Genomic DNA, 144,179 nt, shown 5'->3' on the forward strand with positions numbered 1-144,179 from the left:
TGCTTGTGAGAGAGGAATTATTATTTCCAATTTACAGATGAGAAAACTGGGACCTAGAGAGGTGAAGGACCCTTGGCCAAATGTTGGTACTGGGCTTTCAAGTTTGATGCCAGAGTCCAAGCTCTTCATCATTACGCGCTCTTGCCTCTTGTCACTGACTCTTTCAGGCCGTGCACTTTTCATAAGTTTGGAGTAAGTAATTCATGGGTTTACACGAGATTATTAAGTGGATCAGTTGAGAGCCCTGAGTTGTGGTAAGGGAGAATTAAAAACCTGGGCTAGAAACAGAAACAATAGTGCAGGAGAAAAGACAGGGAAAGATGAGAGCTATACTTACTAGGCAAATGAGTTGAGCCCTCTATATCTCTGGAGCATCTGGTTGCTTATCTTTTTCTACATCAGAGGTATAAACAGGCACGATAGTAGACCTAATAGCTACTATTTATGTGCTTTATGGAATTCTCACTTTAAAGTTAAAAAAAAACAAAAACCCTACGAGGCACACTTATTCCCTTATTTTGGAGGTAAAGTAACCAAGGATCTGGTTGGTTAAGGTGTAATGCAGACCTTCCACTTGATACCAGGTCTGTGTGATGTCAAAACTCTGAGTCGTATCGCTCTTCTATGCTGCTTCCTGCTTAACATAGATTCGAACAACGTTCCTGAATCTCTGGTACTGCCACACCCCATTCCTCACCCCTATATGAGCTAAAAGAATTGGCAACAGATGCACTTTCTTTTCCTGCTTGGAAGTTGGTTTTTATCAGACTCCAAGGAAGTCCAGCCCCAAAGACTTTTAGCACTTAACCCTTGGCCGCCCATATTCCAGTTTGGCGGTAAGGGTAGTCTTTAACAGCAAACCTCTTCTCCCTTTTGAGGAAGAAAATGTGTTCTTGGAATAGTCCTCTAAAAATATTTCACACCCTAGTTGTTTAAGCATTCCTATAGCAGAGGATATTGGTCTACCCCAATATCCACTTCCCCTTGCTCCTTAAGAAGACAACTTGAATTTTAGTCAAGCCCATTGCCACCTAGAGTTAGAGATGGTTCTGAGCCTCTCTTGCAGCTAATTATGGTTATGTGACTGAGCTCTGGCCAAAAAGTAGTAGTACTCTCTGGGATTCTGGGACAGTTGCTTAAAAGGAGTTGACTCAGCTAGGAGGAAACACTTGACTCTTCTGTTATTCCTACTTTGTTAGAGCAGCAGCTGAGAAGTGATAGCTAAACTTTTAGCAACCATCTTAGGGATAAAAATCACCTGGTAGGATGATAAAACAGAAAGATAGGAGCCTGGGCCACTGATGACACTGGAGTCACTTTACCAGTCCTAGGCTGCCTACCTCTATTTTTACATGAGAAGGCAACTTACATCCTTTCTCTCTCTCTCCCTCTCTCCCCCACTTCCCTCCCTCCCTCCTTTTCTTCCTTGCTTCTTTCCTCCTTCCTTCCTACTTTCTTTTCTTTCTTGTTGCTTGTCACTGCTATATATATATATATATATATATATATATATATATATATATATATATTAAATATGTAACCAAATAATTCTAATTAGTTGTGAAAAATATGCCTAGCTTCCTTAGGGCACATTTGGTTGTCCTGAGAAAGCTTCTAAAGCTCTGAGACTACTGACTCAGCATTTAATAAAATGTAATTTAACTTACACATTATTAAGGTATCGTGGAAATACACACAGTTGAATATTTTGGGCCTTTATATCCTTTAACATCTTTTTGAGCTAAAGCACATTAGCAGCATATCCACAGTGTTTCCCCTTTCTGACTGTTTAATTCAAAGAAGGATGCATTTGGAAGAAATTAAGGTCTTGCTCCTCTAAAGCTCTTCCCATCAAGTCCATCAAAGACCACGTAACATTTGTGATCATGCTACAAACAGATTTAGAATGGGTATGATATTTTTTTGGATAAAAATTATTGCATCAAACAAAACTCAAAATTTACTCCAGGTGGGATTCTTCGCCCCCACACCCCATTCTTATTTTAACATCAAGCACAAAACTGACACAAGATAGTCCTGTCCTCCTGATGTACTGACCTTAGGGCACAAGTGAAGGTGCCTTAGGAAGACATAGCTTTGTATTTGAGTACCTGGGTTGGTGGAAATGAATTTTCCACTTCAATGTGATTCATTTAAAGACAGCCAAGTGTCATGGTCTCCTGATTACTATATTTATAACTACTTTTGCTTTGGCAAAAATACTGTTTTGGTGACAATATTTTATGTATCTCCTTTGTTAATTGAAAGAGTTGTGTTTTTTTTAAAGTGTGAGGGGGGAATAAATCAATAAATGAAACCTCAAACTTCAATCCAAAGCTTTATAGAGCCAAATATGGAGAGAATATTTAGAGACCCTGACAAAAGGAAGTGGAAATTTGAGCAATTGTCTGAATAATTCAGCCCAAAATGGTTGAGAATGTTTGTTCTGTTCTTAAATCTTAATTGTCTGGCCCCATCATAGGTTAGATTGACCAAATTTTCTAGACAAAAGCCTTGAAGCTTCTGGTAATTTTGTCTGTGGGAACATGGTCTGTAAGTATCAAGTAATCACTACCGGTAACTATTTATTGAAAAGACCTATTTGCATGGCATTGCATTAGCTTTGGAGTTACAAATGTGTTCTCTTGTTAGTTAAATAAGGGTTGTTAATGGACTCATAAGGTCATTCGATTTCAAGGAGTTTGCAAGGAATTTAGATATGATCTATTTCAAACCATTTTAAAGATGGTGAAACTGAGACCCAGAGATTTTTCAGTCTCACACCTTTACATAAATTCCACTGTTAAAGCATAATGTTTTACATTTTTTGTTAATTTTCTAAAATGGTCCAGTGGAGAAAAAGAAGCTTTCCCCCCTCAGTTCTAATTTGGTTCTAATTATGTTTGGCATCATGATTTTCTTCCATAGAATTTTACCCAATAAGAGGATAGTAATGTCAAACCTTCCAAGAGTGAGTTGACTTAACCTTGTTGAAAGTTATATATCTACAAGAGATATGGGCTAGGTGAAAAGACCCTCTATTCTAAGTGATAGCTCACTAAGCTATGTAGAAAAACAGAAATAGAAAAACTGCATATTGATTCCAAAGCAAATCAAGTTAAGTATCTTCTATGGACATACAGTCAGATAACAAAACTCAAGGAAATAATGTATGCTCTTCTCTGTTTTCAGTAGAACTGGGGAATCGCCTTTAAACTTTGCATGCAGCATGGAAATAAAGCTTCTGAAGTAACCATTACATCTTTTCATGAGTATTTATTAAGAAGCCCCAAACCTTTCTTAGTAATAAATCAGCTGACATATCTGTAGGTTTAAATCTTTTATTGGTTACTGATTAACTTAACAGCTCTGCCTGACAAACCTTCATAATAAATAAGCCAACCAGCGAGCACTTCCCAATCAAACCAAATTTGTTTAAAGGACTATCACTAAAATGTGATTTATGTGCTAATGAATTTTGCAATCAGCATGTGGTGGTATACAAGTTTCAACATGAATCTAAAATGTACAAATCTGAAGACACTGAAGTTATTAAAAATCACACCACAATGCAACTACTTTTAATTAAAAAGAAATATATCACATTCATGTTTAGCAGTAGCATTTTGGCATATGAAAAGGATAACTCAGGTTTACTTTTTGAACACATCCTAACAAAACATGGTTATTGTTGCTTTGATGGTTAATGATTCCTTTTCAGGATCATATTACTTGTTATACCGACTTGAATCAAGAAAAAAATCAAAATAAGAAACTATATTTTATATATACATGTAAACCACGTAAATAGACAAGGTGATTGATGATACTGTGTCAGTAAGAAAAGTTGCAGATCTTTTTTTTTTTTTCAGTTTGGCCGAATTCTTCTTAGAAAGCCTGTATAAATCGCTGACTTTTGTGTCTCTGTTTCAATTAATTAAATTGTTGACAATAAAATTGTAACAAAATAGCTTTAGTATAAAAAAGTGATTCTCAGATCTTTTCCTATAAAACTTAAAAAAAAATCTTGAAGAAGTAAAGATTTAAACATCTGTCTGGACAGATGTCAAAATGCATAGTGTTACACCATTAGGCTGTGTAAGTATCTGACACTATGTTATTACTCTTCAGTTAAATATTCACAGTGATATTTTATGATGTTTTTAAAAGAAAACTTGCATGACAGAATAACCTCATCGTGCACACCATAATAAGCACTTTAAATGAACGAATTCAGGGTAAACAATGAAAAATAACTTCCTGTGCTAGTTTTTACATCTTATTTCAGTCACCTGGGATTTTTACATCGAGATTTAAAAAATCATTCAACAGCTTATAGTGGTTGTGATTTCATTAAAAATTATATTATTAATTTTGAATATTTCCCTGGAAAACCAATTTTAGTGAAAGCCTTATATATAAATAGGGGAGAGAATTACACATGGAAAGAAAATATGGCTGTGCTAAATCTAAATCCTAATTGTTGTGGCATATATATCACAGTACAATAAACAATATTTTTCAAGAAATGAAAGATGAAAGCTATCATGATATTATCAATGCAACAGTAGTTTAGTAAGTGGGACTCCATTGGAAGGAACATTTAGACCCAGACACTGAAATGGTGGGACATTATTTCATTCTGTGTTCTCCCCTACCCCAAATCCTCCAGCTTAGATGCAGTTAGTGTACTTAATGAATACTTTCACATTAGGATTATAACTGCCTGAAAAACACGTTTTTAATGGTTTTAACGTGATTAAGGAAGCAAAACCTCACTTCTCTCCCTAGAATTTACTGGCCCCCTTTGCACTAAATACATTAACCAAACAACCACAATTTCCTTATGGTACCAGGAAAACGTCTTCAACAAAACACTGTAATTTTGAGTCAAAGAAACGAACAATAGCATGAGCATCTCACTGTTTACTTAATGAGATGTGAATGGAAATGTGAAGGTGAAAAGACAGACTCTAGGTTAGAGGATGACAAGGTGAGACTGCTTCTTGAGCACAAGGAAAAACCCCTGGAAACATCATGCCTAAAATAAACAGAACCTTCCTCCCTTCCTCCCTTCTTTCCTTCCTTCCTGCCTCCCTCCCTCCTTCCTTCCCTCCCTCTCTTCTTTCACTTGGCGAGTCCTCCTTATCTGCCTTAAAAACTCTAGGATGGATTAATTTGCTCTCAAAACTTTCAGTTTTGATGTTGATAAGTTTAAGTGGTTTAGCTTCGGACAAATATCAGCTTATGTTTTAATGTCCTTTGTAGCCAATGCTTAGTGATATCCTGGTCTCCAGGTCAAAGAGACCACAAAGTCTGCCTACTGTGGATTTTACCATTATAATTTTAATCATTAAATGAAACTATAAGAAGTTGGTGATGAGTTGTCAAGAAATCTCAGGGATGATGATATGTCAATGCCCCATTTCTTTTTCTGAATCCTTTGTACCTATTCATGAAGATCAAATGAGGTTATGTCTGTGAACCCGTTATAAACTGTGTAAAGCACAAACATCAGAACACACGATGCCAGTGGTGACTATGGTGCTGACCCACAGTGTTCTTCACTTTTAGACTAGAAATCTCGTAGCAGCCTTACCTTTTCTGATTATTACACGGTCTCGAGTAGCATAATTTGTACTAAGATAAACTAGATTTAACCATTCACTGGGATTCTAAAGCAGTCTCTTCCTGTTCCACTAGTGTCTAGAATTATTTAGCTACTACAAGAAAAAAAATGACTGTTTTACCTTCTGAGTTTTCCAATCCACACTTCCCAGATTAATTAGAAAATTGCCCCAACTGCTCTTTTCTCTTTCCTGATATGGGACAGAAAGAAAGATGCTTGCAGAAAGAAAATGCTCATTTGATGCAGAAACTGCTTAAAATGAGTCAAGACAAGCCCTTGTTCCAGTCTTGTACACATTAAATTACTCTCATGGGTCAAAATGCAAGCGGGGCTGAGAAAGAGGGGAAGAGAGGGAGTTTTCAGATGGGCTTTCTCCCCCAGTCTCATTTTCAACCAGGTAAAACGGAGTTCGAAAGGCCCAAATTCTCAGCAGATTTGCACAGCACAGTAATAGCCTTTATGCTTGGAAATTTATGGGCCATGGACAGTTTATAAGAAACGATGTAGTTCATCAGAGAACCAGACTGATGGAGCACATGGGAGCATTCTGCACAGGAAGTTGGGTTTTGGAATAATACTTACTTTGATAGAGTTGTTTTGTTAGCTAAGTAAAACAGTAGGGAAGCCAATGGCCACTTAGGCTTCAAACATAAATATATATTTATAAGTCACCCAGCTGCCTAATTGAGAGCTGTAGTGTTTCCACTAAGTATATCCTCACCACAAAGCAGTCAAAACAACAATATCATCAACAATACCCCCGTCTCGGCATAGATTCATTTAATCAGTCTTTGATAGTTTGGAGATAATTAAATGCTGTTTAAATGCTTCTCTCTTAAAGTCAAAAGGTGACAGAGTGGTTAGAAAGATGATTTTTTTTTTTTTTTTTTTTTTTTTGGTGGTGGGGGAAATGTTCTTTCGTATTTAAGGTGCAAAGATATATGTTAAACCTTCTGTTATACTCTGGGTAAGCGGAGTGCTATTCTCAGAGATTTAGAATTGTGGTTCTATGGCCTTCTGATGGGGGCGGCGCTGGGGAGCTCAGAGGAGCAAGGGTGGGCATACAATTGTCTGGTGCTTTCAGGTTTCACAGAAGAAGGTTAAGCAGGAGGTGGCTTGTTAAATTTGAGCAGAGAACTGGAAAATAAGATTTCACACTCCTGAGATGGGGAAAGCTGGTGAATTTGGAGTTTGTCTGGGAGATTTGAAAAAGGTCGGGTGTGCTATCGTATTTCTCAAATTGTATTTTGGTGCTTATGAACGAAAAAAGTCGGTGTTGTGAGAAAAGCAAAGGGTCTGTATACACATATGGTCCAGTCAAATGTCCTAGGTAAGTGAGCATTTTAAAACTCAAATAATTATTTGGCATGTGGAAAAGAAAATGCACGCCCTCTTCTGCTTGGCTTGACATCCTAGACATTCAAGCTTCACTAATGATGTTTTGCTACTGTGTTCTTCATTCATGTCCCCTCTTTCTGTTCTCAAGCCCTATTCTCCTCTTTATGGCCACAGCTTTAGTGAGTTCTCTGTTTTACTTTGAGACCCTGAGCTGGAAATGGATTGCAAGTGGCAGCATGGGGGTCCAAGACTTGGGTTCTACTGTGAGGTCTGTTTTTGTGTGTGACCTAAGTGAGGACACTTGCCTTCCTTCCTGAAGGGAGCCGGGGGTCAGGTCCCTGAGGTCTCCCCTAGTTTGGACATTATATTACCTTAGATTCAATCTTGTTACTTTAGTTCTTCCCTCCTCTTCTGAGCCAGGTGTGGCCTTCGTTATCAATCTCTTCTTATAAACATTATTCATTACTGCTATTTGACTTAATCTTTATATTTAGTTCTCTTTTTCAGTTGTTTTTCTGTTTTTTACTTCTTGTTGTACTGTATTCTCTTGGCTCTTCGGTTCTCTTTCGAGACTAATTTTTATCTTTACATTAATATATAATATAATGTTCCGCCTCTTTGAGTATTTATTTTCCTCAATGTTTGATCTTTTCTCATCCAACATACCCTAAACACATTTTAGTCACTATAAATATTTCTTGATCAATCGGTTTAATAAGGTTTCCCCCTGTTTCAGACCTCTTCTCTCCTCCTTTTGGTTTTAGACTCTGGACCACCGTCTGTGTTTTTGGACTTGAAGTTGAAGTCATTCTTCCTCTACTATGATATGAACACTGGGTCAGGCACATCGCACCTGTGCAATCTCTAGCCTGAAGTCCTCTATCCTTAAGGGGCTGACTTACAGGATGACTCAGTTACATTTTCCCTGCTCCCATCCAAAATGAACAGGAAACGTAAAAAGCATTCAGTATATTGGAGAGCAGTCAAACCTCTAATAGTTTGGTAGTGCTAGAAAAATTAAACCTTTTAGTGTCAGAAAGTCTCAAACACTTTCTTTTGGTTCCAACTAGCAAGAATATTAAATGAGAGGTTTCTCTACTAAGAGTTACAAATGTTCAGAAATAACAACTCACTGGAGAGATACAGATAAGAATCCTTAAAAGTATAACCTCAAATTAGATCCACATTTCCTTGTACTATGGAACATTAAAAGAATTTAATAGCTTGGGGAAAATGTTACTCATGCCCATTATCTTGCTACTAATCTATGTATTTATATGAAAATGTGATAAATTTTGTACTATGTTAAGCACATTTTAGCCTACACTTAAATGGACTATTTATTTTTCAAATCCAGAAAAGCACATAATTGGTCTTTGTTAATTAACTTTTTTGTAACTGGAACTCACAATTGAGTGAAATAGAAAAAAAAAATTTCCTAGTAATATTATTTAATTTATTCCAAGATTCTCTGAAAGGCTTCATGGGTCTTATAGCCCCAACATTAGTTCTCAGTTCTGCCATTTTGAATTGTTTTCAAGGAGGCATTAAATTTTGCTTTGAAAAGCCAGGGTTGGTTGTTACTAGAAGCTATTGCCAAGCACTCCTTTTCTTAAAAGACCAAATAAACAACAATCAAAACTTTTTGATAAAGTAGGAATTTGTAAGTAAATTTAATAAAGGTCCATCACGCTATTTCCATAGTGTATTTTTCTATAACATTACCAATAACATGTTTTTGGCTTTCATAAAACTTCAGGAACACTTATGCTTGTTGGAAGGGCCATGGGTACCTTATGGCATCGGCAACATAAAAAAAAAAAAATGTTATCGGTTCAATACTCATGATTCTAGGCTAAATCCTGCTCAAAGGAAATACAAATGTCATAATTCAAAAAGCTATAGACATTATAAAACTTGTGAATGATGGAGACTGACGGATGCAATTGCTTAAAAAAAATCCAACTATATAACATTACTCTTTTAGCTATATAAAATTAAATAAAAGGAACTGGTCAGAATCTTCCTTAAAAATTTGCTGATGTACGTCAGTAGATGACAATGTTATAAAGTACAAAATAGAATTTCCCGACCCCCAAATTCAGCAAACTTGTCCAGTTTTAAACAGTTCAATGCCTGTGATTTATGCATCCAATTATGAAGAGCTATCACTTAGAACAGTGAACCTGAATGGTGTGAATTCCTTTTATAGAGACAAGAGGCAGAATGATTGTTGTTTTTGCTCCAGGTAAAAGGAGATTATATTGTTCCTCAACCCACTTTTTGAGGAAGGTCTACGTCCCAGCTCTGTTCCTTCTAATCAAGTTATAAGGCTTTATCATAAATACCTGTATTGTCTTTATGCTGTAATCTGTTCAACCTTGATATTTATAAGCACTATTTATGTTGCAGTGCTTTAATAATGTATTCCCAAAGAGGTAGTATTATTGCTAAGCTGGATGAAGCAGGAAGTCTTAAAAGGTGCCTTATCCACCAAAATGGGATTAGGAAAGGCCCACTGGTCTGCCCACTGGTCCAGAGAAGTGCAAATGATCTTGACATATATTTGGGTTTCATGTGAAAAAATAAGGGTGAGTTTCCTGTTTGGAAATCAAAACACTGTAACCAGGAGAGGGATCTGAAAGTTTCCTGTTCACATGGTATGAAGACTTCAAGTCTATAAATTATCCTCAAATAGTCACAATATATGTGAATCCCCTAGAGCCTTAGCAGGAGCAAATGAAAACTGGTCTGTTAATATACTTCCTCCACTGTCGATCTCCCATAGAGGATGACCTCACAACATGAAGATAGTAGTCTCCCCAAGGAAGAATCAGTGGCCATAACCGATAGGAGATTAACAGCCTTGAAACTGAACATTATAGGATAATCTAAGTGAGACTATATATTCAATACGTTAATTGATTAGAGATAAAGGAAGAGATAGAAATCACAAAGAAACATCAGAAAATCATGGGGAAAAAAAGAGTTGTATTTGAAAAAGAGCCAAATTGACATTCTAGAAATAAAAAAAATCATTGAAATTTCAAAAATCCAATGATTTATTATAAAGCTTTGTTAATTTAAATGCTTAATAAATAAAATAGTATGACAGAATAGAGAACTCAGAGATATACCCAAGCATGTGTGGAGATGTGTTATTTGACAGAAGTGTCATTAAAATTGGTGGGGAATTTCAGCATATACTACTGTGTCAAATGATAGCCAAATAGAAGAAAGAAAATTGAGTCCCAACTTTACAGCAACCACAAAATCAAATTCATCTAGGTTAAAGACCTAAAAGTAAAAAGCAGAAATTTTCAACCTTTTAGGGAAAATTACAGGCAAATATGTCCAGGTACAGAAGATTTTCTTAAAGTCACAAAATAAAATCATTAAGAATAGGACAACTAGATATCCACATGTGAAAAATGAAGTTGCATCTATACCTCACACCATATACAAAAATTAACTAATTTTTTTCAAAGACCTAAATATAAGAGCTAAAACTATAAAACTCTTAGAAGAAAAAATAAGTGTAGGTCTTTATTGCCTTGGATTATGCAGTGGTTTCTTAGTTATGACATCAAAAGCATAAGTAACAATGAAACAAATAGATAAATTGGACTTCATCAAAATTAAAAACATTTGTGTTTCAAAGGACACTAGCAAGAAAGTGAAAACTTACAGAATGGGAGAAAATATTTACAAAGATATATACGGAGGGTACCAAAAAATGTATACACATTTTAAGAAAGGAAAATACTGTATTAAAATTGTCATACTCAACACATACCAGTAACAGAAGATGAATACAAGTCACGTTTGATTTCTGCAATTATAAGAGGTGCTCAAAGTAGTTACCATCAGTATAATTTTAATATAGTTTTTTCGTTTCTTAAAATGTATATACATTTTTTGGCACCCTCTGTATAATAAAGTACTAGTATCTAGACTATATAATGACCTTTTACAACTAAATAATAAAAGAGAGCTCAATTTGAAAAGTGGGCAAAAGATTTGAATAGACATTTACCTAAAGAAGATATACAGATGGCCAATAAGCACATGGATAGATGCCCATCATTAGCCACAGGGAAATGCAAATCAAAACCACAATAAAATACCATACAGTTCCACGTCCACTAAGATGGCTATAATAAAAAAGATGGGCAGTTGGAGGGTTGGGGAGTATGTGGAAAAATTGGAACCTTCATACATGGCTAGTGGGAATGTAAAATGGTGCAGCCACTTTGGAAAACAGTCTGGCAGTTCCTTAAAATATAGAGATTCTATATGACCCAGCATTTATAATTGAAAACATGTCTACTCAAAAACTTTTACATGAATATTCATAGAAGCATCATCCGTAATAGCCCCAAAGTGGAAACAACCCAAATTTCCATCAATTGATGAATGGATAAACAAAATGCGATATATCTATATGATTGACTATTATTCAGCCATAAAAAGAAATGAAATCCTGATACATGCTACAATATGCATGAGTCTTGAAACATTATGCTTAGGAAAAGAAGTCTAGTCATGAAAGACCACATATTGTATGATTCCACTTATATGAATCCAGAATAGGTAAATCCATAGAGACAGAGTAGATTAGTGGTTGCCAAGGGCTGAGGTGGACAAAATGGGGAGTGATTGCTGAGGGGTATGAGATTTCTTTTTGAGGTGATGAAAATGTTCCGGAATTAAATAATGGTAATAGTTACACATATTTAAATATACTAAAAACCACTGAATTATGTACTTTAAAATGATGAATTTTATGTGACTTATATCTCAATTTCAAAAAGAAGAAAAAATTGAGGAAAAGATTACTCTGACATTAAAACTTAAAGCAATATCATAAAAAGGTGTAGATAACTAGCTAAGAATCATTATTGAAGATATATAAATAACTCCTACAAATAAATGAGGCAAAGGCAAAATTTCCACCAAGTAATATGCTTAAAATAGGAACAGGAAATTCACAGCAGAGGAAAACCAAATAACTAATAAATGGGTAATAATCAGTGATATGCAAATTTAAACAATAATGAGGGACTTTCCTATGTGTATTCAAGAATGTGCTAAGAGCAAAACTTCAAAAAATATATATGTCCAACAAAGAATTGATAAACAAATTATAGTATATTAATATAATGGAAGACAGTAGAATTATTAAAATGAATAAACTAGATATATATATATATATATATATATATATATATATATATATATGTGGGTAAATCTCAAAATTATTCTATTGAGTTTAAAAAGCAGATCACAAAAAAGATATGGACAAAATTATAAGAATTATGTGAAATTTAAAAATAGGCACTAATATGTAACTTGTCATACAGAATATAGTTTTGCCTATGCATATGTGTATATATGTAGGTATATAAATAAAAGTATATTGTAAATAAAAGTATACAAATGTAGACAGGAAAGATTAACAGTATCTTCGGGATATTGGTTACACTTGGGGAGGGAGGGAAGTGAATGGATCAGAAAAAAGAGGGGAGTTTCCGTTGTATCTATTGCATTTTATTTCTTTGAAAAAAGTCAGAAGAAAGCATGGCATAATAACAAATAATTGTTACATTTTAATTGTTAATTATGGTTTTTAAATATTATTCTCTGTACTTTATTGTCAACATGGCAGTTAAACATAGTGTTATGTTCATATAATAATAATGATGTAGTAAGTTTTGTCAGACTGTTTTTGTTAAATTGCCGGTTTGAATCCTTTGCCTACATTTCTACAAGTATGTGCCTAATATTGGTTGAGAATTCTGTTTGGCTGTGAATAACACAAACCTGGAAATAGCGGCTTACAGAAATTGAAAGTTGTATTGCTTTCTCACAGAGTGAAAAGTCCAAAAGTTGGAAATCCAAGATGGTTACAGTGGATCCATGATGCCAGCAGAGAAATGAACTCTTTCTGTCTTCCCACCCAGCCATCTTTGGCATGTTCTTGTCAACCTTGGTGTCACAGGATGGCTGCTCTGTTTATAGCATCAAGTCTGTGTTTCAGGCCGGAAGGAGTGGAATAACAAAGGACAAACTGTGCACACCCGTATGTCTGTCCTTTCACCCCCTCCTCACACCTCCATATATCTTAGAGCCTTCTGGGAAGTCTCAACCAAAAACTTCCTCTTTTTTCTCAGTGGCCAGAACTAAGTCAAATGTCAACTTCTATCAAGGAATTCATCAGTATTTGTTTAACCTGTCTCCCAAATTGGGGTTCTGTAGATAGGAATAAGAGAATAGATATTGAATAGAAACGAGTAGGGCTTCATAGATGACAAACGATGATAATGATGATGGTAATCAACAGTTACCACTTATTGAACTTGTGCTATACTCCAGGTCTGTGAGTTTTGTACATTTCATTTTGTTTAATCTTCACTGCAATCCAAAGAGTTAAGAACCTGTCTTGGTATCCACAAAAGATGAGGAAATTGAGACTCACGAAGGTTGAATATCATGTTAAAAGACACATGGTGGTGGACGGAGAACTTGATTCCAGGCCTGTGTGACTCCCAGGGTTGTCTGGAACTGTCCTGGTTTTCACTGTGCAAATCTCACATCCCAGGACACATGTCAGTTCTGGAACAGTGAGGTCACCCAATTGAAGCTCAAACAGTACTAGGCAGGAGTTCAAGTAAAGTTTGTTAATGGTTAATTTAATAAGTATATAATTTAATAAGTATTGTTTATCGTTTTTCATAAATGTTAAAGACTTGCAGTATATTAAGACTACAGCCATATATATATACATATATATATATATATATATATATATATATATATATTTTTTTTTTTTTTTTTTTTTCCTTTGGCCTTGTAGTTTTTATGACTCTTTTTGTCATACAGATATTTTAAAGTTTTATGTGTCCAATCTATCTCTTTTCCTTTATGGTTTCTTCCTTTGCTTTTATGTTTAGATATACTTCCCTACCCAACCAACCAAAAGTTGTATTATCTTTTGGTTCTTTTATATTTTACTGTGTAATTCAAAGTAAAATGGGGATATACAGGAACAGGAAAGATTTTCATGCACATGTTCTACTTCCCAGGTTTGGGGGAGTGTTTCAGAACTGTAAGCTTATATGTTTGAAATGTTCATCTCAGGAACTGATTTAAAATCCATAACTTAAGGGAATGAAAACTCCTTCCAATGCATTCCCAATGTGCAGTGCACATGTACCTGATCTGCAATCGGCAATCATGTCAAAATGTGTCAGCTCATTTCATATTCTTTTTAACTATCCTTTGATTAAGGGAGTGCTGTATCAACTTATGTAAGCCTGCAGTCAAATCTACCTTCAAATTATTAGCACCTGTTGAGAAATGTCCTTCCCATTCTATACACCAGTTCATCATGTCTTATTTGTAATTCACTTGATGATTTTGATATATCATTATAAATACTATATGTGACTAAGTCTTTACACTGAAGCTTTGTTCTTGCAAAAATGGCAGAAAATGTGAATTGCATACTGTGTCCCTGATACAGATGTGTGGATCTAGACCAAGCAGGTGTGGTGCTAGGCTGAGATGATAAATCACCAGCCCCAAATATCTTTATGTTGGGAAACATGCTGTCATTAATGTTTGTTTACCTTGCACCATTGGGTCTAATGGAATGGGAAAATATTTGTGAATTCACTGTTATTGACAAATAATTACTAGAAATTAGTTTATTACAAAACAAAATTAATGATTTAGTCCAAGCACTGGCAAACTTTTTATAAAGAGCCAGCTGGTAAATATTTTAGGTTTTGCTGGCTATAAGATCTCTATTGCAACTACTCAACTTTGCCTTGGTAGCTGCCATAGACAGTACATAAACTCATGGGCGTAGCTGGGTTCCAATCAAGCTTTATTTACAGTTGGTCTGCAGGATTTGGTTCCTGGGCTGCAGTTTTCCAATTGCTATATAGTCAAAGAATTCATTCCATAACAACCGAATTTTTCAGTTGCTATCCTGGAAAATATTAAACAAATGCTCCTATTACTGGTACTTTAAAACTTTGACTTTAGTGTCTTAAGGTTAAATTGGAAAGCCTTTTCAGAATTCTTAGAAGAGTCATGATGTAAACATGGAATTATTGGTTAGGATTAGATCACATCAATCTCAAACAAAGGGTTAGGGTCTCACAGCTTCTTTGATATTAGTGGCTCATAACTTTCTTTCTGAACAAATCTTTCTGTCTTCCCAGAGCTGGGCATAGCTCTGAATTCCAGTGGGGGCCAGGCTTAGAGGCAGGGAAGTATATAGGTATCATACATTTGTTAGAGTTTGTCACTATGTGATCACAACAACTGAACACTCCAGAGCTCTAAATTACAAATTTGGATTGTCTGCTTTCATTCACAGAAAAGTGCCTACTATAAAAGTAGCAAATGCCAGATTTGTCCTCAGTATCATTGCTTCATGCTTTAGTATATCAGGATAACTGACTGAAACTTTTGCTTTTGTTTTTGATGAATTCTTTCATGGTGCAGAGTGTGACCTGTTTGTCAATCTCTGATTAGATGTTATTAATCACATTTCAAAACTAAATAAAATTTGGGGTGGGGTTGGTTTTACATATACGTATATATACATATATGTATATATATATGTGTGTATATATGTATTTTTTGAGGGGATAGGTTATATATATATATATATATATATATATATATATATATATATATGTATAAATATGTAAACAGTTTAAAAAAATAGCTTCTTGTGAACTCCCAAAGATCCACGAATATTTATTCCTGCAAAATTTCAGTGCTATTAGTGCTTAAAGGAAGTTGCATTTCATATTTTGAAAACTTCCTGTCTATGATCAGGTTTTTGTTGTTGTTCTTGTATTTTGTTTGTTTGAATAGACTTGGCAGGCACTTTGTTATTGCTTGGCAGTTGGCTTATTTTTGGAGACACTTCAAAGCAACTGGAGATAATATATAATAATTAAGGTAGATGTTCAAGTTGGGGATGATATTTTTGCTTAAAAATAAGGTATAATGATAAGTAACAGGACTGATTTTTTTGTTATGTCATAGATTGAGGTTTTAAAGGATTTTTCAAATGTTTTAAGCAGTGAAAGCATCATTGAAATATGTATTTGCCTCCTAAGATTAATTTTTGAAGGACAACTTCCATTTAGTTATTGAAACGAAGATCTTTTTAAAAAAGTCTCATTACTTTATATTTATACCTTGAAAAATGCACCTCTTAATCTCCCATAGAAAGATCATTTGGAAGACTATAAGACACTGTCAACAACTTTGTAATTTGTGTCTCTTTCAAGAAATCTAGGGATGCTCTGCTGCTAATTTCCCAAACTCCCATCAGCCCCACATGATGAGATTTGATGATGGGAGTTTTCCTTTTGAATACTTATAATTTATGCTGTCCTTTGTAGGTGGTATTCTGAAGGTGACCAGATGAAGGGACAAAAAAAGGAAGTCTTTATTCCTCCCATGATGAAGCCAAGTGGTGGAAAGGAGCAAGCTGGGGACTCCTGGGGGGCAGGGGAGAATAGAAGCATAGACAGGAAAGAGAGAGGACATATTCAAAGGGACAATACATGGGATTATTTTTATTTAAAATAGATTTAATTTGAAGAGGATGAAGTCTGTATTAACAAAGAAATAGAAGTAACCACGAAGAAGTTTGAACTGAGACTGTGGAATGTGTTTTTGGTGTTTTTCTTTCTCTCTCTTAAAATACATGTGTACCACCCCCATCCCCTGCAAATACAAACATTTATTGTTCATTTTCTAATTGCAAAAGAAATAGATATTTAATGAAGAACACTTTTAAAACAAAGAAGTAAATTGGTAAAAATTACCCATTATTGATCACACAGAGATACTAATGCTAAAACTTGAATGTGTGTGTTCTCCCAATTAGCTCCTTTTTCTTCTTCCTTTCTTCCCTTCTCTTTTTCCCTTTCTTTCTAAAATTTCCATTCATTTCCTTTTTTTAAATAAAAGAGCATCTATCACATTAAATATGTTTTGTAAATTGCCTTAGTATATAGCAACATATCTAAATATCTCTGAGTCAATGTGCATTTTTGCCAGCATAATTAAAAAAAATAACTAGTTCAATTTTTGCAATTATAAAAACGATACATATTTATTACTACAAAATAATTTAGAAAATATACAAAACAAAGGTAAAATTGTATTTAATACTACAGTCAAAAGTTGCTGACATTTGTTCTACGGGGCACCTGAAAGACGGTATTTATGATAAAATAAGCTTGGGAAATTTTGAATTAAATGCCCTTATGTAGGTTTTCTTTCACTGCAGTATTTCTCAAAGCCTTTAATATGTTAAGTATATTATGGTGCTCACAAAAAGGACATGAAATGTAGAGTTTCTCAAACTTGTTTGACTTGAGAATGATTTATTCCAACAGATGTTTTCTTCAGAACAAACTTTGGTAAACAATGTTCTTTACACACACACACACACACACACACACACACACACAGAGAGAGAGAGGCATACTCACACAGTCTTTGTTTACTATTTACTTATTTCTAGGTGGTTATTTTAATAATTGGATAATTAATTTAATATGTCATGGACATCTATTCACATCAATAAATGGGGAACTGTGTCATCATTTTTAATAGCTGCAAAGTATACCACTGATTTTATGCACCCTAATGTTTTTAAACAGCCCCCTTTTGGTGGACAGTTGTTTCCATTTTCTTGCATTTGTAAATTATGTTGAAATCACCAATCTTGTACACCTCTTTCTGTAAACTTGCCCAATTATTTCCTTAGGATAAACTCCTAAAAAAAAGATAGTATAGGCCTTTTAATTTATCTGTATTTCAAGATTAGTTTCTTTGCTCAGAAATATAAGCTTTTCATAAAAAAAAAATAGGGTGAAGATTTACTTCAAGTGTATATGCTCATGAAGGTTGAATTAACAGGAGCAGAGTGGGCTATCAGATATGATTCGCTAAATGCTTGCAATTGTTCACAAGTTATAAAGAAGTGGTTGTCAAGACGCATTTTTCAGTATGGAAACTGGGAGCTTCCCTTATTTAAAAAATAAAGTGGAAAAGCAAATTCAAAAAATGTTATCTCCTTTACCTCCTTGTAGAGAATTAAAAGCCTTGGAGGAACAGTACCTTCTGGGCTTTAAATAAAACACATTTTAAATTCAAGTTAAGATGAAGAAATAGATCCATACTGTTTCTACAAGTGATTTGCCTCTTGTCATTAATTAAAGCCTGACATACTGTATCCAGTGTTTAGAATTATGACTTCATTCTACCAAAGGTCCCGTAGCTATTTCACTGGATTTTACATAGGCTAGGGTCTCATCCTGCCTAGAATAAAAAAGTAAGAAAGCAAATCTGTTTGATCAGATTTTCTCTGTCTGAATTTTGGAGTCTGCATTGAAGCTTTTGAATAATTATATACAGGACTGAGCAAAGGCTATTGTTTGCTTATGTGGTAGACTGAGATCAAGAATGTTAATGTTATCTCCAAGGACACTTTTTAATTTATATGAAAATTGTATAAACAGGGTCACCAGGGCTAAATGGGATGTCAATGACCTATGAAGATCAGAAAGTAAACAAAAGATCTTAAAATAAGCATGTAACCTGAACACCTCGAGGGTTGTTGTATATTAAAAGGCAATTGTTTATATAAAGAAAGGGAAAATTACTTAGTGCTAATTCTGTTTGTGACAAGCTCCTTCTTCCTCAATCCATCAGCAGAATGGTGGTGAATGGGGTTTCTCTCAGCCTATTTTGAAGGGCTGTGAAGAAAACCAACATGAACTGGCCTTGACAATCATTATGGCCTTCAGAATCCTACCCATTTCTTTTAAAGCACTGGTTAAATTCAGGCTGAATTCTTTCTTTAAGATAGGTGTTGTTGAAGTAGCAGGACAGCCAAGGGACCTGAGTAAGATTAAAGGAGTAAAATATGGTTGACAGGAAGAGATGGGTAGATTCTCTAAGGTACATGTTCAACGATTTCTTTGAAGCCCAAACTACTGTCTTCAAAAGGAATTACAGCCAGATGGGGAACAAATGGGAACATGTCTTTGGGTGGGTAACTCACAGAGTTTGGGTTCAAGGGTGGAGGAGTGCTGCGTCCCAAAAAATTTCATGAAAAAAGGACAATGAATTAAGAACAAGAAAGCAGATTTTATCATGGGTTAACAGATACATATAATTATGGATCTGAAACTGAAGCAAATAAAGACTCACTGGAATAAATAGTTTCCCATAAGAAGCAAAGGATGTATTAGCGCCCCCCAAACTGGCATGGGTATGATTCAAGGAGCAGTGTGATCTAGCAATTATGTATACTGCCTAGAATTCACTCCAGGAGCTCCTAGTTACACTGTGTGACTCAGGGGAAGTAATTTGACCTCTCTGTGCCTGACTTTCCTCATCATTAAAAGGGGAGTAATAATAACACCTACCTGCTAGATTAGTTGTGAAGATTAAAGAGTTACTACATGCAAAGTGCTTGACATGTAGTAAGAGCTTAGTAAACATTAACCATCATAGTTTTAACATTTGAAGACCCAATAAGATGGATGCTCTGCTAAATGATAACTATTCTGCTGCCTGCCATTCCACCTGATAGCTTAATTTATTTGGTTCTTCCTGACTTTTTGATCTTTAAGTTACCTTTCAAAATGTAAATCATCCACAGTCTCCTACCCAAAGCTGTTATCGATTAATAAATACCACAGTAGGGATTAATTGGCCATCCATATTGCCTGGCTGGGGTGGGTAACACTTCAGGGAAAAGGGGTAGGTGAAGAGGCAGTGGGAAAGCTCATAGGACAAACTTAACCCACCTTTTATACTTCACACCAAAATTAACCCACCAATTACAATTTCGCTAATTGTAAGGAAACTCTCTGAAGCCTCCGGTGTTTCAGTGCCGAGCACCGGAGCGAGAATGTACCTATATCCTCTGTGAAACAAATAGATGGCTGTGACACATTTTCTGGTTTCTTGCCTGATCACGGGAAGGAAAAAATTATCTCATTCAAAGGAAGTCATGAAAGGGGAGAGACTTATGTAGGTTGATTGTGAAAAAGACCATGTGAAGGAATTCAGGAGTCTTTGCTTTGAATGCAGGGTTAGGAAAGCTAAGTTTGCACATGGCTGAGGCTGCAGGCTGGCCCAGCACATGCTGGAGGCATCAAAAAAGAAAAGAGAAGGGAAGGGAAGGGCAGACATACTCACACAGTCCAAGAAGAAGCTATTTTTATAAACATATATCCTATCGAAATACTAAGCTATATTTTGTGGTTTAATGTTTCTGTTTTTAAATTACATATGGCAGAGTCGGGCATGATACTCTTCTTAATGTTTGGTGTTTCTATGGTATTGATCTGATCCCAGCTGCACTGTTTGTTCAGTGGACCAAGGCATTCATCTTTAAAGTCAAAGCCAGCTGAAAAGTTGTTTTATTAGAATAGTGATTCTCAAACGTTTTGATTTCAGTGTCTCTATACACTCCTAGAAATCACTGAGTACATTTGTTTTGTCATCATATCCTTAATATTTACCATATTAGAAATTAAAACTGAGAAAAATTCAGCCATTCATCTAAATAACAATAAACCTATGTTATATTTACATAAATAATTTTCTTTTTAATCAAAATACATTTTTCCAAAACAAAAAAACAGTGAAAAGAGTGGCAAAATGTTCAGCTTAATAGACGACAGATTCTCCTATCTGCTTCTGTGTTCAATTCGTTGTGGTATGTCACATCATGTAACGTCTGGAAAACTCCACTGTACTCTAATGACAGAGTGAGATTGAACACACAAAAAATATTTTAGGGTTATTGTGGAGAGAGTTGTGAATTCACAGGCTACTTGAAATGGTCTCAGGTAACCCCCAGGAATCTCCAGACCACGTTGTGAGAACTGCTATTCTAGGATGAAGGCTTAGGCTTGGTCAAGACTGGTTTGACTTGACTTTATTGTTGTTTCATTACTATAGTTTATTGATTCTAAGAGGTTCATTTTATCACACTCTGAATTTGGGGCTTCCATTGATAGTGTCTTACAATAGCTATTATGTCATAATTGTCATTGCCTGTGCAAGCATGAACTTGGTCATAGCTATTCCTATTGTCACCATTTTGGTGGGATTATGTGAATTGTTGCCATTCTCTGTTTGGTTTAATTTCTGTGGAAAATAAGAGGATATCTAAAGGAAATTGTATTAAGAAACCCTGGATTTCATTAAACATTGACCCTGTGCTCCCTAGTTTTCAGTTTAATGAGAACGCTTAGATATTATTAGGTTGGTGCAAACATAATTGCGGTTTTTGCCATTGTTTTTAACCTTTTAAACCGCAATTACTTTTGCACCAACTGAATGAATACCTTTGTTTATTTGTGAGAAAAAAAGAAAGACCCTTCCTTTCAAAATTTTCCATATAATTAGGTGTTGAAATGAAAAGTTACTATATATGCAGAAAGGAAAAGACACAGGGAAGTGGGGTGTGTTTGATGTTATTGAAGCAATTTTGGAAGAATGACTAGAATTCTTCTTTTTTTTTTTACACAAGACTGCAAGTGACTGCTTTATGGTACATAAGAAGGGAATAAACCCACAGTAATTGTGACTGTATTGTGTGCTGTTACTGAGAAATGTGCAAAATAATTGCCTATCACATGTTAAGCAATATACTTGCAGACACAAGAAATTGCCAAATCTCTTGGTATAGAGGGAAGATGCTACACAGCATTGAGAGGATGGTATGACCAATTTATGCATCACATAAGATTATCATTAAGATGAGATGTCACAGTTTAATTGGTAGCATTTTTTTCTTTCTCAGACATCCATGAAATAATTCATGTCTTATCACTGATGTCAACTTAGATTGAGCAAAATTTTTAACAATATTCTTGATTGGTATATTGGTTTCCTGGATCTGCCACAACAAAGTAACACAAATGAGGTGGCTGAAAAACAACATAAAAAATTTCATAATTCTGGAGGCTAGAAGCTGTAAATCAAAAGTATCAGCAGGGTCATATATGTACCCTCTGAGACTATGATAGAATTCCTCCTTGCTTCTCTCTAGTGTCTGGTGATGGCCATCAATTCTTGGAATTTCTTGGTTTGTTGCTGCATCACTCTAATCTTTCCCTCTGTAATCACAGATGTTCTCTCTGTATGTTTATATTCACATGGCATTTTCCTCTTCTTATAGGACACCAGTCATATTGAATTAAGGGTCCACCCTACTCCAGTATAACCTCATCTTAACTAATTGCTTCTATAGTTACCCTATTTCCAAATCAGGTCACATGTTGAGGTACTGGGGTTTAGGACTTCAACATATCTTTTGGGGGGAGACACAATTTGTTCCATAAAAAGTGGTAAAGAATATGTAAAGTCTATTGCAGAAAATTCTGTGTATTTCCAAGTTTGTTTCATATTCTTCCCTCTTGGGCAAAATATAATTTTTATTTTCTAGTCCCCTTGCAGTAAAACAAGATCATGTGATTAGTTATGGGCAATGAAACCTGAAAATGAGTGACCTGTGTGACTTCTGGGCCAAGGCAGTGAAAAGCCCCTGTGTGACTGTTTAGTTTCTTGGTTTTTCTTAGGTAGTGAGTGTAAGAGCAGTTTGTTGAGATCTCAGCAGCTTGGATCTGAGTTGCTATATGGATGGTAGGTGAAACGTTATACTGTGGACAGTTGTCTGACCTATAGCAAACTTTATGTCAGTGAGAAATAAATTTGTATGTATTAAAACACAGAGATTCTGTAGTCATTTGTCACAGCAGCATAATCTAGCCTATCCTGATTAATACAAGAGGATGAACCAAGAGGTAGAAGATGACATGAAACTGTGAATTTCCAATTCATTTTCTGTAACTATATCAACTAATTCTTTCTAAGAATAAAACATTCCTTTCAACATTAAAAAATCAATTAATATAACACACCATATCAATAGAATAAAGGACAAAACCACAGGATTGTTTAAAAAGATGCAGAGAAAATATTTGAAAGCATCCCTTTTTATGATTAAAAGCACCCTTTTATGATTAAAAAACCCCCCAAACTCAACAAACTAGGAGACATGAATGTCTTCGATCTAATAAAGTGCATCTACGAAAAACTCAAAATAAAGTAAAACTATGTTCCAACTTGAGGCATCCCCTTTTTCCTGTTACTGTTTGATCTCCATGGCCCAGAACAGTGACTTGCTGCTTTTCAGAAGAGCAATATCTTTATTTTGAAGATATACCATTAACATACACTTGTGTATAGTAGTTATTAAAAGGATAGGCATCGTCGTTCTTCATTAACAAGCTTCCTAAATCTTAAAGGTTTATAATAACAAGAGTTTATTTTTGGCTCTTATGACATGTCCGTTTGTGGTTGGCTGGGGGCTCAGTTCTACCACACCTTCTCATTTCAGCATCTAGGCTGATGGAACAGCCACTATGTTGAACGTTGCTGGGTTTCATGGCAGAAGGAAAGTGTTCTAGAGGATTTTGCACCAGCAATTACGTGTTCCATCCTGGAAGTGACACATGCCATTTTTGCTTACAATTCATTAGACAGAAGTAATCATATAGTGCCACCCAACTGCAAGGGGTCCTGGCATATGTAATTCTTCCATGGGCTCCCAAGACAAAGAATTTTAATTGTGTGATGAAGAGATTCATGGATTACTTGACTGTAAAAAATTCAAGTAGCAGAAAAGTAGGTTACTCAGAAATACCCCAGAGATAACCACTGTTATCAAGTTAAGTTGTATATTTTCTAGACTCTTAGAGAAATATACATATGTACACACACACAGAAACACATTTAAAAGTATTCCGGTAGAAATGCCATTCTATAATCCGTTTCCCCTTGCCCTTAGCCATATAGCAAGGTCATATTTCTCCACGTCAAGACATCTGAGTCCATCTCACATCTTGTAACTGATGCATACTCTTCCGCTTTATGGAGGAACCATGGTTTGTTTAACTCCCTATGGAGGAACATTTAGGTTCTTTCTAGTTTTTGATATTATTAAACATTTTGCAATCAATACTCTTGAAAATACATTTTAGCCAGTCATAAATGTTTGTGACTGACTGAATAAAGATGACCAAAAAAAAAAAAAAAAAAAAGAATGAAGACAAACTATCACCAGTGGTTTGAGATTCCAAACACATGGTTAGTAAAGAAAAAAATATATTATTCAAACCCTTTTGCCATGGTTCAGTGTATTTCAGAATGGCAATAAAGAGATAGGAATTCTTTATGTTAACATAGCAGGTCATTTACATTAGCATTTCTAGAGCTCCTTTAAACTCCCAGATTCCTGTTCAAGTAAAAAATTTTCCTGATTATAAGATTTAACATCCTCTCTCTGAGCCTGTGGAAATAAGGCATATTGTAATATTATTGCCTTATCTGAGAAGTCTGAAGCTCCTGAGAAATGAACAGGATGGTAATGTGACTCCTCATTTATTTTTATCTTCAGTTTCAATTCCTTACTATATATATATATATATATATATATATATATATATATATATAGAGAGAGAGAGAGAGAGAGAGAGAGAGAGAGAGAGAGAATGACTAGTTATTTAAGTGAGAAATCTGAATCTAAAGATAGTCAGGGTTTTAGCAGCTTAAAACAATCAAGAGTACGTCAGCTGGAACAGCTTCATGACTCTTGACTATGGAGGTGTTTACAGTCCCAGGAGGAGAGTGGCTTTGGCAGCTCTCAGTTTTGATGGGTTAAGTAGTTTGTAGTTGTTTGGAGGGAGTGTGTGTGTGTGTGTGTGGGGGGGGGGGGGGTGGCATGGGGGAGGTTACTGTGGAAGATAAATGAGTTCCTCAACTTATGAACTTACTCCCCAGGCTACTCAACTCAGCTTAGCTCTCCCGACAGTTGCTTGCTGGGGTTCTCACTGTGAGAGAGTCAGCACCATACTTGGAGCCCTGCAGGAAAAATAAACCCCACTGAACCAGCCAAAATACTGGGGAGGACTTGAGTAGTGTAGTAAATTCCAAATCAGGGGGGAAAATGTGGCTGGGGGTGTGTTAAATATAGACTGGTGCCTATCACACAGTCTTACTCACATGAGCTTTATAAGGGTGCATCACAAAAGACACCTGAAAGAAACCAGGAAAAAAAAATTCTTCTTCAGGCAGATCTATTTCAGGCAGGTCTAAAGCTGTATATGGTATGCAGAGCATATTTAAAAAACTATGTTCTATTTCAGAAATAGAGACTGTAAATAATGTCATCAGGGATTGCAACAAATTATGTCAGATTTAGGAATATAGGGTATGTATGGGTTATTAGCTTGGGTTGCTTAACAAAATGCCATAGACTGGATGACTTAAACAATAGAAATTTATTTCTCACAGTTTTGGGGGCTGGAAAGCCTATGATCAAGGTGCGAGCAGGTAGGTTTCATTCTCAGGATCTTCTCTTGGCTTGTAGGAGGCCACCACCTTGATGTGTACTCACATGACCTCTTCTTTGTGTGTGCAGAGAGGGGACGGGGGAAGAGAAAGAGGAGAGAGAGAGTCTGAACGCTGGTGTTACTTTTTATAAGGCTACTAATCCCATCATGAATCCCTACCCTCGTGACGTCATCTAACCCTAATTACCTCCCCAAAATACCATCACATCGGGGAGGAGGAGGGTGTCAACATGTGAACTTGGGAGGGACACAAACCTTCAGTCCATAGTAAGGGGTGTTAAATTCTTTGCTTGCTGTTCAGTATCCAACAAGTTCCTGGAAAATTGGACTTAAAAATTTTTCTATTTGGATAATCACTAAGCTAAAAACCTGCACTCTAAAAATGATGTACCTGCAGACAGACATTTATCATTATCCTCTTCATCTTACACTGGGCAGAACTTCCCTACTTTTATTCCCACCCTCATCCCTCACATGAAATCCTCATGGAATTTTTTTTTTAAATTGTGGGTTCAGATGCACATTAAAGTAGAAGAAATCAGTAGTGAAAAGCACATTTGAGATGCTGCTCCCAGGGGCTGAGCCCTAGAGAAGCTCCTGCTTGTTAATTTCTCTACTATCTCTGCTATCCAAATCTTTACTCGGACTTCATTTTGTTTCTAGCTGAAGTCCCACAATTAAAGGACCATTTGGGCTAAGGAATGTTAGATTTTAAAATGCAAATATTTGTCTGTGTGTGTGTGTGTCCACGCGCGCGTGTTTAGAAGGAGAATGCCATATTAACAAACTACTAATTATTCTGACAATAGAGGAATTAGTTAATTCAAGTTCATTCCTTGCTGTCAGGTAGCTGAGGCTAACTCCACGGTGAGCCCAGAAATTATTTGAAAGGGAAGAGATGGAACATGGAGTAGTGGCTGTGGGGAAAGGTCAGAATGCGGCACCAATGTGTTCATGCCAGTACATTTAGCACCTTGAGCAGTGTTTGCCCCACAATGAACACTGTAAATATTTGTGGGATGAGTGAAATGAAGAAAGACTATTGAAATATCTTTGCAGAGGATACTAGAAGGTGGGTTTTGAATTTTGTGAAAGGATTCCAACATAGCATAATAACTCCCTCTCTCTTTTGCCAATATATCCTGAGTGTGATTCCTTGTTTTCCTTCCTTTTCTTCTTTGTCAATCCTTGATGGCCTTGATCTTGGAGGCTGTCTGATCTGTTGCTATCATTGCAGGTAAACTCTTCACTCTCTGTGACTTACACTTGGAAATGAAGGGAAGCCTCTTGTAGAAAAAGGATGCAATTTTAGGAATATAGGGAAGGCAATTACTGATTGAAGTCTGGAGTCTTTCATGTATCTTCATTCCTTAGCTCAAGGTTTCAACATATTTGGTAGTACAGCAAACGAGCACTGGACATTTGTGTTCTAGCATTTGTTTTGCTCTAAATAACTGAGTGATGTGGCACCACGTTCTTCTTAACTTGTATCTTACTTTTCTTAGAATTCTCTCCTTAGTCCCTTTTGAACCGAGCGACAGTGTTTTCTGTACAAAGCAGACCTTCAGAACCTTGAATTATCTTTATGTAAAAAGATTTCAAGTGATGTCATTCCAGGCTAGATTTACTATGAGCAGTAATAGTATTACTTATTTTGGAAGTAACAGCATCAAGACAGATATGAATAGCTTATTTATTTTGTGTCTCATTCCTTACGTCTGATGAGTCATTAAATTATAATTAATGATGAGCATGTATGGAAAGGAAGTTAAGATGAAGGAAGAACTAATAATTTTGGTCAAACAAGGAGTTGGTTGTGACCTTACTCAGGAGCAAGAAGCAGGCTTTGGGGAGCGGTCCATTCTTACCCAGAGTATTGCCACATTCTGATTCTGTGATGGAAGAAGTAATTCAGCCTCTCAGGTGTCAGTGTCCTCGTCTGTAATGTGACAGATTTGGACTGGATGATCTCTAAATTCAACTTTTTTCTTTCTTTTAACTTGTTTATTCAAAAACAATTATGGAGGGCATACCATGTGCCATGCATTTTTCTAAGCACTGGAGATACAGCGGTAAGCAAAACAGACCCTTGCCCTTGTGGAGTTAACTTTCTAGATGGAGAGAGATACAAACAAACACATAATAAAAAAACACAATCAAACCCACACACGCACAGACACACACACACACACACACACACACACACACACACACACACATATTTCAGAGAGTGTACCAGCATGATGATTTTGAGGTTGGTCTGTGATGCTTCGTATAACAGTATTTTGTACCTTTTAATTGTTGATTAATATTCTATGTATAGATTTACATGGCTTTGATTTTTATTTTATTTTTATTTTTTTATTTTTATGTGTAGTAAATGTTCAATACATGGCTTTGAAATAGGGGCTTTCATGAATGAGACCTTTTTTTTTCCAAAATACAGATCAGAATCTTGCTGCTGAAAGGAAAGTAAGTGTAGAACTACAGGATGGAATCTTCTGCACGGTGACCTCACTGTTGGATCACCTATCACATTTCTCCCGTTGTCGGGACACATCTTTTATTCGTGTCAATGGGCTTCTTCCTTCCCCCGAGGGTCAGTAGGAGGCTGCACACTTGACAGTACCTTGGCCTAGTCCTCCAGATACCTGGCTATCAATTCCAAAACCCCACTCCTGGGGACCAGACCCTCCTGACCTTTCCTATCACTGATAACCTAGTTTCTTAGCCGTGCCAGCAGCCAGCCAGTGCCTTTGCCTGATCTCTAAGTACTGCAGGATAGAGCATAGTCCCCTGTCCTTGGCTGCAGGGGTCCGGCACACAGATGTTAGTTTTTGTGCTTAAGCAGGTGAAGAGATTTCACTGGTGGTGGTGAGGTTCCCAGGCTCCTCCTTGCGCTCGCTGCTTTTTTCTCGTCCTCCCACTTGTTGGTTTGAACGGCAGGACAGGCAGAGCTGGGGGGCAGGGACACTGCTCACCTTGGGGCTCGTCTTTGAGAAGCAACTGATCTTCCTGTTGATCAATTACTGAACAGAGCCAGGCTGGACAATCCAGGGAGGTGATTATGACATGAAAAAAGGCACAACTCCACTCACACAGTTTTAATGACGTGATAAATAAATTATTTTCCTAGAGAAGTAGAACTTGCATTCTGACAGGTTACTTGGCATGGAGTCCAGTTAGCTGATGTTTTGGCCTCTTGCAGATACTACTTTGCATCACTGGTACAGCAAGGGGTGCTCTAACAGCTCTGCCTTAGTCTTTTGCTCAGTCTTCCTGGGCAACAAGGAGAAAAGCAGGGCAACCCAGCCCTGGTTTGGAGCAGTGGTATGTGTAGTTTCAGGGTCAGTTTATCTGACTGCTCTTTTCTTCCCCATGATATAAAATTTCCTTCTTCTCTTTTGAAAATCAGGCTTTCAATGGATGACTGCATTGTGATATATTAAAATAGTGGAATAATATGTGACAATAAAAAATGAATACATGAGAATAATGTATCAAAGTGGCTATATCTTAAAAAGTATGGAGTAAAAAAGACCAAATTACATATGTACAATATGATACCATTTGTGCCACATTTAAAAATATGCAAAATGATTCTTTGTATTGTCCAGGTAAATATACATGTGTATAAAAGTATAAAGATATGCTTCGGTATGATAACCTCCAAGTTCAGAATCAGGGTTTAGAACCCCCAAGTTCTGTTGGGGGTTGGAGAGGAATGCATTTGGGAGGGTTATACAAAGAACTACAATTATGCTTGTAGTATTTAAATTTTAACATGGATGGCAGCCCCAAAGGTATTCTGTATTGTTATCCATACATTTTTGTATATTCAGAAACATTTTACAATAAATGAATTAAAGACTATTACAATGAGACTATTATTGGTATTTTATTCTCTAAATTATTAAACTTCTAAAGGTTTCATATTCATTTATTTTCACCAGTTGCCAAATTTCAGATTTTGGCAAAGAAATTAAGTTCAGGAGGAATGTTTTTTTTATTTCAAAAATTCTAAATGTCAATGAATTGTTCTTAGAAGGCAGTTTTACCCTGTGAAACAAATACTGGTACTATGTCAACCTGAGTGATGTGGAACACAGGATTTTAAGTAAATGCTGCTGTAACCCCCCTTCCCAAAGAATTCTGCAATTCACTTGTTCACTGATAAAAGTATTTAAGGAGAGTGCTATGTCTAATGCACTGGAATAGGAGTCATGGGGGGAGTGGGATGAAAAAAATTCACTTTACAAAATGTGCAATACCATATGAAAAGCAGAAATCACCACCGTGAATTCTAGCCAGTGTCTAAAGAAAAAATGCAGCAAAGTAAAATGGACGTGTACCCACAGGGAGCAGCTGTACCAGAATGAATGGGTGGGGTTTGTTGGGTCATTTCAACCTCATCCCAGTCTGGAATGGGGTGGCAAGAGTTGCAACTTGGGTCAGGGCCTTCTGGAGCTGAGCACAAACCTCTCAAACTGTCCAGGCCCCTCTGTACCTCCTTCTCTGATTCCCTGTGGTTTACATCCTGTGAGAAGAGCCCATTGTCTCGTGAAAATCTACAAAAGCCACTCTGAATTGGGGACCCCACTGGTGTGCTCCAGAGCTGTGGGAAAGGCTGACATCCAGTGCCCTTGAGAATGCAAGTGGTACCCTACCAGAATGGAGATGCAAAGGCAGAGGAAGAGAAATGATGCAATTTCTTTCCCAGCTAAGGAGAAGGGTAGCAGAAATGAACGAGATCTGTGAGGAAATTTATATTAGGGGATAAACAAATGAGTTTTGTGCCCGCCTCTTTAAGTCTCTTCAATGCCATGTTCATTTCTCTTTTTTGATTACCAGGTAGTGCTGTCCTTAGTCTCTTGGGGCATACTTCTTTACCGATCCAGCACAAACTACCCCTCAGGGCTTAAAGACAAGCAGATGACAGATGATCAAGGTATGCCTCTCTTAATCAAACTGCCGTATTCACCCATCTAAAGAGCTGTTTAAAAAACACATCTAGCACATCTCAGCCTCCGACATTCATAGCTTATTTATGCCAACTTTCACTTTTGAAAAATTTAAGGAAATTCTCATGCAGGCTATGACCAAAGGAGAGGGCAAGCTACAAATGTCCTAGGCAGGGGAGGGACACGTCTTTATTTTAAATTCAGTTGTTGATTTTGTTTTTAGCTGCTGTCTTGACCTTCCAGCCAACTTAAGGATTGTGTAGGTTAACATTGAAAACGTAAACTCGTGTGGCCAGAGCGCTTTTTCTAAATGATGCTCTTGAGGTAGTTCTTCATTTGTTGGCTGATAACGACTATTGTTTCTTTTGACATTAAGCTGAAGGGAAGTACTGTAGCACATTTTCCTTCTGTTTACCTACTGAGCACCTACCATGTGTCCAGCCCTGGGCTGGGCCCTTTCTACCCAATGCTAGCCCTCTGCCATTGTTAGGAATTTCTTCATAATGTTTCCTTTCCTTTCCTTTCCTTTCCTTTCCTTTCCTTTCCTTTCCTTTCCTTTCCTTTCCTTTCCTTTCCTTTCCTTTCCTTTCCTTTCCTTTCCTTTTCTCTACCTGACTTTATTATAAGGACACGGTATATATATATATATATATATATATATATACTTATAACATACAAAATATGTGTTATTCAACTGTTTATGTTGTCAGTAAGGCTTCTGGTGAACAGTAGGCTATTAGTAAAGTTCTTTGGGAGTCAAAAGTTATACATGGCTTTTCAACTGTTCAGGGTGATGGTTCCCCAAACCCCTGCGTTATTCAAGGATCAACTGTACTTTCCAGTATTTACCCTTTGATGGAGTATTTTGGTTGTATCTGTGGTATCATTACATGGGATATCAACCTGCGAATTTGCTATCTTAGCTAATGAACCTTTGAAAACAGTGGAGTTTTAATTTTTAGTCTCAACGGAGGTGAAAGTGTGGCAATAAGACACACACACATTACATCTAACTCCTGTCAGCCTTTCAGTGGCAGGAAAACGGCTTTTCTGTGGTACAAAGGATACTTTCTGTCTGCCACTTGGAAAACTTGTAAAAAACAAGCCCCAATTTGGGGTTGTTTTTGGAGGGCAAAGGGTGATGCTGTCTATCTGACTGCACTTGGTGATATATTTTAATCTACGATTTATGCAACCTGACATTGACGTTCATTTAGCTCAGATTACAAGCAAAGTAATTCACTCCTTAATGAAGTGTATCCTGCATGACATATTGACCATGTGAACTGACAATCATTGCTTTAAAACAGGCCTAGGTTACATTTTCTTTTGTCATTGAAAGGAGGTTGTCAGTTAATAAACTTGAAACAAGGCCTACTGGCCTGCCATTCTTCCACAAGTACTTTATTGGTGCATTAGGGAAGCACATAGTAAAATCAACTACTGTAATAGAGGGAAAGAGTAAAAAAGGGCATGTACTCAGTGTCATTCAGAGGAAGAGCCTTCCCACGCATTTACACAAGCCCCTGTCAACTTTCTACTTTGAAAAAATTTCAAACCTATCGAAAAGTAGACTATATGGTACCATGAGTATCTGTATACTTTTCACCTGGATTCACTGATTGTTAATGTTTTGTCACATTTGTGCACGCCCTGTCTCTTTTGTGTGTATGTGTGTGTATTTGCATTATTTTAAAGTAAATTACAGACATCATGACACTTCACTCCTAAATACTTCAGTATGTATCCCCTAAGAATTAGGACATTCTCTCATATGACTAAAATACCATTATCACACAGTAAGAAAATTGACATTTCAATGTTATAATCTAATATGTGGTACATATTCCACTTTCCCCAGTTGTCCCCAAAATGTGTTTTAAAGTTGTTGTTTTAAAATCCAGAATTCAATAAAAATTTTCACCTTGCATTTGGTTATTAAGCATTTATACAGAATGTTATGAGTAAAAATAAAAGCACAGGAGCTTTGATGCACGGTGATCTGAAAAGGATAGTGATAAAGTGCTCGTAATGCTTTGTACCAAAGTATTTCTAATAAATCCCATTTGTAAAGTAGATAGTCCATATTAGTGGTTATTGTTTTTCAAAGTGCTTCAATCTATTCCCATTTTACTATAAGTAAACTGGTGGGCATGTAGAAATATTACTACCTGTTCATGATTTTAAAAACTTCAATTTCATAGAACTATTATGTGTTTTATTCTAAGGTTTCAAAATAGTTGTAGAAAATTCAGTAGTTTAGAGGATTCCCCCCAACTCCACTCAGACAGGGAAAAGAATCATGCATTTTCCTGCTTAAAGCAAAGTTTTTCAGTGATATGTTTAGAATGAATTATACGTTTCAGATAATTGAGTTTTCTTTTAATTTAGACTTCTACTTATTCTCTTGAAAGCGAAATGTGTTATAATTAAAATTGGAAAGAAACATTAATTTCAGAGGACATTCAGTGGGGCAAATGATGGTTTTATTACAGCTATGGACATTCAGAGATCAAGTTAAGAGTATGTGGTTGAATTCAGTGTTGCAAAGGCACTTTACTTCTATAATTACACGTGTCTAAGGTCTTGTAAAGTGGAGATATAATTGCTTTAGTGTTGTATTGAAAGGAAATATTGAGAAGCTTCATTTTGTGAACTACAGTTTATGTGAAACTTATATACTCCATTTTATATTATATTTTCACTAGCAGTGCAAAAACGATTGTAGAAAATAGGAGAGGGGAACTGTGACCTTCTTCGTTCATTTTGTAGAAAACAGTAACTTCAGTTTTAAAGAAGCAAAGCAGTATTATCTTTTTTCATACTAAATCATAAAAAAAAGGCTTATGATCAATGCAATACATTTAAACACAAAACCAAAAAAAGAAAACCCTTGTCTATTGGTGATTGTTACTGAATTTTAAAATTAGCTAGAAGTTTCTTCCTACCTTTCTTTTGATAGTAGAAAAAATACATTTCATCACATTTAAGACATATTTTTCACCTTTTGATATCTGAAATAAGGCTGTATCTTAAGAGATGTTATGAGATTTTTAAAATTAGGAGTAATTTTCCCTTTCCTAGTGATATTATATAAAACAACCGTGCTTCTCATTATGCTAGGTGAGACAAGTCAGACAGAGAAAGACAAGTACTATATGACATCACCTATATGTGGACCCTAAAAAAGTTAAACCTGTAAAAATCTGAGTGAAATGGTGGTTACCAGTCAGTGGGAGGGCGATAAGATTGATGATATTTAGGGGTACAAACTTGTAATGAGTAGTAAGTAAGCCACAGAGATCTAATATACAGTAATGAATATAGACAACAATATTATACTATAATTGTGTAATATAATAGATATTGTTTCAATGGCAATCATATTACATTATATATATGCATCAAAGTACCATGGTATACACCTTAAACTTATAAAATGTTACATGTTAAATTTGTTCAATAAAAAAGAGATAATTATGTTTCTTATAGTTGGTGGCTTCTTAGTTTCAATGAAATATAATACTCAACAATACAATATTATGCTATACTATACTATGCCTACTTATGAGTAATCCATATAAACAGGAAAATAGGTTCTTTGAGGGTTCTAGAACTGAGTATTTGTATGGTTGAGAGATTAGATGTGTGGTCCCAAAGAACTTATAACACAAAGGATGGGATATCGTTAGAGAAATCAACAAATATCAAACTAGATTTACTGAAAAAAATATCAGTGGCTGATTTATCAAGTGCCTTTTTGAGGAATGTAATTTATTGGTTTTAATCTATCAGCTTCTGCATGTTTATTTCTGGTTTTGTTGGATTTATTGGAGAGTGTCAACTTTCTATTCAGAGTGTCAACCAGTTCTACAATCAAAACTAATGCTTTCAGGCATCTACATCATCACTGCACTGTATACCTGAAGCTGAAGCTGAACAATAATGAACGTCAACTACAAGTTTATATGTGTGTGTGTGTGTGTGTGTGTGTGTGTGTGTGTGTGTGTGTGTGTACTTACAAGAAGCGGAGTACAGCATTAGGAATAAAGACAGTGGAAACGTAATGGCTGTGTGTGATGTCAGAGGGATAGTGGATGGGGGGCGGGGGGTTGACACAGTGTGAAGGATATAAATGATAAACGTCTAAGTATTACTTTGTTTTGTGCACATGAAACTAATAAAAAAAAATGAAATAAAAAAATTTTTAAAAAAAACCACTAATGCTTTCAAAGTCCAGGCAATGTGGGTATCCGCTGGGTATTTACTGAGTCTGAGAGTATTGTTTCTGTGGACAAACCATCACTACTGAGAGCCATCTTAACCCTGGAAGCTGTAACTCACAGATTATTCTGAAGATATGGACTTTGTAGTCGTAGCATTTCCTTGCATTTAAGAGTGTTAGAACTAGCTGAAGTTTCCTATTGGGACATGTGTGGTGGCCCAAGGAAAACAACTATTTCAACATTCTGATCGAGTCTGGGCACAGGATAACTTAGTGCTATTACAGAAAGCGGATGGGTGTTGCACATACCCACAGGTTCTGGTAACTACACACACTTTTCATGTAGTTTAGGCTTATTCTGGCCTCTCAAATAACAATTCTTTGTTTAAGATACAGTTTCAAAGTCCTGCATTCCTACTGTCACTAACAGATGGGCAAAATTCACACACGGCCCAAGTTGGCCTGGCTGAATCAGGCTGCAAGTCTAGAATATTAACAGCATGAGCAAAGAACTTTAATTGTTTCATGAAAATCCAGACTCTTCCACACAATTTTCTCTAATGAATCCAAGATCCTTTTATGGAAACATTTTGCCTCAGACTCCTGGACACTAAGATCTGTGCATCAAGGGCTTCATTTGTTAAGATAATTAAGATCTTTTTAATTTATATATAGAAAAATTTTTAATTTTTATTTCTATACCTGTATATCAGAAAAAAATACATAAATTATAAGCCTAGTGAATTTTGACAAACTATACCTGCATAAATAGCATCCAGCTCAAAAATCTGAACATTTCCAGAATTCTGGTAGCTTCCCTCATGTCCCTTCAATTCAACTACCCAACTGGACCTTTGGTACCTTATTGATTTTAATCTTCAGGAATAAGCAGGCTCTACATTTTGCCCAGTCCCATTAATAAAACGGCCACAAGTTCTTCTCCATTTTTAGTAACGTGCTCAATACAGAAACACTATTTCTTCCCTTCTGTATTTCTCAAAGCCATCTTCAAGGGGTTGGTAGATCTGACGGGAAAGTGATGTCGTAGATTTTTCACAGGAAATTCTCACGTGATGCTGATGTGGTTGTTCCATCTTCATGCTCGCAGACTAACGGCTGCTTCATATTCTAGTTTCAGAGAGGGGCTGCTGGGAAGAAATAAAATAAGGGGTTTGGGGACATCTCCCAAAATAGTTGTAACAGAGGCAGAAGGGATCGTCCTGGAACAAGTACACAGTCATCTTGATATAGGATTTTAGTTGGCAGAGGGAAAGCCAAGGTTTTCTGAGTCGCATAAGCAGAGTATTTAAATGCATTAAATGTGTTCCCAGAGGGTAGCGGGGTAAGAGGGGCTGGTAGATGAGGGTAAAAGGGATAAAAAATATGGTGATGGAAGGAGAACTGACTCTGGGTGGTGAACAATGTGATGTATAGATGATGTAATACAGAATTGTACATCTGAAACCTATGTAACTTTACTAACAATTATCACCCCAATAAACGTTAATAAAAAAATAAAAAAGAAATAATAAATGCATTAAATGCTGGGGAAATCTATAGCCAGGAAATCTTGAATAAGTAACTGTTTAAAGGTAACGTGGACGACTTTCTACATGTGCTCCCAAAAGTGGCCATTGCTAGGATCAGAAGAATTGCCCTGTGAACTGGCTTGGGTTTCCTTTCTTGCTATTAATGGGACAGCAAGAGGGGTAGGGAGGCAGTTAGTCTCCCCACAGGGTGGGGAGGTTAGTTAGTCTCAGCTCTCCATGCTGACGGAGTGGCGTGGAAGGAAATGGACTGGAACAATCAACTCCTTTCCACAGGGTTGTCAATACAAACTTTAGAAAAATAATTCTAGAGATGTTAATATTTGACTCCGAGGCCTTGATTGTGTAAGGCATGTGTATGGGGGTGGGGTTGGGCATGTCACTGAAATTGGCAGTTGACGCATATCCACCATTCTGAGAACTGTATCCCCTGCCTGTATGATTTAGCATGACAACCAGATTACATTTATACAATTAATTAATGTTTGCTTGACCACTTTTATCCAATTTCTTTCCATAGCACATAAAAGAGAACCTGACATAAATTTCTCTTTCAAAACAATTGACTTAGCAACTGCTGACCTTCTGTTCTGTCATTCTAAGGATTGATTGGATATTGTTGAATTGTTTCATTCTACAGTAATTAAACATAAAATTAATTATGCTAGTAACCCATTATTTCTCTGAACCAAGGACTAAGTCATTTGTTTTCGCTTGGTTACTCTGAGACCCTGCCATCAGATGAACAGCGGGGAAAAAATCATATGTTGCAAACAGAAACTAAATATTTTAAGGCATATGTTAATGGCTAAAATATAATCTGAAAGCTTCTCATTTCCATATGCACAGCATATTGAATTTGTTTAATGTAATTTAGGCCATAAATCTTCTACCTTATGATACGGTCATTTAAATATTTTCTCAGGTGGCTAATCATTTGAAAACATGTCAAGGCAGAATATATGTTAAGAAAGAGAGACGGATGGATAAAGCTACCAATATCAGTGAAGTCATCATGAATCTCTAATTCTTGATTTGGTTTGCTGCTCAACTGAAATGAAATTTAGTTCACAAGTCATTTTCTTTGTTAGTTTTGTGTAGAAAAATGCTTAAAATTACTCTGATGTTAAGAGCATTGAATCTGGTACTGCAAGGCATGCAAATCTGACAGGACCGAATTATCCAAATGTATGTGCTGATGGAAACCAAAATAGGTTTCTGTGATTTTCATTAGTGCAGGTCATATTAATTTAATTAACATGACTGAAGATGATATCACTGGGTGAGGCAGCAGATACCTAGCCTTGACCTATCACTCACCTGTAGGATATAAAATGATGCACCTGACAAATAGGTATGCAATCTCATATATTTCATATTTGGAATTGGCCTTTGGCTATGGGTTTCCCTATGGCTTTGGGATATAGTCTGAACTTCATCAGAGGAAATTCTTGGTGTTTTTCAAAATGCATGACTATGACCAGTATTTTAAATATTGAGCCAATTCTTGGATATGGTTATACCTTGTGTAATTTGGACTATCGTCTCTATTCCTTCTCCTGCTGAGCATTCTGTTTTTTTACCTGGCAGTTGTATTCACTCATTATGTTGGAAATCTTCTCCTAACCTGCCTGTGGTTCTAGGTGGGGCTGTGAATCATGATATCCCACTGTTTCGGTCATGAGGGCAGATGTGAGGCCCAACAGAACCAATTGATGGCCCTTTTTAGGATTTGTCTCATTGGAAATAAGAGAGGAACGAATGTCCTTTGGTAAACAAGTTGCCTACCCAATATTTATCTTTATTCTGCCCTTTTTCCTTATGGACAAAATCCCATTTTTAACTTTATTTTATTTTTTTTTAGAGTGGGGATGTTCCCAGTTGAAAATATCCATCCCTTCACACTCTCCTGGAGCCAAAGGTGACCTTGTTCCCCATCTCCAGCCAGTGTGATATAAATGAAAGCCCACTGTATGGGACTTCTGGGGAGTTATTGTTCTGATCAAAGGGGTCACACTCAGCCGACAAGTGACTTTTACCCTCACTCCTCTCCCTTCTTCTGCATGAAACATGCATGCAATGATGTCATAAGCCTGCTAAGGACAATGGAGTAGGAATTGGGAGGACCTTGAATCATTGAGACTGTTTCAAGTAGCTGCACCAGCCTCATTCTGCTCATGTTCGGAATTCTTGCTGTGTGAGGCAGCTAAAACCTGGATTTAGTTATGCTACTGTGAATGGGTTGCTGTTATATTCAGAAGGACGTGGTCCTAATGGGTATAGACCTTTCCCTATGTTAGAACAACTTTCTAGAGAAGGTCCAGCTGCGAAAATGAGGTCAAGCCACAAAAAAAGTCAAGAGACCAATAACAAATCCAAGTCTTCAAGTCTCTTGTGTCTCGCATTTCTGTGTAGACTCAAGCTGTGTTATATGAACCAACGGAGCTCTCTTCTCCTGAAGTTTCCTAAAGTTTGGTTTCTGTCACTTGCAAATAAAAAGACTTCCTGGAGCTGAGAAAATAAAAACAAACATGCTCTCAATGCAACAAATATCCAAAACTTATCAGTGCTTCCATTTAGCGCCCTATCTGCTGGGATGGACGGAGGAAACTTGGGGTCTTGATGTGACAGAGCTGGTCCAGGGGCTCTGGAATGTCACCTAACATTTTCGAATCTCAGTTTTCTCATCTTTAGAACCACAAAAGTAGATTAGATGATCCCAGGGCTTCCCTCAGTTCCAAATGATTATGATTCCATGTTTGTTTTGACAGTATGGGCTGGGAGGGCAAGTATGGAATACATAGATCAATTATTAAAGAAATGTATTTAGAGATTTTCCATAATCACCCCCTCCTACAAATTAATCAAAAGAATGCAGTTATGGCACAAGTACGAATTTGCTGTGGACCTGGTCACACAGGTCCTAAGTGTTGTTTGTCTATGAAGGTGGTATGTGTGGAGTGAAGGAAAGAGACAGGCTTTCCTGGGGGTTAAATTACTTCTAAGCATTGAATTTTAGATCAGAAGGTGACTGTCATCATCGCATACTCAAAACCATCATAATAATAACGGTAAGTACAGATCACTGTACTAGGAACTCTGCTGTGTTTTTTTCATGCATTATCCCATTTCAGTCTCATAGTAATGCTTTGAGGTATATAATTATGTCATTCCCATTTATAGCTATTTGTTTTACTTTTTTAGTCATAAACTGAATAAGTCCCCATTTGAAAATAGTTGGAGCTTAGTATTTTTTTTTTAATAAAGCAGAGAAATCTGAATACCAATGTTGACTCTAAAGCTATTTCTACATTTTCTCACTGCATATTAAAGGAAATAATGGGTTCCAAAGGAAAAGCTGATTGGGAGTTAATTGTGTAATTACATCCAAAACGATTTAGTTTATTAATATACCAGTGCAAGAGAGACTTTTTCTACTACACGCGTCAGTGGAAATTCAGAGGTACCCACTGAATCAAAGTTGCATTGACCTGGGAGAAGATAGGAGATGAACAAAATCTATATACAAAATTATCTTTGTGACAAATGTTGAATTAGACTTAAGAGTCATCACATGGCTTCTGTCCAAACCATTTTTGCCTCATGATTGGATTTTGAAGGGAGACAAAACTAACGTTTTTTGAGTCCCTTCTGTGAGGCAGGCACTGGGCTAGGTCCTCTCTACAACACATCTCATTTAATCTCCAAGGCAGCCTTGGGAAATAGGTATAATTGATTCCACTTTGCAGAGGAGGAACAGAGAGATTAAGTAATTTGCTCACACAGGCAGGGAATGATGGACAGATCTGTGAATCCAGGTCTCTCACCTGCCAGAGTCTAAACTCTCACAGCAGGTGGGAATGTGGTGTGTCAGTTTTGCAAGTTCCACGCTGAGAACTGTGGTAAAATCTACATGTCTAGTGAATGAAGGTCAATGTCAGCTGTAGATTGCAACTGCTTTTGTACTCTGAGTTGACAACAAGCTGAGAATAAAGAGTTTAACCTGAAGAAAGTGAGTTGAATGGGCTATAGAACTAAATCTGTTTTTATCCTCCAAAGATTTTCTCTGGGAGCTCTGGACCCATGTTGATAGCAAACTTTTGGTACATTTTACTCAGCTGATGCCCGGGCTTTTTCCTCAAAGGAGATAAATGTAACTTTCTTGAGTTGGTGCTTTCCTAGTAGCATGAGAAAAAGAAAATCAGAAAAGCGAGATCTCCTAGTGGACCTGTTCTGTCTCAAGGACAGGGTATAAATTAAATCATTTCAGTGCCACGTGAGTCTGAAACATTCTCCTTGAGGTGAGAAAAAAACAAAGAGAACAATTTCGTATCACTCTGATTGGGGAACAGAGGATCAGAAAATATTTAGTAATCCCAGTTTACCAAAAGGTAGTGGAATGGGTCTGGGTCCCCCTGAAAATAACTGGTGCCACTTATGTCATCTCGTTTTCCTTCCCCTCCATTCAAATAAGGTCTATCAATTTTTAAAAACTTCCAGGGAAGTAGATAACAAAAACTTCCTCTTAGTAACCCTCTAAACCCACCTCAGTACTTAATAACCCTGATGGCAGGACATTTTTCCCTCTAGAGCAAACCTAAATCATTACAATGCAGGCTAATTCCATTTCCTGTCTTGTCTCCAGTGAGGAGAAAGGACAGCTGTGTACCATCTTCCCGAGAGTAGAATTGAACACAACTGAAAAGAGAGGTGCCAAATCATCTTCAGACTTTCGTCGTTCGGGCAAAATACTCATCGCATTTACATATCAGTAGTTCTCAAACCAGCGCCCGCAGCATCTGCTAGGAACTCGTTAGACTTGCAAATTCTCAGGCCCCGCCCCAGAACTGCTGAAACAGAAACCCCGAGCGTGAGCCCAGCAACTGGTGTCTCAACAAGGCTTCCGGGAGATCTAGACGCTCTCTAATGTTTGAGAACTACTAATACGGTAGATACTTTGATTAGATGTGAATGAGTATTACTAATAATAAGCCTAATATATAATTCATAACAGTCTTTTAAAGTTTGGTGTATATGTTGATATATAACTATGCATATATTTACGTATGTATTTATGTGAGACTTGTTGGTTAGCAGTTGTACACAAATGTCTGTGTAATTGAAATCTTTAACAGATGTAAATGAAGGTACCCTCTGTCCAGGCACAACTGTTCAACACTGGCAGTTTGGTTGTGCCTACCTGGGTTTATATAATACGTGTTCAATTTATAAAAATAACAGAAATATAGGTTGGAAAATAGAAAATAATGAGAAAACTCTCTAAACAGATAGCCATTTTTAACTTTTTTGTTATCTCTCAGATGTTTGTCTCCTATGTAAAAGCTAGATGTGTTCTCCCAGGTGAAATCATACTATGCGTATGGTCCTCTAATCTGCATTTTTAACTTAAGACTATGCCATGTATGCCAACAAGACCACACACACACACACTCACACACAGAGTCATTTTTAATACCTGCATGGCCAAATGCCTATTGGTAGAGCATTAGGTATTTTCAGTTTATCTTTTTTTTCTTTTTAACCATTGTAGAAAACGGAAGTTCCATTAAACAATGAGTAAAGTGGTGAGGTAAACCTCAGATAAATATCAATATCCTCGGACTTGTGTGGTCAGGACCTCACTGTTCTGTATCAGTTTTGTAAAAGTTAGACAACCAGGTATTAGCTGGGCTTCTATCTCATTACAGGGCCCTCCATTTATAATTAAACATGATAGGAAAGACTTTTCTTAGGGAGTACTAATGTGTGGTACATTCCACACAGTCTTGATATTTTTAAGAGATGTGTTTTCAAAATTTAATCAATTTATATTTAAGTTAATTTATTGGTATCTTTCCCCTGATTGGTTGTGACTGCAAACACATGGTTTTAGAAAGATTGAGGACCAGTTTATACCTGTGAGATATGGTAGAACTAACTAGAGAGCATAAGAATTGCACCGTTGGCTTTGGCTGCATGACTGCACAACTGGAGCAAGTCTTAGAATTTCATTTGTAGTACAACCTGTATAGAAGAGTTATGGCTAGAGGAATGTTTTGAGTTTCTCCCAAACATTTTGAGTGCTGTGCTACTGTAGCTGTGTGGTTTGTAGCATCCCCATTTTGAAACTTATCTTTTACAGAAACTTTTATGATACCACAATCAATAAAATGTTAAGCTGCCATTGTACCATGGACACTATCTTTTCCTCTAACTCTCAGTAAAGTGGAGCTATGTTAAAGGATTCTCTCTTTGTTCTTCACTCCAGTTTAGCTTTGGGGAGCTTGGCTATGCTAAAGAGAGATGGATGCCTTGAAATGTTACCCAAATCCCTTAACTAGAGTCTTGATTATTCAGATTGTGTTGCTCAGTCCAGATAACACCCATTCATGGAAAAGGTGAGAAAACACATCCAGATTGGAAGAATCGAGACAAAAAGCATTCCCAACAATTTCACGTGGGGGTACATTAACCATCGTGAAAACTTTGCCAATTATATACTTTTGGGCATGGCTTGTGTCTGCCTAGCCCAGGTAGAGAGTCAATAAATACTTGCTGAACGAGGGAACGGAAGAAAACATTTTCATGACCATTTCAATGGGGCAACCAGGAAAGCTGGTTTAAATGTCAGCTAAAAGGGTATAGAAGAAAGCTTGTAAAACACTTTACAAAAACGTTCACCCTGGCACATATCCTTATTTAAAAAAAAAAAAAAAACTACTAAAAATATTTGTTTTGGGATCTCAGCTCAGGTTGTTAAGATGTTCCAAAAATATGGCATTTATTTTCTGAGGTCCAACATTTAGTAATAAATATTTGCCAAGGTACATGTAGCCTAAATATCCAACAGCTTATTTAACAAAATAACTTGCCTAGAATAATCAAAAGTTCTCAAAGAACTATTGGTTATGACTAAGGTACGCTATTAAGACTTGACACACATCATATCCCTTTCCAAATCCTTTGAACCCTTAAAGATCTACTTTTCGTATGTTTCACATATTTGTAGTTGTTTGCTTTACGTATTCTTCCCTATTTTGAGCAGGAAAAAAAAAAAAAAAACCTCCACTATTTTATTTCTTTTCTTCCCATGCTGTCACCTTAAGATGTAATGTGTTTTTTCTTTGAATAGAGTAGAAAAAGAAAGATCTTATTTCACACTAACTTGGAAAGGTGTAAATTTAAAAAAATCAAGCATTCTTGTAGCAGACAGTGCAGTATTTTACAAATGTTAACTTATTTAATATTCATATGAATTGGGTATGACCATTTAGCCTCATTTTGCAGGGGAAATTGAGGCACAGAGAGGTTTTATAACTTTCCCAAGGTCACACAGCTAGAAAAAGTGGAATTCAAACATAGGTAGTTTGGCTATGGTCCATGTTCTTACCCATGCCCTGTACTGTGAAGCTTTTCTGGGATTACTGCTATGTTGGGTCATCCAAGGTCATTGCCTTCACTTTAAGGATTGCAATGACCTTGAGAACCAAAAATGGGAGGTTCATTTTTGAGAATTTATAGACTAAGAGCTGCAGCAATTGCCTTGATTTTTCATTTTTCTCATATTACAAGTGATGAGCTTAAAAACCTGACATTTGTAAAGAAATAATAATTTCAGATTGGGAGGGGGGGTTTTTCTACTGTAAGTGGGAATTTTACAGGAATAAATACATTTACTGAGAAAAAAAGTAGTTTTGTGTCTGAATTACAATGACTTTATTTTTCCTAATAGAGGTTGCATCTCAAAGGGATAGTTGGTGATGAACGCTTGAACTAGAACTAGGATGGTTGCATATACCTCCCTCTTCTTGTTTTGTTCTTCCCCTTCACCTAACCCTGTAGAAAACACAACTGCCAGGAAGAAAAATATGGGAAAGCAATACTATTAAGTACAGCACAGGTGCTATTTTCATAGGTGCTCATGGTGTTGGGAAGTGTTAGCTTTCTTATTTTTTACATTCTCTATGAAGCATTATTGCCATTTTTCTGAGATGCACATACTACAACAGAGTCCAAGATTCCTAGGGAAAGAGGTTTTAGTCCCTCCACTTGTTTGAGAGAGGACATTTTGAAAGAAGGGAGAAAGAGTGGGAGCCTCCTAGAGCAGGCCCTATCTAAACCTGGTACTCAACTTGAACAAAATTTTTTGAGTGAAAGAGTAGGAGCTTTCTGATTTCACTTATTTTTTTATAGTGAATCTTGTTTAACTTTCTTATAGAAGAATGAATAAAAAAGATAACCACCATGAGTTTCAGCTTGCCTAACACCAGAACTTCATTTGGCAGCTGCCCAAAAAATATCCCCCAAGAAAAAAATCTACCAATTCTATTTTCAAATAAAATCGGTAAGGAAAGATATCACAAAGTGTTGCAATCATAAGGATTTTTTTTTTCTCAGAGGAAGTAAGGTTTTATGTAATTCAACTTGCAGACCTCAACAGTTTGCAAATTAAGGCAGCAAGAATTTGGAGGCTCATCAGTGGGTCAAGTTTTGATCCTCAATATGTAATAAACATAGACAAATAATTACAAATATTTTCCAACTACTGATTGTTTTTGTCAAATGTTAACGATTGTTTCCCAGTTTCAAACTGATCATTGAAGTTAGTTTTGCTTCCTTCTCTTACCTTACTAAAAATATTCTAAATTTGTATGTAAAATCCCCATATCCTTTTGGTTTCTGACTGAGTATTGACAAATATTGCAAACAAGCAGTTAAATCCTGTCCATTAAAACTTTACCCCAATACTATTTGTATACACATAACCTTCAAGGTTATGTGAGGGTGATTAATTATAATCTTCATTTTTTTCCCTTCACGCTTGAATATGAAGTTGATAAGGAATAAAAATGAGGACAGCCAGCATGATCTTGGACCAAATCACCTGGATATCCTATTTGGTAATAATCTATTGAGGAGTCATTTACAGGGGAAGCCGATTGCTCCTGTTAATGGTCATGTCAAGGAGTAGGGGGTCAGGAATGGGGAAGATAGGGGTGGGTGGAGTAGAGAGCAGTACAAAAAGAGACCACAGTGTGCTACGATGTGCTGCTGGTGTTTTCAGATTAAGATGGGGGATTAAGGAATTTTACTCAGCAATTTGAGATGCTTTGTTAGGGACTGAGGAGATTTGAGCTGCTTTGTTCTCAAACCACATGTTAGTGAAAAAGCAAACAGGCACTTAATCCTGACAGACAGCAGAACTTGACATCAATTTGCCCCTTGGGAGGTGACCAGGAGTTCTCTGTGACAGGCTGAAATGGCCAGCCCTTGTTTTCCTGGAGCCTAGTGCCAACATTCCATCCTAACCTGCATTTTTCAGCAGTGTGGCCATAACTTAGACAGTTGGGCTGACCAAGAGTTGTGAGATATTAGAGACCTGTACATTTTTTTTTCCCTGAAAACAAAACAAAAAACCGTTTAAATGCAAACCTACAAAGTGTCAAAAATTTAAACATATTTCAAACAGTTTTAATATTTTGGCCACTCAGTTTTGAAATGAAATATAGAAAGGCTGAGATTCTTTCCTTTTGAAAATACTGGATAGTTTCCTCTCACAATGAAATCACAGGGCAACATACCAATTTTTGAGCCTATACATGATTGTGAAATAAACATCAATTCTTATGTAGATCTTTGAGAGTTCTATTGAACAACCAGTTATACCTTAAGGTCATGTCCTTCAAAGTCACTGAAGTAGGACAAAAGCAAACAAAAGGAATAGGAAAGAAACTGACTTTTTGAATTGGATTTGGTACATTAGTAAATTTATGTGTACACAGTTATATAGTCTGGCATATAATCTCAAATTGTGGTAATAAGACTAATTCTGCCATCTTGAGTTTGTGCCACCCTTAATCCATTAACCTAAAATGTACTTTTTACTAAGCTATTGATTTACTAAACTTTGGCATGTGTGAGAAAACCATTTTAAAATCAAAATTAAAGCTGAAAATTTGTAACGCATATTTCAAAACAAATCGTATTACATTAAAAATATTTTTCTGGTTGAATACTTAGATAATGAATAGCTCCTGTACACTGTAGGATGTAAAAATATGCTACATCTTAATTATAAAACAAGATTTGTCACCAGTGCAAGGTTGTTACATTTTCACACTATTTACACACAACAGCTTTGAGCCCAACCACACCTTTGCCTCTTGGGAGGTGACCAGGAGTTCTCTGTGATCGGTTAAATTGGCCAGCTCTTGTTTTTCTGGCGCCTACAGCCAACATTTCCATCCTAACCTGTATTTCTCAACAGTGTGGCCATAACTTAGACAGTTGGGCTGACCAAGAGTTTTGAGATATTAGAGACCCATACATTTTTTTTCTAAAAACAAAACAAAAAACATTCTAAATGCAAACAACCTACAAGGTGCCAAATATTTAAACATATTTGAAACAGGTCTAATTAATATTTTGGCTTCAGACCGCAATATAAAATCAGGAAAACCTATCTCTTCATTAGCTAGCTACTAACTACTAAACCTACCTCTACACTAACACTGTAGGTGATTTTCTCCATTTTCTATGAATTCAAAATTTTCTTTTTAAATAATCATTCTTTCAGGATCGGTGAGACCCTCTCTATGTTTAGATAGCATCAAACTCATTTTCAAATGACCAGAAATACATGATGCTAGAATGTCTTGTATAAGAAAATCAAAATCACTTCAGATTACCAGAGAGATGGTTATCTTTGGTTTTGAAGCTTTAATTTGAAGGAAACATACCTTTGCATTGGCCCAAGCAATAAACACATAAAGGCATTTGTATGCTTAGTTGCCAATTCTGAAGACCAGAGGTCATTGCCAGTAATTTGTATGTCCTTAATTACTTATTACAGAAACCAGTGGGAGAGACATCTGAAATTTAAAATGCTTCAAAGAGACACACATTCATTCATTTCATTTAAAACAGTCTACGCTCGCCTGTAGATGGCCTTTGAGTTGTGTTGTTGCTGTGTTTTTATGAAGGTTTTTCCAAGCAGATTATAAGGATCAAATACAGGGTGAGCTGCAATCAGAAACACAGTATTCATTCATTTAACTCTGGTACAGTAGAGCAAATTCAGGGTGACTCAAGGGACACAATGTCTTGTAAAACATATGTACTTAATATAAGGGTCATAAAACTTATTAAATTAAAAGCCAGGTTAAAAATAGGAAGAAAATTTATGCTGCTGTCTAAAATAGCAATAATTTCCCTTTGGCCTTTCTCTTTCAAAGTAATATAGATTCTGGTCAGGAGAAACAAAAAAGTCAATTTACGAAATCTTCACGTTGTAGGACCAAATGCAAATGGCTTTTAACTGCACCATGCATTTTATTGGGCAAGTGATATCGCTGAAAATAGAGGAGCAACAAGATAGGATGTTAAACTCTGAGAAGTGCACTTGTGTTTAGGCTTCAAGGTGGCGTTATTTCTGAGCCTCAACTACAAACCACATTAGTGTTAGCTGGTGTCCAGGAAGAATAATAGCTTAAGGGACATGAGGACAATAGAAACAATATTTTTTAAATAGTTGATCTGGCTATGGACAGTAGTATGGTGGAAAGAGGGCACTGCCGGAGCATAGACAATCCGTGGTTGTTCAGTGAGGGCGCACAAAGTGTCCCTGAACAAAATCTTCTAGCTTTGCTCAGGCCAGGTTTGGGTTGTACAAAATCTATGGAAACCAGAAAACTTGAAGTCCGAATTGACCTCCTATTTGTGCCTCACTCTGATACTTCACTCTGGGCCATACTTGGGTAGAAAATGACACATTACCCTGACAAACTATTTCAAGGGTTTGGGACTGAGGGTGGCCTCAGTGTTCTAAGCACTCATATCCTTTTGTAATCCACACAGCTAAACTATATTGAATTTGCGCAGATGTTTATCCTCAACATGATAGCCATTTTTCTAGTTGGTGATCCTAGGTATAGAACCATAGGAATTTGAAACCAAATAAATATCAGTTTTCTCCTACTGTATTCACACAGGAATTTGTTTGGAATTTTATCTTCACACAAAAGTCTTATGGCTGTTTGTTGAGAAGGAGCCTTGCTTGGTCATGTGTCTGTTTGCTCTAAGATACATTCCTGCCCTTTCCTCGCTCTTTTGTATTCTAGGGGGCTTATCCCTGCAAAGTACATTGCCATATGGCTTCCACAAAGCTACTGAGAGAGCTACTGAGTAGGGAGGAGGGGAGAGGCCGATATATCCCAACCTGTAACCCCTAAGCTTCTTTGAAGGTAGTTCTGGTCATGGCTGTCTCTCCTCTGAGGTCCCAGAACCTGCCCCCTTCTCTGCGTCCCTTCCATCTAGGAATGGCAGTGGCTTCCTGCTGTTGCCAAACTCTTGATGGTCTCCATTTGGCCTTTCAGTTCTTCCAACACCTTTGTGACTAGTTCCCTAGTTTAAATCCCTCTGTTGAATTGTCTGTTGATGATTCTATTCTCCTGACTGAATCCTGACTAATATAGCAACGAATGTAAGTGCTTTTTCACTTATAGGTTATTTGTTCAAAATGTAAGAGATTCTGTTTGAAGTCATAGGGGGGAGGGGGTTGTCTTTATTTGTCCATTGGCCAGTGAGTAAACTGCTGGCTCACAGTGGTCACTTTGGCAGTTGGTGCTCTTTGGTAGAAGTGGAACAAGCAGGTTGGAAGGCAAATTAAAGAGGTGAGAATCATCAAAGGCTCTTACAGGATTTCAAGGGTATGAGAGAAGGCACATTGAAGGGGCCCTGTGGACATGCTGTTGACCTTGGCTAACTCCCTTGAGGTGGATAGCACTAAAACTGGAGGCTTCCTATGGCCCTTGAAAAGACTCTTCTAAAACCCCATAATCCATTTTTCGTTTGTCCTTGAAGTCTTTTTTTTTTTTTTAATTCTCAAGTAACTATCCTGCTAGTGTAAAAAATAGCCTCATTTGAACAAAGATAGGACGTATACATGTGCAACTCAGAAGTCCCACTAACTTCTTTCAATCAATAGAGGAATCTACAAAATCATAGAGCAAATTCTCTCTCTCTCTCTCTCTCTCTCCCTCCCTCTCTCTCTCTCTCCTCTCCCTCTCTCTCCCCACACACCCTCTTTCTCTACTTGGTCATATTCCTTAACAAAGCAAAAAATTGCTTTCCATGATAAAACTTCATAGGCTGATGTTTGGAATGAGTTTGCCCCAAAGAGTTCTAAATGCTAGGGAAGAAATATACCCAAGCCCCAAACCAAACACTTTGCCTTTCAAAATACCATCTTGAAGGTTGACATTTGCAAAGACCTTGGGAATATAGCATGTGGGGACTTTCATCCTGTTTTCCAGTGACAGCTGGGCCTGGTCCAAACAGCTCTGCCACTAACATTGTCATTGGGTGGCATGAGTGGTACTGGAGGAAAACATTATTTCTGCTTTCAGACTCAAAGCCTTTGGGCATCTATTTGCTGTTCAAGGAGCTCACACTGATCTGAGCCATATTTTCATCAGGCTCTTGGTAAGGCTTGAAAGCATGAAAATGGAATGCTCATTTTATTTTATTTTTTTTGAAGTCTTTCTTTTGAACCCACTAATTTTATGAAATTTAAGCACATTGTTCATTGTGTAATTATAGATGAAATATTAGAGAAGTGGACTAATTATACACAATGCACTCAAGCCCAATTAAACTAGCATCTGTGGTGAATGTAAGGGTATTCTCTTTCACTAATAAGAAATACTTTCTGAACAACAGAGAATAAAATCGTTAAATTGGATATGCTGTAGAGATTATAAATATCCTATTAGCATATAAAATGAGGATTAACCTTATTTAATCACTGCATGCCAGATCATCAAAAGTCATATTTAACCCCTGTAATGTTTCTGTATCCATTCTGTAAAATAATAATAAAAAACCCACTATTAATAAACATCGCTCACTAGATGCTATTCTCATGTACTAAATTAAACTGTTGGAGAAACTCAAGTATTTCCTTAGTTGCTTAACAAAACAGCAAAAGCATTTTTACCTATTCCTTGTGTTATTACAGCTGATTCAGATGTATGTCATTCTATGTCATGTCATTATGTTGGAAAGGTGCATCTCCCTGGCTGGGCAAACTAGCCTACTTCAAAATAAGTAAAATATACAATCCATTCCAGCTAGCACCACAAGTGACCTTTTGAAAATGTAAATTAAGTGATTGCACACACCCAGGGTGTGTGTTCCCAATGAAAATGTATGTGCTTGAGACCTAGGGCCACCATCGCTTGAGGTATTAATTGGCAGACAATGAATCCAGGGATATTTGTGTTTTAATCTGGGTCACAGGATGTTCCATTTGAAGATACTGGTGACTCTTGCTTTAGTGATAAATAATCAGGTCTGGGCAGAGCAACCTCTACAGTTCAGCAAGAACAAGAAGTTATCCAAATTCAAGTTATAGCTGATGAAAAATATTGGTTACGTGCAGTAACAAGAAGTCAGTGACAGCACAGCTGAAGGCAGCAAGTTCATGTATCATTCTCATGGACTGTGGTCTTTCACAGCTGAAGGACAGAAATCAGGGAACGGATGGGCGCCTGCCTCACAGGCAACTCTTTGTTGAGATAGAGCAAAAGAGCTGAAATCCATCTTGCTTCCTCTTTCTTCCCTCTCTTTTTCTTTTCCCTTCCTTCTTTTTTCCCTCCCTCCCTCTCTTCTTCCCTTGCTTCCCTCCTTCAAAAGTGTTCTTCATATTCCTTCCAAGATTTGAAGGCTGTTTTCCTTTCATCCTTGTGACAATCTTAAGGAGCCTGGAATATAAACATATTTATAAATATTGAGGATGATTGTGGCTATTACAACTTCATGTTCCTAAATAGGTACACTTATTTAAAAAAAAAAATCAACACTTATACTTTTTCTTTTAGTGGAGCCTTCTTACTTTGCCTCGTTACTCTAACCCGAGCAAACATGTTCCACCCAAACTTCTGTGAAAACTCAGATGGAATTGAAAAGAAACAGAATAAGCTGGAGTAACAGGTCTGAAGGAGGCAGGGCCATGCACACTGTCCCAGCCCAGGATCAAGGACTGAATCCAGGAATGCAGAAAGGTCTGTGTGGGAAGTTGAAATATGAAAAAAACAACACATCATACACATGACATAATGCAAATTATTTCACAATGCCAAGAAATCAAAATGTATGTGCCAGAGAAACTATAGGGACCTCCTTTTGCGTTCTCAGACCACAGCTCGCTATGCCAAGGTGTTTTCCTTTTGGCTCAAAGCTATTTACTTGGTTCAATTTTTCTCCAGGTTCCTTGGCTTTTAAAGCCACTTGCACAATAAAAAATATATATATATTTAGAAAATCTCCTATGGCTCCTTTCTGTTATAGAAAAAGCAATGTGAAGTATATATACTGTGTTACTAATAACAGCTGTCTTGGCCCTTTTGAACAAACCAACAATTAAGAGTTTCAACTTTTATTTCTGTTCTCCTTAAACCCAATCGAAAGGTACTCTGCCTTTCAGGAGCCATTTTTACAATTCATGCGAAGAACTGGGTGAGTTAAAGAAAATCTTATGCCTTCAAATTTTCGATGAGGGTGTGGATTTGCCGTGACAATATCACTTTAAAGAGACCTATTTTTTCTTTTTTTTTTTTGTACTCCCCAGGTCTAGCTTGCGTAGCAATTTAGCCTGGCCTCAGAATCATTACATTATGGGTAAATGGTTTGGTTGTGACACAGGATCGTTTTGACTTCAGAAAGGCAGTAGACAGTGTCTAGAAGGGGGAAAAGAAAAGGTCTTTATTGAGATGATCAAAAGGGACATAAAGGCAAAAACTGACTTTCACTGCTACAGGACTGGGGACCAGGCCTCCAGTGTCCTGATTGTAATTCATTGCTTGTTTCTAGGCCCCATGACAGAATTCTTCCATAACAGACAGAAGACTTTGTGAAATTGTAAATGAGTATGACTTCAAGCGCTCTGTGGAAATATATCCTCCCTGTACAGCCCATAGATTATTTCTGCTTAGTGATGGTGGCGCACATTTCCCGTAACTATCAGAAAGAACTTAATTCAACTCACACCACATCACTTTAAAATTGTGCAGCTCTCTTAATCAACCTTTTGTATCAGCCACAAATGTGCACTATGACCTAATTTGAAAATGTCTCAAAGTGCTGACTCAAACTGTTAGTGAATAAAGGCGAGTCATTCCCATTATGACACTAATGCAATGCAAAATAAAATGAGTTGCATCAGCTGAACATTAGTTTGCAAAAATATTAGTGATTGAAGCCATTTTCTGTTCATATTTTATTTATACGTATGTATGTATATCTGCATCCATATGCATATATTTATTTATTTATTTTTCGTGGTTTTTTTTTTTTTGAAACAGCCTTGCAACACATTTTTAAGTGCAGAGGAAGTCACATTTTTAACACTGACAAAGCTGCCAGATTAAAAGTAGATCATATGTACACCATGATCTCCCCTCTGTAAGATGAAGACATATTCTTTCTGAATTCTTATTAGAGCATTCATTCACATATAAGCAATAACATATGAAAATTATCATCTTCCCTGTACTTTGGTGCCAGATTCCAACATTTCCAACAGCTCTGGTATTGTTTACTTCTTACTACTTTGTATCACTCACAAATTCTCTGGCTTTTGTCTTTTGGAATAACCAGGATTTGAAATTTATTTCTTTTATGGACCCTCTTCCCCATTCTTTTCACTTGACCCAAACAAATATATTTTTTGAGATAGGAATGCTCTTTAATAAACATTGGTCATTAATTACTTTTGAACGAAAAAAAGTAGGATACAGGACTAGAAATTATTTAGTCTCACCCCAGGGATAATACTTTATGGAATGCAACATAATTTTTCTTTTTCTTATACAGTTTAAGTGGTTTTGAAGAAAAATGTATGTGTTTATTTTATGCATATACATTCTAGAGCTAGTGTTGGTTTCAACCTATAAACTGATAATTAATACTCGAAAATAAATTAGCATGAATCTTTCCTAAATTAGAGAAATTGTCCCAATGGTCAGTCAGAAATACTGCCCTGTATCACATTCTGGGCCTCTTGAATCCTGAAAATTCTGAGCATAAGCAGTTATGTATTAGAGATCAAGTTCTTCTGATTTTATTTATTTAATAATGAAAACAAGCCAAGCACACAAATACAGAGGAGATAGGTTGCTCTTTAAATTTTTCAAGAACAAGAAGTTTTGGCTATCAAGAAATTATTTATCCTGCTTTAGGATATCTCTCTATCTCTATCTCTATCTCTGCCTCTGCCTCTGCCTCTCTCTATATATCAGTATAAGTGATAGGTAGAAAACACAGCTAAAAGAAAATGCTGGCAAGCTTAGTTTATTCACTTTTTTGAAAAACAAGTGAAACTTTAAAGCAAGATGTGTAGAAATTTGCTCTGTGATGATTTTAGTATTTTAGTCCATTTTCTATTATATAATATGTAGCTTGGACTGTTTTTATGACCTGTGTTTTATTTCCACATGAAGATAATGTAGATTTTTAAAAAGTAAGTTTAAAAAATTTCAGAACGGACTTGCCAAAAGCAGCATTCGGGAGCACGGGCGCTTCTGAGCACACACACAGACACACTTTCCATTTACCTGAAAAAGAGGATCTCCTTGTTTTAGCTAAAATACAATTGTCTTATTTTTAAGTTACAGGGGGGAAAAAGGCATGTGGGTGTGATTGCTGCAAATGGATTGCCAGCCTCTTAACAGTTCATCATTCTTAAATGATAGAAGTGTAGCAGCACCCTTCTGAGAAAAATCTTTCCTGTGGATTTTACTTTGTCCATGCCAGGACAAATTGCGTGCTAAGTTGGAATAATTCTGAGATGTAAGACACCTCCATGACTGTCCTTGGAACACTGAGGAGCTGACATTTCTCTTTGGAAGACGAGGGGAGAATGCCCCCTGCCCTCTTAATTGATGATTTACTGTGCTCTCCCCTGGGGCCACAACTGATGATCTGTAAGCTTGTTGAATTTTGAAGCAAATACTAAATATAATCAATATATAAAAATATATATATAAAAAAAAGAGAGAGGAAAAAAATGCAATGAAAATTTATGACCTTAACATTCCTTCAGGGTCAAGCAATTTATCAAATTCTCTCACTTTCTGGTTTCAATTACACAGCCATTGTGGAAGGAACTTATTTTAGCAGGTTCATTTGCCTCAGTGGGGAATACAGGACTTTGGCCTAATGCTTCACCTTTAGTGCTGGCCATTTGAGCCTTAGAACAAATACCAATCATCACTCTTTGGGAAAAAAGAATCTGCATCGGCGTGGCCTATTGGAATGGGGTTTCTGTCAAGGTAAACGGTTGTCGGCAATGACTGTGGTAGAGTGGCGATAAATCCCATTTTATTGCTGAAAAATTCCAGCTTCTCTCCATGCCTGACAGCTCCCCACATTCTCATACCCATTTGGGCAATTTCTGCGCTATGTCCATCTGGTTCTCATTACCTCTCAACCTGCCTGCGTCTGATCCAGAAAAAGTGCAGGTCAGAAGCAGGGGAAAAGAACTGAGGTGATGGACAAAACAGAAAGCAGGGGGGTGGCTCTTGGGGGTCGGAGTAGAGGTGAGGGAACAATAGGAAAGTGGGAATCCCAGCTTAGGCTTGGACCCGTTGCTGGCAAAGGCCCTTTAGATACATTACACAGTGACAATGACAAAACCAGGGCCAGGAAGCCAGAGGAACCTGTATCTTTTGATTCAGGTGTTTACAAGGCACCTGCTTTTAGGTGGAGAAGAGAGAGAGAATGTGGGAGGGATCGGTGAATGGGAGCTGATAAAGAGAAGCAGAGAAGGGACAGTCCAATCCGTCTCCTCTATTAAGGGCCTTGTATCACAGGGTGGAGGGCCTGGTCTAGAAGAGCATCAAGTTAGGTATCAAGCATCACGGAGCTTGGAGCTCTCCCTGTCTACACAGTTGGCGTGTTCTTAAATGTGGGGCTAAAACTCTGCTGGAGATGCAATTTGGGTTCAAGAATAATTTTCTAAAGAAGAAAACTAGGGTCTCCAACAATAGTCTCCATTCATTTTCCTAAGAAGATTAATATTTAAAGATGAACTTGTCCTAATCAGCGCATTAGGACAGTGCAATGCACAGGTTCATTCATGGAGTGACAGGACTAGCACCGAGTCACCAGGATATTCAGAACCCTACATATGATCACTTTCAGAATTGCTGTGTGTTTATGCCTGCGGAAAGTTGGCCTCCTTCTCCCAGGCTTCAATCCTATTGATCATAATTGCTCTGACCTAAAATTACCCCTCGTCACCATAAGACGCCTCTCCGGGACAAAAAGAAATAAATATAATAACCCCCCGATAATAGATATAAACAATCAGACAACTTAAATATTAACCTAAATTAGACTAGGTTGGAACTGTATAACTATATACCATGTTTCCCCGAAAATAAGACCTAACCAGAAAATAAGCCCTCGCATGATTTTTTCAGGAGGACATCCCCTGAACATAAGCCCTAATGCATCTTTTAGAACAAAACTTAATATAAGACCCAGTCTTATTTTCGGGGAAACATGGTATGTATAAATATAAAATTTACTTTGTTAGGATTGTTTTTGTGATGAGGTCATTATACTTACTACTAGAAATAAAATTATGGAAAGTAATGGTGAAGAGCTGAGAACTTTTACTAAAAAAATTAGAGTGAGATGAATGGTTAGATGGTTGGTAGTTATGTCACCACCTGTTACGAAGGCAAATTGTGTATGCAAATATATTACAGCCAGGAAGATTGTGTATTCTTAAATGTGTTGGAGAGCTGTGGCATCGCGGTGATTTGCAGATAGAATCTCTTATACTAGATACGCCTGGGTAGACAGTATGTCTTAGTGGCTTCTGGATCCCAGGGGTACAGAGTTCATTCCAGGTCTTCAAAATTCACTTTTTGACAGTCAGACCCCTGTATGCTCCCATGGATATCTGTTTTTTGTTGGTTGAATTTTAATATAAAAATTATGTTAAGTTTTAGTTGCTGAGCCGGACTTCGTAGACAAGAAATACTGGCTTCCAATATTTGAGATTTAATTTCAAAAATTTCAAGCCATGTATGCTCAAAAGAAATTCTATGAAATGTATCTGAGATTGTAAGTGAACTCCACATGGGACATTTATGTGGATAAATTGTTTATAAAAATTTTAAGTTAAAATAACAATATGATTTGGACTGAAGTAAATTACAGATGATCAAAAAATGGAAGTTTGTTATTTGGCAAATTTAAAATGAATATTTTGGTCAACAAACACAATTCTAAAACAGAATTTCCATGTGTACATATTCAAAGGCATAAACCTTTGCTTAGTATCACATATCTATTAAAATGGCCATCAATATATGGTATCTCTAATTTGGAAAGTAATTTTAGATTCTTAGCCCAAAAGAATCTCACTTGAACTTTACTTTTGTGGTCTGTCCATATCTCAGAGATATGTGATCATTGAAACTCTAAGGAATATTTGTTTCTTTTAATAGCATAGCAGAAAATTAATGGCATGGGGGAGGGGGAGGTGACAGCTTAACTTGATGCTTGAAAGCTGTTTACATATAAATGTGTGCCCAGATTGCAGTGTCCTGTAAAAGAAAGGGAAAATAAAGAAACCAAAGCATTCATATGGCTTTTAGGGAACTTAAGACACGTGGAAGAAAGTGCTTAGAAGGCTATTGAAATATTTACAAAACAAATCATTTACATTTAACTTTTGTATATGTGAAACCCGCAGCCCCTACCAAAAGACAGAACCAACTTTAGCTATAAGAAATATTTCGGCATCAAAATGGTTAATAGTATTATAGCTTCAAAAGAGCCTATTGGCTCACCCTCAAGGATGCCCTGCAGTTGTTGTGAAAGTCATCAGATGAAGCTAGCCTTCTCAGCTAGCCTTTAGATTTGTCTGCTAACAGTAAAAATAGTATAATAAATCGGTAACATATGTTACCAGGCAAGGAAAAGTGATATAAATAAAGAGACTAGGAGACCCAAACCAAGTACAATGTGAAAAGAATGTAACTTTCAATCTATGCGTTGGCTAATTACCATTTGAAAAGTAATTTGAAAGTGTTACCGTTATTTGCTTATATTCTTCCTCATTTTTCTTTTTTTCTCTTCAGATTGCATTCTTACCCAAATACTCTTCGTGATTGCCTGTTTTGCGGCTTTGGGGTAAGTCCCAGTTTTCCACAACCTTAAGAAAAAAAAAATGCATAACATAAAAGATGCCAAAAAGACTTATGTATCCTGATGTGCGGGTTTTGTGAAATATACATGGGTTTGTTGGGGGCGGGTGGGCGGGTAATGAAATAAAGAGAAAGGGTTTGTTTCTGCAAGGATCAAGAGTGTGCGAACGTGTGCATTGCAAACGAGGCTCCCATCAGGAAAGCCACCTCTGGAATGGAAATGACAAAGCTTGGAACACACACAATCAATTATTTTCACTAGCATTTAAAATATAGAAAACAAAATCTGCTTTGGGAATTGACTGAATATTTTATTTAGCTTTTTTATTGAGACATCCTTTGAAAAATGGCATAATATAAATAGTTTTACAAAGCAACAATATAATCAATCTCTAAACTAGAATATAAATCAAGGATTTCATTAACTGCTGGTAGCCAATTTAAATTGTAGTCTTGTCCATAATATCTATCTATCTATGTATGTCCAAGTTATATTAAAAACCTTTAAATGGCTTTGTAATATCAGCTACATCTAGCTATTATAATAATTAATGGTACTGTTTTATAAATCAATACATGCATTCTTGATAAATTCATATCCAGTTAATGGTGTAATTTAAATAAAAAATTAATGTAATAAAAGACATACAGAAACGGGCAGGAAATCTTTAAAGGTTAAGAGACAAATTTGTCTAAATTCATTTTTAACCTGTTTTGAAAAAGTTTATATTTAAAATCAGCTGAGAGTTACCTTGTTTCTATAAAACAAATCTTGCCGTGTCCACTTGTATCTAGTATTGAATTTGTAAGATTTTATTTTTTCAACTGCTAAGTTTTAATTACATACTTATGATATTGTGGGATATTTTACTACTGTTATACTCTTGCAATTATTGAATATGCCTTAGAAAAATAGGAACAAGACAAATTAAAAACCTCCAGCCAGTAATTTACTTTTAATACATGAATTAAATGTAAATGCTTTATTTTTTTATATCTATAAATGAACTCTTCTGAAAGTCTCCAAAGCTATATACAAATTTTATTTAAGGGGAAAAAGAACTGAGTAGTTCAGCGAATTTGCATGTGTAAGAGCCCCGCGTTTTTACTGCTTTCACTGAATGAACACCCTCGGAATTTTAGAAAGAAAAGAAAAATGCATTGAAGAGTCCAAAATATATTTTAACGCTGCACACGGGTGGAGAAACATTCTACAAGGAGAAGGGTATATTATTGTTCTAATTCTAAAAATACATACCAAAGGCATATTAAGGAATAACAAGATTTAGAAACATAACTTGAATGTTGTGTGTTATCAAATACAGTCTTCAATCCTTCCAAATAAAATTTCATTGGGTTTACAGAGTAAGCACTTTACACAAAATATCTTTCAGAATTATGCAGACCAGTCTGCCCTGCCATTCCCGGTGACATGGTGCAGAAATGTTACTTTAATCCACTGAGCTTTTTCTGACATTTTTTCTTAACATTGCTGAGCCTTATTTAGAGCAGCAAAGGAGCCGTGTGCAGTTTCCTTTGACACTGATGGGTGTTTCAAAATGAGAGAGAGAGAGAGAGAGAGAGAGAGAGAGAGAGAGAGAGAGAGAAGAGAGAAGAGCTTTGCTGCCAGTCACTTCATCAATAGAGCTACATGGGCAATTACTGTTTGTTAAAAGTTTACATTTGAAATGAAGCTAAATTTTAAAGCTGGCTCATCCTTTTAGAAGAGCTGCTGGTTGGAAGAGGAGGGAAGAGAATGAATATTCGTGATTACATGTTAAAGTGCACTCAAGTACTGGAACCATTTAAAATGTATTGTGTTTTTAGACGAAACCTACAGCAAAACCACTCCTAAGAGGCTTAATTTAGGTTTTATAGGAGAAACATAAAAAAGACCAGGTTACAGCAACACGCTGAAATATGGGGTACATTTTAAATATCTTCATTTAAAAACGTATGTTTATTTTCCCTCCTGGGATCACTAACGTGTGTCTTGACAGGGAAAGCAAGGGCATGCTACATTCTTAAAATTATCTGTTAAAGGGATCACATTCCAAGACAGGTTTGAGCATTTTTATTACTCAGATAACCTCTTAATTATGTCACTGCCTTCCACTTGTTAATCAGGGACATTCAACATAGTTAACCAGAGAGTGGTCGCCTTTAGAAGATTCCATCATCATTAAGAATTAGAAACTCATTTTATTGCCATCAGCATATTATTGCATGTATGATTTTAGCACTGCTAAAACTTATTTACCTGCTTGAAATACAAAACACCTAAGAAAAGGTCTTGATGCTTATAACAATGTTAATTACTTCAAACTGTGCAGCTCCCGAAAAGCTTTAAAGGATAATTTCACTTTTCCTGTCTTCCTCTTTCTGCCTCCCCCACCTCTCATGCAATTCCTATTTGAACCAATTTTAGGTTTCTTCTGCAGCCACTAGCATGAGAGATACTCAGGGACTCTTTCAGAGAGCAAGGTGTAAGTGGAGTAAATAAAATCATGTTTCACTGTTGCTTTATCAACCCTCCTAGGTAGTTTTCCTGCCAGCTAACCTGCGCCGTTAAAACCCATAAAATTATGCAATAGTGACTTCTTTGGAGGTTCTCTAATCAGATAATGGCCAGTGTTTAGGAGGGAAGGGCCCACGGCTATGTTACTGGCACTTACCACTGGGGTTGGTCATTACTTGTCTGGTAGAGACCAATAAACAGCTGATTACGATCCTATAAGGAGCCAATATTTTACATTTATCATGGTTGGTTTTTTTCTTTTCTTTTCAACTTCTTTTAATAGCAAGTATTTGTCAAGAAGATCTATAAGGAATAACCTCACAGGCCCCTTAAAAATAAGAATCTTCCTAGCATGAAATGATGACTTTTGTGGAATGGTGAGAATGATTTTGGTTTTTATAAGAGCCAAGGTTTGATTACTTTAAAGTCCATTTCTTTCAGATGTGGACACTCCCGGACACTAGCCCTCACTCTCCTGTCCCCTTCTCTCCTCTATGACAGGTTCAGAGTGCAACCAAGGAGTTTTAAAGTGCAAATATTTATATTTGAGCTCTGGCACTAACAGAGTCATTTTGCTTCCTCTGTTCGCCTGTGATAACTGATGCTTCATACCTGGAACTACGTTTCATTTATCTTTTTACACATGCAGATACTATATAAATAAAAGATAGTTTATGGAAAGGAACTGTCCATTTGAAATAATAATCCCCAATTTGACTATATATATAATCTTTTAAGGCTTAAAGAGTCAGAGATACAGATTTCTACACTTTCAAAGAAAACTTGATTGCAACCAGGAAGTTTGTGCATTTTTGAAGGCATACTGAATTGCAGTGCCTGAATGGGTTAATAAGGCGAAGAATAAAAAGAAGGTAGGAAAGAAAAAGGTATGAATTTTACATGTGCTTTAAACTAATGTATTCAACCACATGTTTAGACTTCTTATTATAATTTTATTGACTTTCTCTTTACATCTGAATATAATTTTTAATAGCTAATAGCAAATTGCAAAATAGCGAGTTTTCTAAAGTGCCTTTTCTTCCCCGATCCTCATCTTAGAATGATCAGCGGTTTATCAGAAGAACTGGACCCTGATTTCACAGCCTCATACAAAGCCAGGCCATTCTTGAACCAAACAAACAAAGGGGTGTAAGTGATTTCATTTATTTTGATAATCCTCCTCCTGCACGGGAGCATTTTGCTGTCTTTGTCAAAGTGAATGACAACAATTTGGCCAACTCTCTCTGAGCTGCACTCAACAGTGACAGGCAAATTATCAGAGGCCCTGCACTTCTTATTATCAGAGGAGAAGCCATCAGGGGGACGCACGGAGGATACCTCTCCCTTGTCACTATTTGTCAGTGGGACAAGGGCCACTGCTATGGGTAGCTGACAGGTAATTTCAACAATAACAATTACTCCTATTACTGGTGTCATAAACAATTCGCCCAAGGCATGACAATAGCAAAGCTTTATAATTCAATGCCATATAAATAAATGCCAGCAGGTAACAAGTAATTTAGCTCCAATCAAGCTTTCACCCCGGCATTAATATTGTTATTGCAAGAAAATGGAAAATTGAAAAAATTCAATATGTTAATGAATTAAGAGCGGTTCAAGGGCTAGACAGGAGGGGTTGAAAAAGGGAAACCAAAATTATTATGGTATCATATTTGGTGCCATCCTGGGGGCTAAATGGCAGTACAATTACTTTAAGCAAAGAAAGGGAACCAGGAGTGCTGTTGCCTTAGACGTCGGACCTGGGAAAAATGGGACATGGCTTTTCAAATTCTACTTCTCTCCAATTTCTGAAGACTATAAGTAGAAATATGAGAATGCATATGTAACGTAGCATTTCACTGGCTTTTTTTTTTTCCACCTGAAATATTTCATGTGAAACAGAGGCATGAGTATCAAAGGAACATGTCCAGCTGTTTAAGAAAATTGCATCAGCACCTGCTTCCTTTACATTAAGTCTCATAATAAAACTGTTTCAGTAAGGCCTGTTTTTATCTGTGGTGAAGGTAAAGCTGAAAATCCCTCTTTGCTTTCCAGCTGTCTACCTTTTGGAAGTGGACTAGACGATAGAGTCCTATCTTCCTCTATCAAACTTCCTGATCAAACGAATTTGCAATTTCAGTATTTGTCCAGCGAGACAATGTGCCATCTCAGTGACAGCAGTGAAAGAATTTGAAAATCTCTAATTAGGAAAACTGCAGAGCAATTAACGCATGTCAAATTTCACTTCATCAAGTGCCACTCTAATTTTCCCTCTAAAAATTAATGGATTTTTTTTTTTTTGGTATGTGTGTGTGTCCCCTTAAGGCAATGTTGATTCAAATCTGCTCAAGATGCAGTGTTGCACAGCTAAGCATCTTCTTGATTACAATCCGCCACACTTCTAACTGTGCTCATTCTCACTGCCACGGATACTTTGTCAACAGTCAAATTACACCACGCTGATAACAATGCATAATGGTGTTTCCTCCTCCGAGGCCCCTGGCAAGAGATGGGGTTCATAAAATGTGATGTTTTCTTCTCCACTGTTCCTAAAGGAAGTTTGTATGACCAGGTCACTAATCAGGTGTTAATTTTTTTGAGATTAACTTGTTAATTTCAAGAAAAGGAATGAAATGATAGAATATGAAAATACCTCATTGAAAAAAAGAAATCAGAGGAAGAATGAGGAATTGAGAATATCTGTGGCCAAAGTTTTGCTTAAACACTTTGTTCAGAGACATTTTCAAGAGCACAATTCTTGGTTAAATACCAGTTTTTTTTTTCTTTACTTATGGCCTATAAACATTGGAAGCCTCTCTTGAACAGACAGTATTTAGATTGTGAGAGAAGTTTGTTTAACTGCCATATTTGCCAGAATCCTCAAAACATCACAGGACACAGAAGATAAATGACTTTTTTTTTTTTTTTTTTTTTTAGGTCAGGATTGTATAATCCAGATAAATGTTGATTCATTTTAACTATTTTTTATCCTTGTTGCGTGTTGCCGATCAGTGTGCCTGAGTTGTCAGCACATGTGGGAAATATTTCTCACTGAAAAATGAAAGAAAGGAACACACAGTGATTAGAAATGATTTTACGTTCAGCCTTTTGAGAGGTCATTCAGATTTGATATTTCTAAAACCTGATCAGATCCAGAACAAAAATGGGGAAATTGAACAAAATGCTAAATGTATCTCTTTGCAGATTCTTCAGGGAGAGCATTCACATTTATTGACATCCCGATGTTCTCATCATGTAAGTATATTTTTGCTTATACGTTTTCTTTAATCATAGTTATTCAGTAGAAAAAAAACCTAAATTCATGCAATATATCTACTTCACTTTTTAAAAATTCACAGGTTGAGTCCAGCTTTTCATTCACCGACAACTAACTCAAAAATCTCAGACTTGATATTTTGAGGTTTGCATTTCCAAATATTAAAAATCTCTTCCTTCTCTGATGGCCCCACCCTAGTTCTTAAGCAGTCTTATTTCAGACAAAAGAAAATGACATCTCCCTTTCAACTGGCAAATGTTAGAGTCTCTCAAAACCGATTGGGGGCTCACTGGAAGTTTTGCAATTAGATTCACACAAATTGAATTATTTTCATTCTTCCCAAACATCATTCTTTGAAATCTATAAATGTAACAATATTGGGTTTAGAGTTTTGTGTAGCTTGTTTGCAAATAAAGGTATCTTGATAAAAACCAAGCCCTGCATACTTTGGAAAAACAAAACCCTGGAACAATCTCATGCTAAAACATTACAGAAGGATTGTAAAGGGAAATTTAAAGGGAGAAAACGTGATTATATAATGCAATCCAGCAGTAATCAATTTTACCTTCAATATCTTGCTTTTGTTTTCAAAATGCTAAATAAACAATACATAATGCATCCCTCATCAGCCAAACCATGGAGGCTCTGTGCTCAAATAACAGGAAACATATTCAATTTTCCTAACAGAAGACAGTTCATTAAGCTGTGCCACATCAAATAAAACTTTAATTTCTCCAGCATCAGAGTCGCAATGAAAGCAATTGAAGAAGATGAGCCATATGGTACTTCTATCAGCAAACACATATTGCTCATTCCCCCAAAGTTTTCTAATTCTGCTCCCCAGACCTGTGTAATATAGATAATGTGCTCCGAGAGCAGCAACCATGAGCTATCTAGTGTACACTTCTAATACTGTATTTAATGGGAAATAATGAATCATAAAAGCCTAGAGAAGACGGCTTTTGCTAACCTAAATCTCAGCTGTAATTTCATTGTTCTGTGCCTAAGATGCTGTTTGCTCTTTCCAAACAACAGCAGTTGAACATAATTATGCTGCTTCGAACCTGGGCTTGAAAAAACATCCTTAATATAACCAAGTTTCTATTAACTCCTGAAATTCTGAATTTAATGACTCGCCAATGCAGACGTTGGGATAACGAGTCTGTGTTATTTTAAAACCCAAATAAGTATTTTCTCCTTCTCTTTGGCCAGACTGCTCAATGCATTTATGTTCCCTCCTCCACCCTCTTCTGTGCGCCCCCCTCCCTGTCCATGCAACAGGAGTGGCATGATTAAAAATGAGGAGATTTTCTTGTTATTAGCAAATTTGACATTTGCCTGATGAAAGGCACATAAAATGTGAAAGCTGCACAGTATTCAGAAGAAATGTCTCCACTCCAATCCAAGCTAGCGAGATGAAATAATTTAGGTAAAGGAAATGCAAAGATCCTCGTACCTCTCTACTGCAGAATGCTAGGATTGTATTATAAATGAAAGAACCAAATATTGCTGAGCTTTTAGAGCGATAGTATTTGACACATGTGCAGTGTATAGTGTTTCTTCTCTCACCTTAACTGCTTTGATTATTAACCTAAACATAATATATATGCTCAAATGCGGCAATTTCTGTGTCATGGGTCCAGCCTCTGTCTGGGAAGACCTTGGGGCTGGGGCTTAACTCCTATTTAGGAATTATTTAAAAATTTAAAAAATGTTCCTTGGCCCCCCCCCCCGCCCCTAAAACATGTTGGTGATTTTAGTTTTTCCATTTTAAAGCTCATCAAATCAATATTTTACCAACACAATGCTAATTTAAAACACCATCAAATAACACTGCAGATACATATTGAAAACATATTTTAATGGTTTTGTTTGTTTTGGCATCATATGAACCAAGGACGATTAAATTAAAAAGAGACTTTTAAAAGTTAGAGATTGCCTTTTTAAAGCTTATTAAAATCAGCATGTTACATGCCTGTCTCTGAATTAGCTCTCTGCACACTTGATTGCCATCATTAAAACTCATTGTTTGGGTGTTGCTCTGTGATGGTTCAGACCCTTCCTCAAAGCCAATTCTTAGTAGTTATTAACTTGAAATCTCTTTCCATTGAAACTTAAAAAAAAAAAAAAAAGAAAAAAATATTCATTCTAGCCTGTGGAAGAGACAGTCACCAAAACGTGAAATAGCACAGCGAGACAGCAACATTAAACCAGGAAAAGACCAACAGGTAAAATAACAACTATAATAACATCTAAAAAAACACTCAGAAAAAAAAAAATCACAACAACACAGAAGCAGTCCATTGATTATATTTCATGAATGCCTTAAAACAAATGTTTAAACAGTTTTCTGAAACAGTGCAGAAAACCTGGGCATGCTCCATTGGGCTGCAATGACAATGGTCTATTGCAATGTAAAACACGCTGGAGGATAAAAAAGGTGCTTTTTGTTACCATTTTATCAAAGCTGTTCATCTTCGAACTGCAGGCAGCATTTTGCTGGAATTGCAGATATTTCTCTGTCCAGGCTCCTTTGTTTGTGCATCTCATTTGCATATATTTATCTCCAGCTGAGGGTGCTTTCTGCTCATTAAGGCCTCCCTTCACATTATTTCATAAGCCAGCTGCTAAGAGGGATTTCACCTGTGGTGACTGAGAAAAGAAGGGTGAAAAACTAAATTCTTCATAAAAAAAGGAAATCTTCTGAGTCTCTTCCCCTATAAATGGGCACCATTTGTGTTAAACAGCCTCTTGTCATGATAGATGCCTCCAGAGGTCAGGGGTTAAAGTTGATTTGAAGGTCAGCAGTAAAACAACAGACAAACCAGACGCCAAACTGGTTCCTTAGCTGTCGGTGGGAGCTGTGGTACAAACAGGTCTTGAACCTTTTTCAACCTCTAATAAAACAGGGGATGAATCTGAAGTGGATCAACCAGGCCCCTGAGGCAGCAGCACAGAAAAACACAAATAATATCAATATCAGGCAGCCACAGGAAACAATGGGGCATTTCTCCGTGCTACATGCATGCTGCTATTGTTTCAAGGGCTAGGGAATTAATTCCACTTATTTATTTAAGGCGTGTCAACTCACTGCCTAAACCTGTTTCAGTGTCAAGATGAATAAAACTTTTATGGCTCATAAAATAGAGCCATTCATCTCAATGTTCTTTGTGGTGCGTGTATTTTTTTTCTTTTTTTTTTTTTTCTGGCATACTGAGCTAGGCCTCTGCTCCTAAATGGTTACATCTGAACCCACTGTTGCTATGATCCGCACCATATTAGAGAAAAAAATTATTTCACCGGCAAATGGATCTCAACAGAAATGACATAGGAAAGCATTTTAGCTGCAATGTAATAGTCCCCAAATTCCTTCTAAATACTCCTCATGCGGTTGCATCTGTTTTAAGCATGCATTATTTATACAGCAGAAGTTTTGTTATTTTAGAGCAAAGCAAATTTCAAAAATGATAGAAATGAAAATATGAGTTTCCTAGAATATTATCTATTTCATTTTACTTTAGAAACGCAACCTTGTTAGGGTAGCCCTTTCGCACACGTCATTTTTTGCCCAAGTTTTCACAGTTATACAGTCAGCTTGCTCTGATGTGATAATCAACTACCTTCTTTAGCTCCACTGATCTAAATTTTAGGTTTAATTTTAAACATAAGGTGGCAAACATGAATGGGAAAGAAAATACACTTAAGTACATTTTGTATTATGAAGTTTTTTAAAGTTTAGTTGCAGAATTAATTTTACTTTTGATTTCTTGCTAGTGATTTTAATAATATACTGCTTATAAACAAGTTAACACTTATGAAGTGCCGCACACAGTGCTAAGCACATTCATTTTCTCATGCAATTATTAGTGATGCTTCAACCCAAGTTACAAAAACCTATGTAGAATGGGATGTAATAATAACATTCTTCATTACCTAGAACATATCTTAGTTAAAACAAAAAGTTCCCATCAAACAAATATCACCAATATAGCAGATGCTTTAACAGGTAACATCACGAGGACGTGATTGCTTTATATTAAAATGAGCTCAAGGAAAGAATTTGATACTTCACTAATTCTCCAATCACAGCGTACATCATGTACATCGCAGCTCTTTTTGCCCTATTGCAATGTAAATTGATTCATGGAGGACTCACTCACTGAGGTGTCTGGTTGCTTTGCTTTTCAGAGTTCTGCAATGAATAGTGTAGCTTTTACTCGTGATGCTAGATTATTTCTAATTTAGTCAGTTGGTATGTCAGACTTTCCTCCACAAACTCAAGTTTTTCCAGCAAGTAGATTATTTGAGAACGCCTCAAACAGGAGTTGTGTTTTCACATTTTGCCAGTGCACACAGATGCGGCCCTGGGGAAGAGGGGTTCAGTTTATGGGTGTCAACTGCTGCTCAAGACTGAATTACTGTTTACTTTCCATTTGATCTGGTGCATGTGCCAATCTCTTTGCCTAGGGGTGGCCCATTTACCAAGCAGTCCTGTTTGAAAATGGAATTGCTTTCAAGTGGGCCACCAGGCCCTGAGAAAAATATTTCAGCTCAAAATTGATTGGGATTTAGTAATCTGTGGCAATGTGTTCTTATTTAAGTATGGAGCAGGAGATATTTTTTCTTCTATAACCAATTACAGTTTAAAAAATGCAAGACGCCTTGCTTCACACAAGGAGCTCAACTTGTGGTTGAAGACATTTCCCAACTTATTAAATGTTGTTTATATCCTCATCTTTATAAACCCTCTGCCTTCCCAAAGCATTTTATAGCTCCCTCTGTATCTGACTTATCAATTTTCTCTTGGGCCTTCCACATTAAATGTAACCTCATTCCCACCCCCAAACCTAGAACCTCTAAGTAACTGGGCTAAAGCAAAAACACCGTTTACTCCCTGCCAAGTCTGCACCCAAGTCTCTCATTTTTCTTTTACTCTAATCTAATCACTGATTCTTAAACTTGGCCAAATAGCTAAAATTTTAAGTGCTAGCAGAGCCTTTTACCTCCCCCTCATATCTGTCTCTGTTTATGGAATGGGCCCAGTTTCCTCCTCTTCTCCTTCAGCCCGGGGTCTTCAGGTCAGAACACTGTAAATACACACAGCACTGGCCCAACCCATAAATCTGAGCAAAGGGCAGGCTTATATATTCAGATAAGCGCAGTGGGGGTGGGAGCATGGAAGGATGGAGAATCAGCAGAATCTGACGCTCCACAGCCGTGTTCAGAAAAAGAGAACAAAAATGGCCAAGAGCCTTTAATGGGGAAGGAAAAAAGATTTTAGTCTTGAAACATCCTAATTTCTAATGGACGAGGTTGGTACTACTTCCTCTTCATTTTTCTTTTTCTTTCTTTTTTTTTCTTTTCACTTTTTCCACATTGCTTATACTCACATCCTTACTGACCGTATTGTCTTGCAGGCAATCAAATTAAACAATAAATTTCATTTATTTGCAATGTCTTTTTTTACTCTTAAATGCATTTGTTTGTGTTTTGAACTTTGTGTATGTGGTGTGTATGTGTGTGTGTGTGTGTGTGTGCCTGTGATGTGATATGAATTGGAGTCATTTTACCAGAAATTCTTCTGTACTGCAGTTTTTCAAACCCAAGGTCTTTGACTAAATAACCATGTTGTTAGTTACCACATTGAATCCCAAAGAAAAATATGTCTGAAAGAGTTGGGAGTGACCAAGTGAAAAATACATGGTTCTATATCTTTCAGCCTTCAAGGCTTCTCCATTATTCCCAAGTCCAAGTCTTTTCTGTAGGATTTTTAGATCTCAAAATTATCTGTGACTCCTGAAAGACCATGCCTCTTTGGAGATGTCCCCTTGTGAACACGGATATTGTCACAATGGAAGAACCTGAGCAAGGTGACCATGGCTGGGACATACTTTCTATCACTCCTCTGTCCTGATTCTTCTTTAGATGCAAATACGTCACCCCACAAATTTGCCTTAGTCATTTACGATGCTAGGAGCATGTGGCACTTGATATATTTTGAATCAATGTTTTATATTTCATTATATATACATGTATGTAATTTTTATCTGATTTCTTTAGGTTTTTCTTTTGGCTAATAGAAAACTGATTTTTTTTTTTTTAAAAAAAGGCCAGTTCATGTTCCTCAAAAGAACTTCTTTTCTTGAGTTGAAAAATTATTGAAAATTCCATGTAGGTAAGAGAATTTAATGGGAAATAATTGCCAAGACAGTAATTGGGCTGGCAGCCCACAGCATTTTATATACTCTAGCCTCACCTTGGACAAATTTTTTAAATGGTCATAACAATAATAATAATTATTACTATTTATTGAGCACTTATTTTTGGAAAGCAATGTATTAGGTGATATATACATATCCATATACATATATATAGATATGTATATATATGTATATATACACATGTATGTATATATATAAATTTTAATCTTTACAACAGTGTGGCAAATGAAGTGTTATGGTCTCCATTTATAAGTGAAATACTCTGGTTTAAAAGTGAAGAAACTTAGCCTAGAACAAACATGTAAGTCCAGAATTTGCACATGAGTCTGGCCCTAGAGTTTTCTCTTCTTAGCTGCCTTTTATGGCCTCAAGTTCTACGTTCAGGAGGAGGGTCTGGGGTGGAACAGTGTCTATTTCGTGGTGGTATTCCATGTCTGGGCTGATTTTCTCCAGCCCACCCGCCCCTCCTCTCTTGAAGCCTAGTCGTGGCATTGTCGGAGGCTCCCTGGAGTCTTGGCCTGGCTCGCATAGGCCTCCTGGCCCACATGTCTAAGACTGGACTCCTTGATTTCTCACCCAATCTGTTTCTCCTCTGTGGTCCACATAGTGTTTCACGTAGTGTTTCCTGGGAGCACGCTCTACTCCAGTCTGTAGTTCAAGCTAAAGGCTTTCCAGCTGCCTCGACTCTCTCCTGTGTCACTCACCATCAGCCAGCCTGGCCGTGTAGTGACATGTGCAGGGGGGCATTACAGTTCCCCTACCTGGATTTGAATCCTGGCTCCCCTGGCTATGAGCTGTGTGTGGCATCAGAGAAGTTACTTTACTCCTCTGTGCCTTGATTTTCTCGTATGGAAAATGAGGTCTGAAATACCACTTTATCAGGTAGCCTAGTTCAGATTTTTGATATTGCTTAACTGAACTGTTACAATAGCCTTCAGAATGACACCAGATGGCAACTCAAACCCACAGGAATAAATGAAAAGAACCAAAAGTGGTACATAAGAATGTCAACATAACAAATATTAAAAAAAAAAAAGCCTGCAGGTTGGTTTCTCTGTAGCCAGGCTCTCCCTACTGTAACCCAGCCTCCTCACTTCACCAGAGTTACCATTATAAAATAATAAGCAGGATACTCTCCTGCTTAAAACTCTTTAAGACTTCCTGTTGCTCTCAAATCTAACTTTTGAGTCAGGCCAAGGCCTCAGAATGCCCTGCCAAGTGGCTGTTCCAGGCTCATTTTCCACCGTGGCCCCCTAAGCAATTTGCACTCTGGCAGCAAAAAGTTATACCTGTGATATTCTTTTATGCCTTCAGATTTTTGCCCGTGTTGTGCCCTCTACCAGGGATGCCATTCCTTTCTATTTCCATCTCGTGAAGTGCACTTATCTTGCATGGCTCAGTTCAAAAATCACCTATTTTTTTAGGGCAATATAAATTGAATCGGTCACTTGTAGAGCATATCCCTCTGTTTGAGAACCTAACATATTACATGGCCATCAGATGCACTGTAATTATGTGTCTATCCCTAGGCTATGGACTCCTGTGGGCAGACAGTGTGTCTGTTTCAACTTGATGTCTTTTGTTCTAGAGCCTCACATATAGTGGGAGCCCCCAAATTTAGATTAATATAGAAAATACCATTCTCACTCCTAAAAAATGGCTAAAGTAGTGTGAATGAAGTGCCTATAATGCTGTTTACTTGTTGAATTAATTCTTGTTATGTTAGGATGATAAAGACAGTGAACTTGTAGCAAAATTAAATGAAAAACTCAGGTGCAATTATATTGTTCTTCTCCAGGATGAAGCCATAATGTTTTTACCGAGTACACATGTCACATGTTACATTTTTGTGACACCTTAAGACAATCTGCTAATGGAAATTCTTTAGAACATCAGTGAATTCTCTATATTTGATGCGATGTGTCATTAGAAAAGGATCCAGTTTCTGTCTTATCTGTTTTTACTCTAAGCTTGATATTTCATGGGAGGCAGTAAGTATATTAGTGATTATGATCATAGGCTCTGGAGCCAGAATGCCTGGGCACTGCCACTAACAAGTTGTGCAACTGTTGGGAACAATTTCCTTGGGGCCTGTTCTCTCATCTGTAATAGGGCATCATAGTAACGTGTACCACAGGGAGTGGTTGTGAAGATCCAGTGAGTTAAAGCATCTAAGCCCTTAGATAACTGCTTGACTTATAGTAGCTACTGAAGGAATGTGCCCTATTATATGGTTACAAGAGAGGCCCGGGAATCCTGGCACAAAGATGGGGGAGGGAAGGCATTCATCCTCAGGGAACAGTGAAGTGAGATGGAAGAACCTTGAGAGGTTGTGAGAGTTGGCCCATTTACCTGCACAAGGACTAGTTATCCATTCAGACATCAGTCTAACACTTAAGCAACTTAGCATTTCATTTCATCATTTTACACATGGGGCTAAATCTAGGAACAAACTCTAGTTTTAACTTAGCAATTAGGATGATTGGCTCCAGAATTGTCCTACCTGGGTTCGAATCCCAGCTTCATGAAGCACTGGTTGTGGGACCTTGGGTAAGTGTTTTCATTCCTATAATTTTAAGTTTTCTCATCCAGCAAACAAGGAAAAAAGGAATAATTTACCTTCTACCTGTTGTAAGAATTGAATGAAAACAAAATCACTTGACGTGCTTGTCGCCGTGCCTGTCACATGGTGAGTGGTTAGTATGTGCTAACTACTGTTTTCTTGTTGAAAGTGTTATTGGAATATTTTTACTCTATGAGGTACTTTGTTAACATACTTTATTGTGAAATACGTCATACCCATAGAAGAGTGTAAAAAGATTTATGTAGGTTTAAAAAAATGAGGTGGACACCTGTATACTCACAACTGCAGATTAAAAAATAAAACACTACCAGTTCCTTAGAGTCCCTGGCAAGCCTTCCTGAGCACATTCCTATACCTCCCCTCAAGAGGTTACTGCTCTCTCCAACTTCAGATAATCATATAGTTTCTTTACTTCATCATTTTAGTTCTTATAAATGTACCACTTAACACTATGTCACGTGTGTGTGTATATATAGTGAGGGTGCCAAAAAAAATGTATGCATATTTTAAGAAAGGAAAACACTATTAAAATGGTAAACTGAATATATACCGATAACAAAAGATGAATGCAAGTCACATTTGACTTCTGAAGTTACAAGACGTGTTCAAAGTGGTCACCATCAGTGTCCAGACACTTCTGATTACAGCGAACTACTGCTTGAGCAACGTTGACCAGTGTCCACTTGTATCCATTTTTGTGGCACCCCCGGTAGATATCCTGTGTCTTGTTTTTTTGCATTCAACAGATGCAACTGTATTGATGTGCATAGCTCTAGTTCATTCAGTTTGATTTCTGTATAGCATTGTATTATATCAACACACTACAATTTATTTTGTTATATTCTTTTTCTATGATGGGCATCTGGACCATTACTGATTGGTTGCTACTATTACAAACACTACTGCACAGAGCGTTTATGTACATGTACACGTGAAAGACTGGAAGATTCTCCAGGAAGTGAAGCCTAGGAGTGGTGCTGCTCACTTGTAGTTTATGTACATATTCATATTTATTAGGTAATGAATGGTAAACTCTTTTCTAAGTAGCAGCACATGAAGGAGTTTTTGACATACATATTTTGGGTCCTCATAAAAATTACTCTATGGAGTAGTCAGTCTCAGATTTTATAGTTTTAATATAAAATCCAAATGATCCCTTTCTCTTGGTCTTCACACTCTTGGTCTTCATACCATTTCCATTGCATTTTGTGCTTCTACCTTTCATGCTTTATTTACTGCATCTTTTCTTCTAGATTGTCAGCTTCGTGAGTACAGTGGATATGTCTTTCTGACTTACCATCCTTTCCTCAGTCCTTGCAACACAGTAGGCACTTAATAAACACTTGTTGAATGACTAAATTGTTTGGAAAATACAAGGACAAAGGAAGATCCATGAGAAGTAATTGAAGCTTCAGAATTCAGAGGAAAATATCATGGCTTCTAGGTTTATTCGAACCATCTAGTAAGGAATCACATTTTCTTTTCAAAACAAATAACTATTTTGTTTTATCATGTACCAAATACTAGTCACAAATATTTCAGGCAACAGGAAAAAAAATGTTGCCAGATATGGCAAGCCCTGGAAATTTATAATTTGGTGACTTCATAAAGATCTAATCATGCCAACATTACGTTTCCAAGCATTATTTTATGAAGCACTCCATTTATAGGGAATCTCATAGCCAGAATTTATTGTTTGTTTAGATGTTTCCAGTGCCCTCATCACTGAGGTCCCTGGTTGCATGTGTAGTAGATTAAGAGATACAATAAACTGAAAAGACTAGACCAAGCAACACATACTAGATCTAGGCCAAACTAAATAAATATGTATATCTCTAAGTGCTAGAGTTCAACAAGAACAAAAACAAATTCTTGCAGATAAAATAAGTAAAATTTTCATAAGAAAGGTACTTCAGCCTTAATTTGTTCTGAGTTTGTCCAGGTTGTTTAATCTATCAGCTAGTACTCATAATTATTTTATACCTTCCAATTATATTTTGAAAATAGTATGGGCCACAAGGAAGCACAACCAAGAAGTTAAAAGTAAAATTTCCCAAGGTGTGAATTAAGGACAAGGCATGTATTTCCAACTCAGAACAAATGATTCTAAAATCCCATTTGAATCTACTATTAATGAAATCAACAAGTGTGAAGCAGAACTAAATGCAATTCTTCCTAGTGTCAGATTAAAAGCCAAATTTCCTGGGTTGAGTTTCTAGTTGTATGATGGTGGATGAATTGCTCAGTTTCATTGTGCCTTTGTTTTCTCACCTGTAACGTGTGGACAGCGATAGCATCCATCTCATTGGGTTGCTGTTGATGTGTGTTAAGTTCTGGGAACAATGACTGGCACGTGATGAGTGCAATATACATATTAGCTGTAATTATTGTTAAAAAGTGAAACAAAACAACTTTTGTATGGTCTTACCTTTTTACTTGACAACAGATCACCTTTGTCCATCTCTATAGCTTTAGTCTTTCAGTCTTTCACACTCATTTTTAGCTTAGGTTTCTCCTTTCAAATGAGAATGCTTCTCTTGCTTGTTGTTGGCCAATTCTGATCCCTTTTGACTTACCACTTATAAGTTAGAACGCTACAATATGCTCTGTACCCATTTGACCCCCATCACTTCCCACTGCAGCACTAGCTGCACTGTCTTGTACCTGCCTTTTTGTGTTCATGTTGCCGGGTCATCTGCAAGCTTCTGAGGTCAGGGACTGGAGCTTTCATTTTGGCAATTCCTGCACCCAGTACAGATGGAGCCTGTTATGTGGTAACGGGGTCAATAAATATTTATGGAATAAGTAAATGAATAAAGCCTAAAATTGACAAGGGACAATGATAATTAGGGACACCATAAATCTTCATTTTATAGCTGGTGAAACTCTGTTCCCAAAGAATTTAGAGCAAGTAGACCTAAATCAGACAACAAATGTGTGATGGTTTATAAGAATTAGAAAGGGTGAGGTAGGATTCAGAGACTGTTAAACCTAGGAAAGACTTCTTCAATAGATTGGTAATATACCAAAATTATTCAACCTTGAAACTGATGAGTTATAAAATCCTGCTTTTGATGAAAAAGTTCATTAAACTAATGAAAGTTGTAGGAGGAGAACTTGTCTCAAAGTGACTCAGAACGAGACAAGAGTGTGATGGAAACTGGTTGAAATTTTATTATTAATTGCTATTTATTGAACACCTACTATTTATTGGGCATTTTCATTAGATGCTTTAAATTCATAACCTCATTTAATTTCATTCTCTCAACATCTCTATGAAGTAGGTAATATTAGCCCCACTTTGTGAACCCGGAGACTAAGGCTCAGGGAGATTAAACAACATACCTGAGGCACACAGGTTGGAAGAGACAGCACTGAGTGGGTGACTCCAAAGGCCACCAATCAAAGGAGGGGCAGCTTCATTTATTCTGCAGAATCACATCATGGGAGAAAGATTGGCTTCATTCTGAGTGCCCATTTTAAGATGGCCCTAGACATACTAGAGCACATTCTGAGGGGGGAGGCTGATGATTTCGAGGTGACGATCACATCCTTGTGTTCTCAGATTTTTGAATCAACTGAGAAACACATAGAGAAGTCAGACAGAAATCCAAATGTCAGCTTTTTCAGAGGAAACATGAGCTGTGGTTAAATAGACATGCAACTCCCATACCCCCGACCCAAGCACTAAGTGTAGCTGCTAGAACCACAGGCTTTTGAGGGGGTTGAGCCTGCCCAGTGAGTTCACCAGAGGGAGAAAGTCCCACTCGGAAGACAAGCAGGTTTGAGGTAGAAGGCCCTGTATGGACTTAGCTACCCAAGTCCAGTGATGTCTCCTGAATTAATCAATCAGGCGAGCCAGTGCGACTCTAAATCTCCTCAGAGAAACAAAACCAGGAAATGAAGCCCTTGTCCTTAACACTGGCCAAAATGCTAACTGACACATAATGGAACCAGTTGGATGAAAGGACTGGTCTGATGGTTAATTTTATGTGTTCACCTGGCTAGGCTGTGGTGCCCAGTTGTTTGGTCAAACACAGTCTAGATGCTGCTCTGAAGGTATTTTTTAGATTAAAATTTAAATCAGTAGACTCTGAATAAAGCAGGTTACCCTCCATAATGTGAGTGGTCCCCATCCAAGCATGTGAAATCCTTAAGAGAAATGACTTAGGTTTTTTGAACAAACTCAGCACTGCAACATGAGCTCTTACCTACATATGTGGAATGCCAGCCTGCCTTACAGCTTTCAGACTTGGAGAGAGAGAGAGAGAGAGAGAGAGAGTTCACACTGTATATATACAGTATACACTATATATATACAGTATACACTGTATACTGTTCACTATGTATATATGTATATATATACATATACATATATATATATATACACATATATATGTATATGTATATATATATATTAGAAAATTGTTCCCAAAGAATTTACAGAGAGCAGACCTCAATCAGACAATAAATGTATGATAGTTTATGGGAATTGGGGGGAGGTTGAGGTGAGATATTCAAAGACCACTGAACCTAGGAAGGATATATATATATATATATATATATATATATATATATATAATATATATATATATATAATGCCAAAAAAAGGCATACACATGACTTGCATTCGTCTTTTGTTATCAGTATATAATGAGTACTACAATTTTAATACAGTTTTTTCCTTTCTTAAAATGTGTATACATTTTTTTGGCAGCTTTGTATATATAACCTTCTGTTGGTTCTGTTTCTCTGAGGAACCCTATTAATACACCAGGGAATGTTGAACCTGCAGCTGAGAAGTTAGGGTGGTGGCCATAAATGCTGTCTTCGCATATCTGGTAGATTCCCATAGGGCAGCGTATTGGGCTTAATCAATGTGTCCCGTAAGTGTGGATGATCTTGAGATGCTCTAAACATATAAAAATTGTTTAAATAGAGCCTGATGGCCCTTGTTAGTGGTGCTATAGAAAAGACGCTCATGCTATGAGAAAGCTGACTCAGATGGCTGCCTGCTAGGGGACTTCAAACTATTTTGAGGGCAGTGACATTATCTTATGCCTCTGTTAAATAATTATTATAATGTGATTTTTTTTCCCACTTTTTGGCATTTGTGAAGTTCTTTCATGTTTATTAATTTATTGGTTTTCCCATAGTGCCTAGCATACAACCATGCAATTACGGAATTGAGTTAAGAGTGTAAGAATGGCAAATAAAGAGCCAAATTTCAACTACAAATTAACCTGTATTTCTTTATTTTCTTCAAAATGCTTTGTCCATGTGTATTTCTTTTTAAAGTACTCATTTTGTGTGACCAGCATATTTGCAATGTCCTATTATTACTTGGTTATTTAATTATAAATTAAAATGCATAACTCACAGGATTTTTGAACCAGAACTAAACAAGAAATTAAAATACAAACAAGAAAATAACCTAATTTGTAAATGACATTTCTCCAAAGTCAATTATCTTATTTTCATAGGAAACACAATTGGAAGGAGGAATCTGTTAAATTCATCCAAAAGAAAAAAAGAGTTATTGGAATATAAAAAGTACTGCCTCTTTAAATGTTAATGAACAACAGCTTTATCGCTTCTAAAGAAGAGGATTTTGTTTTCGGTTTTTCTCTTCCAGTAAAAAATCTCAACTGCCTCCTGCCTGGCAAATGGACATGGGCTTGAACCTGAGATTTGAGACCACATCAACAGCTGCTCTGGAAACTTTTAGGCAATTCTCTCCCCCTTTCCTTTGAGCACGATTATATGCTCTCCCATTTTCTCCTTGAATTATCCTGTCAACATTCTTGGTCTTGCCTGTGTCAATATAGCCATCATGTCACACCCAGCTGCTTAATTTTGCACTGTGAGGAAGAGAAGCGTCTTTTTGGAGCTCTGACACCAGTCTCCTGTTCAGATCACCTTGCAGGGCAGAGAAACAAGAACCTGAGCAGAAGATGTCATAGGAAGGCAGAGGCTGAGGGTATTTACCAGACTTGATATTTCATGTTGAAGATGACTCTAGTAAAGTCTAGGATAGCCCTGAGGTGACAGACACCATCTATTTGGAAGGCGCGTTCAGCCCTGCAACGCTGCAAAGCAGGATCTTGGTGCTGAGCCAAGATTCCCTCATAGTTTTTACAGCACAGGTTTGTCCAAGTGTGATCCCTGGACCTGCACTGCAGCATCAGCATCGTTTGGGAACTTGTCAGAAGTGCAAATGCTCAGGACCCACCCCAGACCGGCTGAATCGGAACCTCTAAGAATGGGGCCCAGCAATCAGTTTAACAAGACTTCAGGGGATTCTGGGGCACACTCCAGTTTGAGAACTCCTGGTTTATAGCACTTCAGTTCCTCACAAATCCAGATATGTGAGCATTTGGGGTTTTTTAAATAAGACGAAAAATCACATGTTCATGGAGTATTTTCTCAGGAAGGCTCTGGTCACATCAAAACATTGTGTGTGTGTGTGTGTGTGTGTGTGTGTGTGTGTGTGGTGTTTGGGGACAGTAGTGATAATCGGTAGGACCAATTCAGAGATCTCTGGGTTCCTGACTGCAGTGACGCAGAAAACAGGGGATGTCTAAGGATTGTCTTCATAGGTTTATAGACCTGCACTCCTCACTCTGGATCCTCAGGGCTTCGTAGAGCAAGGATGGGCCAGCCTAGGCCTTGGCACCATATGGCCTCAGGGTGTCCAGGCTGAGGGCAAGATGGACAGCTGTCCCTGCTTGGTTGGGACTGGGTGGGCTGTACATTCCTGCCCCTCCCATCAGGAAAAAATGGGCTGGGTCTGAAGACCAGAGCAGGAGTCTCAGAACCACCTCCATGGAGCTGTGTGACCTTGGGCAAGTCCTATCCTCTCTGGGCCGCCTGTGAGAGAGTTGTCAGATGAGTAACGTTTTTAGAGAGGGGAACCATGATGGTGCTGACCTCATGGGCCTCCTCACTCCCCTCATTTCCTATTGTGCACTGAGGACTTCAACAGATGGTATCTTTCCACCAGGGATCTCTCCTCCCAGAAAAAAAAAAAAAGTTTATAAAATCAGGGATTTCTAGGTTCACTTCCAGCTCTAAAAATTGACAGTCAGACCTTGGCTCAGTGTCCTAACTTTGAAGCCTTGTGGTGATAGGTTTTATATATTGTTGGGCTGGAGCCCTTCTCTGAAGATTTGTTTTCTGGTGGTGGGCTTAGCAACTCCTTTTTTTTTTTTTCTTCATCTATTTTCTTTTACAAAGAACAAATGCCCCCAAGTACAATTTGCACCGAGATTACTAGACTCTCAACTTAAACATTACCGAAAGCTATAATTTAGAAATTCTTTTATCTATCCCAAGCTAATAGTTTTGCATGTCTTTATATTGTTTTCATCTGTTTCCTCAAGCCCCCTCCCCTTCAGTTATTGTCTCTGGAATATGTACAGGCTTGTTTAATTTTAGTGCTGAATTTGGGATATGGAAAAGATTAGTCTTAATTATACTACTTATTTATTGAAATGTAGTATTTTTATGTGGACCTTCTGTGCTACAGGAGCAGTGTGCACTTCTGTGAGGACGCTGCAGAAGGTTGCTGAGACGAGGATCCTGTCAAATACCATCTGAATCTAAAGAAATACAGGAATGATCTATTTCCAACATCTCCAGACCAAGTTCTCAAATCCTTTCTTCAACATGAAACATTCACCCTATCCTGGTAGCCATCCAGTTCAGTGCTATTTTTCTCCAACTCAGTGAAACCCATTAGGACCCTTCTTCTTCTGCTGCTACCTCTTTGTTGAGGTTCTTACTGAGTTCTTTGAGCACCCTATAACCACTGTTTTGAACTCTGTCTCTGGTTGGTTGCTTGCCTCCATTTCATTTAGTTCTTTTGCTAGGGTTTTCTCCTGTTCTTTCATTTGGGATATATTTTTTCATTTATTTGTTTCCTTATTTTAGTTGCCTCCCTGTGTTTGTTTCTATGTATGAGGTAGATCTTCTATGTCTCCCAGTGTTGGCCAGGTGGCCTTATATAGTAGGTGCCCTGTGGGACCCTGGCACAGTCTCCCTGGTCACCTGCTCTGTGTGCTTCAAGAGTGTCCTTTGTGTGTGTTGTGTGTGCTCTTCTGTTACAGTTGAGACTTTATTGCTACTGGCACATCAGTGGGTGGGATTGACCCCTAGGCTGACTGGCCGTAGGGTTTGGCCATATCCACAGCTTATGAGCTTCTGTATGTGGGGTTCCCCACTGAGTGGGAACCACCCCAGCAGGCTCTGGTGCCTGTTGGACCACCCGATTGAGGGGCTAATTGTGTGATGCTCTGCTGTGGTCTGAAGCCAACCTCCAGGTATGTTGGTTCTGGGGCTTCTTGTGAGGGGCTCCAGTGCTGGCCCAGGTCAACCACTGCCTGTGACCGGACGGGGACTACCTGGTAGAAGCTACAAAGAGATCTGTGGGTTTTCACTACCTGTGCTAAACCTGGAGGCATGTGGGATAGGCCACGCTGTGAACTGAGTATGGCTATCACCAGTACCAGGCCTGGGGTAGCTCTGCCAGAAGCCTGGACACTCCAAGGCCTGATGCCACCTGTCAGCTCCCTTAAAGTTCAGCAGCTGATAAAGCCTCATACAGTATGCAAGTTGGATGAGGCAGGATATTAGGGACCCACTAGAGTGGGAAAATTTGTGGACAGCAAGTTAATGTAGACTCTGGTTTGGTGCCAGTTCTGAGCCTGGAGTGACTCAGCAAAAATCTCAGAGCACACCGAGGCCAGTTGTCGTCTGCCTGGGGCCCGTGGACTCCGATAATCTCCCAAGAAAGAGTGCGTTGCGGGTTTGGCTGGCTGGTCTTGGAGAAAGCCTTTGGCATTGGGGGAGTTCAGTGGGGTGGGGTCCCAGTGAATCAGCAGGGTGGAGCCCTGGAGCTCACCAGACCAATCAGATTCAGATTTAGCCTGTGGGGGCGGGCTCAACATATTAAAGATGGTGCCTGCCTGCTGGCTACATGGGAGAAGGACCCCTCACAGGGAGAATGGGACTGTCCTCGAGCCCTGACCTTGAAGCCACACACGTCAGTCTGCTCCCCGTATGCCTCTGATGCCCCAAAGTCACTGTCCCTCCGCCAGAGCCCAAGGTGAGTGCCTGCATGCAAGTGAGTCTGTGCGCGGACCCTTTAAGAGGATGCCTGGGTTTCCCACAGCCTCCTGTGCCACCCAGGTGGTCAAAATTCCTACTGTTTTTCACAGCCAGAAGTTGTGGAGGCTTTTCTTCCCAGCAACAGTACTCTGGGCTGGAAGCCTGGAGTGGGGTTGAGATCTTTTGCTCCCTCAGCGGGGGTAGGGTTGAGGTATTCCTCCCAATTTTCATCCACCACAAAGAGGTTTGGGACTAGCTCATGACTGCCCTTTTACCAGTCTCAACGTGGCTTCGTCTTTGTATCCTTAGTTATAAAGCTTCTGTGCAGCCAGACTTCAGATGGTTCTCTAGGTTGATTGTTCTATAATTTAGTTGCAATTTTAATATGTTCATGGGAGGAAGCAGGTACAGTGTTTATGTACTTTGTCATCTTGGGTTTCCTTCCCATTAGGCCCCTTCTAAAATAATCACCACAGGGCCTAACAAAGATTTCCCTCTGAGGGAGATTATCTGTATTGAATTGGGTTGAGCTAATGGGGCATCATTTCTCTTGTTGGCCTAGTGATTACAATCCTGTCCCTCAAACTGCACCAGGTCAAACAGCAGCTCAAATGACTTTTTAAAAAGATATAGTGCCAGTAAAAAATAGAAAATAAATCCCTGGTCAAGCGAAACCGAGAAAAAAAATATTCTAGCTCAGTGAATTTCTCACTTTGTCAATAAAATGATCAACCTCAACTTTTTCCATATTTCTTTGTGCCATCTGGCAAGTCAGGAGTTGGAAGTTTGTAGATTTGGATGTTGTCATAGGGCCCAGACACCACATGCTGCTTTGTCATGGGAGCAGGACCAGTTACGTGATTTGTGGGGCTCAGTGCCAAATGAAAATGTGAGTACCCATTGTTAAAAAATTATTTTAGATTTCAAGATGGTGACAGCAGAGCCTTAAAGCCCGCACAGAGCTCTTCAGAGCTTGATGCTCTGTCTAGCTGCACAGTCACGTTTATGAGGGTGGCCCTGGTTCAAAGAGAGAGCCAGTTCAGGATGGGTTCGTTTCCTTCTCTTTGTTTCTTCAGCCCAAGTCACTTAGGTTTGTCTCAGAGGACTGCATTCAATTGTCCCAGCCCAAATAACTGCCTCCTTCCTTTCCACATTTGAGACTATCTCGAAGCAACACGTATATTGTGGTGCCAAGTAGCTTACATTGCCAATGAGTCCTCAAAGTCCTGATGAAAGTCATCAGAGGGGGGACTTGGAGAGACAGCCTCTCGGCTCCCCATCAAGGCTGCTCTGCTCACCCTGAGGTAATCGGTTTGCAGATCTTCAACTCCATCTCCAACTATGGAGTTGTGTCTCCCTTTGAGTCTGACAAAATCCTTTATAATTCCCTTAAATGTTCCAGGCCTTTTTAGCTTTCTCAAATAATTGTTATCAATGCTTGCCAAATGCCTTAGATCTTTCCCTCCTTGTCTTTACTGTAAATACTTTCCTTACTCTTCAGCAGCAGTATTATGGCTATTCATAGTAGCAAAATCTCTACACCTTTCTGGTTTTCTTTATTCCTATGTTCTCAAAAAATTCCAAGTCTCACTCCATTGGTATTTATGTAATTGTTTTAATAAAATGATTTTTTTTTTTAATAAAAGAAGCCCAATACCTATTCTAGTCTCTCCTATAAAAGGTTATCTGCCATCCCCACTCCCAATGGTATTACTGGTTTCCGATCATACAAAAAAGATGCGTTTTTGTTACATTTCAAACAGGGAATCACAGTTGGCCTAATGATAACTTTTCCAAAAATGGGAGCATTTGAAAATTGCTGTCTCTAAACCAAAGTGCTACATACCCTCCAAACTGGAGGTCGTCAGAGGAGAGGTGTGAGAGGCATTTTTATAGAATATTACTGCCAATGGCAGTCACCACTGGGCAATGAAGTTTACAGACATTAGCAAATAGATAGTCTAAAATAATTTTAAAAATCAAGTTCTGGAATTCTGAATTATCTTGCCAAAATAAAATTGGCAGATGCATTGAACTTGCAAATAAAATTCCAGGGTTGTGCGACCACTTGTCTGGGGGTATACTTGGAATTTTCATTTCTTCAAGTGGGGTTCATCTCTCTCTGGGCCTTAGTTCCTCTTGCTGACAGGCTGAGTGTGAGGGTGGCTGCAGTCCCAGGCAGAAGAGTCAGAAGACTTGGGTCGCCTTCTCTACTTTCTTTGCCCATTAATTCCTATGTGACTTTGGCCAGCTGACGTTGATTGCCACATTTTCAAAATGATAACTGTGTCTGTCAAAATGGACCTTTTTTTTTTTCTTTGTAGGGAGGTGAGTTACATGGGTGGAGGAAATATCTGTGAGAGCATTTACAGATATTTGAAAGAAAGTGTTCTTCCTTCAACTGTGATCGCCCCCCTCTAGATCTTCTTATTGGATTTCTCACCACTTCTCTGTTCTTTTGAAGTATCAGACAGTAGGAGTCTCAGCTTTGAATGTGTTCTCAATGTGTAAGCAATTGTGGACTTAGGTTTTGGATCCATGGCTTCTTGGATTGAAAGTTCCCTCGAAGTCTGAGGGTGAGTTCTTTGTCAATTAACCCACCTTGTTTGTGTTGCAGTTCTGTGTTACGCATTCTAGCTCGCACCTTGACTTTTCTTGTTGAGTGTGGTTCTTTTGTTTCTTGAGGTGTTCTAGGGGTGGGCCTCTGTGTGGAAGTGAAAAAGTAGACTGATGGAGTTGAGGCCATTTGTGTTTCATGTAGATCGTTTTCTTATGCTTAACAATTATTATGCAACTTCTATTCTGATAACAACATTGTTATTCTTCCTCTTAATGAAATGATATTGGAAGGAAGTTGCCCTTTCCGCATGGCTGTAAGTTAACAAGCAGCCTTCTATCCTTCTTTTGGTTCCCCCAGAACATCAATGCTCTTCAGAACTCTGCAGATTTCCTTCTGCCAGACTTTCCGTCACTCCCTTATGCGACCAAATACATTTTGCTAACGTGGGGCAGTTTCAGTTTGTCTTGCCAGAAAATAAATCTTTATTTCAAAGCTTCCTAGCTTTTCATCCTTCCCATGTTACTCTAAACACATGTTCACTGGGTTTCCATAAGCTCATCAAATAATTTCTTACAGACTCTTTCCACTTTATAAGAAGGTTCCCTCCTGTCTCCCTTGACATCTCTTTCGTAAGCTCTTTTCCGACATACCCAAATCCTTACTTCCTGGGAGAAAGAATTGTTTAGTGAAAAGAACACAGGAGTTGGAGTTTTTAATGTCAGTATTACCTATTTCTGCAATTCATTGTGAAAAGTGAAGTCATCTCTCAGCCCCAGTTTCAGTGACTGCAAATGGAAATAATACAGGGCACTTTCCCCACAGAGGTATTGGGAGGTTACTTGAGATGATACATGTTAAAGTTGTTTGTGGATATTTTTACTTCAGTATGTTGGTTTTATTCTCATTTTTACTTTGACAGATTTTCCCATTTCATGCAAATAACACGTAGCCTATTTATATTATAGTGTGAATTTAATTATTGACTCACAAAACATGTATTTACTTTCTTCTGACATTAATAGTTGGTACCAAGCCAGGTTTGACCTTTTTTTTTTTTTTTTTTTTTTAACCCAAGGAATTTGGAGTCAGAAATAAAAGGAAAAATTATAAGGGAGAGACTGCAGTATAGTTCAAGTCCTAAAGTATGCTAATTAACACATCTGTTTGCCTTTGGAACATCTGGGGAACCAACTACATATTAATTCTCTTAAAAATGATTTATTTAAACATTTATTGAAGATTCAGGTGTGTGATTTTAATTGCACAATTAATTAATTATTGGTGAGGTCCTTTTATTTTTTCCTAGTAATCAACATAATAAAACACTGTAAATTATGGCAGGAAAGAAAATTAATAAATGTAACTTTAGTTTTCGTTTCTATTCTGAAAGTCTGTTTAAACAATTTATTTTTGATGTTAACTAGGTTTTCCTTCCTTCCTTCCTTCCTTCCTTCCTTCCTTCCTTCCTTCCTTCCTTCCTTCCTTCCTTTGGTTTATATAAACAAAACACAATAATGAGAGCAATGTTATATGGAAGAAGTTAATCTAAAAGTGTGTAAGCTGTGAAAAGATGAAAACAAGGGAATGGATAGCAAAAACTAATCTGAACTATGTCTATAAAGTAACCAGGTAAACAGAAAAAAAAGCTGATAGTGTGTGTGTGTGTGTGTGTGTGTGTGTGTGTGTGTCTTTATCAACAATCTGGCACATTCATGCCCAAAGAAGGGTTCATTCCTTCCAGCATTTTTTTGATAGAATGTGCTTCTGTTAATTATTATTTATCTTTTGAGATTAGCTATTTTATTTTTATTTTTATTAGACTTTGAGTAAGCTTATCAATTTTTAGTTAATAAGATATGAGCTTGATGGTCTTATAATCTGGTCAGTGGTAAATGTTGTCACCCAAAGAGAACCATTGGAAAAATCACATCTCCCCATCTTCCAATGTACTGGTACCTGAATATTCTCCATTAATCTCTCATTTGGGTGAAGACTTCAAAAGTTTCTGGTAAAATGCAAATATGCTCTTGGGAAGAGTATATCATGCAAACATACTTCCCATTCATAATTTTACTTGAATGGGTATCTGGCAGTAAAAGAATGGGACACAGATATAGTAAGTATGGAACTTTAGGGAGTTCAGGAGGTAGGGACATGGCCCTCCAGTTAGACCCAATTCCTTGATCTTTGGTGGGGGGGACAGTCTAGGGCTTGTGTCTCTGTGGGAGGAGGTTCAGACAGGAGGACAGGGCACTAGAGACAAACCTCACATTTCACAACATGGCTTAGAATGACGGTAAACTGAATAAAAATGTGTGTTCCAGTTGTGGCTAGAGCAGGTATGTAGTTTTAAGGCAGAGCTTTGGAACCATGCAGTTCTACCTCCCCTGCTGATTAGCTGCATAACTGAAGCTGTTTCCTCATTTGCCAGATAGGTATGGTAATACCCAATTTGTTGGGTTCCAATGATGATTAAAGGGGATAATATTTATAAAGTACTTAGTGCTTAGCCTGTACTCAATAAGCATCAATAAGGTATTTATCTACATGGATATCTATACTGATGTCTAATTCTGTGTCTCTTAATATTCAATTGCATGTAACAGAAAAATGTGATTCAAACTTAACCATAAGGACTTAAACCATAAGGGACTTACTAGCTCACATAAATAGACAGCAAAGTTAGGCAGGCCTTGGGGTTGGTTTGTTTTAGTGAGTTAAGTAATATTGCCACGGCTCACGTAAACTTCCTTCTCTCCTCCTTCCTTGCTGGTGTTAACTTTATCCCAGGGCTGGCATCTCTTTCTGGTTGGGAGATGGCCACAAACACTTCCTGGATCTACATATTTTCTGCTCTGGGAAGCCTCTCAAAAGAGTGAGAAATCTCTTTTCCCACAGCTCCCTCTGTCTTTATGATCTAACTTGGTTTATACTCATCCCAGACCCAAAACGTGTGACCAGGGAAAGGACTGTATTGATGAATTTAGGCCTGAGTCACAAGCTTCAACTTGACGTCAGCTTCCTCTAAAACACTGGAGTTGTGAAGGGGACATGTGGATATCCAAGAAAAGAGACATAGATGAGGAGGAGGCCACCATGGTGTCAATTGCAGTGTTAATTACATTGAAAGCACTGCCAGCAAATCTAATGACTGGAGAAAGTTATTTTCCCTGTAGACTATTTTCAAGAAGATTGGCGGTCTCAGCGATCCTTTAGTCTTTGAGAAGCATTATCGCAGATCTTGTTACGCTGGATCTGTTCCTAATGCTACACTGGATCTCTTCCCATCACACAGCTCTGTCTCTGTAGAGCTTCTTGCATTGTCACTTTCTAATTTTCCATCTGGGAAGTTGAGTGTCAGAGAGTGCAAGGGATTCCTTCAAAGTCACACCACTAGTGAATGGCACTCCCAGAACTGGAACTCCTTCCTCAGCCTAGTGCGTTGTCCATCATGCAAAGCACCCGTGGACAACCCAGTTATAAATCTTGTAAGAAAATGAATGATTGTGATCATGTACATGAATATTCATTTTAACATTGTTTTTCAATGACAAATTCCTAGAAGCAACTTACATGCACACCAAAGGGGAAGTAGTAAAACGTGTTATATTTGTAAAATTAAAAACAATAATGTAGACTTATATGTGATGAGAAGCTTTATATAAATGTTCACCATGCTACAGGTTGTGGGAAGAAAGCTATGATTAGAAGAATATGGTATTATGCTCCTACGTGTGTGTGTGTGTGTGTGTGTGTGTGTGTGTGTGTGTGTATGTGTATGTGTAGTATGCCTACATATACACTTAAATTTCTTTAAGAATACTAAAGAAATTTAGACAATAGTTACCTTAGGGAAGGGAATTGGGGATCTGATTGAGACAAAGATATTTTCACGAATTGATTTTTAAAACTGTCATATATACTACATTTTCACTTAACTTGGGCATAATCCAAGCCTTACTATTTCTTAGCATTGTGACCTTAGGCAAGTCACTGTATGCCTCTGAGACCCAGTTTCCTCCTCTGTAAAATGAAGATGGTAGTGTTTATCATGCAAGATTGTTATGCAGATTAGCTGAAAAAAAGTTTGGTGAAAGTGATTTCCAAGCTCCCAAGTGTCATCCAATTGCTAGTGATTACAATGCTACATTTTTCTTGCCTATTATTTTCCTCTTGCCTATTATTTTTCTCCACCCTCCAACTCCCACCCCCCATCTTAGGGTTTCAGAGATTAATGCCTTTATTATTGAAAGGTAATCTCCTTAGAGTTTCTGGTCAGACAGGTGCCCTGACTAAGAGGAGAGATTGAGGATTGAGAAATTCAGGTAAAGTCTGTTTTGGGAGTCTACCAGTGTTTTTTCACAACTTGATGAGCATTTTAATTATGGACTTGCTTTTCCTCTGTCCTAGCACAATTATGGAATTGGGATTCAAAAATCCTCCCTCTATCCTCACCTGAAATGGAAGGGTCCATTTCCATTTCATGTCACGTATTTGTTCAGCCAGTGGTTATTGAGTACTGACTATGTGGCTGGGTGATCAGGACAATTCTCCTGTCCCCTGGAGTGTACAGTAGAGAAGACTCAGCAAATATTTATTAACTAGTTAGTGTGCACAATACGTAGCATATATTTTAAATACAGGATAAACAGAGCAGTTATAGCCAATGACTCCTATGGATGCAGTTACAATAATACCCATGACTGCCATTTTCTAGTTCTCCATTACTAACACAAAAACAAAGTTCCTATCTGCTTAGGGTTTGTATATACTCATCCACCCATCCTGGACATATCTTTGGCTTCTCCAGGTATGAGCAGAGGGCTGTGAAAATTAAGAGGCGAAGCAGAGCAAGTAGAGACCCCATGGAGACAAGAAAGACATCAGCATTTTTGATGAGAACTTGGGAGGAGCAACCCACTTAGGATCTTCTTTCATAAAAAGACTATGATTCATACGCAGCAACGTTTTCCCCTCACCAACACTTCCCCACTCACCCTCCCCCATCAACTTTCCGACTCACAACAGAACTTCACTATTAGAGAGCTTGAAGTCAAATAATTTAGGTCTGAAAAAAGAAACCTCTTGTTAGAACATAGGCATCATTGACAATTAGCCAGGATTCCAAGGAGAAAAAAATGGGAGGCCCAGGCAAGGTAAACGCATTTGTGTTTATATAGCGTGTGACGTGTTTTGAAGTTTTCCCCAAGGAGAAAGGCCCTCTCTCCTACTTCAAAAGCCATTTTCATGTTTTTGAAATTACTAGAAATTATGGGCTAAACCCCCTTCACACGTAATTTATTTCACCCAGTATCTCATATTTTGTGATAACATGCAAATACCATATGTTGCACTTTCTCTTTATGGATGGAGGAGGGAAGGAGGGAGAACTGGCAGAATTATCACTAGGCACTGCAAAAGCTTCCAGTGAAATCCACATTTACCCTGGTGACGTTTACTAGTTATGGCAGAGCTGATCAAGTGCAGATTTTCCTGCTGCTGAGGCAAAATTGCAAGCTGCTCATAATGCCATCAGATGCTGCTGGGTTTTCAGCCAATAAGAACTTTGGGAATGCTTCTCTGTCTCCCTGTTTTCTATTGCAGCAGAGTCCCCATGCCACTGTTGGCCAACACTCTACCATGTTTGAACTTGATTGACCAGCACATTCCTAAATAAATGTCTCTCCATCATCTTATGGGTTCCAAGTACTCCAACCAGAAATCCTAATGTATTCCCAGGGCCTTCAGTTTTATGTTTCCTAACAGGTATTTATTTTTCTAAATGAAATGATCAATATTTAGGAGTATATATTATTCATAAGACTGAGAGAGGGAGGAAAAAAACACACACATCTTGTATTCTGCTATTCTGTTTCATCTGAGACAAAATTGTTTATGCCAGGCCAAGTTGAGTCAAAAACACAAAGCTATTATTCAACCCATAGCTGCTTCAATCATTTCTCTACCAACAATGGTGAAAAGATGTGATTTTACAAGCAAACAGGAAGAAAAACCTTGAACACACCCTGGGAGCGTGTTTAAGGAGTTGATTTATGTTTCATGCTGAGTCTTACACCTGCAGTTCAAGCAAAACCAACTTGGCTGCCCCAAAGAGTCTGGTTTATTAGGTATCAAGGAGTCGCAAGAAGCCATGTAATTAAAACCGTAATTAACTGGAAAAGGAAAGTGCCACCTGAGTTTTGAGAGGCTGTCAATTTTATTTCCATTACAGCCCTCCTGGTTCTCCTGTTGGGCCCCCCCCCCCTTTTTTTTACTTTTGCTCGATAAGAAAAGAATATATACATACACACTACGTAAGTATATATATTTTAATGTATTAAAATATGTATGAAGGGCTACTTCTTATGGAAAAGGTCACAAAGTTATTACTTGCTTCGAGTTTTCTAGAACCACTTCTCCACGGAAGGAACATTGTAGAAATGTACTACACAACACAGCAGCCGCCAGTCACATGTGGCTATTGAGTACTTGAATTCTGGTTAGTCTGAATTAAGATACACATCAGATTTTAAAGAAGTACAAAACACGAATGTGAAATATCTCAGTGACACTTTCAATGTTGATGATTTGTCACATGGTATTATTTTGGATATATTGAGTTATATAAAAACATGTTACTCTTTTATTTCACCTGTTTCTTTTTACTTTTTTGAGAGTGGCTACCAGAAAATCGAGAATTACATATGTGGCTCACATATTTCTATTGGGCAGTGCCGTTCGAGAGGCTGGGTACTGAGTTTCCCTCTGAATTGTGAAAGCATACATTGGAAATATCTTTTCTTGCTTGTCCTTTCTGCCATCCTGGGGGCTGTGAGGGCCGCTGGCTTAGAGAAATGGGAATACTTGATGGCCCTCTGCAAGGGCACTTGACCAAGTTTTTAAGGCACATGCTTGTGATTGCTGGATTGTTCAACTCAATTTCTCAATGAAGGGCTCAAAGGGAGATGTGTGAGCAGCACAAATGAACTTCAAGGGTCCTTCTCTGACTGCCCCTTGGCCAACAGAGGCTCAAATGCACCATGAAATATGTTAGCACCCGAACAAGAAGTGCTAGAAACTTCAAATGAAGGTACTGAAAGAGAGTTCAAAACCAACACATGTGCCTTAATTTGTGAATTAAAGTGCTGATAAAACAATCTTTTGAAAAAGGTCAATCCATTTACATTAGAGTCTGTAAATATTCGTTTCACATTATTATACCATCTTTCTGAACCACATCCTTTGAGGATAATAAAGAGGATTTGTAATAAATACACAATTATATAGTAGTTTTGAAAGTGGCTAGGGATGGAACCTTTTTGGTGCTTTCTCTCAAAAACAGGCAAATTAAAAAAAGAAAAGTCTTAGCCTTCCCCTTTTCCTTGTTAATGTTTTTTGGGGTGTGGGCAGGTAGCAGAGATACACAGTTTGGACACATTCAAAAAGGAATGCAACATCTTGTTTCCTTGCTACCAATATAATAGTGACAAACCTAGTGACGAAAATTGCCCAAGGAAGTTAAAAGACTGAAACCACCTTACTTTGGGAGAGAGAGAGAAAAAAAGATCATCCCTTTTTAACCTAAATCTTCCCCCCACCTCTGCTGCAGTTGCACATTTTAAAAGTTGCATTTGTTACAAGGTAAGGGTCTCTGGAATCTTCCAGTTTAGAACAGAAATATGTTGGTGGGTAATTTTGGGAAGTGAGCCTGAGGTACCCAGAGCAGATGACACACGGGGCTTAGGTCCTGATTCAGCTACAAGTCAGCGGGGCACCCCAGGACCATCTGCGTTCTATAAATTACAGTAACGCCGGCACATGCGGCTTATAAATCACTGGCGAACAGGCTTCACCTTGTGACACACGACATGAACCCTGTTGTATATTCCAATAAACTCCCATAAACCATCTGATATAAACTCCGGATTATGTTTCTTTAGGGGCTGGAATACTTAGACTTTCTTTGCTGGTCTGATTTCCCTTCAACATGTGAATTGAATACACACCGTGTTACTTCTCTTTCCCACGCACTAGGCATTTTGCTATTTTTCAAGTCCAGAATTTTACTTAGTGGCTGACATGTACAATTTGGTGAACTTTAAAGGGCCAATCTTTTTTTGCTTTCGCCTTCTTTAATAAACTTGTTTCTTTCAACACGACTGTGAATGTCAAAGTCTTGTGGTTACTCCACAAGGAAAATACGATTTATAAACAGCAAATTAATGGCCAAATTGTCAGTAACCTACTTCACTGAATATAAATAAACGCGTATCATAAAGGGTCGTATCGTTAATATGGCTTTGCTGTGTTTCTGGCAACCTACATGGCTGCCTTCTATAATCAGTGTGTGTGTGTGTGTGTGTGTGTGTGTGTGTGTGTGTGTAGGAGCATGAGGAGGAAGAAAAATTGCAGTGGAGATAGCATTCAACTCCATTTATGACTCTTCCATAACTGGTGCCCGCCCAGCAACTGTGTTTGGTTACCCAATTCATGGAGTCCCTCCTCTATTTTTAGGTAAATCCTTTCTGAGGAGTCATTTCTTAAGGCTTGTGATAGCTGATTGGCTGGCCCACAGGTCAGAGAAAGTGGCAGAGAAATATCCAAACATGAGTCTTTCACAAGACAGATGCTAAGTTTTGGGCCTGTTAGAAAAGATGGTAAAACATTTTTCCTTCTTTCTCTTTTTCATTTTTTTTTAAAGTACCACCAGCAACAAAAATCTAAATTTTTGTGTTTCATGATGAAAGTACTTACTTAGGCTCTTAAGAAAGTTTCTTCCAGTTCAGTGTCTTTGAGGCAACATACAATTAATCCTTGTGTGTCACTTTTTATACATGAACAGGTGTAAACAAAAAGGATAGATCATTATTACTTTGTGTGGAACTTAAACTGGACATATAATGATTTTTAAAAATTTAATGTCTTCTTAAGGAGCTGAAGGATGAGATAATTCAGAATTAATTTTATTGGTCTGATGTATCCTACTCAAATTTAGCTAAAGGTTGTGTTAAATTTCCATGTTCATTGTCTGAAAAATGCATTAACTAGTCTTTTCTAGAGTAGCCCTCTGGCCTACATAAAGAAAACACAATGCTATTTTTATTTATGACTGATTCAACATTTATACAGTGTTCATATACTCGATAGAAATTAGATAAATTTCTTCAAAGTTATGGGAGTTCATTAAGATATAAACATACTAACTGTACATAAAGTTTAAATGTTCAAGTTGTGCTGAGAAAATGCTCCTATAGCTGAACACAGTTGTCTTAGTGGAAAAGAGGTAAATTTAAATTTTGCTAAGATACTCAGCAGTACTATTGTGAATTCAAAAACGTAACTTTCAGAAACTCCTAAATACATAGTACCATTCATCAATTAATGCAGTTTATCCTGTAATTTTAGGGATGTATTGATGCTGGCAAAAACATTTGCAGATAACTTAGAAAATTTCATGGCATATTATGCATCTCAAAGGATTTCATTCAGTTTTTCTTTTTCAACTGCAATCAATAATTTCTTTTAAAACTCTTAAAATATTGAGATAGAGTATAGGTAAAAGATTGTTGGAAATTCTCAAAAGAAGGATTTAAGAAAACAAATATGAACAAAGATGAACTTTGTAGCATTACGCTATTTTCTTTCATTCACATAATTTTTGAACAAGTTCTGCCTGTTTTCTATTACACCTAAATAGTTCTCATTTTTATTCAACATCAAGAGATATTAATGTGGGTGCATCAAATCAGAGTCTGGGTTCTTTGAACCTATCAAACCATTTTTTCCCCAAATATTTGGGGTTTGATAAAACCCAAAATGCATGCTAGAAGCACTTTTTCCATTAATTATTAAACCCATGTGCATTTTGAGGAAAATTTGATCCATATGGGTTCTGGTTCATTTGTGCTTTACTCATCAAAATACTTTTTCTTAAAGTTCATGTCCAAGAAATCTTTTGAGCCCCGTTAAGTTTTTTGAGCTTTGCCAAGAACAAACAGAGTTAAACACCGAAAGATTCAAGTTGGTTTGTAACCCAATACCTATGAAACATTAATGGGTTCTAAACTTGGATTAAACACATGTTCTCATCCTTAATGGTTGGAGGTACCTCCAGAGGGATGCTTGAGGCCTGATACAGAAAGCAAAAGTCAGACATATGTCAACAACGGCACCAGAAAATCCCAAGTGCATCACAATTCATAAAAAAATTACTTTGATTATATATGTTTTGAGTGCATACTCAAATATGCAGAGATATTCCATAGAATTTGAACAGGAAAAAGGCATTCCAAGTAGGTAATAAAATATGTATTGTTATCTAAAATGTGAAATCCTAGTATTTGGATAACGATTCTTAAATATGGGGCCTTGGTTATAAACAAATAATTATAGGAAATATGCAATTGACTTTTGATAGGAAAAAATAGGAATGTGGGCAATGATTTTTTTTTTTTTTTTTTACACCTTTTTCCTTTCAAATGTCTAATTAAGAAGTGAGGGGTTTTTTTTGTTTTTGTTTGTTTTGTTTTGCTTTTTGTTTTGTTGTTGTTATTGTGTGTGTGTGTGTGTGTTTTGAGTCTTGTTGTTTGACTTTTTCTCGCCTGGAACCAATGGGCCAAGTCAAAATAAAGCCGTAAGTATACATAGATTGGCACCAATCTTTTATTAGACTGGATTGTTAGTCTCAAAAATTTCAGAGGGGAATATAGTCAAAAGATGATTGTAAATAAAATAATATACTATTTTTACAGGTCAGGGAAAATAAAACCTAAGGCTGCCATAATCGGGGTTATATTAAAAAAGAATCCTCATCTTTTAGAAATTTCTACTGAAATACGTGTAGACATGACGTGATCTCTAGGATTTACTGCAAAATTCAGTGGGAGTTAAGGATATGCGTGGAAGTACAGATAAAGCAAGATGACTGTTAATGCTGGGAGCTGGGCATGTTGGTGTGTATTATATTATTGTGATTCCTTTAGTTGATGCACTGACATCTCCTATGCCTACCACGCATGCTTTGGGTCTGCCCTAGTCGTTGTGGCAGCGACCCCTGGAGCAGAACCTGCCTCAGCTGTCCCATGTATCTCTCCTGCCACATGCAACATCTGCAGGAACCTCTGATGTCACCTCTGATGCATGAACAAATTTGAAACTGTGAGGAAGTTACCACTCCATGGGAAAATCCTTTAGTAATGGGGGACAGAAGCTGCTGGCCAATTCTGAGATGCATCTTACATGGTGACTCAGAGGGTTCCTAGTGGAACCCCCAGTGTCACCAGTTGATCACGTTCCTTTCGACGCATCTTTGCTCCTTCCCTGTTACACTTTTTGGCCTTTCTCCTCTTCCTTAGAAGTATTTCCTAGAAGAAACTGCCTGCATCAATTCCTTTGATTTAAAAACATACATAATACATAATAATATAGATGTTTTCTAAATAGCATAAGCCCTTGTCTCAAGCTAACAAGGCTATTTATGGTCAGACTTTCTCATAATAGAAAGTTTTTTCTTAAGTTTTTACTCTCTCTACAGATAATGGAATCTAGATTTTATTTAAAAATACATGAATAAACTCTTCTTTAACAGTTGGAATTTTATATTGTTACTGTTTTATGAATGAAAGCCTTATTTTGATTAATCACTCATAATTCTCTGTCAACAAAAATATGCCTCATAGGAGTTAGAAGAAGTGTTCCTGCCTTTTCCAGTTTTTGGAAGAGTTTGTAAAGAATTGGTTCAGTTCTTTCTTAGGCAGATCAGTCTAATGGAAGTGGAGGAAAGTCTGAACGATATGGTTATAGGACACGTATTACTTTCTTATTACTAATGTCAGGCTTGTAAATATTTGTACATGCATCCTATTTTTCCTACCATATTTTAAGGGCATTCATCTGTTAAACACATATTTTTGAGCATCTGCTATGTACTAGACATTGTGGAAGGGGCTGCAGGTACAACAGTGAACAATATGATACCTGCCTTGCTGGAGTTTATAGTCCAATGATGAGGAAGGACAAGAAGCAAGTAAACAACAAACAAACAAATACTGATTGTTGGCAGGGATGATACCTTAGACATCTCAGTAACACCATCTCCTTAATATCTGGTATAAGGTCTTAAATTTATTCAGCACACAATAAAGGTGGAATAATTTATTTTGGTATGATTACTGTTCTCTAACATGGTTGGGAAGATTAGGTTATCCACACAGAGTAATGGGAGAATTATACAAGACAAAAAATAATTTTATCGCTCTCCTACTCCAGTAGGGGAAAGGAATATGTGGAGTTTGAAAACCTAGTTCTCAAAGCCTGATGTATAAAGGCAGAACCGCCCCCCCCCAAACAATACATCTTATGCACAAAGCTGCCCATTGTACATATTTATGTCCCTTACACCAGCATTTCTCAAACTGTCACACGCAGAAAAATCACCTGGGGATCTTTTTTAAATGCAGATTTTGATTCCACAGGCCTGAGGGATTACAAGATTCCCCATGTCTGGTAAACTTCCAGGTGGTGCATAGACTGTGTGTCCACAGACCATACTTTGAGTGTCAAGGCTTTAGATCCCCTCCCCCTTGGTCCAAAAGCATAGGACCACGAGATAGCTGACAAATAAGATAGCAAAAATTTTCTTCAGATTTTCAAAAGTAACTGACTTGCTGTGAACTGTCTATTAATAGGAAGGCCTAGAAAAATCATCAGTCTGCATACAACCCACAGTATCCTCTGAAAAAACTAGCAGAGAGGGAATAAGGGAACTCTTATCTTCCTGAATGATGTCATTTATGCTGAAACTTAATTATAAGCGAACATCCATCTTTCCTGTCAAACAATGTGGTGTACATAGGCCAAATCATTTTTAATGTAAATATAAATGGTTCTTGTGTGTAGCCGCTGGGAAGATGGTTAATGCGAGGAGGGAAGAGGAGGATGGAAAGCTAATTCTACTTTGTAAAGGGAAAATTGCCTCAGTGCCTTGAGATTCTGTACCTATTAGGAAAAACAAAACAAAACATGAACGTTGGTGATAGGAAATTGGCTTGCTAGTGTCCAAAATGTAAGAATTTTGCCTTGAAAAATTTTACTTTATTTCTGCTTTCCAGTCAGATATTTAACTTATAAATGTGTGCTTTTCTTATCAGCATGATGCTTTTTTTAATATATTGTATGGTTGAGTTTTCTGGCACATTTTTCTTCCCACAAACAGTTCTCTAGAGTTTTGTAGATAAAGAAGTTTAAGTAAACGGCCAATTTGGTAAAAAACAAAAATTATTCATCGAAACCAGTACATTATGTTGTGAAACCAGAAAATATCAAAACCATAAGCTCCTCTTATTGGTACATAAACTTACGTATTTGGGACTATTGCACAACTGAAATCGTCCAGTTTCAAATACTCGTAAAGTACAAGATAACTGTAAATCTTGGTGGGAAAAAATAGACAAGCAGAGTCACATGGTATATTGGGCTTAGGTCTGGCAGGGAGCTGATTCCCGGGAAGGAAGTAAGGGTGTGCATATTGACCATCTGGTACAACTGGGAGGCAAAGTATCTGAAGTCTTTTGTATATGCATGTATATGGTACGGTTTTTACACATATTAGGCAAAAATATATTAGACAATTTTGGAACAGAGTTCTACATTTATTAACATTTATTTTTATGCCTGCTAATGTGCTTGGTACTGTATTAGGTAATATGAAGGCTATAAAAAGGTATAGGGCATCATTCCTACATTCAGAAAACTACAAGCAAACCCTGGTAAGTACCCTAAAAAAATCACTGTTATAAGATGGTGTTCACCTCAAAGTGGGGTGGAAAGAAAGAGAGAGAAAGAGAGAATTCACTTCTGTCTATGATGCCTAAAGGACTTTCTAAAGAATAGGTGTTTAGGAGGTTGGAGATTAGAGTTGAATCATCCTCCTTAAACCAGGGCAGCACAGGTTCTGCCTCAAGCCCCAGGCATTAGAGGAACACACTCTGACTTTCTTCTGTTGCGCCCTCCCCGTGGGGGCAAGGTTCTATGGGGCCAAATGCATGTGCCACATAGATCCCACGTCCTCTCTTATAACCATGATCTGGCGACCTGGGACTCTGGAATTGCCTACTTCAATGACTTGGGACTGGTTTGCATGGCTGTGTGGGTGGTGGATACCTCATTGCTGCAGTGCACAGTAGGCCACCTCCCTGTCCTTTATCTGCAGTGCCAGCACCCATGAGCCCTTAAGGCTACCTTAGGCTAAGCACACCCAAGACGATTTCTGATGGGTTCTGTGAGGCCACTTGGAGGGAGCTGTGTGTCATGACCAGGCAGGGTATTGTGTTGCCCGGGGCATACTTAGGCTTCCTTTTTTATATCAACCTCTTCTAAGTTCTGATGGAAAATCGGAATCAGAACTCAACCTTCGGACCCTCGACCTTAGCCCAGTATCTTTTCCCCATTTCATACTTTCTTTGCTGTATATTTTCATTTTCCCCCCAAAATTCAATTTTCAGTGTTTTTTTTTCTTAGAATAGGTACTAAAGCAGGGAAAAGAACTGGAATAATTGCCTTTCCACCAAGTCTGGCCATTTCTTTCAAACCTTTTACGCCATTTGTTCTTCCCCTCTTTTAGTTTGGAGAGATTCAGAGAGGGGAGAAGAGAGAGGGAAAGAGAATGGGAGAAAGAAGAGCAAAGAGAAAAGTTTCCTCTGAAGTTGGTTGGATCTGTCAAGGAGTAGAGTACAACTGCTTGATGGAGCAGGAAAGAGAAAGATCTATCTATCTATCTATCTATCTATCTATCTATCTATCTATCTATCTATCTATCTATCTATCATCATCTATCATCTATCTGTCATCTACGTCTATCTATCCATCTATCATCTATCTATTTGCTATCTATATCTATCTATCGATCTGTCTATCTACCTACCTATTATCTATCTGGCTCTTCATTCTTGCTTTCTTTAGCCTCCAGAGAGCTGACCTAGAATTAAGATAATCTCCTTCTTAATCCAGTGCCTGGAGCAGAAACCAGTGGCAGAAGTTTATACTTCATGCTGGGTACATGTTGTCTAACTTGGTTTTGGGGTTTAGGAAAAAAAAACTTCAATGACTTTCTGGATCTGACTTTCTGAAGAAAAAGCTCCAATTGTTGCCACAGTGGCCCTGTTGCTGGCACTAGTGCCCACACTACTGCCAGCCACTAATGAGCTGATGAGGAGGTGAGGAAGTGGTGCAGGTCGGCTTCCTTTGTGTTCTATTTGTTAGGTTTTTGTAATTATGGGTTGTGTGTCAGAAGCTACTGTTTTGGTTTTTATTACGCTATTTTTGTATATGTTGGGTCTCTAGTTGAAAATGTCTTTCTTCTTATGAATCCACAAACCCAAAGTTAATATTCTCTTCAGAGGCTGGGCTTTCTCTAGCACTATAAAGCTGCCCTTGTGATAGGAGACATAATTTGGACCAAATGATCCAGGTACAATTCGAGAATGTACTAGTCAAGATCTCGTAGACCTTAGAGCACATTGTATTAGTTCTAAAAGTAAGAAGTTAAAGCCTTTTCAATGCATCCTTTTTACGGGGAGTGTCAAGAGCAAATGAATTGCATCAGGTAGCCCACAAAAGTTGACCACCTTTAAAAAGCTACTTAGGCTTGAGATGAATTTAAAAAGATGCATAGGATGTGGCCACTGCCCACAAAGGGGGACGGGGGAGATGCAGGAAGAGCTGCTATAGATATACAACCAAAAATGAAAGTGTGTTTTTCTCCAGGTGGAAAAATGAAATGTTAGAGTAGTTCTGGGAGATTTTGAAGCGAAATGTGTGATCTGCATCTTTATTCAAATAAAACATTTTCCTAGCTGGTGTTATTCCGAACATAGTTCTGAGAACCATTAATATGTGTGCTATGGAAAAAAATATTAGTGGCTGAATGAATGGAAAGGTAAGCATGCTATCATATTTCACAGAATCTAAAAAACAAAAACAAAATAAACCCCAAAAAACCTTTGAGCGTAAGATGCACCATTATTATATGTACTAGTAAGGAAGAAAAGCACTGCTAATTAAATTGTCATGCCATTAATATGGAAGATGTAGCCCAGTTCCACTGATATTAAATTGTAAAAAACAAATGTGAGTCTTAGACTTGATGGCATTCAATGTATCTTCTCTTTTAAGAATGTACAACACATTTTAATAGCTCTGAGAAATCCCACAGAAAAGAAATACATTTAATGTAGCTTTCCCCCAATTTTGTAACATGAAATACTTTTATTGGGCAAATATCTTTGTGAACTCATGCATGAAAACATATGTGATAAATTATTGAAACTCAACTTGTTGCATCTTTGGCCATGACAGCCTCTTCCAGTTGTGTTCCAAGTTCTTTTGATAATGACCCTACTAATCTTTGGAAACTTTCTTGCTTTATGGTATATCGAGAATTTCTGAGCTCATTTCCTATATTTCTTGTTCCATTCCTGGAATCAGCCATTTTAAATATACTGCAGTCCATATGATTTTTAGAAATGTTCTAATTCTTTCTTGAGTTCTATTACCTCATTTCTTGATGTTTGCCTGGTCTCTGAGAGAAAGGGAAAGAACCTTCTGCTCAAGGGAGATGTTCCGGGGGAAACTCTAGGCAAAACTCACTATTTAGATATTGCCTTAGTCTGTTTGGGCTTCTATAACAAAAACATCGTGGACTGCGTGGCTTATACAGCAAATATTTATTTTTCACAGTTCTGGACACTGAGAAAACCAAAACATGCAGATTCAGTGTCTGGTGAGAACCAGCCTCCTGGTTCCTAGATAGCTGTCTTCTCACTGTGTTCTCACATGGTAGAAAGGGACTGAGAGAGGTCTCTGTTATAAGGGCACTAATCACTTCCCTACCACCAAATGCCATCAATATGGGGATTAGGCTTCAATATATGAATTTGGGGGTGGGGAACACAAACATTCAGCCCATAACAGCTATGAAAACTTTTGTCTCAAACAAAACACTGCATGGAACCTCTGGTCTTGGTGTGTTGGGCTGTCCCATGTGAGTCTTATATGCTCCTTAGGTATAGAGGAAGGTCTGACTTAATGGCCTTATCAGTGCCTCTCTTTTTCTGGATCCTAACCTGAGCAGAAGTTAGAGATGCCTCCTTGAATGTGGAAGAAATTCCATCCCCAGCATACCACATTAGCCTCAGAGAAGAGTAGAGAGAGAGGCCCAAAGAATAACAGCCAAATGTGGGATTTTAAGGGGAGTGTGCCACAGGCACTCATGAGATATAAGCATCCTTTCCAGGCACACTGGAGGTTTCTCCACCCCAGTCCTACCCTCCACACTTACTCCCTGCTCAGTGATGGAATACACCCAGTATTGCTATTGGTCTGGACCCACATCAGCGTTTTTCCTCTTTGGAGTTGGAGGGGGAGGAAAGTGGCAAGTTGAGAGGGAGTGGATGGAAGGAAGTTTAAGTTGACCTTTGCCTATTATCAAAAGGAAGTCGGACAAAATGGGAAATAATTTAGCAGTGGGAATAAGTCATGTCCTCCTCTGTTTCAGAAGTCTGTGCTTCCTTCTCTATGTGAATCCTCTGCCCCCTCACCTCACACCTCAGGCTCTCCAGTGACCTTCCACCTTTGGACATTCCTACTGCTCTGAGTTCTAAGCATCATGGGGTGGGTACCTTTCTAACTCCAGGCACCTATTTGTTATTTGTCTTCTTTCACTTACACATATTCGTGTTTCTGTCAAAAAAAATACAAATTTACTTCTTCTCATGACACTTCCAATAAAAGTATTAGCTGCTTAACGCAAAGGCTGACTGCTTCTTCCTTTTTTACTGCCCTCAGGACCTGGTATGGAACATTCCACATATTGTTAGCTAATAAGTGATGTTGATTGATGGGATTTACAGGTAAATATGCATCAATTTCTAAATAATAAGGTGAAAAACTTTGCTTCCATTAAATTTCACCTACAGAACTCAACAACAATAATGATTCTGATTCTGAAAGGAAATAATTATTTGAAGGGAGAAACAAGGTACAGGTTTGAGCTAAAAAAAAAAAAAAAAAAGAAAGGTAGTATATGGACATAAAAGAACATGCGAAGCCAGAAACACTGATGGCCACATCTAAGATTAAAGTACTAGGTTGTATGTATTCCTGAGAGCCCAGATCAGTAAACTATAGGCCATGGCCATTTGGCCAGTCCCCAGGGTTTTTTAAAAAAGATTTTTATTAAAAATATGGCTAACATACAATATTATATTAGTTTCAGGTGTACACTATAGTTATTCAACATTTATATACCTGAAGAAGTGATCACCATAAGTCCAGCAACCACCTGACACCGTACTATGTTATCCCAGTATTATTGACTATGTTCCCTATGCTGTGCATAACATCCTCATGACTTGTTTTACACCTGAAAGTTTGGACTTCTTGTTCCTCTTCACTGCCCTTTTTAAATTTTTGAATTATAGCTGACATTCAATATATTTTACATTAATTTCAGGTGTACAGCACAGTGGTTAGACATTTATATAATGTAGAAGTGATCCCCCTGACTAGTCTAGTACCCACCTGGCACTATACATAGTTATTGCCATATTATTGACTACATTCCTTGTGCTTTACTTTACATCCCCATGACTATTTTTTAACTACCAGTTTGTACTTCTTAATGCCTTCACCTTTTTCACTCTGCCCCAAAATAAATGTCTTCCATCTATCACCCTGATAAATCTAGTACCCATACGACACCATACATAGTTATTACAATATTATTGACTATATTCCTTATGCCATACCCTACATCCCATGACTACTTTGTAATAACCAATTTGTACTGCTTAACCCCTTCCCCTTTTTTTACCCACCTACCCAAACCCCCTCCTATCTGGCAACCATCAAAATGTCCTGTGTCTATAAGTTTGTTTCTGATTTGTTTGTTTGTTCATTTTGTTGTTTAGATTCCACATATAAGTGAAATGACTTTGCATCTGTCTTTCTCTGTCTGACACTCCACTCGATACAATACCTTCTAGGTCCAACCATGACACTACAGATTGAAAGAACTGAGTCCCTTCCCTGGCTGAGCAATATTCCATTGTATATATGTACCACCTCCTCTTTATCCATTCATACATTCAGGGACACCCAGGTTGCCTCCATATCTTGGCCATTGTACACAATGCTGCAATGAACATATGGATGCACACGTCCCCTCAAAGTAGCATTTTGGGTTTCTTTGGGTGAATACCCAGAAGTGGGATTACTGGGTCCTTCTATGTCTCTTGTTGTAGCTTTTGTTTTAAAGTTTATTTTGTCTGGTATAAGTATTGCTACTTCAGCATTTTTTGTTGTTATTGTTTTTGTTTTTTTGTTTGTTTCTATTTTCGTGAAATATATTTTTTCATCCCTTTACTTTCAGTATGTTTGTGTCTTCTGATCTGAAGTGAATCTCTTGTAGGCAGCATATGTAAGGGTTTTCTTATCCATTCAGCCCTCCTATGTGTTTTGATTGGAGTATTTAATCCATTTGCACTGAAAGTAATTGTTGATAAATATGTGGTTATTGCCATTTTATTATTCATATTTTTATCTCTTTTTTTAATTCATCCTAAGGAAGTCCCTTTAAGATTCTTCGTAATTCTGGTTTGCTGTTGATGAACTCCTTTAGTTTTTTTCTCATCTGGGAAGCTCTTTATCTGTCCTTCGATTCTAAATGATAGCTTTGTTGGGTATAGTAATCTTGGTTGTAGGTCCTTGCTTTTCATCACTTTGAATATTTTGTGCCAATCCCTTCTGGCCTGCAAAGTTTCTGCTGAGAAATCAGCTGACAGTCTTAAGGGAGTTCCCTTGTAGGTAACTAACTGCTTATCTCTTGTTGCTTTTAAGATTCACACTTTGTCTTTAAACTTTGGCATTTTAATTATGATGTGCCTTGGTGTAGGCCTCTTTGGGTTCATCTTGTTTGGGACTCTCTGTGCTTCCAGAGCTTGTATATTTATTTCCTTCACCAGGTTAGGAAAATTTTCTGTCATTATTTGCTCAAATAGGTTTTCAATTCCTTGCTCTCTCTCTTTTGTTTCTGGTACCTCTATGATGCAAATGTTGTTACACTTAATGTTGTCCCAGAGGCCCCTTAAACTATTCTCATTTTTTTATTCTTTCTTTTTGCTCTTCTGATTGGATGTTTTCTGTTACCTTATCTTCTAAATCACTGATTCTATTCTCTGCTTCATCTAATCTACTGTTGATTCCTTCTAAAGTATTCTTCATTTCAGTTATTGTATTCTTTTTTTCTGACTGGTTCCTTTTTCTGTTTTCTGTTTCCATTTTTATGTTTCCTATCTCTTTGTTGAAGTTCTCCCTGAAATTACTGAGCATCCTTATAACCCGTGTTTTGAACTCTGCATTGGGTAGATTGCTTGTCTCCATTTTGTTTAATTTTTTTTTCCTGGAACTTTGTTCTGTTCTTTTATTTGAGACATGTTTCTTTGTCTCCTCATTTTGACTGCCTCTTTGTGCTTGATTCTATGTATTAGGTAAGGCTGCTATGTCTTCCGGTCTTAGGTGAATGGCCTTATTTAGTAGTTGTGCTCTGAGGCTGAGTGGCACAGCCTTCCTGATCACTTGAGCTGGATACTCCAGATGTGTCCCTTGTGTGGGTTGTCTGTTGCAGTTGAGCCTTGGTTACTGTTTGCACATCAATAGCAGGGATTGACCCTGGAGTTGATTGGTTGTGTGGGTTGGCTATGACTATAATGGAGCAGCAGTTGAGGAGGGGCTGACCCTATGGAGCAGGATTTGCTTTGGCAGGGCTCTGGTGCCTGCCCAGTGTGCCCTTTGAATGTGTCATCCCTAGAAGTGGCCAGGTGATGCACTGGCTGGATCCAAAGCTGGTCGGTAGGCATGCCAGCCCAGGGCCTCCTGGGAGGGGCCCCACTGTAGGAAAAGTTCAGCTGTAGCCTATGTCCTGCCTATGGTCTCCTGCATGAGCCACAAAAGCAATCCACAGATGGCTGCCACTCACACTTGGCTTGGAGGTTCCTTGAGAGGCTATAGCCAGCTATTAGTAGTGCTAGGCTTAGGGCTGTTCAGCCAGAGGTGTGGGACATGCTGAAGCCAGATATTGCTTGTTTGGCTTTTGTGCATCTTTGAGAAATTTTATGAAAATCTTCAGCATGAGCCAAGACAAGCTGTTTTTATGGAAGAGCCACTGGAAATGGCTTGGGTGGGCCCAAAAGTTGGTGGGGAAGGGAATCAGGGCAAATGAACAGTGTTAGCTAGGTTGATGGACACTCAGATATGTCCTTAGTTGTAGGGCTTCAATTCAGCTAGACCTCAGGTTATCCTCAATAATAGTTGTTCTGTAGTTTAGTTGTAATTTTGATATGGTGGTGAGAGGAGGTAAGCACCGTGTTTACCTACTCCAGCATCTTGACTGGCTTTTGGCCTGTCTCCAGCTTTTATACACAAAATTTTATTGAAACAGAGACATTCTCATTTGTTTGCATATTGCTTATGGCTGCTTTCATGCTACAATGGCAAAATTGAATCATTGCAACAGAAACCTCATGGCCTTCACAGCCAAATTAACCATTTGGATCTTTACAGAAAAAGTTTGCTGATCTCTGCCCTAGAGCAAGGACACTTGCCTAGAACTAGTGCTGGAGGAAGTTTTCACTGTCTGGAATTTACTTCTTTTCTGTCCCTGCTGCCTACTTTCAATGCCAAGAAGAGAGTATCATGATACTTCATGGGCTCTCCCTTCTCTCCTGGAAAATCAAATATTGTGTAAAAGAAAAAAGGAGGAAGGGGAAGAAGTTCATAGTAGAACCTTCCCATCCCTTGAGAACTCAGACTATTGGCCCTGGTTCCCTGGCAAGTGGAATATGAAGGTGATGCTAGAATAATATATTAAATATTTCTTCCTTTTCTCTGGAAATCGCTTTTTAGGTATATCGAAGCTCATACCCATTGTACATATATCTCATTAAAGGTTATATTGCTTTAAAATGAGCTCCTGGTTGAGATAATAGTATTGGATCAAGATTTAGTTTATATTGAGATGGTGTGATTGGAATATCATAGTATGAGGAAGCAAGGAAAAGGCCAAATGTGCTTACATTAGATGTAATTTAGTAAAAATGGAAAGTTCAGGTGTTTCTGGCATATAGAGAACATTTATAGCATTTTGACTTTTCACATTCATCTTTTAAAGTTCCAAGTTACAACATTTTCTTTTCTTGGCCCCTTAAAAATAATGGATAATTTTGCTCTGTACCATAGCTTGAAATATTTTGGTATATGCTAATTCAGAAGATAAAATTTCTTTTGGAAATGCTCACTTTAGTCTGCATGTTAGAAATGGAAAGTCTGCTAGCTGGAATTCTAAAATTACAAGTATCATTGGGTTCATATCATTAAATTGTTTTGAGAACCTAATTCAGAGGTCTGGAAGTAGTAACCATCCATTCAGAATATCAGCCTCAGTATGCATTATGATTTAATGAGTCTCTCCATCTGCCCCATACATTTTTAAAATCAGCATTAAACATGATCTGATAAACATTAAAAGTAATGACATTTGAATAGCCATGCTCACCCTTCATCATGGGAGGATTACATTTTTGGGGACTGTTAAAAAGATCTATTTCAGTATTAATTGTTCACCAAAATTTGGCTCTATCTATTTCTAGTCAGTTGATAGGATATTTCCTTGCTTCCTTTATGTTAGAAATGGCTTTTGCTCTGATGGCTGAAAATGTAAATTTTGACTGTCACTTCTGGTTGTGAGCTTTAAGAACTTGCACACGAACCTCTCCTATCCCCCTTTTTTCCTTGCCTTAGCAATCAGCAACATTTCATAAAGTGTGGGCTGTGCGCATCTGGGTTTCAGAGTGAGGTGTTGTAGAAGTGAACCCTCAGTCAACCTGTACCAGATATGTAGTCAGAGCAAGAAAGACACCTTTGTGTTTTAACCCACTGGGATATGTGGTTTCTTTTGTTACTGCAGCATAACCTGGCCCTTCCTGATTGATTCAGTATGCCTGGGATGGCTTTAAAAAAATGATATGAATTCTCCACAGTGAGAGTCAGCTCTATGGAGAAACAACCAATTATTTTCCAAAGAGACTTATATTAATGTCTGGCATGGCATTTTAGTCAATGATTTTATATTGTTTCCTGTTTATGTTATTCCCAAGGAAGAAAACATTTGAAGGAATGCCATAGACATTGAATGTGTAAAAGGCAGTCCAGCTCTCAATCAGCATCCCTTGGAGAAAGCAACCCTAAGGAAGAACTGAATCGTATTAAGCCTGGGGGAAATGCACCTGGAGAGTAACAAGCTATAAGCAAATTGGATTGCCTTCAACATAACATAACATAACATAACATAACATAACATAACATAACATAACATGACATAACATAAATATGGGTTAGTGCTCCACTTCAAGTTTTTATTGTAAGAGGTACAGCTATGAGTGAAGAAGTAGCTGAGACTAAGGTTTAGCCAGTAAAACACACTTTTTTGTGTATGCCAGACCACTTAATCCATTTCAGCACTCCTTTTTAATACCAGGGATTATAACTGTTAACAATTTATCACCTTTTTAAACTTGGAGTGACTAAGGCTCTTCCCATATTCTTGCAAATCATGTACTTGAACAGTTTTAATTGTAGTAGCCTTAGAGATATCTTTCTTTTCTCTTCTTCTGTTTAGTGGGCAAGGATCTCTTCCAAAGATCTTCTGTTAGGCTTAGACACTTTCAGACCTTTGAGAAAGCAGCTACCCAAGGACACAAACCACTTAAAGTGGTCAGTGTAGGTTTATGCTTTCATAGAGCAAAACAATGTTCTTTGCCCATTGTTCCAGCTATAGCCACATGCACATATTAACAGCAATAATAAAATATTGCTCCATTATCCCCAAAGCTTCGGTCTCTGATGAGATAAAAGCTTTTTTCCCAGAGGGGTTGGTTAGTGTATGGGGGTGGGAGATTGGAAAGGAAGGAATACATTAACCTCATGGTTCTGATAGAAATGGCCTCTTCTGTTATGAAGAAAATGCACATGTGAAACATGTGTGACTAGCAAAATCATAAGAGATCGGTTACCTTCTCACTCTACTTATCTCAGTGTAGAGGACTAGTAAGTGGTTAGAAAGCTGCAGACTGCTCAATGAGAAATGGGTCTTGAAAGATGTACAATGAGTTAGATTTAAACAAAGAGTTGAAGCAAGTAAGTCCAATGAGTTATTGAGTGAGCAGAAACTCAGACTACATCCCAGGTCGCTACAGTGTTCCTTGTGAAATCTGTGTACTAGTCTCTTCTTGTCAGGTCTTTGAATGGAGCTATTACTTCTGGCTTCTTTTTCTTTATTACCTTCTTTACTGATGGATATATGCAACATGTATGTCAGCAATGAAGCAGAATAACAAAATGAACAGTTGTGAACTCACCACCCAATTTTAGAACCATCAACATCATTGTAATTACTTACACACTCCTCCCACATCTCACACCTCTACCTTCGCCCAGCCTGGGGATGAACTTTGTGTGGAACATTGCTTACTTTACTAAAAGTCATTTTAACACATGCACAGATATGGATATCCATATAGAGTATTGCTTGGTTTTGATGTTTTTTGAGCTTTATAAAAGTGACACACCTTGCGTAGTCTGCTGGGACTTGCTCTTTTTACTCAATATTCTAAGAGGCACCCATGTTGTTTATGAAAGTCTAGTCCATTTATTTTTACTGCTTTATAATTTTCCATTAGAATTTGTTCATCTGTTTTCCTGTTAATACTCATTTGAGTTGTTTTCCAGTTTTTTGGTATTTTTTTTCTGTGGTGAACAGAACTGCTATGAATGTTTTTGTTTGTCTCCTGGGGAAAATGGGCTAAAGTTTCTCTGAGTATTACCCTGGACTGTAGTTTAGGTAAATATTCAACTTTATAACATAGTACCACATTTTTCCCCAAAATGGTTGTACCAGTTTGCTTTACTATCACCAATATATATGGATAAAATTTCCCATAGATCCATATCTTACAAGCTTTGTTATTTTATTTTATTTTTTGAATTAAAGTTTATTGGGGTGACAATGGTTAGTAAATTTACATAGGTTTCAGGTGTACAATTCTTTAATACATCATCTGTATGTCACATTGTGTCTTCACCACCCAGAGTCAGTTCTCTTTCCCTCACTATATATTAGACCCTGTTTACCCTCTTCTATAGCCCTCCTCCCCCCTTACTCTCTTGTAACCCCTAAACTATTGTCTATGTCTATGAGTTTTTGTTCCTTCATTTGTTTGTCTTGTTCTTTTGTTATTTTCAGTTTTATATACCCCACATCTGAAAATATTTATCCGTAAATACATGTGTGTTCCAATGTTCATTGCAGCTTTATTTATAGTGGTCAAGACATGGAAACAACCAAAATGGCCTTCAATAGATGATTGGATAAAGAAGTTGTGGTATATATACACAATGGAATACTATTCTGCCATAAGAAAAGATGAAATAGTACCATTTGTGACAACATGGATGGATCTTGAGATTACAATGCTAAGCGAAATAAGTCAGACAGAAAAAGTAGAGAATCTTTGTTATTTTAAGATGTCTTAATTTATGCCAATCTAGTATATAAACGGTGTCACATTGTGGTCCTAATTTGCATCTCCATGATTGGTAATGAGTTTGAGCATCTTGGCAAATATTTATTAGCAATTTGTGTCACGCCTGCTTCCTCCCTCCCCTTTTTTAAAACTAGCAAGGTAACTATATATTCAGTTCTCATTAGGAAGGAAGGAGAAGTCAGTTGATTAAAGTCTTTTGTAATTAAATCCCCAATTGGTAGATGATAGATGATGAAAAACTAAAATGAGTGCAGTAGCTTCTCTTTGTGAAAGCAGAGCTGTGTGCTGGAGTGCCTTTGGGAATTCCTTAAATCCTATATTTTTATAATAATGTGTACCTAATAAGGAACAATGAATTATATCTATAAGTAATGATATATGGTAATTGGAGATTTTCTGTATTCTTACATAGATCGCTCAGTATTTTGTGTTTGTAAGCAACACAAACCCACTTTGGCTAACTTAAGCCCCAAAAGACTACTCATAGTCATTTTATTCACAATAGCAAAAAACTGGAATAACTGAAGTGTCCATCAACAGGAGAAGGGATGACACAATTGTTGGCAGTTACAGCATCTTTGTGATGGCCCCACTGAGATTGTACATGATCCCAAAAGAAAGGGAGGCATGAATGCAGGAATGAAAACAACAGATTCCAAACACCTTGACTTACTGGGCTCTTTCTTAGGTAGAAAGACTGAAAAGAGTTGCTGATTTCCAAAGAAGACAAATGGAGTCTGAATGGAAAAAAATGTGTTTTTAACATCATCTCTCGTGGCAAACTATTACTGGATTATTTTTCTAACTGCACAACATTCCTTTTGGTTGAGGTTTTCTAAGCCAAGCTGAGAGGCCAGTAAGATATGTTAATTTGTGCTAAGATGTGAAGATAGTAATGATTTGGCTCAGAGAAGGAGTATGCCCCAACTGCAGTGCTAGCTCGGACCTGGTGGTATATTGGTGACCTGGGTGTTCACGAGCACTTTCATGTCCCCATCCTAGTAACTGTGAGCCACTGGGAAAGGAACAATGTCTCCACTCACTAGTATTTCTTTGGGCCCTGTCACTGGCAGGGGCCGTCTCTAAATGTTATCTTTCTATGAAAGTTTGAGATTAGTACCAATTTTAAGTGAACATTAAATCCTAAATCTAAGCAACTCAGATACAGAGTCCCTTGGTCCTAGAGAGCCCCAAGAAACCTGGGTGGTAGGAGAGGCTAAAGTTATGTACTCCATTTACTTACACACATAGCAATGAAGGGAAGGGTAGCACCATTGTGAAATCCCAAGGAGGTGTGACCCAAACAAGGTGATATGTAGTTAGTTATTTTGCTCTAACATTTATGTTCAGAAGAAGACTTATCAAAATACATGACAAAAAGTTAAGATACATAAGTAATAACAGAATTTTAAATATGAGCAGTGTCTGTAATAATGACAATAGCTATCATTAATTGATTTTCCCTTCTGTGTCTTACAAAGTACCCTATGTGTCCTATTTCCGACCCTCATAACAACCCTTTCAGTAGGTTTCTTACTTGTTTTTACAGGTAAGAAAGCTGACATTCTGATCAGCTAAGTAACTTATATAAGGTAGCAAGTGATATTGCTGAGATGATGTCACATTTGGAATTATAATTGGAGTTATGAACAGAACGAATTTCAGTGCACGTTTGACTTTCTACTGCAAAGAGAGAACCAGTATTTGATAATACACAGCATTTGATAACTGCACCGGATATTCCTGTGCAGGATTATATCAATATACCCTGATAGTAATTGTTTGTGAAGCAATTAGGATTGGAACAGTTTATTTTGAATTGGTGAAGGAAAACTGTGGCACACTGGATGCTTTCTCTCCATGATTAATACCTTTTGACATTTAGCCTCCCGCTTGTGAAATGGCTTTCGCGAATTCCCTCTTTTCCTCCTTTTTAAGCGGTATGGAGAAGTAGGGGAATGCTTAGATGAAGCCTGCCTTTTGGCTGGATACAAAACAAGAGGGGCTGGAAAATGTCACTTTGTTTGGTGGAAGAGAGTTGTATGTTCAGATCTCTTGTGACCTCTAGTCTTGGGGCAGTACAAGATTTGACCCCTTTGGATAGCAGCATCGTAACAGTGTATTATATATAACTTTCTCACTTAAGCAAAAGGTCTCGATTTAATAAACATTTAATCCTCTCATGTAAGAGAATCTTATAACGCTCCACAGAACATGATCCCGTTCCCCCTTAGTTTATTATTTGTTGGCCAACTACACTCCCACCTGAGTCAGCAGGCCTAGGTATGTTCCTCCACTGGTTATCCGCCACGGACTCCAGCTTGGTGTTGTGCAGCCGTTATCGTTCAGCTCTCTCTCTAATCAGCAGGCTTGCACAGCTTGATCTTCCCTTTAATTTAGAATTTGTCTTCTTTCTTGGCTGCTGGCTGTCTTCAGAAGGGAACGAGCATTCTCAGTGAGTAAATTTAACTCCCCAACCCTCGCCCTCTTCCCACCCCAGCAATCATTAGTCAGAACATCTGTTCACCCTGCGTTTAGAGCATGCTAGAGCTCACCCTGGGAGTTTCGGTTAGGATCCTTTCAACATCAATTATTTTCTCGACCGAAAGCTCCTAAAAAGAAAGAACTACGCCCTACACTCAACTGTAATTCTGATATTGAGCCTAAGGACTGGTACCCATTAGGGCCAAAGAAATATTTGTTCAATTGCATTGAATATTTACATCTGAGACATGAACTCAAGATGGTTGGTAGACAAGGAGAATCAGAAAGCTAGATTTTGTCGTAGAGATTTATGTCATAAATCATCCTTCATTGAAAAAATACCAAAACATGTTAATGACCTTATTCTTATTGCATCATTCTTCGTATACGTTTGTCTTTTTAACTCTGAGGCAGTAGTGAGAGTTAGGGTCTTGAGCCAGACAGACTTGGGACAGATCCCAACATGGCTGCTTCCTAGTTTGGTATTTTTGGGCAAGTTACTTAAACATTCCAAGCCTCAATGTTTTCATCTCTAAAATGGGCACAAATAATCACAACAAACTTAGTTTAGTATTTTGAGATGATATTGGTAAAGTATATGTAGTAAGTGCTCAATGAATGATAACTATAATGGTTATTATTTTACAACTAAACTGTGATATTTATAACACAGTGAACCTGTAGCCAACTTTTCCATTCAGGTTCAAAGATATAGAATTTTGCACCATCTAAAATAGATACTCAGAAAAATAATTGTTTGCTTTACTTACATGCACTAATAATAGACATTCAATTATGGTTGCAATAACATGATTATTTTATACCTTAAAATGAATCTTTCACCCTAGCAACTCATTTTAAAAAATACATTTTTAATTGGTCCAAAGAAGTGGATTTCCGAACCAATTTTTCTCTATGGGTTCTTGTTTATTTAATACCATGTCTTGTAGAATATATCAGTCAGCTATTGCTGTACAACAAACCATTTCACATGCATAGTGACTAAAGATAAAGTCATTTTTGTCACCCACACAATTGTGGTTTGTGTGAGAGTTGGTTAATGTAGTCTGGCCTTGGCTGGGTGGTTCTGATTTAAGCTGCAGGTCTGGCTAAGCCTAGTTCCTCACCCATAGAAGCAAAATTTAAGCCTTTGTTTGTATCGTACCTGCTAATATCCCAGTAGCAAAGCAAGTCACGTGGCTGAGTCTAAAGTCAGAGAAATATGTTTTTTCTACGTATATAGGTGGTCAGGAGTAAATATTTTTCAGCAATAATCAATCTACCAGTAAGTAAAACAACACAAGAAATTCTAAATTGAGGCCAGTGGATATATGAGTAATTTCTTACCCTGGGATTCACATAGCTATAGTGACAGATAAAGGGACTCATTTTTCTGAGGGTACCATCTTCAGCCAACCTTGCACCACTAAGTGCTCAGAATTTAGAATATTCAGCTCAATATGTCTAAGAGGGAGGTATGCAACAGAGCTTTAAAAATACAGCACTTAAGAAAATAGACTGAAGTGAGTCCTGGGGGATATAGCTAAATAGATTGCTATTACTTCTAGCAATACAATTTATGCTTCCTGCAAGAATACTATTTTAGCTTTTTTTTTTTTTTTTTTTTTTTTTAGAGAGAGAGAAAAACTAAGTTGTGTATGTGCTGGGTTTGATGATTTGGCTTCTGAAATATCAGGCTTTGTATCCTTTTATATGAACATTGGCTTTGTGTATTTGACTTAGGAGAAACTTTTATTTTGGGGGTATTTCAGTCTCAAAGTTATAGGGGAAAAGAAATCATTAACACGTTCTACATCTAGATTTCCAAGTGCGTGTTGGGAGGAATGGGGGGTGGGAGAGGGCACCACTTTTACTCACAGTCTTGCTCGCTTTCAGTGAAATCTTATAAAGAAGTCCTGTCTTGATGTCCTACTGTTGGTCTCAGCATGGGTAGCTTATTCAACAAAATATGGTGACTGCAAACAGGTCAATTCAACATTTACCACCTGCATGGAAAGGTATGTATGTGGAAAGGAATTTGTATTTTTTGAGTGTGATTATATTAAACTGAACACTTCTGGAGGAAATTTCCCCCCTCCCCCTCGCCACTTCCATTCTCAAGTTTAGCAAGCTGAGGGCCCCTCACCTTCTGTATTTTGAAAAAAACAAACACCTTCATCTAAAGCTGCATTTTGGATTCAACGGGGGAATTTTATAGCTACTCATGTCTGAGTCCCCTGTGAAAGAGGCTGATTTAACTGGTCTGGGTTATGGCCTGTGCATCAGCATATTGAAAGCTCCCCTGGTGAATTAATTGTGCATCCAGGGTTGTGAATCACTAATCTAAAGCCTGGCCAACTTCATCTTTGTCATCAGAAGAGCTCGTGCCCATCGATGTGCATTTGGGGCTCTGCAAAATGGGAGGGTGGCTATTACCTGTCGTCAGTAGGCCTGGAGCCTGGCATGTTATCTCACTGAATTTCATCTTCACAAAATCTCACACGGTGGGTGTTGCTGTCCTCATTCTGCAGATTCCAAAACATAGCCCCAGAGAAAGACAGGAGCTTGCCCTCAAACACAGCTTTTAATCACAAAGTTAGGATTCTGATACCAACTATCACCTTCAAAGCCCTGGGCCCTTCTTACTCTAAAATAAAGCTGAGAAGGCACTGTTTTTACGCTGCTGTAATATGCCATCGCATATGTTGGGGGCACATGAACAGCTGAATGAATATTAAGCTAAGATGTAAACAGGGGGCACTTGTTTGGTGTAGAAGCAAATGGAAAAGAAGTATGATAAATAAAGGACATGGAAGAGTAAAGGGCAGTTAGATTGGAAGTGGGTAGCTTTAGCCTGTATATCTGTACATACAGCAGTTAAAGACTTGCCAGATCTTTCTTCGGTTGATTACAGAGGGCAGATGAAAAAACAAAACAAAACAAACACAGAATTAATTTCTGAAAATGTTTAGAAATTGGGAACGTGGTTTTTGCAATGGAATTCTGGAGGTTGTGAGAAGAGAGGATGGGTAGATGACTCCAGAGGAGCTGTGGTTTTGGTATAAGCTTGAAGGTGGATGTGAGGGGAAGAGAAGGGAAGGCATAGAAGGTGCTTGCGATCAAGAGAAAAGTGGGTGTTGGGATGGAGAAGCCAAAGGCCATGACAGCGAGCAGGACTCTCAGGCAACACAAACATGGTGGACGCCCTCCACCCCCACTAGGGGAGCACCATACCTTGGCTGCTCTTTTGTCTATGTGGCAGAGCCCCTACACATTGTTTTGCAGAGGAGTCCTATCTGTGGGCCCTTTGGTGACATTCTGATAGTGTGTGATGTGGGGGAGTGTCTTCTCAAGATGCAACCTGCCCTCCTCCTGGGTGCATGCCCCACTGGACCTCTAAAGAGGAAGTCTCAGTATTCTGAGTGACGGCGGTGGGCGAGCCAGGTCTGTTTTCAGAGCTCCATGTTTTCAACCCTTCTATGTCCTAAAATCTTAAATGAAAACAGAAACCTCAGGGGAAAAAAAGAAAGAAAGAAAAGAGCAAGTGCGATGGATGTGAGGTGAAAAGAAGGGAGATCCTCAATAGAACTCACAGACAATGAGCAATAATTACAGGACAAGCTTTTGTATAATTTTCTCCAACTTTTTGTTAGATTCTGACAACAAGAAAATTTAAGACGATAGGTTTTACTCTGATGTTTTAGTTTAAATGTGGGTTTATCCCTTGTAGCGGAAAGTGCTTCCAGGCGTTGAGCTTGACTGCCCTTGTGCTTGGCTTCTTGTTAATGTTTCTGAATTGGATCTGGAGTTACATGCTAATCAGCTGAGGGACAGGAAACTTCCTCTTCTGGGCTCTCCAAGCTGAAGACTGATTTCTACTTTGGCATAGTAAATTTGTGAATTAGAGAGCTGCATTTACCTTCTCAACCCACTAATAATAAAACCCTATAGTTTTACAGTAAAGTGAGTTTTTTATTGATTGTAAATTATTTCTTGGTACTTTATCCCATTTTAGTGTTACAAAATCCTTCCAAAATAATCAGAATGGGAATTTATTTTATTCTCATTTTGCAGGTAGAGAAACTGAGGAGGTTCCGAGTGGTTGTGTGGATTGGCTTCCGTGAAGGGAGTCACAGTGAGGTCTTTGTGTAACACACCATGCTCCTCAAAGGCTTTCCCCATCTACAGCCATGCTTGGTCTCGCAGGAACCCAGAGTGAGTGAGGTGGGGCAGGCATTTCCTCCACTTCCTGGATGAGGAAGCGGAGACCCTGAAAGGAGGGGTCATTCTCCCCAGTTCTTTGGGCCATGCAGAGCTAAGTAACAGCAAGGCCTTTTGCTGTTACATTTGGATCCCTATCTTTTGTGATGACTCAACATTACTGGGAAAAATCACTTCTTGAAGGAAAAGAAATAACACAGGAATAAGGAATAAGGACTGCTGTCACTGGGAATGAGATTTTCCTCCTTGCTCTTTCCTGATTCTTGTAGAACAGGTAGAATGTGTTGATTCTGATTCTTTTAGAATAAAATTCCCACTTCCAATTTTATGGTCAGTTATTTTAATTCTGATGAACGTAAACTCTTTAATTTTGTTCCAGTCTAGATTTTTCAAGTTCAGTTGCCTTGCTTTTCTTTCTTGAAGGATTTGTTTTTCTTTTCCAACCTCACAGAGTTGGATTCATTCTCTTCAAGTTGTTCAGGAAGTGGTCTTCAAAAAAGGGAGGACAAAATGGTCCACGGGTAGTGAGGAGACTAAGTATTGTCACTTCTAATCTCTTTTTTCTCACCATTTTTTAATTTCTATTTTTGTATTTGCTTTATAATATATATGACATAAGTTGGTTAGTCTATTACATATATATAACATACATATATGTGTATGTGTATATATATATATATATCTACCACACAAGCACACACAGACATACGTAGTAGCTATTTTAATTACTACGGATATATGTTCATAAAAGTTTGGAGACCCCTAGTGTTAGGGGTTGAATTGTGCCACCCCCCAAAAAAAGATATGTTGAAATCTTAGCCCCCAGTACCTCAGAATCTGACCTTATTTGGAAATAAGATTGTCGCAGATGTAATTAGTTAAGAAGAGGTCAAACTGGAGTAGGCTGGGCCCTTAATCCAATATGACTGGTGTTTTTATAAGAAGACAGCCCTGTGAAGACAGAAATACACAGAGAAAATACCACGTTAGGACAGAGGAAAAGATTGGAGTGATACATCTACGAGCCAAGGAACACCACAGACTGCCAGCCATCACAAGAAGCTAGGATGGAGGCATGGCACAGATTCTCCCTTAGAGCCTGCAGAAAGAATGAACCCTGCCAGTACTTGGGCTTCGGACTTCTACTCTCCAGCACGGTTGGACAGTGCATTTCTGTTGTTTCAAGTCACCCGGTTTGTGGTACTTTGCTATATCAGCCCTCAGAAAGTAATACACCTAGTGTACCATGACAAACAAAAATCATCTGAAATATTTTAAGAAAACTTGACAAATTTACAGTATTTTCAAGTGGTGCCACCTATCAATATGACCCTTTAATTAGGAGACCTAAGCAGAGACCTATTTGAAGTCTGAGGAAGGCCCCGGGAGTCAGGGAGAGAAAGCTTACCTGGTGCTTTTGGATGCTATCTCATAAGCAGGGAAAACCATCAGTGTCTCCACAGAGATAATGGCCCCCCCCCAAAAAAAAATGCTTGGGAGACTGGGAGATGCCACTGGGCTTTCAGAGCAAAAGTTGAATGCTTGAAGAAAAGAATTGGGAGCTTAAGAGAAACCAGAGAGGCCGGGGGCTAATTTTTGCTGGTTTATTTTTTTCCCACTTGTTTATTCACTACAAGTCAGATTTTGGAGCAATTAGCAAAATATCATGCAAATATTCCCAGTGTGACTACACATGAATAACTTTAATTCTGCTGAACATTTGCCTTGTTACTACAAAATACATCTGCTATTTGCATTAACTTAATCTGTTAAGATATTGTGAACTAAACCACAGACTTTCAGAGACATTTAGGAAGCAACTTCCCATTTTTATTGGACACCTTTGACTGGCAAAGTCTGCTTTTGTGATCACATGACTCCACCTCAGGAGCACCTCTTTTCCCAGTGCTGTTTCAGACGATAGAAAAGGAAGCATAATGAGCTTTGTAGAAGGGTAATGTTGATAGAGCAGGAAGGATGCTTATTGGTAATAGAGGCAAGCAGTGGAATAAATAATTAAAGGAAATGTTGTAATACATGGATATATATTCTATGTATTTGAGAAAGGGACAGAAATGCATTGAACTCCTGATAGGTGCCAAATACTGTGTTATGTATTTCACATAATTCATATCATGTAGATCTTACGACCACTCTTACAGTGTATATTTTAAGGAGTCAAATCATTTGTCCTACATTACACAGAGGATAAGGAGCAGGGTCAGTGTTTCATTCATTCAACAGATGTTTATTCAGCACCTACTATATGCCAGGCATTGTTCTAGTTACTAGGTATAAAGAGATAATGAAAAAAAAAGAAGAGGGCCACTGCTCCCTGAGAGTCTGGTTCTAGATGAAAGACTCACACATGTGAAAGTAAACCAACAAATAAAGATACTTTCAGGTAGACATGAAGGTTATAAAGAAAGTAAGACTGTGTGATGTGATCACAAGTAGCCGGAAAGTGACTTCATTAGACCAGATAGTTATGGAAGGCCTCTCTGAGGGACTAACAGTTACTGAGACTTGACTGGTGAGAAGCTAGTCATGCAAAGAATATTCCAAATGCCACTGGTCAAAACCACAAGGAGTGAGAGATGCCATTGGAAGGTTTTAAGCAAGTGGTAATGTGACTTAGTATAATTTTTAGAAGATTGCTTTGGCTGATATGTCAGGAATAGATTGTACAGGGCAAGAAACAAAGGTATCTATCTGAAGGTGGTTGTTGAAGGTGGTCCAGGTGAGAGCTGGTGGTGTCTTAGACTAGGGTGGAGGCAACTGAAATGGAGTAGAGTGGGCAATTCTGGGATTATATTTGAAGGCAGGTCTGCCATGGCTTGGGGTAGTTAGGTTAGGAGAGAAGTTCATAAAAGAATCAATAATGACTGTAACTTTTTTCATCATCAGTTGATCAATTATGGTGGCATTTACTGAAATGGAGCAGGCTGGGAAGGAGTGAGTTTAGGGTGTGAGAGAAATTGAGAGTTCTCTTTGGGAGGCATTAAGTTTAAAATGCCTGTGACCGTGCTGTATTAGGGTAGAGATCCCTAGCTCTGGAGAGAGGTTACCTGGGATCCAGTTGCCCCATCACCATTTATCAGCTGTGTCATGATGGGACAGTCTCTTAAGCTATCTGTAGAATAAGGAAAATAATAGAGCCTTGCTCATAGAGTTTTTGTGCAGGCTGAAAGTATACCTGTAGCAAATAAGGGTGACTACCTTGTATGAAGTTATGAACGTATGTATTACCATATATTACTATTCAAGTGGATGTGTCCAGTGTTTAAGCGTATGCTCATTATTTGTAAGTCTCAAGAAAAACATAAAATGAATTAAAGTTTAGTACTAATGGCACTTGGTGTGTCCGTTAAGGAAAAAAATGAAGCCAGTTGAAGTTTAGTAGTAATGACATCTGGTCTGTCAGTTATCTGAGCTCCCTAGTGGTTTTCTACCTCCCAACTATTCTGTGGCTAAGGCCTATATAAACTCACTAAATCCCAAAGAGCATGTCATTCCCTTGGCCTAAAACCTCGGTAGCCTCCCCATTGCCTATAACATACAAAGTCCAAGTACCTTACCTTTGCACGTAATAAATAACCTCCATGATCTGACCCCAAACTCCATTTTTGGCCGTTTCTTCTCAGGTGACTTTCCTTTGCCCAAGTTAGTCTTTTCCTTCCAACATAAATGTGGCACTCCTTTCCGGGAGGTGGGGATCTGTGAGAATCTTGAACATGATGTGTTGATGAAAGCCAGTACCAGCCTGCCCGAGAAGTTGGCGCTGCTGAAGGGCCCCACCGAGAAGGAGGCTGCCTCCTCCTCCATGATGCCCTCCTAAGGCCACTGGCCCTGGTGCAAGCTGTCACTGCAGCCCCTTCCTCTGTGCTCAGACCTGTGCAGGTGACTCCACAGGCAGCACCGCGGGGAGGAGGAGCCTTCTGCTCCGCAGCCTTGGGTTGTACCTTGAACTTCAGCGGGACCTGGCCCAGGATCCTTAGTGTGCAGGCTGGCGTGCAGACTGCAGAGAACTCAGCAATGGCCAGGAATATACATTCACCAACTTCCTGTGTGCCCCCATCCCCCCAAGTTTAACCCAGAGCAATACATTTGTCTTTGTCATCAAACAACAGCAATAACAAAAATACAAAAAATTTCTAATATGTTTATTGTCATTTATTGATTCATTTATTTTATAGGTGCCTGTTATCACGGTGCTAAAAGCTGGGACAATTGAATAAGCTTAATCTCTCTATCAGTTCTGCGCTTGATCTAACAGCAAAGACATAGGTAAGCACACTTTGTAATACAACGTATTGTAACAGACGTATGATAGATGCAAAATGAGAAGCACCCGCAGGGGCAAGCGGCATAGGGGTAAAGCCAACAGAGTGCCCACTTGCAAGATGAAAGCGGGAGATGGATGAGGGGAGGAGGAGTGGGGCTCTAGCACAGGAATCAGCCTGCACAATGGCAGGGACGCATGATGGTTATGGCTCCTTTGGGGGAATTATGGATTCATTCTCCTGTCTTCATACCAATCTCTCACCTGGTCATGTGACCTTTTCTTCACTTTCATTGCCACCACTCCAGTCCCATTGCAATCCAAGGTCTCATAAGTTTCCAGAGTGACATTGTGGTTGAAAGCATGGGCTTTGAAGTTGGACTAAAATCTCCTCGGATCTTGGCCCCACCAATGAGTATCTGCTTGACCTTGGGCGAGTTCTTCACCCTCTTTAAAACTTGGTTTCCTCATCTGTAAAACGGCATGATGAGAGAACCTACTTTGTAGTCGTGTTGGGAGATGTGAATGAGGTAGTCCATGTAAGTCACTTAATACAACGCTTTCTTAGTGTAACGGCTCCTTCATGTAATTCTATCCTCTACCTACAAGTTCCCACACTCCCCTGTGCAGCGGGCACCACCATGCAGTTGCTCCATGACTTCATAGACGGATACATATGTCTGACATTGTTAGTCTCTGACTTTCTATCCTCAATCCATGCTTAAGGTTTTAATGCCACTATAGTAAATGTCAAACGATAGAGATGTAGTTTCCTATTTTTAAGCATTTAAATTAAATTAATATCTTTTAAATCTCTAAATCCTTATGCCTGGGAAATGTCCAGTTTGAAGTTTATTTCTTTCCCCAGAAGACAGCAATTTGTCAGTCTTCAGAAGATTATGATTCAACAGGGAGCTTATTCAAAGTCCATTTTGAGACATAGGTTCCTTTGAGGTTTCTATACAAGCAACGCACATTTAAGGCCTTGTTAACAGAAGTATTAATATTCATAATACATCCCTCAGTATCTTTTGTGTCTCAGATTCATTCCTCTTCCATAAGACTGTGATCTGTATCACTTTATCAACTGCATCCCAAAGGAATTTGCTGATAATTCACAAAACAAATAAACCTGCTCCTTGGCCCCTGTTTCTCAATTAGTCTTCCAGTTTATCCAGCACCACTTTCCTCTTTTTTTTTCAGCTCTGATTTCTCAATGCAATGGCATGTGATTGAAACACAAGGCCTGGTTCACCCACAGCCAGTGTCTCTGATAGAATTTCCTAGAGAACGTGTCCCACTCCATGCCCAGGCCATGCTAGGGCAGTCCGTTGTCTTTGTGGAGTGCCAATGAAAGAATCCTTTGGGTTAATTTCTTATGCTACAGTGTGGCAAATGTTAGCATGTTGTACCAAGCTGGAGTGTTTGGGGGTTACTCCTCCAAAACACCAAACAAATACATGAAAATAGAACAGAGGGCTTATCTGTACCCCGTAACTGGAGATCCAAATTGACATTTTAGAAATAATGTCTGATTTTACTGGTTGATTTTTCTGGTTTTGGGGAAGTGGTGGGGGAGGGGCCATAAAAAATGAATTCATACCTATGTGCGTATACCTATATATACACATTAATTTGGCTCTGTGTGTCTCCTTTGTGACATTTTTGAATCACAGATTGACATTTCCCTTTAAATTATTTGTTTAGTAAGTGCTGAAGTAGCCTATTATTTATTTCTTCAGTCAAATCAATTGCAGTTGTGGGGCTTTCTTTATATTTAGAATTTTATACACCCACTTCCCTTTACTCTTTTCACTTCCCAAACATCTGAAAAAACTTTGAGATAGCTCAACTATTTGAATCACAGCACATTTGCATAAAATCACTGGTCCCTTTTAATCTCCCTCCCCAGAAAGTCCTACTGAGACTCCGTATTGGGTTGAGTAACTAGAGAAAAAACCGAATGCAGCCTTTAATTTGAGATCAGGAGGTTGTCTGCTTGAGAAATAAAATGGCTCCATACGTGGTGTTCCAGGAATTATACTGCTTTCTTTCAAGACCAGAGGAGGAGATTGTGTGTGTGTGTGTGTGTGTGTGTGTGTGTGTGTTTGTGGATAGCTGGAATCTGCTCTGCTTCTTTCTTCGCAGAAAAGACAAGAAATACCTCACACCTTGGTTTTCCACGAAGCTGACAAGACTGATGTTAATCCATGACTTTGAACTTTAAAATCAACAAGTCGCCCCCCTAAAAGAGCTTACAACCACATGAAGAGACAGGTGTGTGGGATAAGAACATATTACAAGAACGAACAGGACTCATGGGGTGGAATCCTAAAAGCAACTTTATTTTTGTCCCCACCTCTCCCTTCAAACCTGCTCCATGAGAAAAGATTTTTTTATCGGATCAATAAAAATTCAGACTCCTATGGCCTTTTTGCCTACCTTCAGATGACAACAGTCCAATGGTCACTTTAAGGAAAAAAACCCAAAACACAGTCGAAAATTAGAAGTTAAAATGGCCAGTCCGAATCAACTTTTCAATGTTCATGCAACCTGCCCACCTGCTCACAGGCTCCTCCCCTCTTCCTCGCTCACTTCCTCTTCTAGCTGCCATCTCAGGCCCCTCTGGGGTTGTAGAGATAAGTAAGGAAAACAGGGAAGTTCTTTCTTGACTGGTACAGTTGTAAGCTGACTGTGCTTTCTCTGGGCAGGAAACGCTAGCTGGTGATTAAAGATGACTCTGTCTCCTGTGGGGGAAGTTCAGTGTTGTGCAGACATCACCCGCTGGACCCTCCACCTGCCCTTCTCTTGACCTAAGTACATGTTTATTTCTCCACTTACCCTCCCGATACTCACCTTTAGCTCCACCCCCGCCCCTACAGCCTCTTACTGCTGGGGCCTCTTATACCATCATGTCAAATCCACGTTTAAAATGACCTCAGGCTGATTCTTTCAGGGGTAAGTTGAAGGTTTGGTCCCCAGGATTTACACTTTTGACCAGTCATTGGAAGGAGCTGCAGTCTGCTCACAGGCTGCTTCAACCTTCTCATGGAACGAGCTCTCCAGGCTGCTCCCTAATGTGCTTTTCCCCTGGGGTTAGTGGGTAGCACCCTGCCCCATCACCAGGAGAAGCGGTTTGAGACTACTGAACAGCTGTTACCAAATATTCTTCCACAATTGTACTCTCTTAACCCCTTTTTATTCTCCTATGGGAAAGAAGTTTGTTGTCTTGAGAAACACGTTCTTTTTGAAAATGTGCATCTGGCACTTCAGGTTGGAGTTTCATAGGTACTGAGTTTTGTGCATCATTTTATAGTTCTATTTTATCATCCTGCTACCTGTGTTATATAGATGATTAAGGTCATAAGAATTTATATCGTGTTCTGTATATATGTGGTGATTTGGCCTCTAAGAGTTGAGGAACAGGAGAGTTGTAAGTCTTCTCTGCATGTGGCTGACAGTCTTAAGGGAGGCTTTACAGAGGTGAGGGGCTGTCTCAGGATAAAAAATGGAGATATGTTGGACTGGCACAGAGGACAGAAAAGAGTTTGCAGTTAGATGGTGTTGTATTAGCAAAGAGGAGCTAGAGCTTGTATATAGACATGACAAGGCAGAATGGCCTCCTGTGGCAGTCAGGATTCTAAGGGGACCCCCAATGACTCGCACCCTTATAAAACCCCTCTACTTGAGTGTGGATGGGACCTGGGTCACGGCAAGATGTCACTTCTGTGATTACATTATATGCAAAGGTAAAGGGAGTTTCACAGATGTAATTGGGCTTCCTAATCAGCTGATTTGGAGTTAATGAAAAGAGAGATTATTTGGGGTGGCCTTGACCTAACTGGGTGAGCCTTTAAAAGAGAGACTCTCTTGCTGGCTTGGAAGAAATCCCACAGCCATATTGTGAACTGTCTATGGGGAAGAGTGGCCTTCAGGAGCTGAGGTCCTCAGTCCTACAGCCACCAAAACCAGAATTGTCAGCAACCCGGATGAGCTGGGAGAAGGACCTCAGTCCTCAGGTTAGACCACAGCCCTGGCCAACACCTTGGCTGCAGTCTTTGGAGTCTCTGAGCAGAGGACCAGAAAAGCCATGCCTGGACTCCTAACCTTAGGAACTGAAGCAATAAATGGTATTATTTTAAGCTTCTGCTGTGTAATTTGTTACACAGCAATAAAAAATGAAAATACTTCCTTTTCTCAGACTGTTTCATGTTGGAACATGTTGAGACACAAGGATAGAAAATCTAGCAAGAGACCTGATTAGGTAGGATTTAGGATGCTAGATTTGGTAGGAGTGTACTAGTCAGTATTGATCCAGATACACTGTGTGAAACAACGAAACCAAACCATGTCTGGCTTGCTTATGCTCCATATTTTTTGCAGGTTGACTGGGGTGCTTATCTGCGTTATACTGACCCCAAGACTCAGGCTGACGGGTCTCTTTTGTAGAGTTGCCAGTGGCCATGAAGATGAACAGGAGAACATGAGGGTGTTTACAGCTTCAGCCCGAAGGTGCCACTTTTCACTTTTTACTCACATTTCATTGGCCAATATAAGTCACACAGAGACACCTTTTTAAGGATGGAAGGAATGAACCAGAAATATTTGGTGAATTTCTTTTCTTTCTTTTTCTTTTCTTTTATTTTAAATTAAAGTTTATTGGGGTGACAATTGTTAGTAAGGTTACATAGATTTCAGGTGTACAATTCTGTGAATACATTATCTATATCTCATCTTGTGTGTTTCATGAGTCAATGTGCAACAGCCATTTTAGATTCTAAAACAAGAAGGTGACTTGATGACAACCTAGCCTCCTAATTTATACCCAAGCACCTTCCTTTTCATTCCAAATTCTGAGAAGGTATGCACGTGTTCACTGCAAGCACGCAACTTATTTAGTATTAAATATTTGACACTAGACGGAACTATGAACAACATTAAGAAATGTGTCTTTTCTTGTATTAATGCTTCCTTCTCTAGTATTCCTGCTGTATGTGAAAAGGAGCTGGAACCCATATACTCATATATTATGTATATATATTCAGTTTTTCCACCTCTTCTATGCCTTTATACACTCCTTCTCATCTCTCCTGAGACCAAGTTTGCTAGTGAATTCAGGGTGAGGCAGGGAAGATTCACCAAGTGTTCAAAGAGAGATGCTGGGGAAAATTTTGAGAGGTAGTCTAATCAAAATTGTTCTAAGTGAAAGTATGAGAGGTATAAAGCTTTCCCAAAGTAAAAAGCAGTTATACTTATGTCAGTAATTTATTACTACAATTTTAACATTCTCAGGGTAATTTCATTTCTCTGGTGGCTGACATACGAAGAACAATTGTTATTACCCACTTGTGATAAGTGAGAAATTGAGAGAGAGAGGATGTTTGACTTGCCTCTCTTCCACCTCTCCTTCTCCCATCAAAATAATTTTCTAGGAAAGAATTTATTGGTATTTTACCTCTCCAGGGATTATTTGCATTTTCAGCCTAAAGTGAAATGGAATCTATGTTTCCCAGGGAAAATTATTTCAGGCACAAACAAAGATGTGGCAGAGTCTGGCATGGGATGGTGAATTCCCAGATGGTAAACACCATCAGTTTGGTCATACAGAAGCCAGGCACAGAGGAAGGAGCCAGGAAAGAAGAAAGAGAAGATGAATGAACATGTAGAGGGTAAAAGTGCTGGTTGGAAAAAGAAGCGGAGGAGCACAGCTGTGCACACGTAGCCAGAGACACAGAAGGAGAATTCGGAGAGGCCTATGGAAGGTGAGAGAAGATACTGTTGCTGGAGCAAGGTGACTACTGAGGCTGCATTTCAGGTGGAAGCATTAGTCTCCAACAGGAGAAGGGAGCTCTCCTCTTTGAAGCAGGGGGTAGGAGGGAAAGATGGGGTCTCACGGTGATGAGGTGGGGTGAGGCCCACTTCTGGATGCCTCCACTTTGCTTTATAATTATGTGCGAAACACACCTGCAGGGGGAAGCAGAGACGGAGAAGGCAGACCCAGGTCACATGGAGTTTTGCAAAAAATGCTGTTGTATCCATTTTGGGGGAATTGCGCAGCATTTGGGGAGAGGTTTACAGACTGTCCTGCTTTTGGACAACCCAGAAGGGTAATGGAGTCCAGGGAGTTCCTTTGAGCCAGCTCTCCTTCTACATGCCTGTCACATCCCTGGCAGTGCTGACATGCCATGTGCAAATTAGGGGAGAGGATAAGGGACAGTTATTTTTGATCAGGTCTGAAGGGAGCACAGCTTAGGACAGGAAACCAGACCCTGGGACTTTTGTGAGTGTTGTTGGGCATGAAAAAATTTAGGTTGACCTTACTAATCGCAGGACATATAAATCATGAAGAAGACAATTTTGATGCCTCTTTTCACATTTGCCTCTGTGAGAAAGGTGTTTTTCCACCTTGTGAAGGTTTTGTGGTTCAAGTTTTGTGCTTTCTCTTTGTGAGAAATGCATTTTATGTTTGGAGGGATTTGTCATTTGTTCGGTTGAAAAGCGTCTCATAAAAGACACTTTTTTGGGGGGAGGGGGAGCAGCTGTTATCAGTAGAACTGGAGGAGGGAGTTTCATCTGCATGGATTAGGTTGATGTACCAGTCTCTTTCTTCTCCAGGGGTTTTAAGAAATCTTCCATGATTGGCTGAGCATGAGGAATCTTCCTGTGACAGCTCTATAAAGAAAGAAAGACAATAAAGACAATCTAATAGGCAGTCAGTCGATGAAGATTTTTGTCTGGAATAAATTTAGCGCATCTCATAAAGTTTTTATAGATGCTACCTTTCAGATGCTTAGAATATTATTATCTAGCCCAACATTTCTCTGTTCCTGATTTCTCTTATCCCTGCCAAAAAAAAAAAAAAAAAAGCCACTTTTAGGATGTTCTTCTGTGTCTATTTTAAGCCCTTAGCAGAGTTGTTTAAATGACTGATTTTTCTTTTTCCACTTCTTGGTGTTCTTTTCCTACGGGATTTAATTAGAGTCTTCCACAAAATTCTGACAATTAATGGGTTTTGCAATGAAATTCATGATTTGTATCTTTATTTGCCTTCACCACATAAATCTCATCAGGTCCTTTGTAAGCATAAGGTTTTGGTGCTTTGGGACCAAATGGAAGAAAAATGAAATTCAGATAGAGATAAAATATCTGATCATTCCCAAATAATAAACAGAAAGTGATCCCAAACCCAGCCTACAACAACTAAAATCAAGCCACTTAAAAATTCACCTTATAAGTGAAAACAAAACAAAAAGTAGTTAGGAGCTGCGTTATTAAGGATTCTACATACTCTTTTATGCAGTGTTCTTTGCAGATGTTTTAAGTGTGGTTTTCTCTGGTCTTTAATAAAACTATCTCTGTCTCTACCTCTATCTCTATCTCTGTCTCTGTCTCTGTGTCTGTGTCTGTCTCTACCTCCATCTCCATCTCCATCTCCATCTCCATCTCCATTTCCATCTCCACCTCCATCTCCATCTCCATCTCCATGGCTATCTCTCACTTGCTTCCTCTCTTTTGTGTGTTTTGGGAGTAAATCTGAGTCCTTAAGGAAGCAAGGGTTCTGAGGCAGCTGCCGAGGAAATATGTATGTGCCAGGTAAAAATATATTCATATCTTTCCACATGAATGGTGCTCGATGAGCCTGGTTTAATGTCCCCTGGGTCTGAGGAGTTGCACGACTCTACAGCATGTCTTATTATTTAATGGGAAAGAAAGTGTATCATTACAGTGAGGCACTCGTTATGTCCACAATCATAAAGGAGGTATCCTTTATGAAAAAAATAAGTTATTTTCTTCATTTTCTGATAAAAGGGGAAGGGGAATGTCAGAGGGGGTAAAAGAGACGTAAATCAAGGAAGAATTATCCCCAGAAAATCCTCCTCTCCCTTAAATCTTAAATTGAATACTTTGACTTCTGCTAGTGAACTTCCTCTTTCTTGGCAAGGACAGAACAGTGAAAAGATAATATGTTTTCATTGCTTTTTCCCTTCTAGAAAGAAAAGCCTACCGGGCTCATGAAATCATACCCTTTTTGTGGTATTGCTATTGCTTCTATATCTCAATAAGGTATTCTAGGATTTGAGATTCACTTTTCTTATAACTTTAAAAATATGTATATTTCAGAAAGTACTTAAGTAGGAACACGAATTCGAAACCCCTGGCTGTGACTCCCTTTGCTGCCCAGCTTCTGAGGTTGGAATGCTCGGTGTAGATGAAGGCAAGGTCAATAGGGAGGTAGCAGCAGGCATCCCTGAGGACATGGCTCCACGATGCTCTGGGCAGCCATGTGTGGACCAGGGCCTGGAGACTGAGCTCAGGTATCCATAGGGCTCCCCGGTCTCCAGACGGGTGGAAAACACCAAATGGAGCCTCCAGACTTGGCACTTTATTTGGGGAACAGAGAGAGGTAACAGAAAAAAAGAAAAAGTATTGCTCTGGGAGTCAGAAACTTTAAATTTCCCAAGAGCAATGCCGTTTACTCACAGTGTGACGCTGGGCAAGTGAAGCCTCTTCATGTGGCTAGCTCTGTGTTTTTCTGTAAAGCATGGGTAATACTCTCCGGCCCGCTGTCTGTCTCATGAGTGTGACATGCATCGGGTAGCACAGGGAACATGGCTGCTTTAAGTCTGGCTTTTCGTAAACTGAAAAAGCCTGTGATGGAGTGCTTTTTCTGTGCCCGGCCCTGTGCTTGGTTCTCTGGGGAACGGCCGAGAGCTACAGACCATGTCCTCACCTCTCCACATCTGAGAGGCTAATTCAAGCAGGAAGAAATAGCAGTGGTGTTGGGTCCCTCGGCAGGGCTGTCCTAGCCAGCAGTGGGCAGATGTGTGATTTAACACAACAGCCCCACACTCCCTGAGGAGTCTAGGGACTGTGTGGGTTGTTGCAATAAAGGACAGAAAGAGTTGACATATTCACTCTCTGGGATGCTCCTCCCCCTCACCCCTTAACATCTTTAAAACTAGGCTGTTTCTTACAGTTAGTGGTTGGTTATAATTTAAATAGCAGCCCTTTTTGGTTAGCAGTACACAAAATAATGGTGCATCTTATAATCTATGAAGTCTTATACCCAATAAAATACCATACAGGACGAAAAATACCATATCCCTGATATCCAACACCACTAAGTCCAATGCTGAAAAGAAGAATTTTAAACAAATGAGTCTGTCAGCATCAAAACAATTCGTTTATCATTGAAATAGTTTTACACAATGGGAAAGAGGAGTTGCACAAGGGAGGCAAATGAGGGAAGGAGGTTGTTCAAATCCTTATACTTTCTTTGAAAGGGAGGAATTGGATCTCCTTACAATTTAAAGATGCTCTTTTGATTTTGACTTGGGCTATTGCCCTAAAGCCCAGTGTACCCCAGTGCCTAGTCTAATTCCCATTGATTTCTAGCTTTGGGGGGTGTCCCAGTCCTCTTCCTGGCATTTTCTTTACTTTTGTGCCTGGACCTCTTTGGCTGTGGTCATTAACCAACCTGATGTCCATTTTCACCTCCCCCTCTTCCCAGGCTCTGGGTTCAAATTTGGTGTATGCCAGCTAACTTCTCCAACTGTCATCTCCTCAAGTGTCAAATGGAATAATAATAATAATAATAATAATAATAATAATACTTACCTTGTACTGCTGTTGTGTTGTTTAAATGAGCAGATCAGTTTTAAGTCCTCAGTCCAGTGCCTGGTTGGCATGTGGAAGCTATTCTTCATTTTCTTACCAGCAGTAGTAGTAGCAGTAGTAGTAGTAGTAGTTGTTGTATACTCATGCTAGTAATATTTGGGGACACAGAGAACCTTGCAATATTACTCAAAATTGGTTTGTGATGACATTCCTATGCCCTTTAAAACATCCGGCAGCCCTTCTAAAGGCTTGGTAGAGAATCAAGTCCTAATGCCGTAAGGCATCTATTGCATGTAACGAATTAACTTATTTACTCTGCATCTAGAACAGTACTAGCTAAGTATCTTTCTTGGGAGAACTGAGAAAACAGTCACTCAAATCATTTGCTGTGGGGCTTAACTCTCTCGGGCACCTCAGTTGGGAAAAAGCTGATAAAGAATATATTTCCATAATTCACAAAGTGGAGTCGTATTTGAAAGCCATTTGATTTAGCAGAAGGAGTGTGACTCAAAGGGGAATAACGCTAATACATAAATTCCAAGTATAGCATGCTTGTAAGGTATTCTGAAGACTCTGTCTCCAAGAGGAATTCTTCTGTTGTTTAACGTTATCCTCTGTAGACCTGATCCTGAAACCTAGTTCCCAACTAATAATAATTTTCACTTTTACATTATTGAGCCTGCACGCTGACCATAGACTTTTCTTGTAGGTGGTGTTAAATAAGAATGGTGATGCATTTATTTTGGAAGCTGTTGGGGAATGTGGTCCAGAATTTTAGCTGATCCTCATTTTCGCTGCACACTCCTTATTAAAAAACAATATGCTTTCGGTTGACATTCAAAAAACCAACAAGGAAAGGGCAGATGTCTGGAATAATGCAGCGACATCAGGTCTTTCATTTCATTTGCCTCTCCATGACAGGCAAAGTAGTGGTTGGAAACATGGGAACACTTTCCAAACTCATTTAAATTGTGAAGGCACAAACCCCAAAAGTATCTAGATAGTGATCGTTTTTCTGAGCTGTGGTGGGGCATTTGGCTCAGAATGACCACTTAGACTGGAGGGAGTGCAGGCTGGGACACTTTCTCTTTGACAACATCCAGATCTATGTGTAGATAGAAACAGAATGAGGAAATCAGAAGGCAAGGTGGATGGATCAATTTTCCCCGAACAAATCATGTGGTTAAAAGGAGAAGAACTTACTTGAACTCCAAAGGGGCTATTTGGTTAGAATGCATTCGTGTTAGAAAATAAAAAGGTGTTTCCAGTTGTCTTTTGGGAAGCTGTGAAACAACAGTGGTTTTTCGTCTTCTTGAAATGTTCTCCAATTGTATTACCATGGACTCGTTTTGATTCAGGGCAGTTATAGGAAAAGTAAACGTGAATGGGATCTGTTACCATCAAAGCACCGTTATTATATTCTCAGTAAGCCCCACATTCTGAACACATCCCGCCAGCTCATTCCATCACAACGTAGACTAATTCAACATCATGGTGACTCTGGCATGTTGAAGCCTTAATTATAGCTAGAAATTGGCACAGTCGTTCTACCTTCTGCAATCTTGCATTTAGTCTCTTTCAGTGGGCATTAATATTTAAGCTATTTAGCTAAATGAAAATTATTTTTATGGAAAGGTTAAGCTACTTATGCACTTGTATTAAAGGGATATTTTGCTTTTCCTGTAGAGATTTATCTTCACTTTAAAGATTAAACATGAAATAAGCCATGGAAAGAAAAAAGAAAAAGCGGAATGGTAGATCAGAAGAATTCCACTTTCAACATCTCCTTCTAATGAGCCTACAATTAGATGAGGATTGTCAACATAGTATTTGCCAAAGCCCAGACAATTGTTTTCTCAGATTTGGTGGAGGTAGGGATGTTAGGGGAAAAGAAAGTTAGGAAGGAAACTCAGTGCTGGGAAACCTCGCTCTTTTCTGTGTGTTTATGAACAAACTAAAGAAAATTGATAGCCCTCTGAACATCCAGGGGAGGTGGAAAATCCTGGTTGTCCTCTTGCAGTAGACTTTAAATAGCTCAACTCATTGAAACAGAGTTGACGAGATGATTTTTAATTTTTTTTTTTATTTGTAAATTTGTGATACAGGCTACATTTTTTAATGCTTCTCAATTATTTATTGCTAGATATCATACACCCAGCTGCTTCCCCACCTGCCCCCATTCTCACCTACATAGCAACAGCTATGCAGACTGGGAAAAGCTTTATAATGAATAACACGCTGGTATTATGGACTATTCCTTCAACTGGAAAGCAGATTTTTGAAGCTATTCTAAAGTGGGGCAACTCAGTGCCTAGAATAAATGAAGTTGTGCCCTTGTTATCCAGGGAGAGAGTTAAGGGGGGAGGGCTGCTGTGCCATTACACGAGGCAAAAACTCAGGGAGACAATATTGATGATTTCAATCAGAACCAGCAGCCCAGGGTTCTGTGCTTCAAAAATACCTTGACCTGCATGTGTTGTAATGAGATGCCCTGTGCATTGGATTCTGAGTCTCTGATCAAAGGGCATGGGCCGACGGCCCCAGGTTTAAAAATGCCCTAGTAGGGATCTTCCTTCTAGATGTAGCTAGATACCTTACCTTATACCATCAGCCTCATCCTGAGGGTGTGACTAGAAATTTAGCCTCAGGATGCTCCCTGAAAACCATGCCGGTGGCATTTTGGGGCTGCTAATGAGAACCATAAAATAACACTGAAGAAAGATCTGAACTAACATGCCAGATGACTGCATTTGTGCTCCCTGAATTGGGTGTAAGATTTATGAATTGAGTTCAGGGCTGCCTTAGCATCTAGCCTCTCATAAAATTTTGCTGCAGCCCCTGTTTAAATAAAATGGAAGATAAAAGTGGTTTCAAGAGTGTGATGAAAGGATTGTTATTGAAATGCTAATTTAGATGTGGCAACTGCCTATGAGATGGCCCTGCTTTGGAGACACAGCCTGCAGTTTGAAACACATGCCCAAGGAAAGCTCTTTTTCTCCAATGTTGAGTGTGTGTGTGTGTGTGTGTGTGTGTGTGCGCGTGCGCATGTGTGTGTGTGTGTGTGTGTGTGTGTGTGTGTGTGTAGCCACATGTTTTACTATTTGTCAAGCTCTTCTATGAGTGTCAGCTTGGTATGTTTCTACCCAAGGGATTTCTCTGTGGCTGCTTTAACACACATTTTTAATTATTGTTGGTTGAACACATGAGTTCTCCTTTTCAAATACCACTGCATGCTCGACACAATTTAGAACCTTCTGGAAAAAGGTTGCTGTCTCAGTGGCTCTGATCATGGACTAGGCAATTTGCTTGACTAGATTATACACCTAAGGCAAGGGGAAGAAAGTGGACTGTCATCAACTCAGACCTAGTTCAATGAAGATGCTATTCCCTAGACCTTTGACCTTGAACCCCTCTGGTGAAATGGCTTCATCCAATCACCTCAGTTAGCCTCAGCAGAATGATAGGCTTTTGGACACTGAGCAAGCAGTACCTGAGGCACTGTTGTCACTGAAGATAAACAAATGCATGTTATCTGAACCATAGTCACTCCCTGCAGCAATGCAAATCAAAAAGTAAATAAATGCATTTTGAAACAAACAAAGCTAGAGGGTTTTTAAAACTCAACACTGTGATTAAAAAAAAAAAAATGTCCAGCAAATCTACCGTTTGCATATGACATCTTGAGAGAGAACTCATCAAGGCTTAAGTTTACTTGTAAAGAAGGTAACCATGAAAAATTATCACTATCCTACTAATTATGGGGAATATTTACTCTCTTCAAATTGCTTTCTCCTTGAGCACAATCGCTTAAATGCACCTTTCAGCCTCTGGAGTATTTACACTTTTCCTTTCTGTAATTATAAATGTGGAGGCTGCTGAAGTGTAATACCTGGGAAATAAAAAGGATCCAGAGAGAAATGGAAAAAAAACCCAGGACAGAGATGAAAAATACCATGTTGGAGCTCGCAACCCCTGGCTCAGCCAGCGCTTTCAGGTCATTCATCTTGTGTTTGATTTGTCTGCCTTTTCACTTCAAATAGGTTTACAGGTTTTTAGCTGAAACCAATTAAAGAGAGCCAATTGGCAGGGTTAGCACTCGTGGTGTTTATGGTGTGCGTTGTATTGATTTATGCCGCTCAGCAGCTACAGTGAAAAGAAAACTATATGAAGAGGAAGAGAAACCTTATACTGGGGAGGCATTACAGTGCACAGGATTAATGCGAGGACAGTAATGAATGAGCCATAAAGAAAACTGCTGACTATGCAAGATCAGGCAATAACAGTTTTTTTGTTTTTTTTTAAAGAACAACATACCAATGGCAACAATTCAATGACAAATAATTATGCAAAATGCTTAGTATCAGTTGACAATGTAGGGCTCTTTCATTTAAAGTAGCAGAAAAGGATGCAGGGAAAGGAAGTGCATTTGCTGGTTTTGTTGTAGTATCTTGAGGTTTAACACACAGGACAAAGACCTAATTTGGCAGCCCCAAGGGAATGAGTTCCCGGAGAATATTGTATGGAAGTTATTGAGTAGTGAGACAAAGACACTTTCTTTACATTTTGCAGTTTTGGAAACAACCAGTGGATCATTGAAGCCTGGCAGGGTCAAACTATTAAGTGGCGTGTTGGGGGACTACCCATAAAATGAGGGTGGCGGAGAAGAACACTGGACAACTTCTGAAGCCCCTTTCTGCCTTCCAGCCACACAGGGCTTAGGAGGTCTGCAGGAGCTGTTGATGCTTTACACACTTAAGACTCAAAACCATTCTCATTGACAGGGAGTGGAGGGTGGGCAAAAGACTGGCATTTGTAAGCATCAGACTAAATGACTCTACCTTGGGTGAGGAGGGGGGAACTATAGCCTTTTGTTTGCAGCCCTCTAAGACACAGGCTTATGAAATTCAGGAAAGGTAACAGAGAACTCTTTGGACAAGTCATAAATTCTTGAAGACAAAGATATTTGATTATTGAAGAAAAAAAAAATTGAAGCAAGTAAATGACCAGTTTGGTTTGGAAAATAACTCAGGCTGGATTGTCATATAAGACTTTTATGATTTAGTGTTAAACTTCATAAAGACAGGTGAGTCAGGCACAGCCTTGAATATTTGTAATGATAACAATAATTATTATTATGGTGCTAATATTCGTGCCTGTGTCTTTGTTTAATAACTTACCCTCTTGTTTTTCTTTTAAGTATGATAACATACACTGTTTGATTATCAAAACAATCCTGTGAGTTTGTAAGCTTAGATATCATTATCCCCATCTGAATGATGAAGAAATAGCCTGAGGGAGTTAAGTGATTTACTGTGGCAATTGATAATAAGAAAAGAACTAACAATTATTGAAGACTTATGACTCATCCAGATCTTGGACTAGAATATGTGTGTATGTGTCAGAGTGTGTGTGTGTGTGTGTGTGTGTGTGTGTGTGTGTGTGTGTACAAATATATATCTCCTAAATTAGGTATCATTATCCCTTTTGTACAGAAGATGAAACTGGACTCAAACAGGTGGAACAATTTCCCACAGGTCAGTGACAAGCAAGAGGGGACACTGGGTTTTGAACCCACATCTCAAGCTCTGTCTACTCATATTTTCTCTCTAAAATTGGACAGGCGGATACAGAGAATCACAACTTAGAGAGTAGAAACCCAAGAGCAGAAACTTCCACAGCAGCTAGTACTGGGATAGGAAAACCTGCACTGGGATTCATGAATTGCTGGAGGCTAAATGTGGACAAGTCTGAGAGATAAAAACTCCAAGGGGACTCAGTTCTAGGGTGGCCCTCACACTTTTGTGTCTTGCCTCCAGCAGCTCAACCAGGTTCTCACAGGGAAGATCAGAGAAAAAAACCCCTGAGGCTTCTGACAGGGGCAGGAGAAAAGCAAACCATTTTGAAATATGCCAGACCATTCTGTTCTTCTTAACAAAGACTACCCTCAAGAGAAACTATTTTATAAGAGCTTAATCTACTAGGGTATCATTAATGCCTAGCTGATCTGGGGAAAGGGTAATACCCAATTCCAGTTGGCTCTAGCCATCTTGTACCATCAAGAGGGTTAAAAAAAAAAAAAAAAAGAACAGAAAAAAAACTAAGAAATCTTTGTGAAGTTCACAGCCCAGAGACACAGGCTGACTGAACACTGAGACCCAATCATATGACTCCCTTCCCATCACACCTCAGCACTGCATTACTAAAGTCCTATTCCCACAGTTCCTTTTACCCAGTACATCGTGTCTACCATTCAACAAAATATTACAGGGCATACTAAAAGGCGAAAAAGCACATTTGAAGAGACAGAGCAAGAATTAGAAGCAGACCCAGCTATGGTAGGGATATTGGAATTATCAGACGATGTATTTAAAACAACTATGATTAATATGTTAAGGGTTCAAATGGAAAATGTAAACAACATGCAAAAATAGATGGATAACAATAAGCAGAAAGATGGAAATTCTAAAAGAATAAAAAAGAAATGTGATCAATAACACTGTAACAATGAAAAAATGCCTTTGATGGGATCATTAGTAGAATGGACATGGTCAAGGAAAGAATCTCTGAGCTTGAGGATATGTCAATAAAACCTCCAGAACTGAAAAGCAGAAAGACTGGAAAAAAACACACAAGAATATTCAAGAACTGTGGGACAACTCTAATAGGTGTAATATACATGTAATAAGAATATCAGAAAGAGCAGAATAAGGGAAAGTAACAGAAGGAATATTTAAAACAATAATGACTGAGAATTTCCCCCAAACTAATGAAATTTGCCAAGCCAGAGATCCAGGAAGCTCAGAGAACATCAAACAGGACAAATGTCAAAAAACTACACCTACACATATCATATTCAAACTTCAAAAATCAAAGGTAAAAAGAAAAAAATCTTGAAAGAAGCCATTTAAAAAAATTAACAGCTTACCTATACAGGAGCAAAGATAATAATTGCATTGAACTTTTTTTTCAGAAACCATGCAAGCAAAAAGAGAGTTGAATGAAATGTTGAGAGTGTTAAGAGAAAAGGCCCACAAACTAGAATTCAGTGCCCTGCCCAATTATCAGTCAAAAGTAGAGGAGAAAGACAGACTTTCTCAGACAAACAAAAATTGAGGGAATTTGTTGCCAGAAACCCACCTTGGAAGAAATATTAAAAGTTCTTCAACAAGAAGGAAAATAACATAGGTCAGAAACTCAAATCTATGTAAGAAGCCAAGAGCATTAGTGAAGAAATAAGTGAAGGTAAAATAAAAAGGGTTTTATTCCTAAGTGGTCTAAGAGATAACAGTTTTTTCAAAATAATAATGGCAGCAATGGGTGAGTTATAGTTTATGTATATGTAAAGTGAACGACAACATACAACTGTTAAAATCTGAAAGAGTCCTTAAAGAGTATATGGTCTGAACTCACATTACAGTTAAATAAAATGAAAAACTATAAAACTAGAAGATAACAGGAGAAAACCTGGATGATCTTGGATGACCGTTGTAGTATCATACAGAATAGTTATACTTCCCTATTATACAGATACTCTAATGATGGATACATGTCATTATATATTTGTCAAAGCCCATAGAATGTACAATACTCAGAGTGAACCCTCATATAAAATATCATTCATTATTTTTATTGATTAAGTCTGGCAACTTTACTCAATGTATATTTTGTGCATCTGCTATATGCCAGGCAAGTCACACCTTTAAATTAAATTATTTGTGCAATTACTTGTTTTAATGGCTGTCTCCCACATAGACTTTAAGCTCTTGAGGGCAAGGACTATGCCTATCCTTGGATGATAATAATATGTCAATATAGGCTCATCATTTGTAACAAATGTACCACTGTGGTGGAAGATGTTGATAATGGGGGAGGCTGTGGTTGATAGTGGGGCAGGTGGTAGGTATGTAGGAACTCTGCACTTTCTGCTCAGTTTTGCTGTGAACCTAAAACTGCTCTAATAATAATAAAGTATTAAAAAAGGGAAGTTCTACGTAAGCCTCAGTATTCCCTCTGGTCAACCTGAAGAAGAACTGTGGTCTGTTTACAGTCCTTGTTTTCATCCAGTTTAGAATAGCTCCCTTTCAGTCCATGTGTGTCTTTCTCTGCATAACTTTTCCCTGTCTTCCTTAATCCATAGAAGTCAGAGCCTTTCTTGGCTCCCAAGACCTGTAGCAATTTCCTTGGTCATAGAACATGGAAGTAAGATGGCTATACAATTGATCATCAAATCAAGACAATTTTGAAGGGAAAGAAGGTGCCAAGATAATTACACCAGGATAACAGGCATGCACTTGGACTATCCAGAGCAAAATAGGAAGGATGTTCACCCTTACCTATGGTCCATGCTTTCTAAAGAGAGCTGAGTCAGGTGGGCATGTATCTGTATGTGTGTATGTGGGTAGCGGACTAAATGCATTTTAGCACCAACTCTAATTACCTTTTACCCCTAACCAGTGGGTGCCTCAGGAGTGGGCTGTGTTTTATTCTTTTACGTACTGGATTGACTTTTGCAGGGCCTGGCATGTCTCTACTACTTAGCAAGTGTTCATTGAATGAATGAATGGGCTGACGACTCAGCTACATTTCTTCTTTGTTTCTTCTATATCCCCTCCCTCAATTATAAGTTCTGATTCCATTTATGTGTTACCTCTTTCCTTAAACATCCTTCACTCCATCTGGGTGATATCATTCCACTTAGACACGACACAGTCAATAGCATTTATCTCTCATACTGATTTTTATTTTCCTGCTCTGCTGGGAAAAGCCACACTAACCCAGTAATTATAGGAAATTTGCGTGTCAGGGTTTGAAGGCTGGGTTGGTAGTATCAGCCTGGTGAAGATTGGTAGAGGAAAGCTTACACAATAGTGTATTTGAGGGCAAAGACCAAAACACCCCCTCAAATGGGAGCAGTGGCAGACTAGAAAGCCTGTCATGAAGACTTTGAGATTACTCTGTTTATTATATTTAATATGCATATTAATAAAGAAAATTTAAAAAATGGAGCTGATTTACACTCCTACAGCACCATTTTGATAGAGGAAAAAAGATGTAGTAAGTTCTTAATAATGCAAAATATTTTTAACTAACCAACCAACCAAATAACAAAAATAGAGAATGTTCTTAATCTAAGGGTTAGATATAATTTTACACCTGATTAAGACTAAGCATAAGCAAGACATGATATGACTAATTGAGAATCTGAAGAAAGTTCCCTGGGATACAAGCTAGGAAACCTAAATTCCAGGCATGGCTGAAAGGAGTAGCTATATGACTTAACCTCCAGGGGCCTAATTTTTATTTAACTGTAATATGAGGGAGTTCAGACCATATACTCTTTAAGGACTCTTTCAGATTTTAACAGGTTTTTTTTCCACGATTTTTTTTGTAGATACTTACTTTGGAACACCCCAGAAGCAGGAAAGGTGGCTCATGCTGTGGCCTGATTTCTAAGACACATTGGCTCTCCAGGCCTTACAACTCTATTATCACAATACAGGACCTTCTATGTTCTTCTCATTTAGTTACTGGAAGGACCCAGTTACCCTTAGAAACAGGTTTCCTAAGAATTTTCTAGCTTGGAATAATTTCGTGCAACCCCAGGAGAGAAGCTAATGAATGCTCAGGGATGAAAACATATCTAAATTCACATAGTTATGTCATAGTAGAATATTTGGTGAAACGGTATTTTCTGACATTGCTCAAGTCTTCTAACACTGCATTGCTTCACTCACTCATTCATTCACTAATTCATTTATTCGTTCGGTGCTTTCTGAGTACCTACTAGTGAGTCAATGTTGTTTCACCTGTCAGGAGTCAAAAGGACAGGAAATAAGATCCCTGTGTAAAAACATGGTCTCTTTAGACACATATGCTGACTAAATCGCATTGTTGTAATTTTTTTTTTCATTCAACAGCTGACTGCCTTAGCATTCTCACTGAAGAATACTGTACATTTATTTTTCTGCCCTGCCCAGGGCGGTATGGCAGAATGGCAGATATTGCTCGTATTAAGTAAGATATACTGTTTCAGAAACAATAGCCTCCCTTGACTCCCTACCCCCTGCCAAATATAATGTTAAGGAACAAAATTTTTTTCATGTAACAGACAAATAAGAGCTCTGTTCCCTACATTTTTTCAGGGACCGGACTGATGGAGGCTGCGCCAGCTTCAGTACTTCCTTACCAGTTTACTCTGGATACCAGTATTCAGCCAAATGAAAGGGAAGAGCACGGAAGATTGCATGTAAGTTTGTATGGGTCAGGCCTTCTGATGGCGCTGAACCCTTTTGCTCACCTCCTATTGGCTACAACTCAGTCACATGACGAGAGAGAGAGAGAGAGAGAGAGAGAGAGAGAAGTCGGCTGGGAGCTGTAGTCTAGCTCTGTGTCAGAAAGAAGAAAAAACTGCCAGCAGTCTTGGCCACGTTGCTTCATGTGCAACCACATGGTGAAATGTGTCCTCCAAACTTCCCTTTTATTAAGTCATTGTATGAATTCCTATTCAGATTTAGTTCAAGTTTGTCGAGGATGATTTGCTTTGATTGTTAAATGGGTATTCATCCTTCTTGAAAGTCACCTTACTTGCTTTTTTCTATGGCACGTGCCAGATGCTTTTAGAATTCTACAAATAAAGGCAAAGGTTCAATATTGTTGTTTAATAATCAAACACAGACCATGAGTTGTAAAGTTTTATCTTTATATCTCACTCAATTTCTTTTTCACCATGGACAATAAAACATAATTATGCAACATTTCAGACAACTTACATGATATGCTTTATTAAAATAAACAAACAAAAACAACAATAGCAACAAGAAAAATCCTGCCTTACTTTAGAGCTATTTCTTAGGAATTAAAGGAAGAGAGAGTTAATGATACATATTTTAATAAATCTAATGAAATGTTAGTATAGAATAATTTCTATTTCACAAGAGGGATACATTTGTATAATCATGGAAATATGATTTTGCCTACCATTAGCAATTCAATGTTGGGAAATTATTCAACCTATCAGAAATGTTTTTCAGCAACTTATATGACTACCCATTAAATCTAAAATGTGGAATTTGAGTGTAGGTATAAGTGTTAGGCTAGGCTGTTGAATTACTTTAAAGAGACACAAAAGGAATCGTGGACTGAGGTCTACAGGGTGGTCACTTGAATAGAATTTTAATTTAAAATGTCCCATGAAACAGTTAGCACTACTAGATGTCCATATGGCTTACTCCTGCACTTTATTTTCTGCTCTTTTCAATGAGACCTTCTCTGACTATTCTATGAAATACAGCCTCCCCCATTTACTTTCTATCCCCTGTCTTGGCTTTATTTTTACTTTCTAGCACTTTTTTGCAATCATGCATTATATGATGTATTTACTTGTTTATTTGTTATTGTCTCTATGAATCCCTAGAATATAAGCTCAAGGAGGGCAGGAACTTGGTCTTTCTTGTTCATTATCGTACTCCCAGACCTTGAACAGACAGTACCTGAAATAGATTAGGTGCTCAATAAACTGAGGTTGAATGAATGACTTGTTTCGTATAGAAGTGAGGTTGCCCTATGGTCGCCTAACTGAGGCATTGGTCATTGGTTATGACCCACTGTGTTATCATAACCCAGTGTCAGTTAGTTTTTGCTGTTGAAATAACTGCCCCAAAACTTAGCGGCTCCAAACAACAATTATTTATTTAGCTTATAATTTTCTGGGTCTGCAATTTGGGCTGGGCTTTCAGCTGGTGGTTTTTTGGTCTTGGCTGGGCTCACTCATGCATCTGTGGTCAGCTTCGAGTCAGCTAGGCGGCTCTGCTTCTGGGGGTTGGCTGGCTGTCACCTGTGGTGATGGGAGTGACGAGGCATGTCTCTCTCATCATCTAACAGGACAGCCAGGCTATTGGCATGGCAGATGCCCAGGGTTTCAAGAGTGAGGGCAGAAGGTAGAAAGCCTTTTGAGGTTTATGTTCAAAATGGAACAAAGAACGTGTGCTGTAATCTATTGGCCAAAGCATGTCATCATGCAGCCCAAGTTCAAGGGATGGAGAAATAGACTCTGCCTCTAAAAGGATGGTGTTGCAAAGCCCGCTTCCAATAACATGAATCTAGGAAAGGGACAAGCTTGTGGACACTTTTGGAATCTATCACCAAACCTTCACTGTTTTGGTCTGGGGGGTCTACTGATCCTGGACAAGTGCCTCTTCCACAAAAGCATCATAAAACCAAGGCAAGCTAATATACAAAGTTCAAATGCACATCTAGGGGCAATACCCTCATCTGAATATTCAGGAAGCCTTCCCTGTGAGGGAGGACTGATTGTCAGCCCTGTAACAGCCACCTCCTCTTCTTTCTCTCCCACAATATTGATTATATTCCATGCTCATGTGTCTCTGCTCAGGTATCCACCTTACTTCTCAATAAAAAGAGATGCTGTTTCAAAATAAATAGCCCGACACATTGTAAAGTTGCTGCAGATACTTAGAAACAATACTTTCTAAATATTTATAAGCTATATTTCAAAATCTGTTCTATTCGGTGAATTGTGTAAATAAATATCAGACCTGCGAGTTACCATCCCACAGCGCCAGTGCCGCAAGTCCAATTACTCATCTATAAACAGACAAGTCATCATTTAAAACTCTGTCCTCCGCCTTACAGCTCTGTCTTTGGATTCTATCCAGGAAACAAACCGAAAAGTGTGAAACTTGTTTTTTTCTTACTAAAAGAAGTAAGAAGATTATCTTCATTATGAGGAGAAATGGCAGTGTTGGTGTTATTTATTTTTTGATTACTATAGGACATAGGAGAAACCATCTACTTAAACTGACCCCACTCTTAATTGGAACAGGGTAGAGGGACATGGGGGAGGAACCAAGAGGTGGAATGAGGATAGGAGAAGCAGAGAGTCTTTCTGCAAAGTTGGAGCTTAATCCCCTTGAAAAGTTCCAGGCTTGCCGAGCTGTAGTCTGGATGGACAGGTCAGCCAGATGTGAGCGCTTAGGTTACAAATCTGGAACAATATTCCAGTGCTTACATGGCTGCAGGATATGAGGATAAGAAGGGAGCAGAAAGACCCACGAGTAATTCATATAATATGTCGGCAAAGAGCATCCACACTTTGTGTTTTTCCCTGTCCTAGGGATGTTCATCTTCCAAGAGACAGGATGCAGATCTAGACAGAGATGAGAAGTTTGTAATAAAAGCCTGGATATAGCAAAGCTAATATATGGAGATTAACCACAAATCTGCAAGGGTTTTGGGAAGGGGTGGTTCAGTATGGTGAGGAATTTAGGGGGTCTTCAATGTAAACTTTTGGGGTAGATAGCAGATTAATCTAGAAAAAGTGTCTCTGGCAAGATAGGCAAAATTGAAAAAAAAATAGAAATGAATTAGGGTATCTCAAGATTGTGAGAAAGTGGTACTGAATGCAGAGTAGGGTGGTCTGAATGCAGAGGGGTTTGTGTTGGGGACTAACAGGAGCTGTGAAGGTGGAGAGTGTGTAATGTGTTTCCCCAAAAATAAGACCTAGCCGGACAATCAACTGTAATACGTCTTTTGGAGCAAAAATTAATGTAAGACCCGGTATTATTATGTTATGTTATGTTATGTTTTATGTTATGTTACATTACATCATGTTATGTTCTATAAGACCTGGTCTTATATTACATTACATTATATAAGACCCAGTCTTATAACATAGTAAAATAAGACAGGTGTTATATTAATTTTTGCTCCAAAGACACATTGGAGCTGATGGTCCGGCTAGGTCTTATTTTCGGGGAAACACGGTAGGGAACCTGGGCCTATTTTAATGGTAACTGGAAGCCGCTGATGACTTTTAAACCAGTATCTGAAAATGAGTGTGTGAGAAGATGTGGGCCAGAATGTTGTGTGGCATCTCCCACCACATTTAGAGCCCAAGACACAGCATTCCCATCTCCAGTGATGAATTTTAGCAAAGGTAGATGGAACCAGACATGGCCTATTGACCATCTATAACCCACTAGAAGTTTCTGTGTCAACGATAGATACTGATTAACAAAGGAAAGAGACTGAGTCATCCCCCCTCCCCCCCGAATCTGAGAGGTTACATTCCAAGGCACAGGCATACCGACTTAGGAGTAGCAGTTACTTTCAAGGCTTTTTGTTCATCATTACAGAAAATGACTCTTCTTCTGGAAACTTGGAAATTTGAAGCAATCTCTCTCGTTAGTCCCTACGCTTCCCTCACTGTTGGTCACTGGTATTGTACTATAAT

General features: G+C 38.2%; 1 long non-coding RNA gene across 6 annotated transcripts; it reads left to right on the forward strand.

Annotated features, from left to right (window-relative positions):
- The first annotated feature begins 30,309 nt into the window (after window positions 1–30,309).
- On the forward strand, window positions 30,310–85,003 carry LOC109438339 (uncharacterized). Of its 6 annotated transcripts, XR_012496390.1 has the most exons (6): window positions 57,096–57,232; window positions 57,338–57,389; window positions 60,660–60,793; window positions 60,981–61,070; window positions 63,126–63,176; window positions 77,639–79,508. It is a non-coding gene; the product is annotated as an uncharacterized LOC109438339 (long non-coding RNA). The 6 variants fall into 6 exon arrangements; XR_012496389.1 differs by lacking the exons at window positions 57,096–57,232; window positions 60,660–60,793; window positions 77,639–79,508 and adding exons at window positions 30,310–30,397; window positions 79,532–85,003 and having other exon boundaries at window positions 60,981–61,068; XR_002136368.2 differs by lacking the exon at window positions 60,660–60,793.
- The last annotated feature ends 59,176 nt before the right edge of the window (window positions 85,004–144,179 follow it).

Source organism: Rhinolophus sinicus, linkage group LG05 (assembly GCF_036562045.2).
Source record: "Rhinolophus sinicus isolate RSC01 linkage group LG05, ASM3656204v1, whole genome shotgun sequence".
In the NCBI taxonomy this organism is placed as follows: Eukaryota; Metazoa; Chordata; class Mammalia; order Chiroptera; family Rhinolophidae; genus Rhinolophus; species Rhinolophus sinicus.